The 136,004-nt window shown below is 40.1% G+C and overlaps 1 protein-coding gene across 1 annotated transcript; it reads left to right on the top strand.

Annotated features, from left to right (window-relative positions):
* Positions 1-14,565: 14,565 nt before the first annotated feature.
* Positions 14,566-118,020, top strand: LOC138745293 (golgin subfamily B member 1-like). The gene is made up of 30 exons (XM_069902320.1): positions 14,566-14,805; positions 31,658-31,723; positions 40,797-40,943; positions 43,671-43,817; positions 51,125-51,247; positions 53,538-53,705; positions 57,211-57,405; positions 58,896-59,018; positions 65,703-65,816; positions 66,704-67,031; positions 70,495-70,610; positions 73,184-73,301; positions 73,380-73,471; positions 76,846-76,990; positions 83,309-83,415; positions 84,152-84,242; positions 89,628-89,758; positions 90,291-90,338; positions 92,272-92,381; positions 94,128-94,296; positions 95,130-95,234; positions 95,962-106,326; positions 106,608-106,780; positions 108,260-108,419; positions 111,094-111,246; positions 111,370-111,534; positions 112,517-112,614; positions 114,177-114,311; positions 115,352-115,466; positions 116,979-118,020. The coding sequence occupies exons 2-30, from the start codon at positions 31,676-31,678 to the stop codon at positions 117,135-117,137; spliced, it is 14,148 nt and encodes a 4,715-aa protein (XP_069758421.1). The 5' UTR covers positions 14,566-14,805; positions 31,658-31,675; the 3' UTR covers positions 117,138-118,020.
* The last annotated feature ends 17,984 nt before the right edge of the window (positions 118,021-136,004 follow it).

Here is a 136,004-nt window from a genome sequence, read left to right as displayed (position 1 = left end):
CAAAAGAATATTTTTTGAAAGGGATGGAGCGTTTAACTCGGCCAGAAAAACTTGATATCGACCCACCGTCAGCTACAGCCTTCAAAGCCTTTAACTTCTGGCTGCTGAACTTTGAAAACTTCCTGAGATTCATTCAGGTAGAGGAGGATAACCAGCGTCTATCAGCATTGCTGTCTATGGTGTCCTTGAGAGTCTACGAGAACATCCAGGATGAGACCACTTACACCGCACCCATAAAGGTACTGAAAGGACTGTATGATCAACCGGTGAACAGAGTTCATGCCCGGCTCGTGCTTGCGTCGAGGAAGCAACAGCCCGGTGAGTCCAGCAGGGCATATTTACAAGTATTAAAGGCATTGGGCAAGGACTGTAACTGTGTGGACAAAACTGCTGCCGAGATCACAAATGATCTCGTCCGGGATGCCTATGTGGCCGGGCTCAGATCGAATGAAGTGAGGCTGCGCTTGCTCGAACAAGGGGTAGAAAAACTAGAGGACGTGGCCCGGATTGCAATCACAATGGAGGATGCAGCCTTAAAGTCCACCGAGCTCTCTAGGGACTGGACCCCTCGTTCTGATGTGAGTAGAGTGCCCTTCTACCCTACCACCCCCAGAGAGGTTGCTGCTACACTGCCCCGTGCGAACCCAAAATGTTATTTCTGCAGGAGGGACAAGCACAGCAGGTCCCAGTGCCCAGCAAGAAAAGCCAGGTGCCAGAAGTGCCTTAAAAACAGCCACTTTGCTGCAGTCTGTAGGTCTAAAATGGCCGCCAGCAAACACAGTGCCTCGTGTGAAGCCCAATCGCCGCTATCCCATTCAAACTCTTCTTCCCCAGAGCTCTCGTCCAATGAGAGTGAGGGCTCCCCTGCACGGCAACGCCTGACGTCACGGAGACGCTGAACCCGGAAGGGGCAATCCACCCTCGCAACCATGGTGTTGGCCCGCCTCTCGCCCCCGTGCGGAACACTCGACGCTACCGCTGCTGCTGCCGCCGCCACAGACACCCCTGGGGCCAACGCTGCTGCCACAGCCACAGACACCCCTGGGGCCAACGCTGCTGCCGCCGCCACAGACACCCCTGGGGCCGACGCTGCTGCCGCCGCCACAGACACCCCTGGGGCCGACACTACCGCTGCTGCTGCTGCCGCCACAGCCACCCCTGGGGCCGACACTACCGCCGCTGCTGCCGCCGCCACAGACACCCCCGCGGCCAACCAGGTGCTCACCCTAGCGTCCATCGCTGACGACCGCCAGGGCCCGACCGGCGCGACCAACGACCTACCCACCGCCAATCGCGAGCAACTACAAACCCCACTACTTACCATTCACCCGCCAACGCCGCCACAACAGCACTTCCGGGAGGTCCTCCAACCTGCTCCTCGAGCGTTGACTACGTCATCCCGTTGTGTGACATCATCCCGTTGCGTGACGTCATTGCGCAAAACTCCCCTGTCAACTGCTTCAATAACGTTAAACCAGCAATGCTCTCATCCCCTCACCAGAGCAATGGAACTGATTAAAGTGCATGGACACTACACCAATTGCTTATTTGACTCTGGGTCAACTGACAGTTTTATCCAGCCAGATCTGGCCCTCCGTTGGGGACTTGACATTATCCCCACTACCCAGAGGATCTCATTAGCGACGAGGTTGCACTCGACTGGGATAAAGGGGTATTGCATCGCCACGCTGGAAGTACAGGGCGTGACGGTCACCCACTTCAAATTATTCGTCCTTCCCCAATTGTGCGCCCCAGTGTTGCTGGGATTAGACTTCCAGTCTCAGTTCCAAACGGTGTCCCTACACTTTGGGGGACCCCACGCCCCCCTCTCGGTCTGCCATCGCCCCACTCCCGAAGCACCCGAGCAACCCACCCCCGTGCCCCGGGGCCAATCCTGCGGCCTTTCCACACTCCGGATTGCCCCGCCAGCACTCTTCGCAAACCTCACCCCTGGCTGGAAGCCTGTGGCCACCAAAAGTCGGCAATATAGTTACGAAAACAGGCAATTCATTAGGAGTGAGGTGCGTAGATTGCTGGATGAGGGCATCTTCGAACCCAGTTCAAGCCCCTGGAGAGCCCAGATGGTGGTTGTCAAGAATGGGGAAAAACTACGGATGGTGGTCGACTATAGCCAGACCATTAACCGCTTCACGCTCCTGGATGCGTACCCCCGCCACGCATCACGGATGTGGTGAACCAGATTGCCCAATACCGCATTTTCTCCACTATTGACCTACGTTCGGCCTACCACCAGCTCCCGATCCGCTGCGAGGACCGACCATTCACAGCCTTTGAAGCGAATGGGCGGCTATATCAATTTCTCAGGGTACCATTCGGGGTCACGAATGGTGTCGCGGTCTTCCAGCGGGAAATGGACAGGATGGTGGACCAGAACGGGCTAACCGCTACCTTCCCGTATCTGGACAATATCACCATCTGCGGCCACGACGTGCAGGACCACGACGCCATCCTAGACAAATTTCTTCAAACTGCCCGTCGGCTAAACCTTACTTACAATTTGGACAAGTGTGTCTTCCGGACCACACGACTCGCTATTCTAGGTTGTGTGGTGGAGAACGGGATAGTCATGCCAGATCCTGACCGCATGCGTCCCCTAATGGACTTACCCCCCCCCCCCCCACATACCCAGAAAGGTCTCAAACGTTGCCTGGGCCTTTTCTCGTATTACGCCCAATGGGTTCCACACTACGCCGACAAGGCGCGTCCTCTTATCAAGACCACCTCTTTTCCCCTCTCGACCGAAGCCACAGCGGCTTTCGATCGAATCAAATCCGACATCGCTGCTGCGACGCTGCACGCGATCGATGAGTCTGTCCCGTTTCAAGTCGAGAGCGATGCATCCGACTTTGCCCTGGCAGCCACCTTGAACCAGGCCGGTCGGCCTGTAGCCTTCTTCTCCAGAACCCTCCAGGGTCCGGAGAGTAGACACTCCTCGATCGAGAAGGAGGCCCAGGCCATAGTTGAAGCGGTGCGTCGTTGTGTTCACCTTGAAGTTGTCTATTAACATCCCCAAGTTTTTTTCAGGAAGCAAACCTTTTGAAATTATTTGTTGTCCAGTGTTATGAAGCATTCCATTAATTACTACATATCAAGGACAAGAATATAAATAATTTCTTTGTAGGAGTTAGTTTCAAGAGGCTGAATTCAGATTGGGCAGTGGCTGGATGCATCAACAGCTCTAAAGTATAAACAGAAAGTTTTTTTTAACCAGAAATAAGACTTTATTCACAATAAATGATTTACAGAAGAAAAACAGTTCAAAGTCTCTTCTCACCCTTAGTTTTGAATCCACACATTTCTATCACTCTTCATTGTTACATTCATTCCTATTTACACCATTCCCACCACTGTAGCACCTTATTATTTGAAAGTATTAACAAAGTGCAGTAGAAGTCCAGCAGGTCAGGCAGCACCTCTGGAGAAACAAACAGCCTTAACATTTCAGATTGGTGCTGCTGGTTGAGTAGTTCCAACATTCTGTTTTTATTTCACATTTCTAGCATTGCAATGTTTTTTTCCATCACTCTTTATACAATTCTTCTGACAAACCTCAGATAAGGAGACGTCAGGTTGAAATTAGTACAATTCATGTTACAATGGTTAAATGCATCTTTAGCGTCTACTAGCAAGGTGTACAGAAGAAGTGAAACCAGTCTCCCATTGCAAAGTATGCATCCCACGGCTAGACCTGTCCAATTACCCAATGATTCGACCTCTGGAATATCATGGAATATGTTTACTTGTAGCCTTCTCCACCATGGCATTTCAAGGGCTGCTCTAAATATTTCTTGCGTGTAGAAATTGTACCTCTCTCCAGCAGCCCTTCAGGCAATGAATTCCAGGTTTCAACCATATTCTCAGTGAAAAGAAATCCTTAAATGTCTCAAAATCTTCACCTCCTGCCCTTAAGTTATAGATGTCTCTGCCAAGTGTGAAAGATTCTCATTTCTATTTATACTCTTCATTATTTTACATACCTCTATCAGCTCATCCTTCTGTCTTCTTGATAACCAGATACAAGTAAAACAAACCCAGCCTATCCAGTCTCTCTTCATAGTTGATGCTCCAGTCTAGGCAACATCCCAGTGAATCCATTTTGCATTCTCTCCAGTGAAATCACAATTTTGCTTTACCATATAGACTCTAGATCAGCCATTTTCAACTTTTTTTTGGGCTCTGCTCAAAGTTTACGGGCTCCCTTTCCTATGAAGAAGTCAAGTTTAGTTGGTTTCTTCCATATTTCTCTTCTACCGATTACATTGAAAACATAAAGATTTTGTGATTTCAGTCATTGCCCCCACCCCCACCATGTGCTGTAGCCTCCAGGCGAACCGTATGGCCCCTGTTGAGAATGGCATGGGAATTAATGGAGTTGGTGTATAAAAATAACTTGTTCTGGTGTTCATTTTACTGGCTACAATATAAAACAATTCAACAATTTTTCTTTCATAATCCAAAAAAGCTTTGCTTGGAAGTTTAGCAATTCATTTCTGTCTGTATCTCTCATGAAAATCAGTCTCCATTTCAGAGAATATGTTCTTACATTATTCGATTCTTGTTGAAATGTTATTTTATTGATATCTTAGATTGGTTGATATGTTAATCTGAGAAAATACAAACGTATTCATAATTGAGAACAACATTGAGAAAACATTTAATGAAGAAATAGAAGAGGGGTCATGAGAAGCAGATCACACAGAAAAAGGACAGAATAAAAAAAATGTAAGTACATTGTAACAAGTGAGGATTGAATAGAAAGTCCAAGCTCTAAATTTTAGGATAAGAGGAAATTGCAAAATTAGTTTGTGATTGTTGTAATAAATAAAAAGTTGTTTTGTGAAATTGTGATCTGGATGCCTTGCAACATTTAACTGGAGAGAATTATATCAACTCAATGTGTAGATTCCTGAACAGGTCTGGCACTTGATGGATTGGACTTTTAGCCCATTCTGAAATGCACAGCAATTTGCAAAACAATCAAAATTTAACCACAATCAAAATCAAATCCTTCCCTCCACTTTTAAAGATTTGTACTGTTCTTCAATTCAGTGTGTGCAACTTTCTAATTCATGTGGAACATGAAACTTTTAGATTTGAAACATGATAAAGCTGGTAAGTGACACGGGGGTTAGCGCAACACCGTTACAGTGCCAGCAATCGGGACAGGGGTTTGAATCGCGTGGTCTCTGTAAGGAGTTTGTATGTTGCCCCATGTCTGCATGGGTTTTCCCCAGTCGCTCCGATTTCCTTCCACTGTTCAAAACGTACCTGGGATCAAGTGTAATTGGGTGGCACAGAGTCGTGGTCCAAAATGGCCTGTTTCTGTGCTGTATGTCTAAATACATTTTATAAAATAAAAAAAAAACAATGCTGGAGAAACTCACTTGGTCAAACAGAATTTAACCACAATTTCACAATAAAACTGCCCCAAATCTTTTTTCATTAGAAAATGTAAAGTTTACAGCAGAAAATATGTTAAATGTCAAAGTTAGAGAGCAAAAACAAACTGTTGGAAGAATTCAGCGGGTCAAACAACATCTGATTGTCAAGGCTGCAAGAGATTTGGACATCAACATGACTTAATAGCCCTTTTCACATTGGCTAACCAGTAAATTGGCTGTTTTTACCGTTCACACTGGACAATTGTCAACTGGTTCTCTGAACTCTTTCACATTCACCACCCAGCGTCCCAGAGCAGAGGGGCACCAATCTTCCACTGGTGACGTCCTGAGTGATGGCAGACCTGCCCTCCCAGAATTCTGTGGGGGAGAGAAACCCCCTCCATGAGTGTTCGGTGCATACAGCCCTTTCATTATGCCAAGGCACACTGGGACATGGAGGCTTTAAAGGAAAAGGCAGTTAGTTCCTTGTCTACTCACACTCTATCTCTCCTTTGTCTGTTTTTCTCTCTTGTGCCTCTCTCTCTGTCTCTCTTAAAGTCTAGTTGTGGTAAGTCAAATCACCTTTATTTTACATTCATACCATGCTGTAATGGAAGATTCTAACCTGTTTTTTTAAACTTGCAGCTCTGAGTTCTGCAAGGCTGAGAACCTGCTTGTATTTTAGAATCAGCAGACATAAGCTAAATTCCACCAAGGGGCAAGAGATGCTGTTATCTGATGAAAGGACATCTGTGTACCAAGAACATTTAATCTTCCTGCTTGTTTTGGTCACAGACTGTCAGAGGCCTTGCCTTGATGCAAAATAAACCATTGTATTCAAAGTGATAAGCTGAAAATTACGTTATTCGTTAATAGCCTAGCATGCTAGCTTGCTTGCTTATCTTTCTTGCTGTGCTGGGAATAGGTGCTTGGGTAAGCAGTTTTTGGGTAATATAAGCCATGATCCCGCTGCTGAAGTTAGAGACTCTCCGAGAGGTGGCAACATCTCTCAGCAAGAAGAAGAACTTCTGGAGTCCAGCCAATGTCCCGGTCAGGGGAGGTGGAGAAGCTGCTACCGGCACTCTGACAACAAGTGTGCAGTCGTTGCCTCGCTTCGGCAGTTGGGACCAGTCCAAGCGTTGATAAGTATAGTTGGGAAGGGCTTGCATATTGTAGTGTGAAATCAGCTTTTGAATTTGTAATAAACATTTGTATAATCTGAACTGCTCTCGGTGTGTGTGTCTATTTTCTTTTGGTAGCTCAAACACTGTGACCAATCTAAAACGAACAAAATGAGAGGTATAAGTTTACCCAAGACACATGCTCAAAGGTATGTCTATTGCCTCTCTCTCTCTTTCTCTCCCTTCACTCTGTTTCTCATAGATCTATCTATCGCTGATTGTTGTATGTACCCATTTCATTGTGTGTGTATGATTATTTCATCCCAGCTCCATGCTCACTATAAGTTGTGCTCATATGTGTTTTATTGCCACTACCACTTTCCCACGGTTGGTTATAAATTGTGTGTGCAAGTGTTATTAAATTGTGTGTGTATTTTCCAATGCTTTTATTCATGTGTATTTTATTCCTATGATTTTATGATACTGGAGCATGTTTATATAGGTTGGTACAACAACAGAGGCTGAAGGGCTCTTTCTGTGCTGTACATAATGCTTAATTATGTTATAATTAGGAAATGTTATATATAGAGAATTTAGGTTAAAATGGCTTAAGTTAAAATGTGATGATTAATCATAAAAAGGGAAGCCAGAACGGACAGGGAGCTTACTAGCAGCCAAGGACAAAAGGTTCAGCTGGATATGTTTTTTTTAAACATATCTTTCCATGGTCATAGTGAGAGACATGCAGGAGACAAAAGATTGATAAGAAGGGTGAGAAACAGAATTTAGTGTATGTAGAGTTCGCAGCGTACGTAACGAACGTGATAATTAAAAATGCAGTTGTACTTAGAATGCTTTTGCAATACTAACCAATTAAAACAGTATTAATAAGTAGGGGTAGGGCAAACAACAAGGGTATAAAAATCAATGCACTGTATGTATCGGGGCTTAACTGGTGAGAAGCCAGTTGAGTCCAACTCTGCAGACTTGTAAATAAAGCTTGTCGTGTCATCAGTTTTAAAGAGACTCATGTGTGAGAAGTTTTATTTCTGACAAATGGGGGCTCGTCCGGGATCTACACTCCGGCCGTGAGGGGAGGCGAGAAGAGGGACATCGGAGGTGGTGCACCCCGCTGAGTTCAGCGGCTCCTAGTCCCTTGCTCGTCGCTTCGGGCGGCTTGAGCGAGTGGTATCCGGACAAGGTGACACGACAAGACGGAGAGGAGAAGGGTGACGGTTCAATCCCCGAGAAGACACCGGTAAGTGACGACTTACGATTGTGGTGTGGGGATTGGGTAACAGGTGTAACGGGATACACCTGTTAGGATAAAAAAACCTAACGTAATAGATCAGGTATAGAGCTTTTGTCGTGGCGTGAGGACCCTGTCGTGGGACTCTAGGATAGACCCCAGGGAAACCTTGGCGGTAACCGAAGGAGGGACAGCACCTCCGACGAAGTGCCGAGAAGAGAGGGGTCGACCCCAGGGAAACCTCAGCGGTAACCGAAGGAGGGACAGTACCTCCGACGAGGCGTCTGAGAAGAAGGGAGTAGGGTCCAGAATGAGAGGGTCCTCAGCAACGATAAACGGATCTAGGTGGGAAAATGGGAGGATCAAAATCTAAGGGCTCGTCTGAAAATTCAGGACAATTCCTGGGAGTTCCCCTTGACAGCCCTTTGGGGAGAATGTTTGAAAATTGGGATAGTAAAAGATATCGAGACAAAAACAAGAAAAAGATGGTTCAATATTGTCTCCTTTGGTCGAAACAACCTATTAAAGGTTCCTCGGTCTGGTGGCCGAAATTTGGATCTGATGAGGATTGGGTTAGACAAGCATTAAACATATATGTAAATTCGAGACCAAAGGTGAATCAAGAAGAGTCAGCATATGCATTTTGTTGGGTTCCCTGGCCAGGATCCTTAACAAAATGTTTTAAATTGAGGGTAGCGGGAGAAAAGAAGTGGGAACCTCTGGACAACCTTCCCCCTCCTTATATTCCCCCGGTGCCTACTGCGCCCGAGGAAAGCTCATTACCGGAGGGGAAAGGTGATGAATCTGATTGCCCCGAAAGGGGCCGGGAAAAAAAGAATGAATTAAGGGAGTCGGACCCTAAACTTCCACCGGTAAACCGACCCTGGACAAGATCCCAGACTGGTCCAGGACCATCAAAGTTTTCAATAAGCCTAAATCCCCTGAGGGAAGTTCCTATGGGAGGACCAGGAGGGGGAACGGGATATGTGAATGTTCCCCTAACTAGTACAGAGGTGCGGGGATTTAAGAAAGAAATGAAAAAGTTATTGGAAGATCCTATAGGACTGGCCGAACAGCTCGACCAATTCCTGGGACCAAACACATATACGTGGGAAGAGATGCAGGCAATAATGGGAACATTATTCTCACCCCAGGAGAGGCAGATGATTCGACGGGCTGCCCTCCTCATGTGGGAATATGAACAACCTGGGGACCCCAGACCCCATGAACAAAAATATCCCTTAAATGAACCCAGGTGGGACAAACGAACACCCGAGGGATTGGCAAGTATGAGACAATATAGAGAGTGGACAATTAAAGGGATACGGGAGGCTGTGCCAAAGGGTCACAATTTCACCAAGGCATTTGGGAACCACCAGGGGAAAGACGAGTCCCCTACTGATTTTTTGGAGAGGGTGAGAAAGAATGTCCAACAGTATGCGGGCGTGGACCCTAGTACACCAATGGGTGAACAGCTTATTCGAATTGAATTTGTTTCCAAATCATGGCAGGACATTAGAAAGAAACTAGAAAAGGAGGAGGACTGGAGCGAAAAACCCCTAAGCGACCTGTTAAAAAAGGCGCAAAAAGTATATGTGCAGAGAGAAGAAGAAGATCAAAAGAGGGCGACAAAGGTTATGGTACAGACTATCCGACAGATGAATGCCGAATCCAGAGGGGAAAGAAAACAAAACCTTCCTCTAAACAATCCAAGATATCCAAGAGAGGGACGACCCCGGAGGTTTGTTAAGTGCTATTACTGCAATGAGGAAGGACACTTTAAGAGGGAATGCCCCCGATACAAGAGGGAATTGCGTGCCCTCGAACTTATGGAAGAAGATTAGGGGGGTCAGGGGTTCCAAATGTTAGGGACCAAGTATAAGAGGGAACCCCTGGTAAAACTAAAAATTGGTCCCAAGGGAGAAGCGGTGGTGTTTATGGTGGACACAGGAGCGGAACGAAGTAGTGTAATAACTGTGCCAATCGGGACTGAACCTGTAAAAAGTAATTTGAAAATTTCTGGGATAGAAGGGGCTCCCAGAATGGTATCAATAATTCCCCAAGTAACAGTGAAACTGGAAGAAAGAGAAGGGGTACAAGACCTCTTGTTGTTACCGTCGGCTGGATTTAACCTCCTAGGAAGGGACTTACAGGCTCTCCTAGGTTTGGGTGCTCTCCCTGTGGACGGAGAAGTGCGAGTCCACCTCTGTGCTCTAAAGGAAGAGGATGAACGGCAGATTGACGAGAGAGTCTGGTATAAGGAGGGAAATCAAGGAGGTCTGGACATCCCACCTTTACATGTCACATTAATACCAGGTCATCAGCCGGTAAGGAAACTTCAGTATCCTATTTCTTTGGAAGGGAGAAAAGGGCTACAGCCGGTAATTGAGACTCTAATACGAGACGGACTATTAGAAGAATGCATGTCACCTTATAACACCCCTATACTCCCAGTGAAAAAGTCAGATGGATCCTATCGCCTAGTTCAGGATCTAAGAAGTTTGAATGCTATTGTTCAGACCCGCCACCCAGTGGTGCCTAATCCCTATACTATTATGAGTCGGATTCCCCCAGACCATGAGTGGTTTAGTGTTATCGACTTGAAGGATGCCTTCTGGACGTGTCCATTAGAAGAGGAAAGTAGAGATATGTTCGCATTTGAATGGGAAAATCCATGGACAGGTAGACGGAGACAGCTTCGGTGGACTGTATTGCCCCAAGGGTTCACTGAATCTCCGAACCTGTTTGGACAAATGCTAGAACAAATCCTGGCGGACTATCCACAATCTGATGATTCCCAACTAATGCAGTATGTGGACGATTTACTATTATCAGGACCCAAGGAACAAGAAATGAGGGGAGATACAATTAGACTCTTGAATTATCTGGGGAAAAAGGGTCTACGGGTGTCCAGGAACAAGTTACAGTTCGTTGAGAGAACTGTGGTATATCTGGGACACCAGATAAGTAAAGGACAGAAACGGATTACCTCTGAATGGATTGCGGGAATCACTAGAATGCCGTTACCCCGTAATAAGAAGGAAATAAGACAATTCCTGGGACTCTTAGGTTACTGTAGGTTATGGATAGAGGACTACTCAGCGTTGGTGAAGTTTATGTATGAAAAGCTGACAAATGAAATTGAATATCCATTGAAATGGACCCAGGAGGAGGAGGGATGGTTTGAGGACTTGAAGCATCGCCTGACACGAGCCCCGGTACTCACTCTGCCCTCTTTAAAACAGCCCTTCCAGCTATTTGTCACTCATAACCAAGGAACAGCAGTGGGGGTTTTAACACAGGAAAAAGGCGGTCAGCGACACCCAGTGGCTTTCCTTTCCAAAATGATGGACCCAGTGTCTCGCGGATGGCCGACGTGTATCCAGGGAGTAGCGGCTGCTGCTCTGTTGGTAGAGGAAGCACGTAAACTTACTTTTGGAGGAAAGATGACTGTGTACACCTCCCATTCTGTGAGTGTTTTATTAACACAAACTGCCCATCGATGGCTGACTGATTCTCGCATATTAAAGTATGAAACCATTTTAATGGTTGGAGAAGATCTACAGTTTGCAAAGATTAATAGCTGCAACCCAGCTCAGTTTTTATACGGCAGTGAAACAGAGAGAGAGGTGGAGCACGACTGTGTCGAGTTGACGGATCTTCAGACCAAGACCCGAGAAGACCTTTGCGATACTCCGCTGGGAGAAGGATATGAATTCTACATTGACGGCTCCGCCAGATGTGTTGACGGAATGAGAAGAAGTGGGTATGCTATAATAGAAGAAAATACTTGGAAAGTAGTAGAATCCACGAGACTACCCGGAAGCTGGTCAGCACAGTCCTGTGAACTATATGCCTTGCAGAGAGCCCTCAGAATACTGGCAAAGAAAATTGGAACGATTTACACTGATTCCAAATACGCATACGGGGTAGTGCATACCTTTGGTAAGATCTGGAAGGAGCGTGGTCTAATTACATCAAGAGGAAAGGAATTGGCACACGAACAGATGATTACTCTGACTTTAGAAGCCTTGACATTACCCCAGGAAATAGCAGTGGTCTACATACCAGGCCATCAGAGGGGAGATACCCCGACAGCAATTGGAAACAGACTGGCTGATGAAGAAGCCAAAAGGGCAACCATGCAACAAGAAGTCCGTTTGCTGACCTTAATCCCAATAAGACAAGGCATAAAGAAGGCTCCCATTTTCACTGCTAAGGAAGAAAAGGACATGGCTCAGCTGGGCGCAAGCCAGCTGCCTGATGGAACATGGAAGAGACCAGATGGAAGAATGGTTCTAAATAAAGAAATAACTCGCAATATTTTAAAACACCTGCATCATCAGAGCCACTGGGGCACCCAAGCCTTATGTGACACAGTGCTTCGAGAATATGTGTGTAAGGGAATCTACACCTTGGCCCAACAGGAGGTGCAGAATTGTCACCTATGCACAAAAATTAATAAAAAGGTGATGAGGACAGGGACCATGGGAGGTCAACCATTAGCCATACGCCCTTTTCAAAGTATCCAGATCGACTTCACAGAGTTACCTCAAGTCCAAAGATGGAAGTATCTGTTGGTGGTAATAGATCACTTTACCCGATGGGTGGAAGCCTTCCCAACAGTAAATGCTACAGCCTCTACAGTAGCTCGCCTCCTCCTCGAGCAGATAATCCCCAGATATGATATAATGGATTCTATAGACTCAGACAGGGGTCCACATTTTTGTTCAAAAATCCAGCAATTGATTTGTAATGCATTACAGGTCTCTTGGAAATTGCATACCCCTTGGCATCCACAAAGCTCAGGGAGGGTTGAACGTATGAATGGAACCCTAAAAATGCAATTGACAAAATTAATGGTGGAAACTAAAATGCCTTGGATAAAGTGTCTGCCCCTGGCTTTATTAAGAATTCGTACTGCCCCACGAAAAGATGTAGGGTTGTCCCCTTATGAAATGATGTTTGGGCTTCCCTTCTGGAGTACAGTTGAGGGGTGTCCTACCTTGGGGGAAGGGGATATATTTGCTAGGAACTATTTACAGGCACTGTCACGCTCTCTTACAGATTTACGAAAGAGAGGACTATTGGCACAAACACCGCCTCTAGACTTTTCTTTACACAAAGTGGAACCACGAGACTGGATTCTCATCAAGACCTGGAAAACCGAAAAACTCCAGCCCCAGTGGGAAGGTCCATACCAAGTTCTCTTAACTACAGAGGCTGCAGCACGAACAAGAGAGAAGGGGTGGACGCACGCATCCAGATTTAAGGGACCTGTAGAGGCGCCTCAGGACCCTGATACGAACTCAGATTGGACTTGTGTTCCTGGAGAAAAACCTCTTACCTTGCGATTTCGCAGAAAGACTTGATTCACAATGTTATTGTTATGTTCTTTGATTTTTCTTAGTTTGCCTATGTTTTTATCAGGTGTGAAATGTAAGAAATGCAGAGACACAGTGGTCCTGTTTCAGGACCACATTTGGGGAAGAAAGGAGGGTAATTTTATTTCCCATACCTCAGTTCCTGAGAAATGCTGGGCAGAAAATACCACCCAACATCCATATACCCCTTGTGTGGAAAAAGAAGGAAATAATATGGGTCATTATATACAGATTCCTAATACCACTCCTTTCCCTCTTAACGGTTGGAAGGGTGACTCAGGCCCACCATGCCCTGATGGACTCTGGTTTTGCATACACACATTTTAAAGAGAGAAAGGGGTGGATTGTTATATATAGAGAATTTAGGTTAAAATGGCTTAAGTTAAAATGTGATGATTAATCATAAAAAGGGAAGCCAGAACGGACAGGGAGCTTACTAGCAGCCAAGGACAAAAGGTTCAGCTGGATATGTTTTTTTTAAACATATCTTTCCATGGTCATAGTGAGAGACATGCAGGAGACAAAAGATTGATAAGAAGGGTGAGAAACAGAATTTAGTGTATGTAGAGTTCGCAGCGTACGTAACGAACGTGATAATTAAAAATGCAGTTGTACTTAGAATGCTTTTGCAATACTAACCAATTAAAACAGTATTAATAAGTAGGGGAAGGGCAAACAACAAGGGTATAAAAATCAATGCACTGTATGTATCGGGGCTTAACTGGTGAGAAGCCAGTTGAGTCCAACTCTGCAGACTTGTAAATAAAGCTTGTCGTGTCATCAGTTTTAAAGAGACTCATGTGTGAGAAGTTTTATTTCTGACAGGAAAGATTAATTTTGTTTAAATACAAGATCATAATACATTGATCATGATTTAGTAGATGGAATACAACGTTTATACCTTCTTTTTAATCTTTCAATTTCTTCACTTTCCTGCATGCATGCAAGTATGTCATCAACGAGCCGCTAATTTGTCTCAGGATAGTTCATGTTCCTTTCACACTGGGCTAACCGGCACACAGGCGTCAGATCGCCCTGGCAATGAAACATGCTTGCTGGGCAGTCTATCTCCAAGGCGATCTGATGCCTGCGTGCCGGTTCGCCAGCGTTCCCACTGGCACATTAACTGGTAGATTGCCTGTTAATTACTGGGATAAAGTGCCAGTGACAGAATATTTTCATTTATATAGCATCTTACACTATTTTCAGGAATACCTTCATGAATAACAAGGCGCTTTAGAAGCGCAAGTTAAATGTAAGGTCTCAACAATGCAATTATTTTGCTCTAGATCGGGATGCAGCTGCAGCTCCCCCATGTGTTCATTGCCCACGTTACACTTGGCGTTCAATCCGTCACCGTGCGTGGGCGCGCAGAGCGTGCTATGTCACGTGATGCCAGTGCACTGCAACTCGGCGGCTGCTAGGTCGGAGTGGGCAGTCCGCCTGCAGCTTCCCCTCCTGAACAATACGATAGGATCTGCGTAAGCAATCATGACGCCTTAAGTCTCAACGTTCTCTGAGCCGTCCTCACAGCCTCAGTCAGATCAGTTCGGCACTGTTGGCAGCCGTCGGGTAGAGCACAGGCAGTGAAGCTGCGAAGGGCTGCGCGGCCTTGTGAGGCAGCGCAGGCGCAGGACGGCCGCCTGCAGGTAAGGGCCATCTGCGCACGCGCACAGCGAACACCTGTGGATCACTGCATTTGCTTCGTTTATTCCAACACGATGTCGTGCAAATTATTGCTTTAATTAATGTGTCATTATCCCTATTAGGGGATAAAAGCAACTAAAATGGAAATTATCAATTCTGGTTCTGGAAACAAATTTAAATTGTTCTCTGAATGGGGATAGTTTCAGAAAGGGAAGGTGGAGTGAGATCTTTTATACAGATTGCTGAAGGGTGGACTGGGTGCAGGCTAGTGGGACGTGGCAAAAAAAATGGTTCGGAACGGATTACAAGGGCTGAAGGGGCCTGTTTGTGCTGTATTGTTCTATGGGCACAACAGCAATAGGAAGGCAAATGGTATGAATATCTGAATACAGAAACAAGTGAATTTTACTGCAATGTACCTGGCCTCAGTGAGATCCCATCGGGTGTTTTATGTGCAGTTTTGGTCTCTGAGAAAAGATGTTTCTGGTGTAAAGCAATGCAGAACAGATTTACTGATTTGCTTCCTGGGATGACAGGACTTGTGTATGAGGAGACATTGGGTTGATTAGATCCATATTCAGCAGAGTAATGAAGACTGAAAGGGGAGCTTATAGAAATTTTTTAAAAACCTTTCGCGGTAAGACAGACTTGAATCATAATTTATGGTCATGAACATGTATCAAGGAATTTGTTGTTTTGCCGTTGAATTGCAGATGCAAAGTTGCTATAAATTGCATTTCTTTAAAAAAAATTAGTGCAAAAGTAGGGAAATGTGAAGTAGTGTCTTTGGTTCACTGTTCATTCAGAACTCTAATTGCAGAGGGGAAGAAGCCATTATTGTACCATTGAGTGTTCATCTTTAGGCTCCTGTATTTCCTTCCTGATGTTAGCAGTGTGAAGAGGGCATGGCCTGTGTGGTGAGGGTCCTTGAGGATAGAAACTGCTTTCTTGAGACACTGCCTCTTGTAGATGTCCATGGTGATGCAGGCCAAGTTCATAACTCTCTGTAGTCTTTTCATGTCCTGTGCATTGGCACTCCATTCCAGACTATGGTGCAACCAGTCAGAATGCTCACCACAGTACTCCTGGAGAAATTTGCAAGAGTCTTTGGTAACTTAACAAATCTCCTCAAACACCTCACTGTCACAGAAGTGATGCTCCTAATATCTGGTCATTCCAGAACTGGAGTCACAATCTAATGATATTGGACAGTGAGCCTATGCCCAGTTTAGGGTATAAGAGAAACAAAAAGGCACTTGGTGGTGACCTGAAAGAAAGAGGTTATCATCTGGAGAACCCTGAAGGGGCAAGTTTTGTCAGCAAGACACTGGAGTGGCTGATTATAAAGGAATCAGTTATGGATGTCATCGTACAACAAATCTCTCTGAAAACTGACAAGAACCTTACTGAGCAGTAACCATTTACCTTTCAAGCCTGGTGAACTTTATAAATGTTAAATTCTGTGCACAGTATAAGAATGGCCTGCAACCAGTTAACTTGGAGGAGTGAGGTAGGATTGGACTGTGAACCATAGAACCTTTCTGAACTTACACACACATCACATACACGTGTGCTTAGAATTTGAAGGGGGTTAAGTTAGGTTAAAAGTGATAAGTTAAAGTTTGATTCTATTTTCATGCTTAAAAATAATTAAAAGCAACTTTTGCTTAAGTAACAATTTGTCTTGGTGAATTTCTATTGCTGCTGGGTTTTGGGGTCCTCTGGGCTCGTAACACACCAAAGACTTGAAAGATTTCTACAGGTGTACCATGGAGAGGATTCTGGCTGGTTGCATCACTGTCTTGTCACTGCCAATGAATAGGACAAGAAAAATCTAGATAGTTGTGAACTTGGCCAGCACCTTCACAGGCATCAGTGTACACTCCATCAAGGACATCTACAAGCGGCTGTGTTTAAAGCAGACTCTATCCTCAAGGACCCCCAACCACCCAGGCCATGCCTTCTTCACTCTGCTAACTTCAGGAAGGAGGTGCAGGAGCCTGAGGATGAACCACCAGTGACTCAAGGACAGACAGCTTCTTCCCCCTCTACCATCAAATTTCTGAACAGTCAATGAACTGCAGACATTATATTTCTGTCTCTTATTTTTGCACTAAGTTAATTAGTTTTCTTTCTTTTTTAATATTTTTATTAACATTCAAATTTCACATCCAAAAATACAGAGAACCAATGGATATATGTTAAAATTCAAAAAGGAACATTACAATTAAATCCTATCAGTTCAACCAAGGTACTCCACATTTTAATCGAACAGATTGTATTGATATTTTATTATTTAAAAAAATATTTTAATTTATTGAGTTTTAAATGTAATTTTATAGCATTGTGTGATGCTGCAGCCAAACAACAGAGTTCATGACATGTTCATGGCAGATTCTGGTTTCTCTACCACAGATGCCAATGAAGCTCAAGTCATTAAATATATTCAAGAAGGAGTTGGATACATTTTTAATCCCACAGGCCCCGTGGTTATGAGAAGGCTAGAAGAGGGTCGTATAGTGAATGATCAACCAGGATCTTGTTGAATGGATAAAAGTCTGAATAGCCTACTCCTGTTCCTATTTCCTGATATCCCCAGCGATGTATCTATTTTATGTAGACATTTATCTCATCATCTAAATGATTGCGAGCAAGTCTGGATTCCTGCACAGCAGTTCCCTCTGGCAGTATGCCACCCATTTAATAAACAAGCAGAACAGGCTGACTTTGTGTGATTTTTGGGCTCATTGTTGGATAAATGATGGAAAAAAATTAGACTCTGTTTAACTGTGTGGGGTTAAATTGTTTTTTAAAACCTATGTGTTCCAATGTGAAAGATTTCTTTCAGTTTTACTTTGAATGTACAAATACATGAATTAGGAACAGGAGTCGGCCACTTGCATCCTTGAGCCTGCTTCACTATTTAATAAGATCAAACCTACTTTGCTGTAACTGCAATTCCATTTTCCCACCTAAATTCAGTAACCTTTCAACACTTTTCATATCTACCTCTGTCTGAAAAATACTGAAAGACCATGTCCACTGCTCTTTGAGAAAGTGTTCCAAATTCTTATGGCATTCTGAAATAGTTTCTCTCTCTGAAATGGGAAATCAATTATTTTGAAACTGCGACCTCTAATTGTAGATTCTTTCAAAAGAAAAAAAATCATCATTTTCAAGACCCCTCGGGATTCTTCTATAATTCAGTGAATTTTCTTCTCGTGTGTATAAATTCTATCTTGCACCAAATTATTGAAATGTTTGGAATATATGCAGAACATGGAAAGTACTCATTTAAAAAAAAAACAAGTTGTACTTGGATCTGGAAATTAAAATGGAAGGAAGTATAAATGACCTATATAAGCAGAGAAAATCTATAAACTGTACATTAACTATTTGATTAAACAACAGCTGATAGTAGGTGCTGTAAGGCTCAAGTTGTAGTTTGATATTTCAATATGCATACTGCAGGACAGTGGACTTTATTCATGCCATTGCAGCCAGTTTTAGCAGCAGTTATTTTAGATAAGATGTTCAGCTGTTGCATTTTCTGACTGGGCAACAGAGTAATGGGATATGATTAACTGACAATGTTGAGATGCTACTTTAATCTAAGCCTTGACTTTCAATCTACATCTTGTGCTCCCTTGTAGAATGTGATATAATCTGAAATGCAGCTAACTTGAGGTTCTTGTGCACGATATTAGTTGCAGACCTAAATTTCTTCAAATTTTCAGGGTTCGTTTAATGGAACCTTTAATGAAGGTTTTGTATGTACGTACCCAGTTTTACTTTGCAGGTTTATTTTAATGAACTCCTGATGAATCTGGTATTTTCTCAACTCTAACCATTATTGGAAAGTATTTATGATACAGAAACAGGCCGATATTACTGCTCCACAGTAGCATCCTCACACTCCTCTTTATGTAGTTCTGACAGGAGCCTTCTTTCCTTTCTCAAGCACTACAGTACACCCAGGTGATATGCAAGGGTCGCATTCCCAGAAAAATGCTGATATTATGATTTTGTATAATTGCCAAAAACTGACAAAATTTGTTTCTTTTGCATTTTGTTTATTTAGTTTTTTGTAATCACATGAATTCTGTAAGAGTGAATTCTTATTCCATCTCAAAATTTTAGTAATTTGTGAAATCTGACAGGGCAAATATCTATTAGCTGCACTGCCTTTGTGTGGCAGTACCTTGTACTTAGAATCAGAATTTATTGTCATGAACACATCATGAAATTCGGTGTTTTGTAGCAGCATCACAGTGCAAACATTCATGTTATAACCAACTTATGATATTACGATTAAAAAATAAAAATAATAGTGCTTGAAAAGTAAAGCAGTGCCTTTGGTTAATTAATTATTCAAGAATCTGATGGCAGCTGGGTAGCAGCTGTCCTTGTGCTGTTGAGTGCTCATCTTTAGGGTCCTGTACCCTTTTCCTGATGATACCAGAGTGAAGATGGTGTGGCCTGGGTTGTCTTTGAAGAGAGATGTTGCTTTTATAAGACACAGTTTCATGTAGATGTCCTTGATGGAGTGAAGTCTGGTGCCTGTGATGTTGCAGGTGAGTTAACAACCCTCTGGAGTTTATTCTTGTCCTGAGAGTTGGCACCTCCATACCAGACAGTGATGCAGTCAGCCAGAATGCTCTCCATGGTACATCTTTAGAAGTTTACAGGAGTATTTGGTGACATTCAAAATCTCCTCAGACACCTCACAAAGTATAGCTGTTGCTGAGCCGCCTTTGTGATTACACCAAAATAGAGGGTCCAGGACAGATCCTCGGCGATGTTGACGCTCAGGAATTTGAAGTTCTTGGCTTTATCCACCACTGAGCCCTCGATGAGAACTGGGTCGTGTTCTCCTGAAGTCCACAATAATCTTGATTTTGCTGACATTGAGGACAAGGTTGTTGTTGTTACATCATTCAATGAGCTGATCCATCTCCCTCCTGTTCGCTTCCTCATTGCCGATTTTGCTGACAACTGTGGTATCATTGGCAAACTTGTAGATGGCATTGGAATTGTGCCTGACCACACATTCATGGATGTATAACGAGTAGAGCAGTGGGCAAAGCACTCATCCTTGGGGTGCGCCTATGTTGATGATCAGTGAGGAGGAGATGTTGTTTCCAATTCACACTGACTGAGATCTTCCCATGAGAAAGTCAAGATCCAGTTGCAGAGTAGGGTACAGAGGTCGAGAGTTTGTAGCTTCTTGACCAGCAATGATGGAATAATGGTATTAAAGGCCGAGCTGTAGTTGAATATGTCGTTCTTGTCTACATTTGTGATGATATAAACATAAGGAGGTAGGATCTGACCAGCCATTCAATAATTATGAGAAGCATAGATAACATAGACGTAGGTAAGTTGTTCCTATTGGTAGGGTGACCAGAACTAGGGGATTTAGCTTCAGGATCCAGAGTAAATTGAGGATGGTGATGGGAGGAACTGCTCTTCCCAGAGGGTGGTGAATCTATGGAATTCTCTGCCCACTGAAGTAGTGGAAGCGAATATAGTAACTATATTTGACAAGGTTGGATAGATTTTTTTTTATAAAAAGGGGAATTAAGGGATATGGGGAAAAGGCAGGTTCATCTCCACCTACCTGTTATCAGATCTGCCATGATCTCGTTGAATGACAGAGAAGGCTCAATGGCTGGATGGCCTACTCCTGCTCCTATTTCTTTTAATCATGCCTCAATTAAACTTGTATGCCATATTTTCACAGGCCTCTATCCCTGATGTTTTAAAAATGTACCTACCTTCTCTTTGCAATGATCAACTGTCCAGTATTCCATGATAGAGACGTTCAGAGTAATATAGGGGAGAAGTACTGTCCTCGAGTGTTAAAATGACATTTTCCTAAAATGCTGGGTTCATTATAGTGAAATTACACTACATATTCAGTGACTAAAGTCAGCTGTACACTTCAACCTGCTTCCAACTTGTTTTGTGGTCTCCTAACCACAAATTCACTTTAGCAGAAATATTTTGGGTATCGCGTTGTATGATTTTTTTTTCATTATTACAAGTTCTAATTACCTTCTACTGTTGGGGTATCTCTGAGCCCTTAATCTTGATCTGTTCATCAGTTGTTGACAACAAAGATATGGAATCACATGGCACCTTGGAACCACTTGAATCAGAGTCGACATGGTTAGTGTAGCAGTCATTGCAATGCTATTTCACATGGTTAGTGTAGCAGTCAGTGCAACGCTATTTCACATGGTTAGTGTAGCAGTCAGTGCAACATTATTTCACATGGTTAGTGTAGCAGTCAGTGCAACGTTATTTCACATGGTTAGTGTAGCAGTCAGTGCAACGCTATTTCACATGGTTAGTGTAGCAGTCAGTGCAACGTTATTTCACATGGTTAGTGTAGCAGTCAGTGCAACGTTATTTCACATGGTTAGTGTAGCAGTCAGTGCAACGTTATTTCACATGGTTAGTGTAGCAGTCAGTGCAACGTTATTTCACATGGTTAGTGTAGAAGTCAGTGCAACGTTATTTCACATGGTTAGTGTAGCAGTCAGTGCAACGTTATTTCACATGGTTAGTGTAGCAGTCAGTGCAACGCTATTTCACATGGTTAGTGTAGCAGTCAGTGCAATCCTATTTCACATGGTTAGTGTAATGGTTAGTGTAGCAGTCAGTGCAATGCTATTTCACATGGTTAGTGTAGGAGTCAGTGCAACGTTATTTCACATGGTTAGTGTAGCAGTCAGTGCAGCGCTATTTCACATGGTTAGTGTAGCAGTCAGTGCAACGCTATTTCACATGGTTAGTGTAGCAGTCAGTGCAATCCTATTTCACATGGTTAGTGTAATGGTTAGTGTAGCAGTCAGTGCAATGCTATTTCACATGGTTAGTGTAGGAGTCAGTGCAACGTTATTTCACATGGTTAGTGTAGCAGTCAGTGCAACACTATTTCACATGGTTAGTGTAGCAGTCAGTGCAACACTATTTCACATGGTTAGTGTAGCAGTCAGTGCAACACTATTTCACATTGTTAGTGTAATGGTTAGTGTAATGTTATTTCACATGGTTAGTGTAGCAGTCAGTGCAACACTATTTCACATGGTTAGTGTAGCAGTCAGTGCAACACTATTTCACATGGTTAGTGTAGCAGTCAGTGCAACACTATTTCACATGGTTAGTGTAATGGTTAGTGTAATGTTATTTCACATGGTTAGTGTAGCAGTCAGTGCAACACTATTTCACATGGTTAGTGTAATGGTTAGTGTAATGTTATTTCACATGGTTAGTGTAGCAGTCAGTGCAATGCTATTTCATATGGTTAGTGTAGCAGTCAGTGCAATCCTATTTCACACGCTATTTCACATGGTTAGTGCAGCAGTCAGTGCAACACTATTTCACATGGTTAGTGTAGCAGTCAGTGCAATCCTATTTCACATGGTTAGTGTAGCAGTCAGTGCAACGCTATTTCACATGATTAGTGTAGCAGTCAGTGCAATCCTATTTCACATGGTTAGTGTAATGGTTAGTGTAGCAGTCAGTGCAATGCTATTTCACATGGTTAGTGTAGGAGTCAGTGCAACGTTATTTCACATGGTTAGTGTAGCAGTCAGTGCAGCGCTATTTCACATGGTTAGTGTAGCAGTCAGTGCAACACTATTTCACATGGTTAGTGTAGCAGTCAGTGCAACACTATTTCACATGGTTAGTGTAGCAGTCAGTGCAACACTATTTCACATGGTTAGTGTAATGGTTAGTGTAATGTTATTTCACATGGTTAGTGTAGCAGTCAGTGCAACACTATTTCACATGGTTAGTGTAGCAGTCAGTGCAACACTATTTCACATGGTTAGTGTAATGGTTAGTGTAATGTTATTTCACATGGTTAGTGTAGCAGTCAGTGCAATGCTATTTCATATGGTTAGTGTAGCAGTCAGTGCAATCCTATTTCACACGCTATTTCACATGGTTAGTGTAGCAGTCAGTGCAACACTATTTCACATGGTTAGTGTAGCAATCAGTGGAACGCTATTTCACTTGGTTAGTGTAGCAGTCAGTGCAATCCTATTTCACATGGTTCGTGTAGCAGTCAGTGCAATCCTATTTCACATGGTTAGTGTAGCAGTCAGTGCAACACTATTTCACATGGTTAGTGTAATGGTTAGTGTAATGTTATTTCACATGGTTAGTGTAGCAGTCAGTGCAACACTATTTCACATGGTTAGTGTAATGGTTAGTGTAATGTTATTTCACATGGTTAGTGTAGCAGTCAGTGCAATGCTATTTCACATGGTTAATGTAGCAGTCAGTGCAACACTATTTCACATGGTTAGTGTAATGGTTAGTGTAATGTTATTTCACATGGTTAGTGTAGTAGTCAGTGCAATGCTATTTCACATGGTTAGTGTAGCAATCAGTGCAACGCTATTTCACTTGGTTAGTGTAGCAGTCAGTGCAATGCTATTTCACATGGTTAGTGTAGCAGTCAGTGCAATCCTATTTCACATGGTTAGTGTAGCAGTCAGTGCAACACTATTTCACATGGTTAGTGTAATGGTCAGTGCAACATTATTTCACATGGTTAGTGTAGCAGTCAGTGCAACACTATTTCACATGGTTAGTGTAATGGTTAGTGTAATGTTATTTCACATGGTTAGTGTAGCAGTCAGTGCAACACTATTTCACATGGTTAGTGTAGCAGTCAGTGCAACACTATTTCACATGGTTAGTGTAATGGTTAGTGTAATGTTATTTCACATGGTTAGTGTAGCAGTCAGTGCAATGCTATTTCATATGGTTAGTGTAGCAGTCAGTGCAATCCTATTTCACACGCTATTTCACATGGTTAGTGTAGTAGTCAGTGCAACACTATTTCACTTGGTTAGTGTAGCAGTCAGTGCAATGCTATTTCACATGGTTAGTGTAGCAATCAGTGCAACGCTATTTCACTTGGTTAGTGTAGCAGTCAGTGCAATGCTATTTCACATGGTTAGTGTAGCAGTCAGTGCAATCCTATTTCACATGGTTGGTGTTGCAGTCAGTGCAATGCTATTTCATATGGTTAGTGTAATGGTTAGTGTAGCAGTCAGTGCAATGCTATTTCACATGGTTAGTGTAGGAGTCAGTGCAACGTTATTTCACATGGTTAGTGTAGCAGTCAGTGCAGCGCTATTTCACATGGTTAGTGTAGCAGTCAGTGCAACACAATTTCACATGGTTAGTGTAGCAGTCAGTGCAACACTATTTCACATGGTTAGTGTAGCAGTCAGTGCAACACTATTTCACATGGTTAGTGTAATGGTTAGTGTAATGTTATTTCACATGGTTAGTGTAGCAGTCAGTGCAACACTATTTCACATGGTTAGTGTAATGGTTAGTGTAATGTTATTTCACATGGTTAGTGTAGCAGTCAGTGCAATGCTATTTCATATGGTTAGTGTAGCAGTCAGTGCATTCCTATTTCACACGCTATTTCACATGGTTAGTGTAGCAGTCAGTGCAACACTATTTCACATGGTTAGTGTAGCAATCAGTGCAACGCTATTTCACTTGGTTAGTGTAGCAGTCAGTGCAACACTATTTCACATGGTTAGTGTAATGGTTAGTGTAATGTTATTTCACATGGTTAGTGTAGCAGTCAGTGCAACACTATTTCACATGGTTAGTGTAATGGTTAGTGTAATGTTATTTCACATGGTTAGTGTAGCAGTCAGTGCAACACTATTTCACATGGTTAGTGTAGCAGTCAGTGCAACACTATTTCACATGGTTAGTGTAATGGTTAGTGTAATGTTATTTCACATGGTTAGTGTAGCAGTCAGTGCAATGCTATTTCACATGGTTCGTGTAGCAGTCAGTGCAACACTATTTCACATGGTTAGTGTAATGGTTAGTGTAATGTTATTTCACATGGTTAGTGTAGCAGTCAGTGCAATGCTATTTCACATGGTTAGTGTAGCAGTCAGTGCAATCCTATTTCACATGGTTAGTGTAGCAGTCAGTGCAATCCTATTTCACACGCTATTTCACATGGTTAGTGTAGCAGTCAGTGCAACACTATTTCACATGGTTAGTGTAATGGTCAGTGCAACATTATTTCACATGGTTAGTGTAATGGTTAGTGTAATGTTATTTCACATGGTTAGTGTAGCAGTCAGTGCAACACTATTTCACATGGTTAGTGTAATGGTTAGTGTAATGTTATTTCACATGGTTAGTGTAGCAGTCAGTGCAACACTATTTCACATGGTTAGTGTAATGGTTAGTGTAATGTTATTTCACATGGTTAGTGTAGCAGTCAGTGCAACACTATTTCACATGGTTAGTGTAATGGTTAGTGTAATGTTATTTCACATGGTTAGTGTAATGGTCAGTGCAACACTATTTCACATGGTTAGTGTAGCAGTCAGTGCAACACTATTTCACATGGTTAGTGTAATGGTTAGTGTAATGTTATTTCACATGGTTAGTGTAGCAGTCAGTGCAACACTATTTCACATGGTTAGTGTAGCAGTCAGTGCAACACTATTTCACATGGTTAGTGTAATGGTTAGTGTAATGTTATTTCACATGGTTAGTGTAGCAGTCAGTGTAATGCTATTTCATATGGTTAGTGTAGCAGTCAGTGCAATCCTATTTCACACGCTATTTCACATGGTTAGTGTAGTAGTCAGTGCAACGCTATTTCACTTGGTTAGTGTAGCAGTCAGTGCAATGCTATTTCACATGGTTAGTGTAGCAGTCAGTGCACTCCTATTTCACATGGTTGGTGTTGCAGTCAGTGCAATGCTATTTCATATGGTTAGTGTAGCAGTCAGTGCAATCCTATTTCACACGCTATTTCACATGGTTAGTGTAGTAGTCAGTGCAATGCTATTTCACATGGTTAGTGTAGCAATCAGTGCAACGCTATTTCACTTGGTTAGTGTAGCAGTCAGTGCAATGCTATTTCACATGGTTAGTGTAGCAGTCAGTGCAATCCTATTTCACATGGTTGGTGTTGCAGTCAGTGCAATCCTATTTCACATGGTTGGTGTTGCAGTCAGTGCAATCCTATTTCACATGGTTAGTGTAGCAGTCAGTGCAATCCTATTTCACATGGTTAGTGTAGCAGTCAGTGCAATCCTATTTCACATGGTTGGTGTTGCAGTCAGTGCAATCCTATTTCACATGGTTAGTGTAGCAGTCAATGCAATGCTATTTCACATGGTTAGTGTAGCAGTCAGTGCAATCCTATTTCACATGGTTGGTGTTGTAGTCAGTGCAATCCTATTTCACATGGTTGGTGTTGCAGTCAGTGCAATCCTATTTCACATGGTTAGTGTAGCAGTCAGTGCAATCCTATTTCACATGGTTGGTGTTGCAGTCAGTGCAATCCTATTTCACATGGTTGGTGTTGCAGTCAGTGCAATCCTATTTCACATGGTTAGTGTAGCAGTCAGTGCAATCCTATTTCACATGGTTAGTGTAATGGTTAGTGTAATGTTATTTCACATGGTTAGTGTAGCAGTCAGTGCAATCCTATTTCACACGCTATTTCACATGGTTAGTGTAGCAGTCAGTGCAACATTATTTCACATGGTTAGTGTAGCAGTCAGTGCAACGCTATTTCACATGGTTAGTGTAGCAGTCAGTGCAATGCTATTTCACATGGTTAGTGTAATGGTTAGTGTAGCAGTCAGTGCAATGCTATTTCACATGGTTGGTGTAGCAGTCAGTGCAACGCTATTTCACATGGTTAGTGTAGCAGTCAGTGCAATGCTATTTCACATGGTTAGTGTAGGAGTCAGTGCAACGTTATTTCACATGGTTAGTGTAATGGTTAGTGTAGCAGTCAGTGCAACGCTATTTCACATGGTTAGTGTAGCAGTCAGTGCAATGCTATTTCACATGGTTAGTGTAGCAGTCAGTGCAACACTATTTCACATGGTTAGTGTAGCAGTCAGTGCAATCCTATTTCACATGGTTAGTGTAATGGTTAGTGTAGCAGTGAGTGCAATGCTATTTCACATGGTTAGTGTAGGAGTCAGTGCAACGTTATTTCACATGGTTAGTGTAGCAGTCAGTGCAACACTATTTCACATGGTTAGTGTAATGGTTAGTGTAATGTTATTTCACATGGTTAGTGTAGCAGTCAGTGCAACACTATTTCACATGGTTAGTGTAATGGTTAGTGTAATGTTATTTCACATGGTTAGTGTAGCAGTCAGTGCAATGCTATTTCATATGGTTAGTGTAGCAGTCAGTGCAATCCTATTTCACACGCTATTTCACATGGTTAGTGTAGTAGTCAGTGCAATGCTATTTCACATGGTTAGTGTAATGGTTAGTGTAATGTTATTTCACATGGTTAGTGTAGCAGTCAGTGCAACACTATTTCACATGGTTAGTGTAGCAGTCAGTGCAACACTATTTCACATGGTTAGTGTAGCAGTCAGTGCAACACTATTTCACATGGTTAGTGTAATGGTTAGTGTAATGTTATTTCACATGGTTAGTGTAGCAGTCAGTGCAATCCTATTTCACACGCTATTTCACATGGTTAGTGTAGTAGTCAGTGCAATGCTATTTCACATGGTTAGTGTAATGGTTAGTGTAATGTTATTTCACATGGTTAGTGTAGCAGTCAGTGCAACACTATTTCACATGGTTAGTGTAGCAGTCAGTGCAACACTATTTCACATGGTTAGTGTAATGGTTAGTGTAATGTTATTTCACATGGTTAGTGTAGCAGTCAGTGCAACACTATTTCACACGCTATTTCACATGGTTAGTGTAGTAGTCAGTGCAATGCTATTTCACATGGTTAGTGTAGCAATCAGTGCAACGCTATTTCACTTGGTTAGTGTAGCAGTCAGTGCAATGCTATTTCACATGGTTAGTGTAGCAGTCAGTGCAATCCTATTTCACATGGTTAGTGTAGCAGTCAGTGCAATGCTATTTCACATGGTTAGTGTAGCAGTCAGTGCAATCCTATTTCACATGGTTAGTGTAGCAATCAGTGCAACGCTATTTCACTTGGTTAGTGTAGCAGTCAGTGCAATGCTATTTCACATGGTTAGTGTAGCAATCAGTGCAACGCTATTTCACTTGGTTAGTGTAGCAGTCAGTGCAATGCTATTTCACATGGTTAGTGTAGCAGTCAGTGCAATCCTATTTCACATGGTTAGTGTAATGGTTAGTGTAATGTTATTTCACATGGTTAGTGTAGCAGTCAGTGCAATGCTATTTCATATGGTTAGTGTAGCAGTCAGTGCAATCCTATTTCACACGCTATTTCACATGGTTAGTGTAGTAGTCAGTGCAACACTATTTCACATGGTTAGTGTAATGGTTAGTGTAATGTTATTTCACATGGTTAGTGTAGCAGTCAGTGCAACACTATTTCACATGGTTAGTGTAATGGTTAGTGTAATGTTATTTCACATGGTTAGTGTAGCAGTCAGTGCAACACTATTTCACATGGTTAGTGTAGCAGTCAGTGCAACACTATTTCACATGGTTAGTGTAGCAGTCAGTGCAACATTATTTCACATGGTTAGTGTAATGGTTAGTGTAATGTTATTTCACATGGTTAGTGTAGCAGTCAGTGCAATGCTATTTCATATGGTTAGTGTAGCAGTCAGTGCAATCCTATTTCACACGCTATTTCACATGGTTAGTGTAGTAGTCAGTGCAATGCTATTTCACATGGTTAGTGTAGCAATCAGTGCAACGCTATTTCACTTGGTTAGTGTAGCAGTCAGTGCAATGCTATTTCACATGGTTAGTGTAGCTGTCAGTGCAATCCTATTTCACATGGTTGGTGTTGCAGTCAGTGCAATGCTATTTCATATGGTTAGTGTAGCAGTCAGTGCAATCCTATTTCACACGCTATTTCACATGGTTAGTGTAGTAGTCAGTGCAATGCTATTTCACATGGTTAGTGTAGCAATCAGTGCAACGCTATTTCACTTGGTTGGTGTAGCAGTCAGTGCAATCCTATTTCACATGGTTAGTGTAGCAGTCAGTGCAATCCTATTTCACATGGTTGGTGTTGCAGTCAGTGCAATCCTATTTCACATGGTTGGTGTTGCAGTCAGTGCAATCCTATTTCACATGGTTGGTGTAGCAGTCAGTGCAATCCTATTTCACATGGTTGGTGTTGCAGTCAGTGCAATCCTATTTCACATGATTGGTGTTGCAGTCAGTGCAATCCTATTTCACATGGTTGGTGTTGCAGTCAGTGCAATCCTATTTCACATGGTTGGTGTTGCAGTCAGTGCAATCCTATTTCACATGGTTAGTGTAGCAGTCAGTTCAATCCTATTTCACATGGTTAGTGTAGCAGTCATTGCAATCCTATTTCACATGTTGGTGTTGCAGTCAGTGCAATCCTATTTCACATGGTTAGTGTAGCAGTCAGTGCAATCCTATTTCACATGGTTGGTGTTGCAGTCAGTGCAATCCTATTTCACATGGTTGGTGTTGCAGTCAGTGCAATCCTATTTCACATGGTTAGTGTAGCAGTCAGTGCAATCCTATTTCACATGGTTAGTGTAGCAGTCAGTGCAATCCTATTTCACATGGTTAGTGTAGCAGTCAGTGCAATGCTATTTCATATGGTTAGTGTAGCAGTCAGTGCAATCCTATTTCATATGGTTAGTGTAGCAGTCAGTGCAATCCTATTTCACATGGTTAGTGTAGCAGTCAGTGCAATCCTATTTCACATGGTTGGTGTTGCAGTCAGTGCAATGCTATTTCAGCGCCAGCAACTTGGGTTTAAATCTGGTGCTGACTGCAAGGCGTTTGTTTGTTCTCCTTGTGTCTGCATGGTTTCTTCAGGGTGCTGCAGTTTCCTCCCACCCATCAAAAACATATGGGGGTTGGAGGTCAAATTGGGTATTTGGGCAGTAGGGGCCTGATAAATGCATTGACCGCCCCTAAATAGAATAGATAGTAATTAAGATCTTTGACAGATAATTTCAGAATGAAAGGATCCATTTGACCCATCATATTTTAGATGGCCAAAAAAAATATTCTACTGGTTCCCATCTCATTTGTCTGTAGGTGGTTGGTTAGCACAAGTTTTATGGACTGAAGGGCTTGTTCTGCACCCAATAACTTGATTAATGTAGCCTTCTTCAAACTTCTTTTCAATAATTGGTGAGTTCCAGATCTCACCACAAAAAGGGTTGAAATAAATTCTTTTAAGCTCCCTTCTAAACTTTCAACCATTTATTTGGAATTGATCTGCCCTATTATTATTTATTAACTCTTTCATCTGCTAAATCTGTACCACTGGAAAACAATCTACCTTAATAAATAGCTAAAATTCTCCAAACTGAGCAATATTAATCACCTTTGCATCCTCTCCATTGTGAACATATTTTTCCTATAATTGGTTGTCTTAGAAGAAGCACACTGATCAATCCTTTCATATCCTTCTGCAGTTACAGGTGCTCCGATGGTTATACTGTCCCACCCTTGGACACCCCATACACATGCGTGAGTGTTTGGTAGACCAGCAAGATAGATGGGGATGGATTTGCCAGTGGCTGGAGGCATGTGTTGCTGAATGGAAATGGGGCAATCCTGCGTACCTTCTCTCCTGCACAGCACCCCCTGCCTAATCACAACAGATGGGAGTTAGGTCCAGCAGAGCAGAGCTGGGTGTGTTGAGCAGACTCACTGAGTCAGTAAGGCTGGATGGTCACTGCTGTTGCTGCACTTGCTCCCTCTCACAGCTGTTTTATCTATTCCCACACTCCTTTTGTCCATTTATGACTTATTAACAGTTCGAGTTACAACTATTGTCAGGAGCGGAATCCTGTTGTTACCTGGCGATGTCTTGTGACGAGCCCGAAGGACTCAAAAACCAACAGCAGCAGAAATTAACCAAGACAATCGCTACTTAAAATTGGTTTTATTTTCTTAATTCAGAATAATAAAATGAATATTTAACTTTACTAAGTTACTGATCTTAATTCCCTCCTAATTCTAAGCGTGTGTGTGAGTGTGTGTTCAAGATGGTTCTTCTTCGCTGTCCAGTTATTTACTGTTCACTTCTCCAAGTTCACTGTTATCAGGCAGTTTTCAGTACAGTGCACAGAATTAAACAGCCATTACATTCAACAGCCTTAAGTTGCTACCAGTCAGGAAGGACTTTGGTGGGTGCAGAGAGATGTGTGTTGGACACACAAACTGATTTCCTTCACTCAGCAACTCAAGTGTCTTTTTTGAAGAAACGTGCTTTTTTCCAGGTTACTGCAAAGAGTTCTCCTTTCCCCCTATTTCAGAAGAAACAACAACCAGGCACTACGGAGATTTCGAATGGGCTGAACTCGGAACTCAAAACCCGTCTTCAAATGGGGTCTTTACCAGGCTTTGCGCATAAGCAATCTTTCACTGACGGCTGCAGCTTTTTTCTCTCTCTTTCCCACTCTCCGTGTCTGTGTCTCTGTTTCCTTCTTTCTGTTTCCCTGTCTCTGTAATGAGAAGTTTGCTTGTGAAAAGTGACCTAAACTACCTAATCTTATTCCCCATTTTTAAACATATATTTTATTAACTTATTCCATTACAGTCTGTACAGCTTTCTCCTTATTTTCAACTTTTTGTGTCATCTGCAAAAGTTCTTATTCATGATCTCTACACTCCAAAATCTAAATCATTTATAAAAACATCAAAAAGGAACCTATTAGCTCTGAACCTCACTGTAAACATCTCTCCATTAACTTAAATGCATATTAACTATTTCTCTTTACTTTGCCACTGATTCAGTTTTATATGGTGCCTTTAAATTGGATCCAACTGGCTACTTAAATAATTTTGTCCTAATTTTACCTTATTCTGTTCTATTTAATTATTATTTTGGTTAATTTGCAGCCACATTAAAATAGAAGCATGTGGAAGTGGTATTCTACAGATGAACCGCCCCCTGCATCGGCAGGGGTAAGTATTTTTGTCATTTCCTCTAGCTAAATCTGTATTGACAAAAAAATAATTAATAATAAATTTTGGAATTCTTTTTTTTTGCAAAATGATTTGTGGTGTATAATTGCATGCTTATAACTTAAACTTTGAAAAATTAACTTACAGAAATATCTGTTACATTTTTCCTCTGGTAATGTTTAACAATTTCAAATTCAATTTCATGTATTTTGTTATTTGTAATTGATTATTAATGAATAGCTCAGCAAAATGGGTTTTGCATGCAAGAGCCTAGAAATGTTTATTTGTGTAATGTGATTATACATTTATTTTAAAAATTCTCAAAAAAAATCTGGAGCTTTAAGATATTGATTGCAAAGTCTATGATTCTCTTAGTCCTGTGCAGTGGTGGTCAGTGGTGAAACACTAATGCAAAAGCAGCCCCGGAAAAGAGGCTTGTTTGTTACATGATAAAGGGGATGGGACTGAACAGGACCCAACTGAAGAAGCTGCTACGAGGAGTCACGTGATGGAGTAGTGGCCAGTCAGAATTCCAACCCTCTCCGGAAAAGTTGAAAAAAAACGCACAAAACACAAAGGTACAAGAGTAAAAATTAAAACAAAGTAAAAATAAAGGTGAGAAGAAAATGGCAGCAAAGAGAGAAAAGTCGAAAACAACGGGAAGAAGAGAAGATGAAAGAACGTCGGAAGAAGAAGGTGAAGGCCTTACCTGTCCGAGGAGGCCCGCCGCGGAGAGAGAAGCCCGCTCCCTCAGGTCAGTGGAAGTCCCGGGCTCGGGAATACAAAAATGGCTCGCAGAGCCAAGTAGAAGTGCACAACCGCGCATGCGCGAGGAGGTGCGCATGCGCGATGCGCATGAAAAAAAACACTGACGGGAGGGGGGAATAGCTGCGGAGTCGATCTCCACAGCTGAAAGAGACACCTGCAACACAGCAACAGGTGCAGAACATGGAAAATAACGACAACAAGAAAGAAGAGGGTAGGAGGAGTCACGTGATGGAGTAGTGGCCGGACGGTGAACTCCAGCCCTCTCCAGAAAAGTCGGGAAAAACAAGAGAAAACACAAAGGCACAGAAATAAAAGTTACAGAAAAGTGAGTATAAAGGTGGAAAGAAGATGGCGACAAAAAAAGAAAAGTCGAAAGCAACGGTAAGAAGAGAGGAAGAGAAGACAAAGGAGGAAAAAGGTGAAGGCCTTACCTGTCCGAAGAGGCCCGCTGCGGAGAGAGAAACCCGCTCCCTCAGGTCGGTAAATAATGGACTACAAAAATGGCTCGCAGAGCCGAGCAAAAGTGCGCAACCGCGCATGCGCGAGGAGGTGCGCATGCGCGATGCGCATGAAAAAAAACACACCGACGGGAGGGGGGACCAGCTGGGGAGTCGATCTCCACAGCCGGCAATGACAGCTGCAGAACACCTGCAGCAAGAAGAGACCACAGAAGACAATAGAAACAAGAAAGAAGAGGAGGAAAGGGCAACAAAGAAACAACAGATGGTCAACCCAGAGGAAGAAGAAGAGGAAGAGTATGGTGAAATAGAAGAAGAAAAGATAGGCAAGGTAAAGGATATACTTGCTCTTATTAAAGGATACATGGAGTCATTTAAAGAATGGCAAACACAGGAATTTAAGGATTTAAGAAAAAGAATAAACAACACAGAAGAGAAAATAATTAAAATGGAGATGACCTTAACAGAAATGGGAAAAAAAATGGACAAGATGGAAGAGCGGGCAGTAGCAGCAGAAATGGAGGTAGAAGACTTAAAAAAGAAATTGGAGAAATCTAATAAAAAAACTAAAGAGACACAAGAACTACTAGCTCAAAAAATAGATACAATGGAAAACCATAACAGAAGAAATAACATAAAGATAGTGGGCCTTAAGGAAGATGAAGAAGGCAAGAATATGAGGGAGTTTATAAAAGAGTGGATCCCTAAGACCCTAGGATGTCCAGAACTACAGCATGAAATGGAAATAGAAAGGGCACATAGAGTATTGGCCTCTAAACCACAACCACAACAAAAACCAAGATCTATTGTAGTAAAATTCCTAAGATATACTACAAGAGAAAAGGTACTGGAGAAGACAATGGAAAAAGTAAGAGAGGGCAACAAACCACTGGAGTATAAAGGGCAAAAAATCTTCATTTATCCAGATATAAGTTTTGAACTCCTAAAGAAGAGAAAAGAGTTCAATACAGCAAAGGCGATTTTATGGAAGAAAGGGTATAAATTTATACTAAAGCATCCAGCGGTATTGAAAATATTTATTCCAGGACAACAAAACAGACTATTCTCGGATCCAGAAGAAGCACGAAAATTTGCAGAACAATTACAAAAATAGACTGAGGGAGGAAGACGGGTAATGAGAGTTAAAATGATCACGACTGATATGTATGTGGGTAAAGACAAAAATAGACTGAGGGATGAAGACGGGTAATGAGAGTAAAAATGATCACGATTGATATGTATGCAGGTAAAGAGGTATAAGAGTGAATAGAGACAATGTGCATACGTGAATGTATCTGTACTTAGAGGAAAATATAGATAGTATAGACAAGAATTAATAAGGGAAGGTAATGGAATAGAGAGAATAAGGAGGGAATTAAAAGAGGGACCTTTGTGACATATGAAAAGTGAAATCTTTTCTGGGGGAGGCGGGGTGGGGGGAAATAGCGGTCACTGCAAAATCAGTTGACGCTTGCGAGTGGATTCGCAAATCCAAATGGAGAGGGGAGATGTGGTTGTCCGACAAGGGATAAAGGACAACTCAGGAGGTGAAGGGGAGATTGGGGATAAATAAGATAGAAATAGGAGAATAAGGAAAATGTTAGATGTTGTAGGAATGTTGTCTTATAAAGAGTTGAAAATAAGAAAACAGAAATGGAAAAGGAGGAAAGGTAATGATGGAAAAACGGAAAGAGAAGATAAACAAAATATAAAAGGGCTACGCTGAACTATATGTCTTTAAATATTAATGGAATACATAACCAAATTAAAAGGAAGAAACTAACAAATTTAAATGAATAAATGTATTCCATTAGAAAAAATAACATATTGGTTAAGAAATAATATTGAAATATTCGAACAAGTATAGGAGCCTTACATTAAATACAATAGCGAAAACCTACCGGGGACAAACATTACCTAAGTTGATGGAAGGAGAAGGAAAGAAAAGAATGGACTCAGTAGAATTTCTGGTGTAATTTCGTTGAATGACAACATTGTCTGACTGGCTTAATGCAACCTAGATTGTATACCTAAAATGGATGAGAGGGGGGGGTGGGGGGGTGGTTTGGGAGGAAAGGGGGGGGGGAGAAAAAGTCACTGTATATGTGTGAAAAAGAAATAGTGTATATCATGGCTAATGTGATTTATGGTGTGAAAAATAAAAAAATTAAAAAAAAAAGAAAGAAGAGGGTAAAAAGAAAACAAGGAAACAACAGATGGTCAACCCAGAGGAAGAAGAAGCAGAAGAACAGAAAGAAATGGAGGAAGAAGAAGAGAAAGGCAAGACAATGGATATATCTTTTTTTAAAGAATATATGGAATCAGTGAAAGAATGGCAATTACAAGAATTTAATGAGATAAAAAGAAGAATTAAGAATGCAGAAGAAAAAATGAATAAAATAGAAATGGTCATATCAGAGATAGGAAAAAGAGTGGATAATGTGGAAGAACGAGAAATAATCCTAGAAATGGAAGTAGAGGACTTAAAAGAGAAATTAGAAGAATCTAATAAAAAAGTTAAAGAGGCACATGAGCAGTTAGCTCAGAAGATAGATATAATAGAAAACTATAATAGAAGAAATAATATAAAGATAGTGGGCCTTAAGGAAGATGAAGAAGGCAAGAATATGAGAGAATTTATAAAAGATTGGATCCCCAGGGTCCTAGGAAGACCAGAATTACAGGAAGAAATGGAAATAGAGAGGGCACATAGAACATTAGCCCCAAAACCACAACCGCAGCAAAAACCAAGATCCATTTTAGTAAAATTTTTAAGATATACAACAAGAGAAAATATAATGGAGAAAGCAATGAAGAAAATAAGAGAAGACAAAAAGCCACTGGAATACAAAGGTCAAAAATTTTTTTTTCTATCCAGACATAAGTTTTGAACTCTTGAAGAAGAGGAAGGAGTTCAATACAGCAAAAACGATCTTATGGAAAAAAGGATATAAATTTATGTTAAGGTACCCAGCGGTACTTAAAATAGTTATTCCAGGGCAACAAAACAGACTATTCTCAGATCCAGAGGAAGCATGAAAATTTGTAGAACAACTACAAAACAAGCAGAGAGATGAAGACATGTAATGAGAGTAAAAATGACCACGAACTATATGTATGTGTGTATATGGGTATATATATATATATATATATATATATATATATATACACACACACACATAGGTGTGTTTGTATATATGTGTATACATGAGTGTATCTGTATTTAGAGGAAAATATATAGAGAAGAGATAAGAATTAATAAGTTAATGAAAGGGAATATTTCCGGGGGGGCTGGGTGGGGAGGAGTTACGGTCACTGCAAAATCAGTTGACGCTTGCGAGTGAATTCGCAAATCCAAATGGAGAGGGGAGATGTGGTTGCCCGGCAAGGGATAAAGGGCAACTCAGGAGGGGGAGGGGAGAATGGGGTTAAAGAAGTTTTAAGTAGGAAAATAAGGAAAATGTTTGATGTGTTAGAAATGTTGTCTTATAAAGTGTTCAAAACAAGAAAGCAGAAATAGATAAGAAGGAAAGGTGATGATGGAGAAACGGAAAGGGAAGATAAACAAAGTATGAAGTGGCTACGTTGATCTATATGACTTTAAATATTAACGGAATACATAACCAAATCAAAAGGAAGAAACTGCTAAATTTACTGAAAAAATTGACATAGCATTTGTGCAAGAAACACATTTAATTGAATTGGAGCACAATAAATTAAAGAGAGATTGGGTAGGACATGTAACAGCAGCGTCGTATAATTCAAAAGCAAGAGGAGTAGCTATATTAATCTGTAAAAATATACCAATTAAAATAGAAGAGGAAATAATAGATCCAGCAGGGAGATATGTAATGATAAAATGTAAGATAGATTCGGAGTTTTGGAATCTACTCAATGTATATTCATCTAATGAAGAAGATCAAAAGTTTATGCAAGATATTTTTTTCAAGATAGCAGATACGCAAGGGAACATATTAATAGGAGGGGATTTCAACCTTAATTTGGATTCAAATATGGACAAAACTGGGAAAAAAATTAACAGAAAGAACAAAGTAACCAAATTTATAATTAAATCGATGTAAGAAATGCAACTTTTGGATATATGGAGGAAACAACACCCAAAGGAAAAGGAATATTCATATTATTCGGGTAGACATAAAACATACTCAAGAATAGACCTATTTCTGTTATCAGCTCGTATGCAAGATAGATTAAGAAAAACAGAATATAAAGCTAGAATATTATCGGACCATTCACCCTTGATATTGACAATAGAGTTAGAGGACATCCCTCCAAGAATGTATAGATGGAGATTAAACTCCATGCTACTTAAAAGGCAGGATTTTAGAGAATTAATTGAAAGACAAATTAAAATGTACTTTGAAATAAATACAGAATCAGTGAAAGATAAGTTTATACTATGGGACACAATGAAAGCGTTCATCAGAGGGCAAATAATAAGTTATGTAACAAAAATGAAGAAGGACTATAATCAGGAAACAGAGCAGTTGGAAATGGTAATAGCAAATATAGAAAAAGAATTAGCAATGAAGGAAGACACAACTAAAAGAAGAGAATTGGCATATAAGCTGGAGAAGCATATAATGAAGACAAAACAGAAATATTATGAACTAGGAGAAAAAACGCACAAATTCTAGCATGGCAGCTTAAGACAGAACAAACTAAGAGAATGGTATTGGCATCAAGGAAAAAAGACAAACAAATCACATATAATCCAACGGAGATTAATCAAAACTTTAGAGAATTCTATGAACAATTATACCAAACTGAAAACGAAGGGAAAGAAGGCAAAATAGACGAATTTTTAACTAAAATAGAACTTCCAAAATTACAAATAGAGGAACAAAATAAATTAACAGAACCATTTGAAATAGTAGAAATACAAGAGATAATAAAAAAATTACCAAATAATAAAACACCAGGAGAGGATGGATTCCCAATAGAATTCTATAAAACATTTAAAGATTTATTAATTCCTCCCCTCCTGGAAGTAATCAACCAGATTGACAAAACACAAAGCTTACCAGATTCATGTAAAACAGCAATAATTACAGTAATACCAAAGCAAGGGAAAGATCCACTCGCACCAGCGTCATATCGACCAATATCATTACTTAACACAGATTATAAGATAATAGCTAAACTATTAGCAAACAGATTAGCAGATTATGTACCTAAAATGGTAAATCTAGACCAAACTGGATTTATTAAAAAAAGACGGACAACAGACAATATATGCAAATTTATTAACTTATTTCATGCAGTAGAAGGGAGTAAAGCGCCAACAGTAGCAGTTGCTTTAGATGCAGAGAAGGCCTTTGACAGAGTAGAATGGAATTATTTATTCAAAGTATTGCAAAAATTCAGTTTACCAGAGAAGTATATTAATTGGATTAAAGCATAATATAAGGGGCCATTGGCGAAAGTGACAGTAAATGGATATATATCAAAGCAATTTAATTTAAGCAGATCAACAAGGCAGGGATGCCCACTATCACCCTTATTGTTCGCGTTAGCTATAGAACCACTAGAAGAATTGATAAGAACAGAAAATAATATAAAAGGGATAAAAATAAAAGATAAGGAATATAAAATCAGTCTATTTGCGGACGATGTTATAGTATACTTAACAGAACCAGAACTATCAATAAAAGAATTATATAAGAAATTGAAGGAATATGGAGAAGAGTCGGGTTACAAGATTAACGTAAATAAAAGTGAAGCAATGCCAATGAATAATGCGGATTTCTCAAAATTTAAGAAGGAATCACCATTCAGATGGCAAATGCAAGCAATAAGATACCTAGGTATACAAATAAATAAAAATCTTGGCCATCTATATAAACTCAATTATTATCCACTAATGAAAAAATTATAGGGCGATTTAGAGCATTGGAAAGATTTACCACTATCACTAATAGGAAGGATAAACTGTATTAAAATGAACATTTTCCCAAGGATACTATACCTATTTCAGGCATTGCCAATATACTTGACAGAGAAATTCTTCAAGGAGTTAAAGAAAATAATAAGGAAATTTTTATGGAAAGGGGGGAAACTGAGGATAGCACTAGATAAATTAACAGAATGGTATAAACAAGGAGGCTTACAATTGCCAAACTTTAAAAATTATTATAGAGCCGCACAATTAAGATACCTATCAGATTTTTATCAAACAAGGGAAAAGCCAGATTGGACTAGATTAGAACTAGATAAAATAGGGGAAAAGATACCTGAACACATATTATATAAATGGGATGAAAAATTGGTAAAACGTAGGAGTTCTCTAGTATTACATCATCTGCTCAATATTTGGAAGAAGATTCATGTAGAAAGGAATAAAACAAATTACCAAATCTAATAATGACACAAAATCAGTTACTCCCTTTTACAATAGATAACCTTTCCTTTAGAGAATGGGAGAAAAAAGGGATCAAAAGAATAGAAAATTGTTTTTCAGGAAATAGATTATTATCCTTTGAACAAATGAAGGATAAATATAATATAACTCAAGATACAGTGTTGGCATATTACCAATTGAGATCCTACTTGAAGGACAAATTAGGAAGTAGTCTGAGGTTACCAGAGGGAAGTAACTTTGAATATGTGATTACAGATACAATGACAATCAAAAGATTTATAACAAATATCTATATTAAACTGCAAGAAAAGGAGAATGAGGAAACAAATGGTAAAACTAAACAAAAATGGGAACAAGATTTAAATATAAAGATAAAGAAGTAAACATGGGAGAAGTTATGCTCTGGAACGATGAGAAATACAATAAATACGAGGTTACGTATGATACAATATAACTGGATACACAGGCTATACATTACACCTCAAAAGTTAAATAAATGGGACCCAACAGTATCTGACAGATGTTTTCGTTGTAAAAAAGAAATGGGAACAACAATTCATACAATCTGGACATGTGAGAAAGTAGAAACATTTTGGGAAGATCTAAACCAGATATTAAATAAAATTACAGAAAACAATATACCAAAAAACCCAGAGATCTTCCTCCTAAGTAACATAAAAAATAAAGAATTTGGACTTGATTTGGATGGTGCACAAAAAAGATTTGTTAAGATAGCTCTAGCCGTAGCAAAAAAATGTATTATGTCAACCTGGAAATTGGAAGATAATTTGAGAATACAACAATGGTATGTAGAAATGAATAAATGTATTTCATTAGAAAAAATAACATATAATTTAAGAAATAATATTGAAATATTTGAACAAATATGGGAGCCATACATGAAACACAATAGAGAAAACCTACCGGGGACATCTACCACCTAAATTAACGAAAGGAGAAGGAAATGAAAAGAATTGACTTAGTGGAATTTCTTGTTTATTTTTATTGAATGACAACATTGTTTGACTGGTTTAATGTGTCTTAGATTTTGTACTTTAAATGAATGGGGGGAGGTAGGGAGGGTGGGATGGGAGGAGGGAGGGGGGAGAAAATGACACTGTATATATTTGAAAAGGAAAATGTATGCATCTTGGTCAGTGTGGTTTATGGTGTGAAAAATAAAAAATTTTTTAAAAAAGCAGCTGCTACAAGGTGCTCTTCAGCATAGAACCTTAGTCATGCCCGGAAATATGCTAAAATACATGGAGCCATTTATGTTGGGTCTCTTGAATTACTGATTCTTGTTCAAGTGGGTTCTCAGTCCAGAAAACTGATTGGCTTTCATGCATTCTATTTTAATAGACTTTTCCAGTCACTGAATATTTCCGAGGCCAATATCTCCAATGCAGCATTCAAATGATGGACACTATAATGCAGTTATTAATAATGGCCAATTATTCTGCAGGCACTAAGTTCCCCAAAGAATGCAGGAGATCATTCAATGACAGATATAATCGAGCAGCTGGCCCAGAATGAACAGCTGGTATTGCAGCTTAAAGACCTAATTCGGGAGAAGGATAACCAGCTTCATGTCAAGGATCAACAGCTTAAGGTAAAGTTCTGAAAGTTCAAGTTGAATATGTTTTAGCTTGATTGAGTGGGCTATTACAGTGCTCTGTATACTTGATGTATATCCTTTTAGTGTTTGAGTTTCAGATTTATTGTCAGTACAAACATGACATCAAATACAACCCTGAGATTTTTTTTAGAATATTTTAACCACATATCAATTACAGAATGGAAACGGGCCATTTTGGCCCTTCTAGTCCGCACCAAACTAAGTACCCTCCTCTAGTCCCACCTACCTGCACCCTGCCCGTTACCCTCCATTCCCCTCTCATCCAATTTTTCCTTAAATGACAAAATTGATCTGCTGCCTCTACTTCCCTGGAAGCTCATTCCACACAGCCACCACTCTCTGAGTAAAGAAGTTCCCCCTCATGTAACTTCTAAACTTTTTCCCCATAACTCTTAACTCATGACCTCTTGTTTCAATTACTCCTACTCTCAATGGAAAAAGCCTACTCACATCAACTCTATCCCTCTCATAATCTTAAATACCTCTATCAAATCCCCTCTCAACCTTCTATGCTCCAAGGAATAAAGACCTAATTTTCTCAGTCTTTCTTTGTAATCTTGATGCTGAAACCCAGGTAACATTTTTGTAAATCTTCTCTGCACTCTCTCTACCTTGTTGATATCCTTCCTATAATTCAGTGACCACAACTACACACAGTACTCTAAATTTGGCCTCACTAATGCCTTGTACAGTCTCAACATCACTTTCCAACTCCAGTATTCTATGCATTGATTGATAAAAGCCAGCATACTAAAAGCCTTCTTCACCACCCTATCCACATGAGATTCTACCTTCAGGGAACGATGCACCGTTATTCCTAGATCTTTCTGCTCCACTGCATTCCTCAATCCCCTTCCATTTACTACACACATCCTGTTTTGATTATTCCTCCCAAAATAAAGCGCTTCACATTTATCAGCATTAAACTCCATCTGCCATCTTCAGCCCACTCTCTGTAATCTTTGAAAACCTTCTTTATTATCCACAATTTCACCTGTTTTAGTATCAACTGCATATTTACTAATCCAGTTTGCCTCCCCATCATCTAGATCATTAACGTGAATGACAAACAGCAAGGGACCCAATACAGATCTCTGAGGCACACCACTTGTCACTGACCTCCAACCTGACAAACAGTTATCCACATCGACTCCCTGGCATCTCCTTTCCAGCTACTATCTCAAAATGAATACCTAACGACTGAACCTTCTTATCTTTTGTAGTTAGGGAATGTAGGGTGGGGAGGCGCAATGGTCAATACTATAATCGTGCTCCTGTGGAATTTAAGAATGGTTGTCAAATTTTCAAAAAAGGGGTTATACTTTTTTTCTTGTTGTAAGTAATTTTCTCCAGGGGAACACAACTTTGCATTCCAACAAGTAATGCTGAGGCAGAAGTTGGATTTCTGGTAACCGCTATGTACTTCCTGGCCACTGCCAATGCAATCAATGTGAATTGGATTTGAAATTTGGACATGTTCCTGAGATTCTTTTTCCTGTGGGCAATGCAGAATTATCACTTATTAATAGAGCAAAAAAATCCATACACAAGATACACGTGTAAACAAAGAACTGTAAACAGATAACAAATGTAAATAAACTGCAGTACAGAGAGAAAAAGATCAGTAAAGATTCCTTGAATGAGTCTCGGATTGAGTTTGTTGTTGAGGAGTCTGATGGTGGAGGGGTAGCAGCTGTTCCTGAACCTAGTGTTTCCTGAATCTTGTGGCACCTAGACCTCTTTCCTGATGGTAGCAGTGAGAGCAGATCAATTGCTGGATGGTGTGGATCCTTGATGACTGCAGCTGCTCTCTGACTGCAGCGTTCCCTGTAGATGTTCTTGATGGTGGGAAGGGTTTTGCCTGTGATCTCCTGGGCTGTGTCCACTACCTTTTGAAGGGCCTTATACACAGGCTTATTGGTGTTCCCATACCAGACCGTGATGCAGCCAGTCAGCACACTTTCCACCACACCTCTAGAAATTTGCCAGGATTTCTAGTGTCATACAAAATCTCTGCAAACTCCTGAGGAAGTAGAGGTGCTGATGTGCTTTCTTCATGATGCCATTTGTGTGTTGGTCCAGGAAAGATCCTTTGAGATAGTAACTCCCAAGAACTTAAATTTGCTCATCCTGTCCACCATTGATCATTGGATCGTACATCTCTGGCTTTCCCTTCAGGAAGTCAACAATCAGCTCCTTAGTTTTATTGACATTGAGTGTGAGGTGGTTATTGGTGCACCATTCAGCCAAGTTTTCAATCTCCCTCCTTTACTTTTACTTTAAAGACTGGAAACTCAGTCCAAAAATATTTGAACTGCTTAATTATGAGTGATAATTAACAATGCTTTTATTTATTTTCTGAAGCTAAGTCCATTGTTAATCTGTTTAATATTGTTTGTCAGGTGTTTCTAAATAAATTAACCAGAGGGCAAAGGTTTAAAGTAATTGATGGATAGAAGATCAGGGTAAACATTTTCACAGGGTAGGCCAATCAATCAACCATTTCTGCCAGTTCATTTATTTTTGTTTAATTGGCACCGTTACACCATTCACATTTCCTTTTTCAGTTCTGTAATTTTTAAGAATCTTTTTTCTCAGACACCAGGCACTGACCTGAGAAACCATTCATCCAAGTTTTTTTCTCAGCAGCGTACTATTTCATACTACTTTACACATTGCAACACAATTATTTTACTGCAGGAGGATAAAGAAGCCTTTGAAGCAAAGATTTCCAAAATGAAGCTGCAGTCCAAGGCAAAAATCACATCACTTTCGGCTCAGCTTGAAGACGTGAAGAAACAGCTTGGAGCTTCTGGTTCGAAGGAGCAGGCATCTGGGAAACACAAGGTGTGGGATTTTCCTAACACTACTTATAACACTTTCCCAATGGTGATTGTTTCTAAGTGGTTTACTGAGGAAAAGCATCATAGGGAGCAGGAGAAGCAAGATTCTGACTTGAATATTATTGCTTGGGAGTTCGAGGCATGTCCTCTCAGGATTTCTCTGAGTTACATTCCTGGAAAGGTAGTAGCATCACATTGAATTGTAACTTGCAATTGGAAAATAAACGTTTGAGGAAAGAATAGAAGTGGAGATCTTTGAAAGAGTTACCACAAAGTGCTGAATGGTCACATGGTGTGCTGTAAGAATTTGATTCCATGAAATTTCCATGGTGTACTTTTATTATAATCTGTACATTTTGGAGGTGTGATCCTATAACTGAATTTATCCATCAGCAAGGTTTTGATGATGTAACTTCTTTGGTGGAGGTACTGGTAATGAGAGAACACAATTTTTTTAAATTATTTAATTTAGAGGTACAGCACTGTACCTCACGGCCCATGAGCCTGTGCTGCCAAAATACAGCCATGTGACCTATTAACTTACTGACCCTGTATAGAGCACCTGGAGGAAGCACATATGGTCATGTGGAGAACATACAAACTCTTTACAGACAGTGGTGGATTCATTTAAGACTACTGGTGAATAAATTGAAGACCATGTGAGGAATCTCTTTTATATACACTGCACTGAATGAAAAGGCACTGGAAGCAGACACAATAGAATTTTTCAAAAATAAATTGGATAAGTAGACAAAGAAAACTCATTATAAGCCTTTTTTTTTTAACTTTATTTATTAATTTTAACATATGAAGAAAGTAAGTAATTCACGTACAGAAAAAATACAAAATAAAGTAATACAAGTACAAAGTAACATAATTAATACAGTACCAATCTCGGCATCTCCCCCTAACAACTAAAAACTAAGACTAAAAAAAAACTATTTTTAACCCCTAAACCCCCCCTCCCCACCCCCACAATAAAGAGTGAAGAATTAATACTTAGTATAAAAAAATATATATATCTTTTTAAAAAATGATCGATATATATGAAAAATCCAAAAAATATATTAATTAAGTATTAATTATTAATCAAAAAAATTTTATTATATAAGAATATATGAAAAAACAAAAACAAAAAGAACTTAAACAAAAAAAAACAACTAATAAAAAAAACTAAAAAAAAGAAAAAAGAAAGGAAAAAAAAGAAAACATATAGAAAAAATATATAATAAAAAAGGTTTTTTTAAAGAAAAAATTGATTAATTCAAACTTATTTAAATTGTATATAATCAATAAATGGGGTCCACTTTAACTCATAAAAAGACATCTTATCTTGTATAGAAAAAAATATTCTTTCCATAACCAAACAAAACTTCATCTCTGAATATCACCTATCTAAAGACAAAACATTTCTATTCTTCCAAGTAATCACTATACATTTCTTGGCCACTGCCAGCGCTAAGTAAATAAAAGAGATCTGGTAATTATCTAATTCTAAATCAATCAACGGTTGCATATTCCCTAATAAAAATATATCAGGGTCTAATACAATATGAAGATTATATAGATTATTAAATATAGATTGAATACCTTTCAATTTACCAAACAGCATGTAAAAAAGTACCAGAAACCTGATCACAACGAAAACAAAGATCTGACTTACTAAAACCAAATTTTTTAAATTTTTCGGGTGTTAAATATAACTGATGTATAAAACTATAATTAATCATCGCCAATCTAGCATTAATCAATTTTCGAACACTATTACGGCAGATTTCAGACCAATCTTCTTCAGTTATTGTTAAACTTAAATCTTTTTCCCATTTCGTTTTATCTTTATCCCGATCTATTTTACTTTCACTTTCCAACAAAATACGATACAAACCTGATATATAACCCTTTTTTGGAAATGAGAGCACATATTTCTCAAAATCAGTTTCAGACAGTAAATTCATTTGACGACCGCATACCTGTTTTACAAAAGATCTTAACTGACAATACACAAATATAAAATAACCACTTATATCAAATCTCTTTTGCAATTCTACAAAAGAACAAAAATGACCTTCTAAAAAACAGTCAGATAAATTATGTATTCCTTTCTCCTCCCATTGTTTCAAAATAGTATTAGATACCATGAAAGGAACAAGTTGATTATTATATAATGGTAATCTTCCCGACCACTTATTTTTCAATCCCATTTTATGTAATTTACTTGTCCATAAATTCATTAAATGTTTCAATATTGGTACATCATGAGTTCGTAACAAATTTTTATTCCATCGAAATAAAAATTCATTCGAAAATTTTTCAGAAATAACTGCCAATTCTATCTGTGCCCAACTAGGTGTATCTTGTGTGGCCATTAATGCGCTAAGAAATCTAAATTGAACTGCTTCATAATAAAATTGAAAGTTAGGAAGCCGTAACCCTCCAAATTGAAAATCCCACATCAATTTTTTCAACCCCACCCTAGGAAATTTTCTTTTCCACAAAAAATCTCTAATTACTTTATATTAATCCTTAAAAAATCTTTTTTTGTAAACAACAAGGAATTGATTGAAATAAATATTGTATACAAGGAAAAATATTCATTTTTATAGTATTAATTCTTCCTAATAAACCCAGAGGTAAATCTTTCAATTTAACTAAATCTGCCTTAATCTTCTTCATTAAAGGAAGATAATTAAGTGAATATAAATTTTGGTAGTCAGTATTAACATTAATTCCCAAATATTTAATTTGTTTCGTCCACTTCAAATTCGTAATATTTCTAAACATTGAATAATCATCTTTACTAATTGATAAAATTTCACTTTTAGTCCAATTAACCTTATAACCAGATAATTGACCATAAATCTCTAAGGAATCTTGAAGTGCTGGCAGGGAAACATCAGGAAAATACACCAAATACAGCAAAACGTCATCCGCAAATAAATTTATTTTATAATCTTCATTCAAGACTCTCATACCTTTGATACTATCATTCTGACGTATTAATTGTGCTAGAGGTTCAATAACTAAAGCAAACAAGGCGGGTGATAATGGACATCCTTGTCTAGTAGATCTTGTTAAATTAAAGGATTCTGAAAGCAAACCATTAGTAACAACTCTAGCTTTTGGATCATTATACAGAGCCCTAATCATACCAATAAATGAGAGACCAAACAAAAACTTTTCAAGTACTTTAAATAAAAACTTCCATTCTACTCTATCGAATGCCTTTTCTGCATCCAATGAAACCACCATTGGATAATTCTTCTGAGATTTAGATCTATTTATCAAAGTAATTAATCGTAGAATATTATCCGAAGCATACCTATTTTTTATAAAACCTGTTTGATCACGATGTATTATCTTTGGTAAATACTGAGCCAACCTATTAGCCATAACTTTAGTCACTATTTTATAGTCTACATTTAACAAAGATATAGGATGGTAAGAAGCTACCTGTAAGGGATCTTTATCTTTTTTTGGTATAACTGTAATTATAGCATTAGAACAGGACTCAGGTAATTGAAAAGTATCATAAAGTTGTTGTATTACATTCTTAAATAAGGAAGATATATCAACATAAAAAGTCTTGTAAAACTCAATAGAAAAACCATCTTCCACCAGGCGCTTTTCCATTTGGCATATCTTTTATAGCCATTTCAATTTCACTATCCGTAAAAGGTTTATCTAACTCTTGTCTGTCTTCTTGAGATAACTGTGGTAAATTAATATTTTTCAAAAAAGAGTCTATTGCATCTTCTTTTATCTCTTTACATTCAGTCAAATAAAGTTTTTTGTAAAAATTACAAAATTCATCGTTAATTTCTTTTTGACTAAAAGTAATACCCGATTTATTTCTAATAGCTGGTATAATCCTAGATAACTGTTCTTTTTTTAATTGCCAAGCTAATACTTTATGAGCTTTCTCACCCCATTCATAAAATTTATTTTTTGAACGATTCAACAAACATTCAAATCGATATGACTGTAACTTATTATACTTCAACTTTAAATTAGTTAATTGGATCTTTTGGAATTCAGTAGCTTTCTTTTGAAATTCTTTTTCACAGATTGTTATTTTCTTCTCCAAATCCTCAGTTCCTCTAACTCTCTCTTTCTTTCTTGGATGCATAACTGATAATTTGACCTCGTAAAAAAGCTTTCATTGCATCCCACAAAACAAACTGATCAGAAACAGAGTGAACATTATTAGCAATTAAATCCTCAATTTGTTTTCTCAAATAAACAATAAATTCTGGCTTTTGTAGTAATATAGTATTAAATCTCCATCTTAAAGTATGTTGTGTAACTTGAGAACTTTGATATTCCAGTAATAACAATGAATGGTCCGAGACTAACCTTGCCTTATAATCCACAGATATAACCTTATCCTGTAAATGTGCCGAAATTAAAAAATAATCAAGTCTTGAAAAAGAATTATGTCGAGAAGAATAAAAAGAAAAGTCTTTCTGTGTAGGATTAAATCTATGCCAAATATCAACTAAATTCAAATCTTTCATCATATTAGCCATATGTATCGCCATCTTAGATTTCTTAATTACCTTTGGATACTTATCCAATAACGGTTCTAATACCATATTTAAATCCCCAATCATCACATTGGAATTAGCTTGTCCCAATAATGAAGATATTTCTGTAATAAAAGCAGTGTCTTCAACATTTGGAGCATAAACATCAATCAAAGTCCAGGCTTCATTAGAGATCATACAATTCAACTTAAGTAGTCTTCCTCCATTTTTCTCCTCGTCTTGCAATTGAAACGGTAAATTCTTATGTACCAAAACCGCATCTCCTTTTGCCTTTGAATTAAATGAAGAATAGAAGACTTGTCCAACCCAGTCCCGCTTAAGTTTCAAATGTTCTTTATCTGTCAAATGAGTTTCCTGTAAAAAGACCACATCTACTTTAAATTTTTTTAAATAAGCAAGTACTTTCTTACGCTTTATAGGATTATTCAAACCCTGAACATTAAGAGAAGCAAATTTAAATTTCGACATGTCTTACAACAGTTAGAAAAAAAAACCCTAACTCTTACCCCCTTACCCTCTCTTAATATGATCAAAAAAAAGAAAGAAGAGAAAAAAAGGAAAAAGAATAATTTTTTAAAAATTATTTAAACAAAAAAAAACCCTTCACTCTTTAATCTAATAATACAAAAAAAAGAAAAAGAAATGGGTAGGAGGTTAAAAATAACCCCTCCCGTCTAAACCGCGCAATGCGGTAACTCCCCAAAAAAAAAGGGTGTGAGATAACTCACATGTAGCAGATGACTTTCAGAAAATAGTGCCTATCCAGTTCTCTCCCCCAACTCTCACTTCATCTTAAACTAACATCATCATTATTTAATATCCCTTTTTTTTTGAAAAAAAGCATTAGAAAAAAAAAGGACAACTCTTCTTTTAATCAGCTCCAACTGCCGAGTCACCATTACGACCATTCCTTCTTGGAGCACGGCTCTTTTCTTCCATCTCTTGTCTCCTTGGAGATCACGGCGGACTATATCTCTGTTGAAACTGAGTGATTGGCAACTCTTGAGCAAATGCTATAGCTTCCTTTGGAGAATCAAAGAACTTTGGTTGGTAATCATCGTGAAAAACCTTCAAAACAGCTGGATATCTAAAGGTTGCCTTATAACCTTTCTTCCACAACTCTTTAGCAGGGTTGAATTCCCGTCATTGGAACATAACCTCTTGACTCAAATCCGCGTAGAAGAAAACTCGATTATTTTGAATCATCAAAGGTGATTTTCTCTGTTGTGCATTTCTAATAGCCACTCGTAAAATTATTTCTCTGTCATAATAATTCAAGCAACGAACCAAAACAGGTCTTGGACTTTGACCTGAAATAGGTCTTCTACACAAAACTCTGTGAGCACGTCCCAGTATTATACCTTCCAAGAAATGTTCTTGACCCAGCACCTGCGGAATCCATTCAGTAAAAAATTTTCTTGGATCTGATCCCTCCATACCTTACGGCAAACCAATAATCTTTATATTGTTCCATCTGGATTGGTTTTCCAAATAATCAATCTTTTTCACCAAATTTTTATTTTGAGTTTGTAAGTCTTCAACCATTTTGGTCACATCAAGAACTTGATCCCGTATTTCGTCTATATCTTCTTCACACGAATTAAATTTATCTCTCACTTCAAGCTTAAAAGCTCCAAACTCAGCCATCTGTTGAGAATGTATTTTCACCAGGATATTAAACCTAGTACTAAGTTCAGTCATAATCTTGGATAAACCCTGCATTGTATAAGATAATTTAGATTCAAGATTCACAAGAATCCTTTCAATTGGAAGAGATTCTGGCTCAACAGATTCCTGCTTCTTCTGCATAACCAAAGGATCTTCTGTTCCTTCCTTCATTCTGGTTGCCTTCCTTGTAGTATGACTGCGTGTGGAAACCCCAGCCACAGCCTCTCCAGCAGTGACTGGAAGACGCTGGCTGGGGTTTTCCCCAGTCCATAATGTATTAAGTTCTCCCAGTACATCAAGTTGTATAGGTTCTTCTATCTCAAGAGGTGCAGTTTGCAGCGCCACCACTACAGTTCACAAGTGCCTTTCCCCAGCCGGTGTTTCAGCTGGTAATACTTCAGCTGATGATACTACAAGCGGTTCATTCATAACATTGCCGTCAGATGCTACTGCGCATGTGCGAACCTGAGTAACTCTTTGTTCTAAAGGCTGTTTGGCGCCCTCTTTCGGGGGCTCTATCGACGTAACATAGAGCTCTGTATCCGAACACTGTACCTCTCTCCTGGAATCCATTTCACGCTGAGTCCCGGTTCTTTTTCTACAGGTAGGCTCTAAAACTTGAACTTTTGGAAAATGTAGTTTTTTGATGATCTGTTGTCGTTTTTTTTTGCTTTTTTTCACCAATTGTACCATCAGAAGTTAAATTAACAGCACTGAAGTTATCTAAACTTTTAAAGAATTTTAACGGGCATTTCTAGACAAAACAATAAGATAGAGTCAGGAGAGGACTGGAAGGCACGTCTGATCCTTACGCCATCTTGCCACGCCCCCTCCACTCATTATAAGCCTGTAGGAGAAAATAAATAGTGTGGGGCCTGTCTAATTGCTCTTTATAAAATAATGTTGGAGAAAAACTGATAGCTTAATGCAATGGGTTGTATGAGAACTTTAAGTTTAATTGTGATGTGTGGGAAATAATCTGAAATGGGTATTACGCTTTACACTGTATTTCATAGACTGTCACAGTAAATTGTCAAGAATAAATATGGCTCTTTTGATGAGAACAAATAGCTTGACTATATTTATGATTTAAATGTAGCAATCCACTGATGGTGAACAAGAATACGCAGCTGCTAATCGAGGTAAAATTTTGATGTTGAGGAAAAGGATTGAGGAGTTGGAGTCGCAGGCTGCCAAAAAAGATTCAGAGCTGAAGAACAAGGTGAGATTTTCATTTAGCTTGCCTTAGTTTGCATGCGTTGATATTGTCTATTCAAGTTGCTTGTCTGCTGTTTCAGAAAGCCATTAATCAAGTTCCACATAAGAGATTATTGTACACAATTCAAACACATGATTTGGGATTGAAAATTGATTAACAGACAGCAAACAGTAGAAATGGATGGATCTTTCTTGCTGTAGTAGGCACTGAGGGAATGTTCTGGGATATTACAGAGATCAGTACTTTGGCCCAGCTATTCAAAATGTAAATCAATGATTTGGTTGAGGGAACCAAGTATAATATTTCTAAGTTTGTGAACAACATAAGAATGAGTTGGGTTATGAACAGGATTCAAAGATGCTTGAACACAATTTAAAAAACTTTAGAAAATGGGCAAAAACATGGAAAATGCAGTATTACATCAATTGGCCTACTCCAGCACCTATTGTCTATAATAAATATGAAGTTATCTATTTTGGTCAGCAAAACAAAAAGGAAGAGTATGATTCAAAAAGTGTTAGTTTGGGCATTGTTGATGTACAAAGAGATCTGGTTGTCCTTAAACATTAGTCACTGAAACCAAACATTCAGGTGCATGGAATAATTAAGAAGGCATGTGGCATGTTATCCTTCATTGCAAGAGGTTTTGAATGCAGGAGTAAGGATGATTTATAGCTGAGCTTTCAATGAGATCTCACCTGGCGTTCTGTGTGCAGGAATAAAACACCAAAGTCCACAGAAACCTTAGTTGAAGTAAAAACACAGTGCTGGAGAAACTCAGCAGATCAAACAGTGCTATTTATGTAGCCAAGATAAAGATACATCACCAACATTTTGGGCTTGAGCCCTTCATCAAGGTATGAACAAAAAGTAGACAGCCCTTGTTGAAGGGCTCAAGCCCAAAACGTTGGTGATGTATCTTTATCTTGGTTGTATAAAGGACATTGTTTGATCTGCTGAGTTTCTCCAGCACTGTTTTTACTGTATGCAGATTTAGTCTCCTTGTTTTTTTTTTTAAAAAAAAGGATGTACTTGTTATTTGAGTGAGTGCGCAAAGGTTCACCAGGCTGATTTCTGAGATGACAGTGCTGTTAAATGAAGAGAGATTGGGTTGGCTCGGCCTTTATTCCCTATCGTTTAGAAGAACAGAAATAAATGAAGCATATAAATTCTGACAGGTCTTGCCAAGTTTGATTCAGGAAGGATGTTTCTCCTGACTAGGAGGACTAAAATCAGGAGTCATAGGACAAGACATTATGCACGAAGATGACAAAAAATAATTCATTTGGAACGTGGGGATCTTGAGAAAATGTCCATCATAGAAGGTAGTGCAAGTGAATTTACCAAGATAAGTAGATTTCTGTGTGCACAGAAGACATCACGGGTTATTGGAAGAGTGGGACTAATGCATTCAGATTGGGGTCAGCCATAATCCTATTGAATGGCAGAGTAGGTTCAAAGAAATGAATGACCTATTTCTGCTATTACTCCATGTTTCAATAGGCCCTTTTACAAAGAAAAAAATCTGAACATGAAGGCGGAAGTTCTTCGCCCTCATGTTGGAAAACTTGCCTTCATAATTGGTCCATGAGTGGCTGCAAGGTGGCGACTCCAGTGCTTCTCCAAAGTAGTGCTAGAGGTGGAGTGGTGAGCTCCACCTCACTGCATAAAGGTGTATCCGCTGCAAATGCCTGGCTAGGGGTGGGCTAATGATGTTCCAATGTCACCATCAGCCCACGATCCAATTCACCTCTCTCTCCCACTCATCTCTCTCCATGACCCCCTCAGGGGAGGGGCGGCTGACAGGGCCGTCGGGGCAGGGGCAGCCAGGCTGGTGGAGCTGCCAGGGGGTGGCTGGGGCGGGATGTAACAGCCCCGCTGGCTTCTCTGGCCTCCAGGACCTCACCGGGCCACTTCAGCCTTCATGGCTGCTCCTCGGCGTCAGCGGCTCACTACGCAGTAAAGCAATGGCCATCCATCTTACCCGTAATCCACCATGCAGCTGGAACACAGAGCAGTTCCAGCTGCCTGGGGGATTATGGGTAGGGAAGACAGCCATTGCTCTGCTGCGTATTTATGACTGGCAGAGCCACGGCAACAGTTACCCCACCTACAGTGGCTCCGAACAACACACCGAGGCACCGCTCCACATAAAAGCAGCACTGGAGTAGTCTTTTAGGGCTGCTCCATAAACAGGTAAGTTTAACCTATTTATCCATGTTTGAAGTCAACCTCGAAGCGGAAGCCCAGCATAAAAACACCTTATGTCTCTATCATCTTTGATGACGTGCAGTTTACAGAGTTGGAAGCCCAGCTGCAGCGTGGTGCTGAAATGGACGTGATGCTTGCTGAGAAGGATATGAAACTGGCTGAGAAAGAAGCTTATATTATTGAGCTGCAGTTAGCTGCTGTTTCAGGTCATCCTACTCAACAAATAATTCAGCCCGATAAAGATAATAAGGTAAGCCTTGACAAAAATTTGTTATGGCCGTTGTATTTAAATGTAACTTCATTCGGTTTCATTCAAGTAAATTTGCTTTCTGTGTTTTTTGTGAGCTGAATATCTGCCTTGAACGCAGTATTAACTGTTGGCCTTCATATCAAGAGGGGTTGAGTATAGGAACAAGGATACCTTACTGCAGCTGTACAGGGCCTTGGTGAGACCACACCTGGAGTATTGTGTGCAGTTTTGGTCACCTTATCTAAGGAAGGATGTTCTTGCAATGGAGGGAGTGCAGAGGCGATTCACCAGGCTGATACCTGGAATGGCAGGAATGACTTATGAAGAAAGATTGCGCAAATTGGGATTGTACTCGCTGGAGTTTAGAAGACTGAGAGGGGATCTCATAGAGACATATAAAATTCTGGCAGGACTGGACAGAGTGGATGCAGATGGGATGTTTCCAATGATGGGAAAATCCAGAACCCGGGGCCATGGTTCGAGGATAATAGGCAAACCATTTAGGTCCGAGATGAGGAGGAATTTCTTGACCCAGAGGGTGGTGAATCTGTGGAATTCATTGCCACAGAGGGCAGTAGAGGCAGGTTCATTAAATCTATTTAAGAGGGAATTAGATATATTTCTTCAGTATAAGGGTATTAAAGGTTACGGAGAGAAGGCAGGGACGGGGTACTGAATTTTAAGATCAGCCATGATCTCGTTGAATGGCGGAGCAGGCTCGAAGGGTCGAATGGCCTACTCCTGCTCCTATCTTCTATGTTTCTATGTAACATGCATTGTGAGGTTTTTAAATTTTGAGGTTTTTTTGAATACATTTGAGTGAATGCAGATGCATGTAATGTACAAAGTAACTTTGGTTTGTTTAAGATTCATTTAAAGATTCCTTTATTGTCATGTAATAGGTCAAAACCTGTTGTATTGTACGAAATTGTTTTCTTCCTGTAAGGTTGGCTCCGATTTCCTCCTACCCTTCAAAAAAAATGTACCGGGGTGTAGGTTAATGGGATGTAAATTGGGTGGCTTGAACCTTTTGGGCCGAATTGACCTGTTAAAGTGCTGTATGTCTAAATTTAAAACAAAAAAACAATAAATTAAGGCAGACAAAGAGTCGCCATTAGTGTTGCCCGGTACACCTTACAGTAAGATAAAAAGAGAAGCAGAAGAGAATCCATTCAGAGTCACTGAGGATTGGCCTCCAGCACTCATGCTGCTGCACAGCCTCTTTTTCGATCCATCAGCCACCCGAGCTCCAGTTCCAAACCTCTGACACAAAATCAGGAAGCCTTCAACGTCCGAGACCCTTCGGAAGCCCTTCTTTCCTTCACTACACTCTTGATTCCTGGCTCCAAATCCTGATTCCCTTGAGCCAGTCTCAAGCAGCACGCAGCCCATGCAAATTCTCCGACTGCAAGATGTCCACAGTTTGTGTGGGTTGCTTAGCTGCTCACTTGTCTGCCACCATTGTCACCTTTCTTATAGAGTCATCTCCTCTGCTTCTCAATGGGAAGTGTTCTCTCCGTTTTTGGTGTCTTACACTGCTGCTGAACACAGGTGCCATCATCTTGGGCACAGATCCGTGGTTGCAGGATTTTAGTTTTAAAACACTGTTGACTCCTGTAACATGCCTTTTAATGCCTGTACAAAGCTGCCGCCATTGAATCCTTTGGAGCCTCCACTCTCCCAGGACCACACCACCGGTAGCGCTGCTGTTACTGCAGCTCTGGCAGCGCTGCCATTTTTTTGGTTTAAAAATTAAAGAAAAGTGTTTTGGCGAATGTATAATGTCTTAGAATATTTTAATTTCTATATATTACTCGTGTAATAGTCAATCCCATGGTCGCAATCCAACCTGTCAATGGTGGTTGGGGCCTCCGAACGCCATAATCACGCTCCTAAACTGACTCTGAAAGTCAAGGCCTAGGAGGATCGGCGCGCAGAGGCCGTGCATAATTAATAACACTATATATATCATTATTTGTCTAGTGATTTGTCTAGTAGCTATGCTGCCTCATTGAGCGGCGGCCCCGGCCGCGGTCCGGGCAGAGGGTAGGCGGCGGCGGCCCCGGCCCCAGTCCGAGCAGAAGGTAGGCGGCGGCGGCCCCGATCCGGGCAAAAGCGAGGGGGAGGCGGCGGCCCCGGCCTCGATAGAGTGAGAATCATGGGTCCTCTACTGGCATCACCTACGGCTCCTAGAACGCTTCCACCAGCGTTGTCTCCGCCCCATCCTCAACATTCATTGGAGCGATTTCATCACCAACATTGAAGTACTCGAGATGGCAGAGGCCGACAGCATCGAATCCACGCTGCTGAAGATCCAACTGCGCTGGGTAGGTCACGTCTCCAGAATGGAGGACCATCGCCTTCCCAAGATCGTGTTATATGGCGAGCTCTCCACTGGCCGCCGAGGCAGAGATGCACCAAAGAAGAGGTACAAAGACTGCCTAAAGAAATCTCTTGGTGCCTGCCACATTGACCACCGCCAGTGAGTTGATATCACCTCAAACCGTGCATCTTGGCGCCTCATAGTTCGGCGGGCTGCAACCTCCTTTGAAGAAGACCGCAGAGCCCACCTCACTGACAAAAAGACGAAGGAGGAAAAACCCAACACCCAACCCCAACCAACCAATTTTCCCTTGCAACCGCTGCAACCGTGTCTGCCTGTCCCGCATCGGACTTGTCAGCCACAAACGAGCCTGCAGCTGACTTGGACATTACCCCTCCATAAATCTTCGTCCGCGAAGCCAAGCCAAAGAGAGAAAGAGTCAATCCCATGTAAAAGTCGACCTCCCATATTTTTGACCTTGATCACCCACCCATCTGAGCTCCCAACGCCCTGACTTTCCGGACCTACTGACGCCCCAACCGTGGACCCTCGCTTAGGCCACCTGCCCACCAGAACCCCCGACACCCTAACCACAGACTCTCTCTAAGGCCCCAGCCGACCACCCATCTGAGCTCCTGATACTCTCAATGCAGACTTAATACCCAGTCCCAGCCATCTGAGCTTCTGATGCCTTGAATGGCTCGGGTACTTACTGCATTCAAAAGTATGAGCCATTTAAAAATTTCCCCCCTCTCAAATTTGACCCAAAAAAATTGGTCCAAAAAACTTGACTTTATTTACGTATATATGGCCACAACTAATGTGGGACTAAGGGGAAATAAATGAATGCTTTGATATAATACAATGAGAAGTGAAGAAAACAAAGAGAAAGAGGATGTAGAAAATAGATGAGAAGGAATGGTCCTATTTAATTTATCTTCTAGTGATGACACATCTTCCTTCTGTATTTCTATGTTCTATCAACCCAGGGGAAACTGCTAAGGCATGTTAAAGTGTACAATCAACCTGTATTATTATGTTGGCTTGTGAAATATGTAGTTATCTGTTAAAATTAATATTGAGAAGATTCCTATAGTACTCTGCATGTCTTCTGCGTTTTCCATTAGTATCTGAGATTGTACATGTGCAAACCTTTACTTTTGAACATTTATTTATTTTTAGATGGAACAGGATCAAATTGGACTGCAGGGAACTTCTATCAGTGACTTGCAGTCAATGGTTCATCATCTAACCAGAAAGGTTGAGGAGAGTGAAGAAAGATTCAGCCTACTGCAGGAACAAGCAACTCGTCTGAAAGACCAACTCAGCAAAGAGAGAACTCGATATGAAGAGAAGGAAGCAATGTACATGAAAAATGTGAGTGTAAATAACACTCAAATTATCAGTATTTATTATTATTTTCTGTTATTTTCTATCCTATTTAACCCTTTTTTCAGGGACTGCCAACAAGTGCATATATTCCTCGTCCCCATTTTCTGAGACTAGTTTTATACCCAACCACCAGCTGGTTCATACTGATTTTTAACCTTTTGCACTGTACTTTGCCCATGAACCCAGCCCAGAATATATATTATAAAAGGTTAAAAATAGCCAGGGACAAAGGGTTAAAGCATATGGTTTACTTGTTTTTGCAGCTTGAAGGAGACAAATGAAATTTACCTCTGTTTTTGCTGTTTTGTAACCACTTTTGCTAGAATTTGCAGAAATCAATTGAATTAATAAAAAATTTAAGTATCAGCAAACTAACTCTTGCTGTAAAGATGTACAAATCCATTTTTTATTTCATTTTGTTTGCAGAAATAATAAAATATTTGAAAATATGTATTGTTTTTAAAATAATACAAATATTTTGGTGCTTTGGTTTTTACCTGCATTTACTAGTCTATAAAATTTTTGAAAATATTTTCTTTTCCTGAGTTGTTTGAGAATTCTCCAATATGATTGGCTCCTCAACAAACTGCATATCATGGCTGCTGGAGTCCTGTCTAACTGATGCCATGACAGCAATTGATATGAGAAAAGGGTGCGTGTCAGCAGGGGGTGCATGTCAACAGCAGCTGCTGGATCTTTGTTGACAGCTTTGGGATTTTTTTCCTTCAAGAGCTTTTGCTTCACTTTTGACTGAAAAACTCCTATATTTTTACATCAATTGGAATGTTTCAGGGTTCAGGGCAGACGATGAAGCTTATTTTAATCAGAATTAAAGAACGCAACAGGAATTTTTTTTCAGTTGAATGGTTTTTTTTTAAAACGGCAAGAACTTTGTTTAAATGTTTGCCCTTGGTCTTTAATACTTGAAATGTGTATGCAACTTCAGCGAAGGCATTTGGGACTGATGGAACAGGACCTTCACTGCTTAGTGTAATTAAGGACGTTCAAGGATCAGAGAAGATTCAGTGGAAAAATTCAGAGGACAATTGAGTTAGAGGGGGTGATTTTGATGTCAGACCATGCACAATGAGAAATTGGGCAGAGAGAAAGAAATGTAAGAAAAAATTATTAAACTCCATTTAAAATTTGCAACATGAGTGAATTTGTCTCCATGTTTGAAGTGGATTTTTTTTTGTCATGGGGTTGATTGGCAGTGACTCACATTTAGCACATATTTAACAAGATTTGCTTACACTTGTAATTAATAGCTTTAAATATGTGTATAAGTAAAAGATTGAGTGGACAGTGTTGAGGAAAGAGAAAAGTTTTGCTTTGACACAATCAAGCAGAGTTGCTCCACAACAGTCATTTTTGAAGTTGCTGTACTATTTTCACATAGATAGAGCTCCATTACCTTTCCCATTTTAACAACTGAATCTATCCTATTTAACCTTATAATGGAACTTTTGTTTCAGATTTGTGTATTTCAAGAAATGATTCAAGAAAAAGAGAATAAGCTTTCTGAGCAGATGCAGAAACATGAACAAGAGCTCTTCCTAGTAGCTGCTAAATCAGATGCAAGTGCTGATTTTGACCAGGTACATTTCTGCTTTCAGAATTAAAATATAAATGTAAATGCATTAAATTACTTGATTTAAAAAAAAAACACTTCTGATTGGATGAGAAGATGTTTCTTCCTGTGGGAAAAACTTTGGTGAACGGCTGCGCTGCTGCTGGTGTGGACCCACTGAGAGCAGCGAGCAGAGACAGCACTCCCATGGGGTCCTGCCCAGTCTGACTGCCATTGGCTACGTACAGGCTTTAAACTGTCTGTTAATGAAGCTGACGGTTTTATTTTAAAATTCTGTGACTATGGGGTCTGTGCCCTAGATGGTGGTGCCTATGATCGGCAGCAGCTCCAAGGGGTTGCAGAGGACTGACAAGGGGCTCCAGAAAATGGGGAGAACATCCCTCGTTCGATAAGGAGACTGGATGAAGGGGTGCCTGGTGTTGGAGCCAGGACATGAGAGGGTGCCGAGGGCGCAAAAGGTTTTCTGGTTTTGTCAGATGTTTGGATCTGGCACTCCGGCTGCTGATGGTTTTGGCTGGACTCTGTGTGGCTACGGAGGACGCGGCAGTGCTGGGGGAGAATCCACGGACACTTGGTAACTCTGAGGGACCTCCCTTTTGCTTCTTTTTCTTTACCTGTAAGAGGTACTTTGGGCAATTTCTACTGATGGCAAATCTGTCTGCCTCGCGACAGACTAAAGCAAATTCCACGTGATTTTGCAGTTTTTATTACATGACAATAAAGGAATCTTGAAGGTGTAGAACCAGGAGTCACAGTTTTAAAAAAAGGGCCAGATAAGGTTTTTTTCCTCTTGAGGTTGTGAGCCTTTAGAACTTCTGTTTTTCAGAGGGTTGAATATTTTCAAGGCAGAAAGTGGTTTTTAATAAAGGGTGAAAAATTACATCAGATTAGTGATAATGAATGGCAGAGCAGACTTGACAGGTGGAATACCCTGTAGCTATTTCTGCACCTTATTTGCATGCATGTATATATTGAAAGAAATGGGTGAATACTGACATAACATTTACAGATATGAACCAAATTCAGTGAGGAAGATTGCTTTTCAGCTTCCTCTGGAATAAATTTTTTTCCATGATACTGAATCATGATGAGGGCACCAGACAAACGATTTGCAAAAATTGTACATGCAGAAATGACGTGAGTGGAAAGATCTGCATGCATGTTGCTGAAGTGATTGGAAAGGTCAGTGCACACAAGGAACAAGTTTACCAGTGTGGAGTTAGAGATCTATTGAAGTCACTCAAACATGCCTTACTTTGCTATGTCTGTTATTCAATTGAATAATCTATTGGTCCTTTAAAATTGAACCTAGCTTTTTGTGTAAAATAATTTCTGCCTTACAGGAAATAAAGATAGATAAATCTCCCAGGTCTGATATGATATTCCCTCGGACCTTGAGGGAGACTAGTATAGAAATTATAGGGGTCCTGGCAGAAATATTTAAGATGTCCTTAGCGATGGGGGGGGTGGCGGAGAATTGGAGGGCAGCACATGTTGTTCTGTTGTTTAAAAAAGGCTTCAAATGTAAACCAGGAAATTACAGGCTGGTGACTCTGACTTCAATAGTGGGTAAATTATTGGAGGATGTTCTGAGAGATAGGATATACAAGTATTTGGACACCCAAGGGCTGATAAAGGATAGTCAGCATTGCTTTGTGCATGCTAGGTAGTGTTTAATGATTCTTATAGTGTTTTTTGTGGAGGTTACCAAGAAAATAGATGAAGGAAAGGCTGTGGATGTTGGCACATGGACCGTAATAAAGCCTTTGACAATATTCCACATGGGAGGTTAGTTCAGAAGATTCAGACACTAAGTATCCATGGAGAGGTTGTAAAATGGATTTGAAATTGACTGAATGAGAGAAGACAGAGAGTGGTAGTGGATGGAGGCCTGTGATTAATGGTGTGCCTCAGGGATTGGTGATGGGACCATTGTTGTTTATATCAGTGATCTGGATGATAATGTGGGAAATTGGATCAGCAAGTTTGCTGGAGAATGGAGGTGTTGTGGACAGTGAAGAAAACTTTCAAAGCTTGCAGAGGGATCTGACCGGAAAATGGCTGATGGAATTTAATGCAGAAAAGTGTGAGGCGTTGCATTTTGGAGGAATGTAATGGATCTGTGTTAATATTAATCCTTAGTTTAATGTTAAAACTATATTTAATCTAGATATGGTTTAATAAGTTAGTTTTGGGTGGTCGTGGGAGCATAAAGAACACACATTAGCACTTAAAAAAACACATGGTTCTTTGCAGCTAGTAGTTGGCTTCAGCATCAATAAATGTATTTGCATTTTAAGCACTATTGACCACAGAAGCCAGTTTGAAAGCCGAAGAGTCTGAAGTTGCATTGCAAGAAGAGATGAAAGATTTTTATGATAGGACAATGAATTGTTTGCTTGAGTATACAAGAAAGCCATTTTGTTAGTAAATTCTAGACAGCCCAGAAACAGAGGGAAGCATCAAATAAAGTTAATTACTTTGATTCTGTAAATAAGTGGACTTGGATGCATTTAGTACATCAGTGTGAAAAGACATTATGAACTTCAAAGACAGAAGTTCATATACCATGTGACATGAAAGATTTGCCAGAAATATTGAAATAGGAGACCAAGAGTTCAGTTAAAGAAAACCTGCCATTCTGTTAAGATGCAGAACTGACCAGTAGCATTATTTCCTGCAGAGGGGAAAAAGCTGCCTGTATTTCTTCTGGAAAAGGAGAACACAGAATAAGTGGCTTTGAAATAAATAAGTCTGCTTCTGACTGTCTCTTTAAGATAAAGAGGGCAGTTTCAATGTTTGGAACACAGATTCTAAAAGTCTTCATTCAAGAGAAGTAAACAGACTCCAGAACTCTTGGGCAAGTTAAGAGGGTGTTAGTGAAATCACTCATATGAAGGAAAATCTCTCGAAGGACAATTCATCAAAAGATTTGTGAGTTAGAGAGGCCTGAAAATATGATGTTTAAAGGTGCTTTATAATTAGTTCTGAACTGAAAATTTGAGACCTTCAAGCAAGATCGAAATGATGCTGAAGTTTTAAAATGGACTTTTCAGAATTTGGGACTTTAACACACACACATATATTTACATTTGCACATAGTGGGGGTTTAAATTTAGAGTTTAAGTTAGAGGTAAGTAAGAAATGTCATGTTATAATTTAATAAAAACTATTATTTTGAATTTACCATTGTCTGGTGAATTTTTGCCATAGCTGTTCCTTTGTTAGTGCTAACAAAGTCTCTTTTGTCGCTAACAAAGTTGAAAGGGTTGTTAGTTCATAACAAGGACATACATAGTAAATGGTAGGGCACTGAGGAGTGCAGATGAACAAAGGGATCTGAGAATACAGATACATAATTCCCTGAAAGTGGTGTCATATATAGACAGGGTTGGCCTTAATAAATCAAAGTATTGAATACAGGAGTTGGGATGTTATGACATTATATAAGACATTGGCGAAGCCACATTTGGGGTGTTGTGTGCAGTTCTGGTTGCCAAACTATAGGAAGGATATCAGTAAGATCGAAAGAGGGCAGAGAAGATTTAATAACATGTTGCCTGGTCTTCAGGAGTTGAGTTACAGAGAAAGATTAAACAGGTTGGGACTTGATTCCTTAGAATGTAGAAGAATGAGTGGAGATTTGATAGAGGTTACAAAATTATGAGGGGAATAGGCAGAGTAAATGCAAGGAGGTTTTTTCCACTTAGATTGGGAGAGAAAAGTATGAAAGGACATGGCTTTAGGGTGAAAGGTTGAGGGGGAACATTAGGACGAACTTCACTCAGAGAATGGTGGGAGTGTGAAATGAGCTCCCATCTGACGTCATAAATATGACCTCACTTTTAAATTTTAAGAATAAATTGGTTAGATACATGGAGGGTTATGGAATGGGTGAAGGTCAGTTGGTCTAGAGCTGTGGTTCCCATCTTTTTTTCTACTCACAAACCACTTTAAGTAATCCCTATACCATCGGTGCTCTGTAATTTTAGTAAGGGATTGCTTAAGGTGGGTTATGAGTAGGAAGGGAAGGTTGAGAATCACTGCTCTAGACCCAATTGTTACTGAAATATTTTGCTTGAGAAAAATTGTCATTGGCCCATTTCCTTTGGAGTTGTGAAACCTTGCACATAATGGGTCGATTTGGTATGATTAAATCAGTGGTTTTCAAACTTTTTCCTTTCCACCCACATACCACCTTAAGCAATCCCTAACTAATTACAGAGCACTTATGGTATAGAGAATACTTAAAATGGTATATGAGTGGAAAGAAGAAAGTTGTGAACCACTGGACTAGAGGAATAATGTTTTCAAAACATACTAGAAGGGCGAAATGGCCTGTTTTCTGTATTGTAGTTTTCTATGGTTCTAATTGAACCTGTATAAAATTGATGTCCCATTTTATTTTTTTGTACTTTTTTTAAATTGAAAACATCAGTAGTACCCACTTGTCTCACTGAAACTCTTTCTTGTCGACATTCCTTCTCTTGATGATGGATTTCCTCCATGCCTCAGTCACTTGTGCTTACCAAAGCAAAGTTCTTTGAAGTGGGGAAGTTGACTGACTTGCCAGTATGGTTCATGTAACAAATTTGGTTAGCTAATTTTTTTTAATGCATTTATCTGTGGGAACAACTACTCTCCACTTTCTTGTGAAACTTGAACTACATCAGTTCGACTAGAGTAATATAAATGCCATATATTTAACCAGTGCATTCATGTCTAGTCAATTCCTTATTTTGACCCTAATGCTCTTATAAATTTCCATGGACTTATCACATAGGAGAGATTAATTTAAGTTTTACAGATACAAATCTAAAAAACAATGTTTGAGAAGTAGTGACCTAAGCCATGTATCTGTGCTTTGAAAAGTTACTTAGGCTATGTAGTGTGTGTGTCTAACTGTATTTTGTCATTATCTATTGTGGAGATTTGCATCACATTTTCCTTCATGGAAGCAATGTGTTGTGCTTAATTTTTTTAATTTTTCACACTGTGAACCATATCAACCAAAATATGTACAAACATATCTCATTAGATTTACACAGTGGTCTTTTCTCCCCTTTTTTTTTCCCTTTCCCTCCCTCCCCTCTACCCACCCCCCTCCAAAACCCATAAAAATTCAACATATACAATACAATAAAACCATAAAACAATATCTTCACACAAAGGAAAATAAACAAGAAAAATGTGTCATCTATTTATTACACACTGAACCTAGTCGTTTTGTCTTCTTATCATTTTCATTCTCATTTTAGGGGATGCAGGTCGTAGGCAAGCTCTCTTTGATATGTTCCATGTATGGTTCCCAAATTTGTTCAAACATTGTGACTTTATTTTTTAAATTATATGCTATTTTTTCCAGTGGAATACATTTATTCATTTCCATGTACCATTGCTGTATTCTCATGCTTGCTTCCATTTTCCAAGTTGACATTATACATTTTTTGCTATCACTAAGGCTATCATAATGTATTTATTTTTGCACTTTATCTAATTTGAGGCCTAATTCTCTACTTCTTATGTTACTTAAAAGAAATATCTTTTTTTTTTTGGTGTTATTTTTTGTAATTTTGTTTAGTATCTGATTTAATTCTTCCCAAAACATATTTACTTTCTTACATGCCCAAGTTGCATGTAATGTTGTTCTCATTTCCTTCTTGCAGCGAAAACATCTATCTGATAATGTTGAATCCCATTTTTTTAATTTTTGAGGAGTGATATGTGTTGTGCTTATGGCTATTACTGTATTAATTACTGTACACTCTTACAATTTTTCTAAGTCATGTGCAGATGCAGGGGTTAATTTCAGTCAGGTTTCTGCTTGAGTTAACATGTCTCTTAATGAAAAGAATATACTGGCAAAGAGAGAAGCCAACTTGCATGTACAATAATCTTTCTAATTCAGTTTGTAATTTCTGTCATGGCTGCTCAGCTAGTGTGTGACCATAGGTATATTAATATACTTGGCAAAAGTATCAAATTAGCTTCCCTTGTCACTGAGATTGCAACATATTGGTAAAAGGAGTGGTCAGACATTTAAATCACATTTCTACATGCATCTGCGGTGGACACTTGACTTAAGATTTATTGCTGTATTAATTCCCATATATGCAATGGCTTTTGCCTTCTCACACAATCTTCCTAATCAATTTATCTTGCCTCCATTACTCTCATTCAAATGTGACAGATTGTTACTCCACTTTCAGTTACCTCTTCTAATTCTTCATCACTTTGTTTCTTCTGTACTTCTTGATCCCAAGAGGATGTGCACATCTGAAATCTACAATAATCTTATGGAATACCTACAATAACATTAGTCTCAGTGTAGGTTTATATGTGGATTTATCACAGTTGTATTTTGTACATTATTGATTTAAAAACATCTATCTTGCCAGAGACTTCTAGTGATGGTGCAAATGGATATCTCCATGTTTTTTTTGATATCTCAAGTGTATGTAGTTTTTTTGAAGACAATCAGCAACTTCAAGTAAAGGGATGATTGGAGACTAAGCAAGGGAACCAAAGATTTTGCCCCCTAATTTGATTAATGATAAATTTTAATGCCTTAATACCAATGTGGGAGGAAAGACTGAATTATTGTTGTATTTGAATTCCAAATGTTGCTAATATGAGATTTTCTCTTTTTGTTATTGTTTGGAGTTATTGATCACTTGATTGACTTCTTCAGTTGTTGAAAGCCCTCAAGCAAAAACTCCATGAAAAGGAAGAGGTACTGATGGGGAGGACACAAGTTGTAGGTGTGCTGCAGAAAGAGCTTGACGGGAGGGATCAGCAGATAAAGGTAAGGAAAGCATGGTTTGTTGCTGTATGAAATTAATATGAAAGGGAAAAACCTCTAGTTGATCAACTAAGGGATTAAAATGCAACCTGCAGTGAACTAGTTTAAAGAAGCAGGGAGCCTCTTTAAGCAAGTCGATTAAAAAGAAAATTAAAATATTTTGTATGTGTGCATCATTCAATCAATCCCTTTATGATAGCAGTTGATGATGAAAGTGACTGTTTAATCAGGTATAATGCAGAATTTCAATGTAAGTACAGCCTTGTAGCACTATAACTTCTGGTTATAGCAGCTAGTTGCCATTGGAGATCTGTACCACCAAATGCTTTCAGTTTTGACCCAGGAGAGATCTTGTGAAATATTCTATGCTGAGCTACTACAGACATCGGTGTTACCGCTGTCGAATTGATAAATACACGGGGAAGTCGATGTACACACTGTGGAGTCTAGTGGAAGACTGACTGACACCTCCAGGCTTGCATGCTGGGCTTATATACATCACTGCTGTCACATGGACAGGAAGGAACATCATCTGTGATGCCATCAGCTCAGATAAAAAGCTGTGTTGGATGCAGGTCAATTTCCCGTGTTTTCCACAACATGCCTGCTATTTTGGGAGCCAGTTTGCTTGCTGGTAAGTGGGTCGCCACAATCTGTTATTAGATTGTCAAGAACATATGATCTCTTGATTATGATGCAACAGCATCAATATTAATCATGTTATGTCCTCATTTTCTCACTAGCTGTTTTAGTCTTGATCAGGTTTTCTTCTTTATTTTTATTCAGGTTATTCATTCATGTAATATTACTTTCAGGGAAAACTGCATTATTTTAAACACAAGGCTAATAAAAATTCTTTTAGTTGAATTTTGTTGTTTTAAAATTTTCAGGAGATGATTGAAAAGATGAAGCTGCTTCAGTTAGAAAAGGATAACCTTGAGGCTAAGCTTGATGCTGAAAAGCATGTAATGAGAGCCCAGGTCAGAGATCTGATGGAAAGACACGAGTCAGAGTTGAAAAATATCAAAGGAAAGCACAGCACTGAGTTACATGGTATCAGGGAAAAACACGAAGAAGAACTATCTCAGAAGGAACAAAGTCATTTGCAAGTTCAGAAACAGTTGGAAGATATACAACTTCATGGTCAGGTCCCTGGAGTACTTGATGCAACTGCTACTATGGACGTTGCTATTAAAGAGAAGATTGAAGAATTAGAAGGTAATGACTGGAAGTTGTCCTGTTGATACTTTTGGTAAGGTCAGAGATACAAAGTTTTTTCACGAAGCATTAAAATATTTTAGCATCAGAACAATGTGGTGGATTTTATTACAGAACTTATCACTCATTTTTTTTTGCCAGTAATCATCTGGTCATTACCATTTTCCTTGCGGGATGATGTGCAAATTTGGGGTGGCGGGGTGGGGGGGGGGGACTTTATTAGCTGCAAAGCAATTTGATACATTCATTGATAGGAAAAGTAACATCTAAGTTCAAAGATTTCTTTTGCTCGATTGTCCTCGTTAGATTCCTTGATCAGATAATATCAATGTTTATTCAAGAAAAAAAAATGAAAAAAAGTTGAGTCTCAATTAAAATTATTGCTTCCATCTGCAGGAGCCGATCCAAAGGCTTGTCATTTGGGGGGATGGAAAGATCAATTTTCTTGTTGTTTTAATCTGTCAATTTACTTTTTGGAGGGTGCTTTAAACTGTGACATCAAGAAGGAGTTTAAGGAATTTCTCCCATTAATGATGCTCTTGTATGGAGAGGTACATCCATGCTTTTTATTTTTGAATTGCCTGTACAGAAATCCAAGGGCTCTGGTTCAATATCTCCTCTATGCAAGACTTAGGCTTTGCATGGGGAAGAGATATTGATACTAATAACATGAAAAAGTATTGCATTAAGTAACAGAATAAGATATTTAATTGGAATAATTTAAAATAAAGATTTTAATGGAGCAGGTAGAGAATGATAGTTTCCCATGTTTTGGGATTAAATAACTTGATGTCTTTAGTTCAGAAATGGTGCTGAGAAGACGCTTTCTGTGGTAGTTTATCGAAACTTGTATTGCTTTCCAAAAAAAGGATAGTTATGGAACACTGTATTTGCACTTTTTAGGTAAATGTGCAAGAATGAGAGTATTATTATGTTAACTTTGCATGAGAAAATTATGTGCCTTTGCTCTGTACTAATTGATTTCTCTCTGTACATCTGTATTATACTTCTAGCTGAACTTTTTATTTAGTGGAGCAGGCCCTTCTGGCCCACAAACTGTACCTCCCCCCTCCCCCCAATATACCAAAAAACCTATAATCCCCATACTTTTTTTGAAGGATGGGAAGAAACTGGAGCATCCGGAGGAAACCCACTCAGACATGGAGAGAATGTACAAACTCCTTACAGACCGCGCTGGGTTTGAACCCGTGTTGCTGGTGCTGTAATAGCATTTGAATTGACCACTACACTAATTGTGTGGCTGCTTACTGAACAAACTTTGATCACTATACCTTGGTACATGTCAGAATAAACTTGAACTTGACCTGTGGTGGTGAAATCCTATGGTCATAAAATAGAGATAAATGGTCCAAAAGAATGGGAGAAATATTGAAGTGTTTGATTTCAGGATGTAATTGTTCTTTGAAACAAACAGACATTAAAATGCAAAACTGTTTGGGGCTTTCAGATGGACACAAATATCAAAGTTCCGATTTATTGTCAGAGTACATGCATGACATCATACACAACCCTGAGATTCTTTTTCCTGCTGGCCAGGCAGAATCTCGACTTATTGGTAGTGCAAAACAACTGTACTCAAGAAAAGATGCAGATACAAAAGAGAAATGTAAATAAAGAAAGAATTGTAACCAAACTCAATGTGCAATACAGAAGAAATAAATAAATAAATAATAAATAAAGAGATAAATAAATTATTTCATAAATTAGTCCTTCAGTTTGTTGTTTAGGAGTCTAATGGTGGAGGGGTAGCAACAGGGAATGGAGGAATGGATCATGTGCAGGCAAAAGAAATTTGGTTTAATTTGACTTAGTGTTCTGCACAGACATGTGAATCGAAGAACCTCTTATTGTGCTGGACTTCTCTATGTTCTATTAACTGACTGACAACTCGGGTTAAACATTTAATTGGGTTATTTACTCTTGTCGCATGCATTTGTTCGAATGGCATCAGGAATTGTTTTGTAGTCTTGAATTTGTGGCCACAGCACTTGCAATGGTGAGAACTCCCCCTTTCTGATGCTTGTTGAAGGTTTCAGTTCAAGAAGATGGCAACTGGTTACTGGTATTCTTCAGCTGGCTAAGAAAGGCAATGGCGTTAAAAGTTCTCAGCAAAAAGTAAAAATAATTAACTCGTAAACCTTTGTGAGAATAACTAAAAAAAAATTGGAGTGTGCACATGATTAAAAATGAAACTGAACCATCAAATGACTCTTTACTGAAAGTAAACAGTACAGCACAGGAGCAGGCCCTTCTGCCCACCATGACTGTGTTGATCATGATGCCAAGATGAACTATTCTCATCTACCTCCACATGATCCATATTCCTCACTGCCATCATATCTTTTTCTAGCACCTTACTGGCAGTATTCCATGAACTTCCACACTCTGCAAAGAAAAAAAATATGGTTCAGAAATAGGTACATTTTCTCTTATTTTTCCTTAAACTCATGCCCGTATAGAAAAAGGCTCTGAAAATCTACCATCTATGTATATCTCTAATAATTTTTCATAGAACAATACAGCAGAAAAAAGGCCTTTTAGCCAATTTAGTCTGTGCCAAGCTATTTTACTGTCCAGTCCCATCAACCTCCACCCAGATAAAAGCCCTCCATTCCCCTCTTAAATGTTAAAAATCAAACCTGCATCCACCATTTAAGATGGCACTTCATTCTACACACTCAACACCCTGAGTGAAGAAATTTCCACTAATATTCCCCTTAAATATTTCACCTTTCACCCTTACTCCATGTACTCTCATTCTTGTCTCTCTCATCCTCAGTGGAAAAAGCCTGCCTGCATTTACCCTCTCTATACCATTTATTTTCCAATGTTCCAGGGATTAAAGTCTCTTATCACCTCAAGTCCCAGCAAGTCTTTGGAAATTTTCTCTTCATTCTTTCAATTTTGTATCTTTCCTGTAGGTAGGTGACCAAATCCACACACAAAACTTCATATTTGGCCTCACCAATGTCTTGTACAACTTCAACATAAGATTCCAAATCCTATACTCAGTATTTTGATTTACAAAGGCCAATATGCCAAAAGTTCTCTTCATGACCCAATCGACCTGTGATGCCTATATTATAATATAAACCTGTATACTTTATTAAAAGAACCTTGAAAATGCATTTTGAATTGTTTTCATAAATGCGTGTTGTGTATATTGTTGTGACAAAATTACAACACATTTCTATTTAAAATCGAACAGTTTGTTAAATGGTAATTCTTTAGCTCACCAATTAAAAATTGATTTTATTTAATTTAACAGATTGTAGTATTTCCAAGACATTTTGTCATTTGATTTGCAGCTAATTAGTCGGATTAAAGTGATTTCTACTGAGTATATTTAAATACATTGGCGAAAGTTCCCAATGTGGAGATGTGGATGTTGGTTTTTGGCGACAAAAATCAGGTCATTATGTTTCCTTTCATTCTCTTAAAGAACAAGTGAAACTTAAAACAGAAGAAGCTGCAAAATCAGAGGCCAAATTCCTGAAAATGAAAGCATGGTCTAAGTCAAAAATCAGGCAGGCTGAGGAGGATCTGAAAAATGCACAGGTAACTCAAAAATCTCTTTTTTTTTTGATTATTTTATTTAAGATCAACACATATATCAAATAATTTTAAAAAAAAAGCATATATCACATTGTTACAAAGCTATTGATTAAATACATATTGATTATTGTAAAGAAAAATAAATAAAAATGAAAATAACTACAAAAGAACCCCATCTAAACCCTCCCTGCCAACCCACCACCCCTTCTACCCTCCACTAAAAATACTGACTATAAAAAGAATCTAAATTACTAAAATACATAATGAATATGATTATATATTGAATTCGATTGCTTTAGGAAACATTTCACAAGAAATCATTATTTATTTTTAAGGGAATACTTCTCTAGTCTGGAGGATTCAAAGGAATTATTTATAATTTCAAACCTAATGTTTGAGCATACAGGCTCAAAATCTGTAAAAATATAAAATATTTACCTCTCAAATTGTATGTAATTTTTTTCTAATGGAATACAACTTTGAATCTCTGTTTGCCATCTTCCAAGTGTTAAAGAAACATCTGATTTCCAAGAGACAGCAATACATTTCCTTGCTATCACCAAAGCTAATTTAACAAATTTCAACTGAAAAGCATTATAAATGTAATTTAGGAGTTATGTTTTCAAAATTTCCCATCAAAAATAACTCTGGGTTCAATGGAAAAAAAACACCTGTAACCTGTTGCAAAAACTTACCAATAAAAATCCAAAAACGTTTAACTTTTGAACAAGACCATGTAGAATGAATAAAAGTTCCAATATCTTGACCACAAACAAAACACTGATCTGATCTATTTGATTTCTATCTATTCAATTTCTGAGGTGTAATATGTAACTGATGTAAAAAAATTATAATGAATAAAAATCTCTCTTATCTGGTGACTGTAAACTGAAGATCAATTTTTGTCCAAACTGAAATGAAGTTACTTAATTGTATAATGAAAGAAATGTGGTTTGATAGGATTTTATTTTGAGCCATTGAAGCATTGTGAAAACCACCATATTTTTCTACTCTTATGTTTTGTCTGATGGGAATTTTTTATCTGCTCAGATTCAGATTTATTGTCAGATGCACCCTGAGATTCTTTTTCCTGTGGGCAAGCCAGAATTACCTCTTGTTGGAAGTGCAAAAAAAACTGTACACAACGTAACCATGTAAACAGATAAAGAATTGTAAACAGTTAACAAATGTAAACAAAGTGAAATTCAGTGACAATAAAAAAAATCAATAAATTGCAAAAGTAGGAGTGCTTAAATGAGACCCTAATTGAGTTTGTTATTGAGGAGTCCTGTAGTTAGGTGACCAGAACTGCACACAATATTCCAAATTTGGCCTCACCAATGTCTTAAACAACTTCAACATAACATCCCAACACTTATATTCAGTACTTTGATTTATAAAGGCTAAGATGCTAAAATCTTTCTTTAAAACGCTGTCCACCTATGATGCCATCTTCAAGGAACAATGTATCTGTATTCCCAGATCTCTTTGCTCCTTCACACTCCTCAGTGCCCTTGGTTTGCCCTTTCTAACATGTATCACCTCACACTTGCCTGCATTAAATTCCATCTGCCCTTTTTGGGCCATTCTCCCAGTTGGTCCCCATCCCTCTGAAAGCTTTGAAAATCTTCATCACTGTCCTCAACGCCTCCTATCTTTGTGTCATCAGCAAACTTGCTGATCCAATTTGCCACATTATCATCCTGGTAATTGATATAGTCGACAAACAGCAATGGTCCCAATACAGATGGTGGAGGGGTAGCAGCTGGTGATGAGAGTCTTCTTACTGATGGTAGCAGTGAGAACAGAGCGTGTGCTGGGTTGTGTGGATCCTTGATGATTGGTGCTGCTTTCCGACGGCAGCCTTCCCTGTAGATGTTCTCGATGGTTGGGAGCGCATATTAGGGTTAGGGTTAGGGTTAGGGATCTCCTGAGCTGTGTCCACTACTTTTTGGAGGGCTTTATGCTCAGGGAAATTGGTGTTCCTGTACCAGATCATGATACAGCTGGTCAGCATACTTTCCACCAAACATTTGTAGAAATTTGTTAGGGTTTCTGATGTCATAGCAAACCTCTGCAAACTCCTGAGGAAGTAGAGGTGCTGACGTGCCCTCTTCACGATCTCATACTCAACAATATGAAGAAGTGCTATCCTGAGATTAAAATTTATTGCCCTGTTGCTAACCCTCCATAAAGAATAATAACAGCCCATTTAGTAAAACCGAAGCATTCAGGTGTTGGGCTTCCACTTGAAGTTCCTTTCACTCCCTTCCATCTGATGCTATTGGCATAATCTATTCTTCCATTCCCCTTCATATTTAAATAGCTTCTTAAATGTATTAGATTTTAAAATTTCTTTGTTTTAATTCTTTTCTGATGAGTAATGACGGGGTTGATATGAGCTTTCAGGAAAAGTTGATTACAGAATTGTTGTGGTAAGGTAGATTTGTTGGCAATGGCACAGATAAACTATAAAGCATGTTTAAAATCATCTGCAGGATATTAGAATTGTGGCTATCTTGTTGACCAAAATAAATCACTTTACTTGAATTGATGCTGTATTTATTTTTACCCAGACTGGAGCTTCTCATCAGGAGCAAATGGCTCTCAAAAAGCAAGTGGCTGAATTAGAAAAGGAGAAAGAAGGGCTACAACAAAAAGTTAATTGTTTGCAACATTTCAGGGCACAAAATGGTACGTTGGCTGTATGACTAATTGTATTGTGCTCCTTTGTTGTCTATTTTTAAACGGTGATGGCTTGTATTCTTACAGAAGAGCTTCTAGCAAAATTGGAACTGTATGAAGAGCAACAACAGAAAATGCAAGCAGATCTAGAGCAAGTTACCAAGCGAGCAACTTCCCAGGTTGGCAGACTTCTGTATGTTGCATTTAATTTAACCACATGGACCCCTTTATTCTGAGTATGGACTTCTGCATAGATTCAGGAGCCTCAAAGTGTGTCAGTAATTTGTTTTAAATTTTTGCTTAATTTAGGCTTTTTTTCCCACTTTTTCTGTTAGTTCCCAGCTTGATGCCTGCATCTGAGGAGTGTAGGTTGTTTCCACACAAGCCGTTACCTATTATCATTATGATAGTGGGAGGTGCAGAACATTTTCAAATGTTTTCATCTTGTTTGGGAATGTGAAAGGTTTTATGACAATTGTTTGAAAAATAACATAGAACACCACACCACCCTTGATGATGTGCCGACCCATACATTCCTTTTAAAAAAAAAAAGTACTAAACCCTCTCTACCTGTTACCCTCTATTTCCCTTCCATCCATGAGCCTGTCTAGGATTCTCTTAAATGCACCTAATGTTTCAGCCTCCACCACCATCCCTGGCAAGGCATTCTAGGCACCGACAACTCTCTGTGTTTAAAAAAAAAACTTACCCCTGATGTCTCCCCTAAACTTCCTTCCCTTCACTTTGAACTCTCATCCTCTGGTGTTTGCATTTCTGCTAGGTGCTGGCTATCCATCCTATCAATACCTCTCATAATCTTGTAGACCTCTATTAAGTCTCCTTTCATCCTTCTGTGCTCCAAAGAAAAAAGTCCCAATTTGGATAACCTTGCCTCATAAAACTTATTTTGCAATCTTGGCAACATCCTGGTAAATCTCCTCTGCATCCTCTCCATTAGCTTCCACATCCTACCTATATCGATGTGACCAGAACTGAACACAATACTCTGTTTGGTCTCACCAGAGATTTGTAGAGTGGCACATGGCCTCTCTACTCTTAAACTCAATTCCCCTATTAATGAAGCCCAGCATCCCATTGGCCTTCTTAACTATCCTATCAACCTGTGCGGCGACCTTAAGGTATATATGGGTTTGGTCCCTCTGTTCATCCGCACTCTTAGTTACCAAACATTAACCTTGTACTCAGCCTTCTGGTTTGTCCTTCCAAAATGCATCACCTCCCTTTGCTGCCCAACTCTGCATCCTGTCTATATTCTTTTGTAACCTTTGACAACCTTCAGCTCCATGCACAACTCCTCTAACTCCTTCGTATCAGTTGCAAACTTACTGACTCATTCTTCCTCCTCTTCATCCAGGTTATTTATAAAAATCACAAAGAGCAGGGGTCCCAGAACAAATCCCTGCGATACTCCACTAGTCGCATACCTCCAGGCAGAATACTTTCCTTCCACTACTACTCTCTGCTTTCTATCTGCAAGCCAATTTTTTAAAAATCCAGGCGGCCAAGGTTCCACTGATCCCATGCCTCAAGACTTTCTGAACATGTCTATCATTGGGCACCTTGTCAAATGCCTTACTAAAATCCATGTAGACCACATCTACCTCCTTACCCTCATCAATTTCTTTTGTTACCCTCTCAAAAAACTCAATTAGACTCATGAAGCATGACCTTCCCTTCATAAAGCCATGCTGACTCCTTGAGTAGACTGTACTTTTCCAAATGCTCATGGATCCTATCCTTAAGAATCTTTTGTAATAGTTTTCACTCCACTGACATAAGACTCACTGATCTATAATTCACAGGATTCTCCCTATTACTTTTTTTTAAATAAGGGGTTTACATTTGCTATTCATCATTCCTCTGGCACTTTCCCTGCAGCCAAAGAGGATTCAAAGATCATAGCTACTGCCTGAGCTAGCTCTTCTCTCACTTCCAGAGCAACCTGTGGTATATCGCATCTGGCCCTGGAGACATCAATCTTAATGTTTTTAAGAAGATCCAACATTTCCTCTTCCTTAATCTCAACACTGTCCAGCACACAGGCCTGTTCTATTCCAACGTCACTGTGATTGAGGTCCTTTTTTCTTGTGAAAACTGAAACAAAGTATTAATTTAGGTCCTTCCCAACCTCCTCCACCTCCAGGAATTTTGAACTTTATGAATTCTTTACCCTACAGAGGTGGTTTCTTCAAGGATAAGTAGAATTTTACACTGCAAGAAAATTGAGTGTTATGGGAATTGTCTCAATGTTGAGACGTGATCGAGTGGAATAATCGATTAAGGCTCAAGGCCTTAAATGACCTATTCCTGTGTTATATAAGCAAATATTATGGCTGACATTAACCAGCCTAATTTGTAACTCAGAAATTGAATCCTGATGACGGATTTCTGGTCCTCTTTTTGGATTACAAGCCTATTTATAATGAGGACTGGACATGATAAAAAAAATTATTCACGCTGTTCTTCCAGATAATTGATTCTTCAGTTTATAATATTACAATACTATGTCCTGAAACCATTGTATTTCAAAAAATACAGATCATGCTGCAATAAAGTGCATTTCCAAAGCGCTTGGGACTGGTCATGTACCGGTTAAGTGTATTTTTCGAATAACTGAAAAATGGCTTTAAGCAGCCCAGTAGCGTCAGGATATTTGTGTTGGCCGTTGCTGATCCCTGGAACCTCCCCACTGCCGTCGCAGAACCGAGGACCCCGTTCCGATCTCAGACACCTCCCCACCGCTGTTGCTCATCCTGCCAGAGAAACTGAGGTCTCCACTCCTGCCGACATCGCCAATCCCCAACACCTCTCCACCGCTGTCGCCAAACCTACCCAGGAGCCCGAGGACCCCGTTTCAATCCCAGCCCAGTAGCAGCAGTGTAAAACAACAACAAAGAACAAGGGAAGGGTTTTAAAGCATGAAATAAAATTTAATTCTTACCTTGAGTAACCAAGAACTCAGTTGGATTCAAAATGGCTCTAACAGCGTGTCAGAGTCCCACTTGAGCATGGTGGATAAAAAAATTTCAACTTGTGACATTGTCACTGCCAAAAGAGTTTTTGGATAACTGAGAATTTTGGTAAAGTAATTTTCAGATAATCGGAAACTTATTGTACCTATAAGTCTATTTGTTTGAAATACAATTAGAATATCTTTACTTGTATCTGAAAAATCACCAAAGTCTTCAAATAATTTCCTGCAGCGAATAATTGAAGTCAAGCTTTGCTTAACTGTATTTTTCACCATGGAATTCATTGTTTTATGTGACAAAACAAAAGGAAGCTGTTTGCTCATAACACCTCAGGCAGTCTTGCTGCACAAGTCTAAACCTCGAATCAGCTTGTTATATTATTAATTAAACATGACCATGAGGCAAACATCCAGAATTCTCCCTCTTTTATCTAATGGCCACATGCTCATGCTTCTTATGGCATCAACAAAAATCTAATTAGAACATAGAGCATAAAACAGCACAGTAATTACCCAATTAAATGAGTGGATGATGGTGCATTGTGTCTAATGTCTCTGTAGACAAGTGAATCAGGAAGTGCGGAAGAACTTCAGAGCCGCCTGATCGAGTGGCAAGAAATGGTTTCAGAGTCAGCACGGGGTCACGCCAAGGATGAGAGGGGTGTCATGGAATTAAGGATGACCCAAATTGAGGAAGAAAGAGAAGGTAAAATATGGGGCTCTGATTCTCATTTTGAACAAATCATGTGACTTACGTTTTTCAAATGTCAAATATTGTAATGGATAAATGACCTGGTTAAATAACTTGTTTAGGGAGCTTCTATTTTGTCCAGATGAAGCATGGGCTGCTAGGTAGATTTTCAATCTAGAATTTAAACTGATCTATGCAGTGTCAGCATCAAAATCCTTGGTGACCTCAAATCCAGCTGTGAGACAAAATTGACTACAGATGTTGGAACCTGGAACAAAAATCAAACTTTTGGGCTCAGGCAGTCCAAGAAGGTGGAAGGACTTCTGGGCTCAAGCAGTCTGTGAAGGCGGAGGGACTTCTGGGCTCAGGCAGTCCGTGAAGGCGGAGGGACTTCTGGGCTCAGGCAGTCCGTGAAGGCGGAGGGATTTCTGGGCTCAGGCACTCTGTGACGGCGGAGGGACTTCTGGGCTCAGGCACACTGTGACGGCGAAGGGACTTCTGGGCTCAGGCACACTGTGACGGCGAAGGGACTTCTGGGCTCAGGCACTCTGTGAAGGCGGAGGGACTTCTGGGCTCAGGCAGTCCGTAAAGGCGGAGGGACTTCTGGGTACAGGCAGTCTGAAGGCAGAGGGACTTTTGGGCTCAGGCAGTCTGTGAAGGCGGAGGGACTGTCTTGATGCAGGCTCTTGACATGAAGTGTCAGCTATTACTTTGGCTCCACAGATACTGCCTAACCCATTGAGTTTCTCGAGTAGCTTGTTTTATGAACTGCTCTCATTTAACATGTTGAAAATCCTTCAATCTCATTTTGGTTGCTATCTCCGACCAGATATCTTCCGACCAGCAGTCTCCCTATTTCTCCCTTTTGCCTTTTCAATTTTCTTGGAGTGATGACTTGACCACTATTTGGAAGGAAAGCAAGGACTTTTTCCCCAATTGGATGATTCTTGATAAATCCAGAATATTTTTTTCTCTTTTAAATAAACCACACAATTTCTATTCTGACGTTCTTAAATTCAGCTTTATTATCTGGAATTGCCAGGGCAATTTTGGACTGTTGACCACTCTATACTAGTGTAACAAGAAAATATTTTCATTCATCAGTTAGATAACCTTTAAAGGTACTGATTAAACTTGAAAGGCATTCTGATCATGTATCATTCCTTTGGATGTGCAGAATTGAACTCCCTCTTTGATATTGTTTGTCCTGTGCTAAGGTCTGCGTACCCCTCCAAATTAAGCTCAACCTTTAGGAAAATAGATGAACTAAATAAAAAAAATATACAGTCTAACTTTAAACCTCTTGAAAAAGTATATTTTTGGGAGATACAGAAATTATTAATAACAATGAAACAGTGAAGAAATCACATTTTTTTGACAAATTAGAATTACTTTGTATCATATTACAACTGAACATGTTGATTCTGTGAATCATATTTAGACATATGAATTCAATGATGTGTTCATTGAAATACATTTCCTTATCCATCATTTTCACTTAAATCAACTTGCCAGTTCATCTCCTTGAAAACTACAGCTATCATGATTTCAGATGTGAGATGACGTGCTCTAGTGAACTGACAAACCAGTGCTGATTTGTCTTTGCTGCAAGATGATTATGCTGAGGACACTTTTAACCGGGATTTGAATGAGATATTTTTAATTAGAAAATCAAAATCTGTTTATAAAATTCGTATCTCAATGTTGTGTGCAGTGCCCCCAGTTGTAAATTTTGAAAAACATCTATATGTAAAATTTTAGTGAAATAATTACAGTTCAATGTCAGTACACCTGTAAAGAAGATACTTTTGCTATAATTTTGGATATGCCCAGCTATCAGCTCCTCCTGTAATGGAAAGGTTCCATTGTATTAAATAAGAAAATTGCAATCAATAAATGCTGCGTGTTGAGGGTATTCAGATAAAATTATATATTTGTTTTAGAGTTGCCTATTTGTGGTTGAGATTTTTCAATCTTGTATGTGCACTATCGGCAAGTATGATACCCTTTACCCTTGGCTATTGACAATAATGGATACCATTTTTTAATACATAGAAAATATTCAGAGCTATCCATTTATCTATTATGTTACTAATTAGAAAGTCTTTTGGTGCAGTATTAAACCTGTGATATAAATGTTGATGTACAATCTTTCAATATGATCAAGAACATGAATTGAAAACAAAGTTATGATTTACAGTTTCTTTCAGGCTTTCAACTAAAACATTGCGAAAAGACAATTCACAAGACTGTTGTTTGCTTAGCTATTTACCTGATTTTCTTACTTGCTTGTGTTTGTATTGGATATGTTATGAAAAGATTGAGTTTATAGCACCATTTCTGAAAAAGAAATGAAAGAATTTTTGTTCTATACTGCAGAGATCTCATGTGTAGTTCCCTTTGAGTTGAGCATGACTTTATTAATATTTCTTTTCCTCTACCATATCCATGATGAGCACACAACGATTCCATCCACTTCCCCCTCCACTGCTTTTGCAACTGTGATTTGGCCAGCCATTAGGAGCACAGTTTCCCATCAGTTTTGTGCATGCAGGTTTCTGTCACCATGTTCTATGCAGTGCACTGCAGGTTATTTCTAGGCTTTGGAATTAGTAGCTGGAAATAATCAACAGTGCACTTCATTAGCTAAATTGTGCTGTGACTTCACTGTGTTTACTTAAAATGTAGTGCTCAGAAGTTTCAATAAGCATTTCCCATGAAAGATGGTTTGCCACTGATCCTTCCTTTTCAGCTTTTACCTTTGCTCTGTGATGAATGTTTGACCTAATTTGCATGAGGTCATCTTAAATTATTGCCTTTAAGCGTTCTTTGTTGCTTTGCATGTTGAGATAATTTTGTTTAATCGAAATAGAACACCTTTTGCAATGCTCACTCCAAATCACAAAACAGATGGGAAAATTATTTTTGCCAGAATCAATTCACTTTTAATATTTGCTAATGAGTTAATTGGCAAATGCATTAGCATGTAGTTTATATCCCGCCCTCTCTATAACTTGTATTCGGTTTATTCTTCCTCTAAGCATTCCTGTCTTTCAGTCTTAACTTTAAAGTCAAAAGTTATTTTGTTATTGACAAGCTAATGATCACTTGTGTGTCTAGCCTGCTTGTGTCTATTTGCCAGTGACATTTATTCTAAGTGGTTTCCCCAAGGTAGAACTATTATCATGTTGAAGTGGAAAACTTATGAAGGTAGTTAATATCCGATTTGAGGTTTTCTGGTGTTTTAAATATTTGTTGTCAATTAATGTTTACTATATAAAACATAAAATTGTTCTTGTGTAGTGAACACTTAGATGCAAACTGTGCTGCTTTGTAGCCTTCTCCACAATAATCCAGGGACATTAACTCAATTATTGACATTTGTCATATTTGCAAATTATATGTACTTGCCTTTCAGAAAAATTTGATTGTTCCCTCCAAAAAAATTTCAGAAGATAATCCACTAAAATTATTTTAATTTTAAAAAGTTTATATTTCATATGACACCTTGTTCCAATCCTTAATTAATTTTAACTAAAAATTTAAAATGGCAGCTAAAGGTTTTGCACATTGCTAGGCTAATTGCAAGGATGGGAGGGTTGTCCTGTCACGAGCAACAAAGAAGTTGAGTCTGTGTTCTTCAATGCTGAGTAGAAAAGGGTGATCTTGTTCAAATTTGTGAAGATTGAAAGGGAGCATGAGTGTGTCCATTTCTGGAAGAGTCTTGATCAAGAGAATATAGTTACAAGATAAAGGGGCACTGATGTATGTCAAAATTTCTTATTAGAGAAGGTGGTGAATTTTGGAATTCTCTACCCTAAAAGATTGTGGAGCTGGATCGAGGCATTTAATGTAAAAGTGGATATGCTTTGAAAGGTTGAGGTAATCAGCACAAAGGAGGAGTTTAGGCTTGGGGTAGATTAGCATAGTTATGTTAGCAATGGTAATGGTTAGCATGAGGTTTGAGGTGCCACAAGGTCCTCCAGTCCTGCTTCTATTTACTTTTGTCCACTTTTGTTTCCATTTCTAGTCTCATTTGTGCTCTGTGTGAAATATTTAATACAATTGGCTGGTCATGTTTGATGGACACCAGACTAATAAACTGTTACCTGATGGTAGTCCATTTCTGAAAAGGGAAAATCTTCACCAAAGCAATTGGCAGATCATAGGAGGTAGTTTTCTTTGAGGTCAGTGACATAGTGCTCTTCCAGTTAATGAAGAAAGTAGAGAACTTAAACTGCTTTTGTACATTTTTGAATGAAATGGGAAAAATGGTCAGTGAAAGAGAGCATTTTTCAATTCCACTCAATTAGACGGACTGAGAAAATGATTTAAATATTGACTCAACATTTTCGATTATCCAAAGCAAATTTATATTAATTTGATCTGAATATTCTTCTTTGCCATATTATGTTAGCTGCTGCAAAATTTGTGCCTTGCCTATTTGGGAGTCTGCCAAATTGTTTCTTGCATATAGTGATGACATTCGATCATCTCCTCTGGCAGCATGTTCCAGCTATCCATCAAAGTTGCGTGTATTTTTTAAAAAATCCTTTAAGGCATCTTTCTCTCTGCTTTAATCTATGCTGCCTTGCTTTTGATACCTTGACCATGGGGGAAAAAAATGGCTGTATCCCTATCCATGATTCTCATTTGATGAGAAGCATAGATAGGTTCATGCTTCTGCCTGGGAATGTAAGCCCAGCCTATTTATTTTCTCCACAAAACAAATATTGTCCAATCCAAGCAATATCCCTGCTGAATTTTCTCTCCACTCTCTCCAGTGCGACACTATTATGGCGCCAGCGACCCAAGTTTGAATCTAACTGTAACTGTAAGGAATTGGTACATTCTTTCCGTGTGTGTATGGCTTTCCTCTGGGTGCCCTGGTTTTTCTCCCACCCTTCAAAGCATATAGTGGTTATAGGTTAATTGGTGTATTTGAGGGACATGGGCTGTACATTTGATTGTCTCTTTATTCATTAATGTTCCCTAATGCTCTACTATTGAGTGTGTATTTCCTATCCCTATTTGTCTTCCCATAATACTACTTATCAGAATTAAATTCTGGCTTTCAGTGTCTAACTTTCCATTTGATCAATATACTGCTGCAGCCTTCGACAAACTCAACTGATTTTTGTGTCATCTGCACGCTTACTGATCATATCTCCTCCATTCACATCCAAGATTTAGTATATATAATCATATAATCATTAACGGAGCGGAAACAGGCCATGTTGGCCTTTCGAGTCCGCACCGGTTCACTGATTTTGTGCGCCCTCTTCAGGCATTGGTCCCGGTTGATCTCCATTCAAATAGCAAAGATCCCAGAACTGGTACACTGCTGGTCATGGACCTGCAGCCAGGAAGACATTCTTCCACTACGACTTTCTGCTTCTGATCATCAAGCCAGTTTTGGATCCAGTTAGCCTCTATGCCTTGGATCCCACCTCTATTAATCATCTGGACTAGCATACTACACAAGATCTTGTCAAGTGCCTTACTAAGTTTTTTTTAAAAAGTAGAATCCAGTTGATAAATTAGCTGCTACTAATTTTAAACAACCACTCCAAAAGTAATGCAGACTACATACCAGTAACTAAAATATGCTGTCATTAGATTTTTTTTTTGTTTATTTCAAGACTTGAATCAGTTTTTAAACATTTGGCACTGCTTTAGACATCCAGTTAAGCTTCCAATGATATATTTTTGAGGAAATACTATTTTTGTAAAGTATTAGTTAATGCAGACAACTGGGGTCAGTATAAATAGGCATAATGGCCAAATTGGCATGATGGGCTGAAGGGCCTGCTTCAATGTTGAATGACTCTGACCAATGAAATGTAAAGATGTTTTAATCCATTTATTGTCTGATTAAAGGGTAAATCAGCTATTTATCACCAAAATTTGTTAAATAGGAGGGAGAATTAATTATTTTTTCCTTTATTTGTAATGGTAATTGCAGAAAATTTAATGTAGGTTTGCAGGTTAACTGACAAATTACCTTTGCTGCTACAATATCGAAAATAGTATCAATACATAAATCAGTTTTAGTGTTCATTATCTCCAGAATACCATTGATGTAAATTTGGCTCTGTTACCATTTAAGATATTAAAAATGAATATATTAGCCAGCTATGTAGCACTGTAGCAGCGCTTGTTCAGAAGGAAGCGCCTTACTTGGGGAAGTCATGAGGTAGGAAAAGCCACTGGGTCCAATCAACATATTCCGTGTTTGTGTCTGTGTTCATACTGTCTTTCTGAATGATGTGTCTTCCTGTGGCACAAAACTGATTGAGGATGACTGGTTCTTTCCTGGCTGCTCTGATCCAGCATTGGTCTCAGGACAGCAGGAGCTGGAGGAGGAACTGGGGGATCTTCAAAGACTAGGAGAGCATCAAGGAAGGATGAAACTGACTACGGATGGCCAGAAGCTTGAGGTATGTGGTGATTGTGATGGAGGATTCAACTTTTAAATTTAAACTGACTTTATACATGATGTGTTGAATTAGCTGGAAATTGAATGTTATTATTAATTTTAAACTTTGCAGTGATTGAATTAAGAGTTTTTTGTTATGAAGTAACTTGGGTAATTTTGAGATGGCAACTTGGGTAATTTTGATAGAATGAAAATCCTTCAACTTAATTTTCAGTGTCGTAAGTTAAAATGGGATGTCTGGCCAAATATAATGGCAAAGCACTGTATCAAGCCTGTTTTAAATTTGTAACATGGAAAAGATTCAGAAGTATATTTTTGGAAATCACTGTCAAATCTGGAAAGTGGATGAATGGTAATTTGCCAAACTTACTCCTGTATATTATGTATTTTTATAATTCTCCAAAAGAACAAGTATAGACATGATGCACCAAAAGACAGTTCACTGTGACAATCTCATCACTTTTCACTCATAATTGTTCTGTACTATGTGAACTGTCATTGGGGATCTATCCAGTGTGTGCCATTTATGTTTCTCTATTCACACTGATGATGAGCAGATCATTTTTCAAATGTGGTATTTACCATGCATTTAAAATAAACATTGATGGAACAATTTGTGAATTCAGTTTTGCCTGATGACAAGTGGCCACATTGGAAAAGTTTAAAGTGCTGACATTGCAGCAGATTTGTTCAGTTTTGTACAAAAGTAAATGATTTTTTTTTTAACTATTTTGTAGGGTGATTATGAATATGAAGATAAACAACACTTTGAAGAGCCCAGCATTAATGTGGATCACAGTGATGCAATGGATGGGGAGAATTTGGGAGGTTTGTGGCCAGAGTACAGTTCCCATCATACAGGTGTGATACCCACTAGACAGTTATTGAAAGCATGCACAACATGTGAACCTTGTGGTGCTTTTTTTTTCCAATCTTTGCATTTATTTAATTAACTCATTTTGTTTATTGGCACATTCTAACCAAAGTCAGCATTGTTTGGATTTTCTTTCCTTCCCCCCTCATTAAATTGTCCCTTTGAATAATTATGAGCATGTGCGTGTTGGAAGTATGAGCTAGTTATCTATGTCATTGTGTATTTTTCACATTAGTGACCAAACTGGCTTTGAAACTACAATGCAGAGGAGTTGAGAATTAATCCAAAAATGACTATTCATTTTATGCTCAGCTAGTGCAAAATTAAAATAGAATGGTGAATAAATGGTTTGTGTTGCTGTTGTTAGAGATACTGTGTAGAGAAAGGATGTCAAGCCAGATAGTTTAGGTGCAGCCCAAATAATATAAGAATCCACCTGCTCTTAAGGTGTTACCATCTCATCATAAAGCAGTTGTATGAATATCTGTCTTAACATCAGCAAAATATAAATATAACGATGATGTCCCAGGCATTGTGTAAATTGGCACATATCCAGTGAAATTTGTAATTTAAGGTTAGTTGGGCTTTTCATTTCTTGCCTGATTTGGCTATCTATTAAGGTTACAGAGACAGGAAATTAACATGAATGCATAACATATTTTCAGATGTAAGGTAGCTTTTAAGGAGTGGATTTCTCATTCTCTCTCATGTTGGATATCTACGTGCCTCTGACCTTTTAGCTAATTGCTTCTGCTTTTCCATATCTTAATCTGTATTTCTGCTCCCATCATTATTTGCCCTGTTTGTCTTTTGTTTCTGACCTGCACAGATGGATTCACCTGTTTCCTTGATTGGAGCACACTTGTTTTTCACCTCTACAATACCCATTTTTGACCTGCCATGTCATGCCAAACTTTATGTTCACCTTCACTCATTCATTTTCATGAATTGGAACCATATCCTTCAATGCCCAGTCTACTTGTCCAAATGCTTCTTAAACATAGTTATTATATTTGATTCCACCATCACCATCCCTGTGGGGGTGGAAAAAAAAATCCTCAAGTTCCCGTTAAAACTTCTGCTCCTCACTGTTTGCCCCCTTGTTTTCATAAGCCTACCATGGGATGCTATCAACACTATAATATGGTAATATTACTCATTCTTATCTATCCAGATTCTCCCACGCTAATGTAGACGCAAAGCACAATCTGCATTCCGATTGCAATCCTCCCTATTTTCACTCAAGATAAATCTCAGAAGTTGTTCAGAGAAGGGTTGTTAGATTAATACATGAAATGGGTATTTGTCTTGGACAGAAGGGTTACATGAGGTAGCTTGTATCTACTGGAGTTGGAAAGATTGAAGCCTGTTAGATCCTGAGGATTCTTAACAGGTGGATGTGGAGAGAATATTTCTTCCTGAGGGATAATTTCGAACTTGGGGTCAGTGCTTAAAAATAAAGGATTTCCCATTTAAGATGGAGGTAAGGTGAATTTTTTTATGAAGGTTGTGAAGCATTGGAACAAGGATCTCCAAGAATAGTTTTAAGATGGATAAGTAAATTCTTGTTAAGCAAGAGAGTGAAAGGTGTAGGCAGGAAGTAGAGTTGAAGTCAAAATTAATTCAGCCATTATCCAAGTGAATAGTGAGGAGGCACGTTGACACCTGTTCCCCACTGTTGAACTGGGTGGTGTACACTTGCTCCTCTTTCTAAGTTTGATCACAAAAGATCTATACTACCTGCTTGGCTGCTTTGGGCACCCATCTTACCTGTCCTCTGAACATCCCAAATAATGCTTGTCTCATATACTTGCCATTCTATATTTGTTTCTCTGTCTCTTCTCCACTCCTTAAGCTCTTAATGAAAAACTATACCTAGTTTGCCCTTTATTTTCAAAGATTCCTTATCTTTAATTCTCTCCCCTCCCTTTGCCATTAAACAATACCATATTAGTCCATTTAAAAAAAAACTTATTAGGGCTCTTCATGTACTGTCTTCACACTCTTCCTTCCACTTTCTCCTTTGTCCTTGAATGGATTATTGCTTTTCCAAACACAGGTTCTCCAGAACAACTATTCTCAACAGGGGCCAGAGCACATTTAAGGCAGGTCACATGAGTGAAATCATAAAAGATTTTGTTTGTAGTCTGCTTGGGAGAAGTATGGAAGAAATGAATTAAACTTGACTGCTTCACAGGGAAGAGGGCCTATAAACTTTGAGCAAAGTCCATAGGGGGACATAGGCAAAAAAGTTGAGAATGGCTGATCAAGACAAAGAAACCATGAGATTGAGGATTGATAATCTTTTAACAGAACTGATAAAAGGATCTTAACTCTTGATTTACTCTTTCTTTGTACATGCTACCCACTGAGTTTTTTTTTAACTTTTTTTTAGTTTTGGCATCTGAAGTAATTTATTTCTTTTGTGCTCTTTTCCCCATCACTCTAGCCTCCATCACCAATTCACCTCTCATTGGCTGTGTATTTTTTTTACCCTGATTTTTTTTCAAATTACCAGCTACTTACCTGCATTATATTCTCTTTTTTGTGTTCTTAGTGTTACTATCCGCCTTTCTCACTCTCTATCAACTCTTGCCTCTTACTAAACTATAAAGAGGAAGAATAGACTCTGTCTGAAATGTAGAATTAAAGAATACACACTGGTGCTCAGCAAGAACCATCACTTAACACTGTCAGGATGTCATCAAGTTTCTAAAAAGATTGCATTATAATCTGCAGTGATTATTAAGATTGCTCGTCTGTACAAGCCTTGTGTGAAGTTAAGTTGAGGGTTTTATCAATCTAACTTCAGATCCTTTAGCTGATAGATTTGCAATACAGATTAGACTTTGCCTTCAGCATTGAACAAATGGTGCTAGTCATTCATTGCACTTAAAATTACCCTTGAACTTTCTGTGCTTTGTCATTGGATATGATGAAATCTAGAAACAACATTCTGTAGCTTCCCCTGCAGATACCTTTAGGATCTCCATGTCCTGGCCAAGTAGCCCTAGAGTAAAATGAATCAGAGTGAGGACATCATGTGAACTAATAGGAGGTGGAGGGAGTCAGTCAGTAAGGCAGAATCCATGGAGAGAAATGTTTATTCAACATTTTGGATTGGGGCTCTTTATCTAGAGAGTAAGCCTTGATTAAAGGTTCCACACCAAAAACATTGCCTGATCATTACTCTACATCAGGGGTGTCAAACTCAAATTCACGGAGGGCCAAAATTAAAAACTTGGACTAAGTCGAGAGCCGAACTAAATATTTATTGAAAATTTTCAACGACATCTGCATGTTTTCTCTTCTTTCAACATATGTAATGTTAAACTTTAGGATATAACTTTAGGAGGATAATGTTACAGGTCAGGAGTAGGTAGCTCAAGTTCACCCTTTGCTTGACCTGAGGGAAACATATTTGGTCCCTGTGGAAATGTAGTCAGCATTCACAGGCTGTGTCCATTTTGGCCTGCATCAGGACTCAGCATTTCCTGCTCACTCCTCAGGCTCTAGGCCTCTATTCACCTTCGACCCACCATCCCTCTACCTGACCAGTCCTTTACCCAACCTCTACTCACCCCTCACTCCACTCGTTCTGCCTCTACCCACCCCATCCTATACACGCCCCTCTACTGCCTCTCCACTCAACCTGTTCCTCCCTCTACCCGTCTCTCACCCTCTAATCACCCCTCCCCTACTCGCCCTGCCCCTCCCCTTTTACCTCTTCCCTATCCACCCCTCCTTCTACTCATCCCTCCCTCTCACTGCCCCTCGCACCACCATAACTTCCCCTGCCCATTACTCCTCACCTACACCCTCTGCCCACCCCTGCTTACCCACCCACTCAGGCCCAGCGCGCTGCCGATCAGCCTTTGCGGACAGCCACCATCTCTCTCTTCACGTGCAGGGCCGAACCAGCCGTCCCTGGGGTCCGCGCGGGTGCAAGCGCTGAAGGCCGTGGCGACCGGGAGAAGTGCGCTCGCGCTGTGGAAGGGCTGTCCGGTACCAGTCGCGCAGGGCTCGCGCTGCCCGGGGGCCGTGCGCAGTCTGCCATGCCCGTCGCGCCGACAGGAAATCACAGGCGCTCGCCCATCCGCCGCATCGCTCGACAGGTGGGAGAAGTGACTGGTTGTGCGGGGAGCCTTCCAACTGGCTTGCCGGCTGATGACATCGACAGACTTCTCGTGTTACAATTTCTCGTGTTACAATGGGGAAGGATGTGCAATGAAGGGGGAGGATGGTGGGGGTGACATTACCAAAAAACAGCATCGGCTCTTGCTGCAGGGCGGGCCACCTCTAATACATTTTTGAAATGATCTTGCGGGCCAAATATAATTATATCGCGGGCCAAATTTGGCCCGCGGGCCAGAGTTTGACATGTGTGCTCTACATGGATGGTGCCTGACCGACTAAGTCCCTCCAGTTTCCCTTTGTGCACTCGAGATTCCAGCATCTGCAGTTCTCGTGTTTCTGAAATAATATTGTATCTGTAAGTTGTCAAATTTGGTACAGAAATCAATATACTCTAAAATGCCTGGTATCAGGCACCTTTGAGGATTGGTAGATGCTGGATAAGAGAATTTCCTGGTTGGTTGAGATTGCATGTTGTGTGATTGGCGAACCAATGGCAAGGCATGCCAATTTTAAATTTCCCTATTTTTTAGCTGTTTATTTTCCGTGATTTTTTTTGCCGTTTGCTTGAATTCCAGATAATGGGTTTTACTGAAGAGGGAAAGAAAAAGGGAATCCAGAAAGAAGTAAAAGACAACAAGAGTTTTTTTTTAAAAAAGCTATAAATTTCCACCTAAAATCTAAAAGATGAATTAAACAGCCATTTATGATTTTTTTTCCCACTGAAATAAGGATAGTAGATCAACCGTGATGGAAGGTGGGGCGGACTTGGTGGGCCAAATGGGCTGACCCCACTGCTGTAGTGTATGTCTTATGATATAATGGTCTTATACAATGACCTCACCTGGTGAATGGAAGTGTTTTAGCTTTCGTACATATGCTGTAATTTTTCATATATTTATGTGTAGGGTATCTAGGGAGATGGTGATATAGTTAATCTTTTGAAGTACAAGAGCTGCTTGCTTACTGATTTTCATGTTTAAGCCAATCGAAGTTGTGGTTCAATTTATATTTATATTTATATTTGGTGTGTACCATTAATTCTGCAGCAAAATCCAGAGCAGGGGGTTTGAGTGAATACAATAAAGTTAGCATACTTTATTTATTAGCCTTCAAGTGTTTTCCTAACTTAAAGTTCATTAGATCATATTCAATTTGCTTTTCATTTTCAAAAGCATTGCAATAATATCTTTATAATTGACCAGGACTGAGGGCGGTTGTCGAAGAGTTAGAAGTGGAGCGAAACAGGCTGCAAGAACAAATCCTAATGTTGGAAGAGCGCTGTCAAGACTTAGAGGACAGAGCACAGCTCCGTGCCAGAGTAGAGTTCCACCAGGTAAGGGTGACTGCTTAGAGCAGCCTCATGTAAGAATTGTTATAACATAGTGGGCAATTTTTAAATAAAGTTTTAGATATAGTTTAAAAGCATCTCATCTGTTAAATGTTTATAATAATTCTTAATTCTGTTTGATAGGCAAATGACTAGCAAATTCGGATTATTCATGTACATTTTATAAATGTAAAAGTTCTGCCACTTATTTAAATTGTTTTTTAACATTTCTTAAACAGATATTTGCTCAGTTTTAGTTCAATTATATTTCTGTGATCTGTTATTGAGAAATTTGGCTTCCCTGATTTGCAGTTGACCAGTTTCTGTCATCTGCCCTTGATAAAGGCAAGGTCGTGAGCAGAGGGTGTTTTAAACCAGCTCGATCACTCGTTGGTATTTTAAAAGTTTCTCATTGCAATATAAATTTCAGATTAAAACTTTTAGGTTATTCCTCTACGTTTGAACTTTTGCATTGTGTTACAACTTCTAAATGAGAAAAAAAAATTCAAGGATCTTGTAACAAAGCCTTTTAATACAGGTAACCTTTGGTGTCCATGAAGAAATGCAGCTACTGAGGGTTCCCCAGGTGTGTGTTTGCTCATGATTCACTTTTGAGGTGAAAGCAACTGCTGCAATGTGTTGTTAGTCATGTGTTGTTGGGTTTGATTTCTACTTGTATGTAGATATTTTTATCTTGACATTTGTTTTTGTGTAGTTAAGTCTGAGTTACGATTTTCCCCAAACAATAGAATACAGTATGCTTGAAGGATGGTAGATTTGCACTTGTTCCTACTTAAGATTGGAAAAGTAAAGGCAAGCATCATTATGTTTTTTTAAACACTTGGAGTACACATTTGGTAATATTTCATTGCTCTTACAAAGTCACCTGTGAGGAAGCTAGTGGATTTTCCATCTAAAAGTGCTTAATTTATATGAAAATATTTTTGATTTATGCTGATTAGATCAGCGGGAGGCATGTGAGACCTTTGGAGGAGGATTGAGGGTTTTTTTTCTGACTGAAACAAATGGGGCTTGAGGGGATGCTAAATGGTCTCAGCGCTTCTGTGCAATACCTTGAGTTCAGGTATTCAATATATAGACTGATATAGATGGAGAGGAGGGAGGGACAGCAGGTTTGACAATACTCCAAGGTTTCTTGTGGTCTTGGGTGAAGCAGTTCCAATACCACTTCGTGATGCACTCTGACATAATAGTTTCAGTGATTTAATGGTTGTTGATGTGGCCACCAGAGAGAAAACCTCTTTACTGACAAATTCTGGTCCTGGAAGCGAAATCTTTTCATTATTGGGAAATTTTAATCACATTGTGTGCCCAGCACTCTCCAAGGATGAAATGTTCTATCTTCAATTAATCTTTGCAAAACATTTTGAGTAAATGCCTTTAGGTGAGAAACCAGAGTGTGGAGTGCTTAAAGGGAATACAATTGCAATGTACATCTTTTATTCATTTCTTTGCTATTTAAGAGGGCATTTAGCTCATTTATACTGCACTGCATTTCCCTGCACATGCCCATCAACCTCACCCTGATTTTCCACCCATGTGGAGGGTAATTTATTGCAATAACCTATCATTCAACGCACCTTTGGTATATGGGAGGAATCCAGAGAAGCTGAGGGAAACCCATGTGGTCGCGGGGAGAATGTACAAACTCCACATGGTGTCAGAGTTCATGATTGAACTTAGATTGCTGAAGCTGTGACACCCCAACACTGCCTCTCCCTCACCACTTTGTTTGGGCAGCTGCCAACATTTTGTTCATACCTTGATGAAAGGCTCAAGCCCGAAACATTGGTTATGTATCGTTATCTTTGCTATATAATGTACATGTTTGACCTGCTGAGTTTCTCCAGCACTGTGCTTTTACACTAACACTGCCTGCTGTGCCACTGTGCTGCCCTCAATAGATGTCAATGAATGAAAATTCAAATAAATTTTGTGTGAGATTTCCAAAGTTATGCTGCATTTGAATGTTGGCATCTCAGGCTATTCTCAAAGTGCAGATAATTAAGAAAAGTAGCAGTCTTTTGAGTCAGGTACTAAAAGATTTGTCCTTCATCCTCCATTAATCTATATATTTTGAACACCTAACTGGTGTGCAGAAATGCATTAGGAGACTAAATAGATGTGATGATAGGCAGTAATGTATCTAAACTAGTCATGTGAGGCAAAACTGGATTTTATGAAAACTGAAGTTTGTTTGGTTTGTCATTGTCCTTATGTTTCTGCTTTTGAGATGATGTTTGACGATTATTTTTGCATTATTCAAATAGAATACAGTTAATCCTGAGTAATTTCATTTGGGCTAATCTGTACAAATTAATTAAACGATGGTTCAAGCCAATTTGACAGATTCTATACTGTAGTTTTGATATTCTTTCTCATTTTCAAAATAAGATGGGTTATAGATCAAATTTTGAACTTGTCGTGGTGCCTCAAAAAGATTGTGAAAAACCTGAATGTTTTCTGCAAACTGACTAAGTGTTACCTTCCTGACGCAGAATGAAAGTGAACGGTTGCAGAATCAACTGTCCCTTTTGCGGAGCCAGCAAAGTCGTGAATTTGAACAACACCAGCATCTTGTTTCCAGCCTTAATGAACAGTTAAAAGGGTAGGAACATAAATCCCTGTCTCATATTGATGTGAGTGGAGCAAGAGTAAAATCCGATTTCCATAATTGGAATGCCACTTTTTTTTCTTGGCTTTGGGACTCAACTACCAATAACACTGACATTTTGTGAGGGTTATGATCCATCTTGTAAATTCCAGGAAATTTGTATGTGATGCATTTGTCAAATGTGGTTCCCATCTTCTTGTCAGTATTAGTAACAGCATCTTTTTGTTATGATGTAGGAAGCCAATTAACCACTGTTTTTGCTGGCTTGGAGGAATCCATTCAATCTTATTCCCTCACTACTTTTCTCATTTCTCCACCAATGCTAGGGGTATTTTAAAGTAGCCAATTGATCTACTAGCCCATGTTAGACATCTCAAAAATTAGAAAAATGCCACCTGCACTGACTCTACAAAATAAATTCCAAATTCATTCACAGGATGGGTGTTGGGTGTCCTTTTCCAGCCCAGTCCCCATTATTAAGTCTTGGGTGATGCTCAATTTGTACACTTTGTGGGGGTGGTGTGCAGTGACCCTGAATATATGATATCAGGCTTGCTAAACAAGAGCTCTACCCCCAGCTGAACACAAATCTGCTGGAGAAACTCAGTGGGTCAAGTAACATCAGTGGGGGAAGGAGGGGGGGGGGTCAATGTTTGTCTCCATCACATTAGATGTGTGTCTATGCATTAGTCACATCGTACTATAATATTTTGGGTGGTGTTTTGATTTTTTTTTCTCTCAACACCTATTGGGGATATATATTTTTGTTTAGTTTTGTGTTTATAGATACTATGGTATCTTCTTTCCTTTTTTTTGTCTCTATTACTTTTCTATCTTATTCTTTTTTTACTGGAGCTGTCGGCAGATCTGGGTCCATAACATAATATAATATTGGAATCTCAGGGAGAAGAATATTGGAAGGATATAAATGAGGCATCAAAATTGGATATAGGGGAGCACAAAGAAATTCACATCATTTATGTACTCTTCACTTCAATTGGGTACTCAAAACAAAGCTGATAAGACCTGGTCGAATTTATGTCATGATTGTATGACCAGTACAATTAATGTAAGATATAGGCTGGTGCAATAAGGGGGAACTTCTTCACATAGAAAGTGGTGGGAGTGTGGAACAAGCTACCAGCTGATGGTGAATGTGGGCTCAATTTTAACATTTAAGAATTTGAATAGGTACATGGATGGGAGGGCTATGGGCTGGGTGCAGATCAGTGTGACCAGGCAGAAAAATAGTTTGGCACAGACTAGAAGGGCTGAAAGTCCTGTTTATGTGCTATAATGTTCTATAGAATATATGGAGGCCAAGTGGAAATAGCAGAAGGAGCACATATCCCAAAATATTCACCTGGTCAAGCACCAGCTGCCTCACCTGAGAAAGATTCTACTGACCTCCACTAATTCTCTGTGGCTATCACAGATCTGCAGTACTGGAATGGAAGCAATCTTTCACCTTAAGGGACTTTAGAAGAAGAGAAAACTGCCTGGATGTAGATGTCCTGATCCATTTAAGATCATAGGACAGGTCATTTTATTTTACCCAGCTTCTAATTTCTTCTATTTCTTCTGCTGTGAAAACAACATGTAATTTTGTATATTCTCACTAAATCTCCCACTGAACCACGTTTCTTCTTTAGCTCCTTATTTTCCACTGTCCTCTGAATGTTATGTGTAATGTTATAAAAGTTGAACTCTAAACTGAGTGGCATTGATGTTAATCTGTAGAGTCAGCGACAGGAAAGACTACCTGGAAACGTCACTGGCAGAAAAGGAACACGTATTGGCAGAAACCTTAGCAAAGTTAACACAGCTGAATCAGTGCAAGGAATCCTTGACTGCCCAAGAAATAACCAGTCAAAACCTTGCTGAAAAACTATTGCACGCTGAAGAAGATGTAAGCATTCTGACATGTTCATACTGCAACCCATCACACTGAAATCAAGTTTCATTAATTTTACCATTTTGTTTGTGTCTAAATTTATGCTTTCTTTTCACTTGGGCAATCTATTCACAGTGCAAAAAGATCCTTTGCAATCGGCACTGCCTGTAAGGAGTTTGTATGTTCTCCTCATGTCCACTTGTTGCATCCAGGTTCTCCGGTCTCCCATCCTCCAAAAACATATGGGGTTTGTATTTGGGCAGCATGGGCTCATGGGCTGGAAGGGCCTGTTACTATGCAGTATGTCTAAAATAAAAAAATCTTTCAACTTATCTGTCCCTTCTACTCGTACTGCTCTTGATACACATCGATCTCTCAAATTATACAACATCTTCATACTGTATGTATAAGATGTTGTATTGTAAAATGACTTGTGTGTTGCACTTCTCTGCATTGCCCATAAAACCAGCCCTACTGTAATTTTGTAATTTTGTTATTGATATAATTTAAGACTCAACTCCAAAATTAATACAAGTTCAGTTGATTTGTAAGCTTCAGTGTCCGCTTCTTTAAGTAATCCAGTTCTATCTTTAAAACTGCTGAATCTGAGACGGCAATCAATTCAAATTTATAGCTTAAAAAAAAAATCTTGATTTTCTTTCAGCTCCTCCTCACAAACATTAGGGTTTTCACTGACCTTGTCATAGCAATCCCAAAATATTTTGTTTGCGTATTACCTCTAGCACAGACATTTTTCATTTTGCTTTTGAAAATAGTAGTTGTTACCATGTCTCTATAACACATAAAAATGAATGATATTTAGTAGTTTCTTGTCTTCTTTTTATCAGCTTGGATGCGTAATGAAGAAATGCAGTGCTTTTGAAGTAGAGTGTGGTGAGCTGAAAAATACAGTCCTGGACCTTTCAGAGAAGTTATCTTCAAACAATGAAAAAGTATGACTTTTCACAGGCAGAAATATAGCCAATAAAAGTTATTGTTGATGGAATATTAGGGCTATGGGTAAAAATAGGGGAAAGTGGATAGTTCTTCCATAGAGTCAACACAAAACTAAGGCCCAATAAAATTTTGTGTTGTAAAAGAGTGGCAGAGTTAGCATGGAGGGAGGATGGCACGGTTAAGCATCGTGGTTAAGCACAACGCTGCTACAGCCCTAGTGATTGGGACTGGGGTTCGAATCCCTTGCTGTTTGTAAGGAGTTTGTACGTTCTCCCTGTGTCTGCGTGGGTTTCCTGTGGGTGCTCCGGTTTCCACCCACTCTTCAAAACGTACCGGGGATTGTAGACCAGTTGGGCATAATTGGGTGAAAGGGCTTATTGCTGAGCTGTATATCTAAAGTGTTATCAAGCTATTTTATTTTATATTCGTCCTGGTGGATGATTGCATAGTTTCTATTTTTCTGTGGATATCTAATTAAAAATTTTTGTGTTTGAACAAGACAAATTACCTTGAAATTATATAATTTAATCTTAAGTTATTGGGCATTTTGTTGCTGATTTTTTTGGTCTAAATGTTTCTAGAATGTAGGATCACATCATTCAGTCTTTCTTTTTCAAAATCTAATGTATTTCAATTTCAGATTGTTATAAAAAGTAAACCTGAAGATATTTGCTGTATTGTGTGTCACAGCTGAACATAAATATCTTCCTTTGTGATATTCAGGTTCAGAAACAGGAGGCTGCAATGGAGGGCCAGCGCCAAGACCTGGAGCAGGCAAATGATGAGCTGGAGCGACTCAATTTGAGCCACTTGGAGGAGCGTGCCCGCCTCATTGCTGACTTGCAAAGCTGCGAAAGAGAAATTGACGCTCTTAAAGAGATCATTGTGGAGAAGGAGCATGAAAACTCTGCACTTTCTGATAGGATGATGGAATATTCAGATGAAAATGAGGAATTGAAGGAGCAAAACAGAAGTAAAGAGCAGGAGACTGGAGAACTGCAAGTGGCCTTGATTAAAGTTGAAAGGGAAATTTTGTTGTTGAAGGAGACTCAATCTGCTGACAGTCAGACAATGAACAACAACCTTTCTTTGTTAGTAGATCAGCTTTCCAACATGGAGTCTGACTTGCATAATGCCAAAAGTGAACTTGATGCTAAGGAGAAAAAGATTGTGATTTTAATGGATCAGATTAGAGTAAATAATGACACCATTCAAAACCTTCATTCAGAGTTACATCAACAGAATGTGTTAAATCAAGCTCATCTTGCTGAATGTGGACCTCGGATATTGTCACTTGAAAATAAAGTTGCCGTAACCACTGGAAATCTTCAAGAAATTAAGGTCACAAACCAGAAAGAAATTGAAAAACTGAAGGCTCAGTTGGCTGAAAGCAGTTCAGCAAAAGAAAAACTTCTCATTTCAATCCAAGAGAAAGAAGAAAAAGAGCTTTGTTTGGAGAATGAATTGAAAGCTTTGAAAAACCATTGTAATAACCTTGTAGCTGAGAACATTGGAAAAGAAGAAGAGCTCGGGAAACTATTCAAACAACTGGAAGCTCGCAAAGAAGCTGAAGGGAAACTGCAGGAGATGCAAGGTATTGTTGCCTCTTTGGAGCAGAAGCTTCAAGTGATTGAAGAAAAGAATTCTCAATTGATGCTTGAAGTACAGACTAAAGAAACTGAAAGGAAAGACTTGAAGAAACAGATGGATGAGATGAGCAAGCTGGTTATTGACTTGCAAAACCAAACAAAAGCTCTTGATGCCACAAATGTACAGTTGCGGGTAACAGTGGAAGATCAAGTTCGAAGCCTTTCAGAGCAAGTTAACCTTGTAACAGAATTAAAGGATAATGCCGCAAGTAACTTCAAGCTGAACTCCATTTTGGAGTGCAGTATGAAAGACATGTCTATTGAAAATGAAAGCCTCAAGGCACTTTTAAGTGATAAGGAAAATGAGCTATGGAAACAAAATGATGTTGTGCAGCAATTAGAGAGTAAAATAGCCTCTGAAGTAGAGCAGATTTTACAGCACAAAAGCATGATCTTCCAGTTGCAACAAGAAAAAGAAGCATTAACTGCAAAATTAGAACTTTCAAAAGCTTTGGAAGAAAAGAGATTAACAGTGGAACAGCAGTTGCATGAAAAGATAAATGAATGTAACACTCTGAAAGACGAAATTTTAGAGCATCGACAAACTACTGAGCAAATCCAATGGCAAATGCAGAGCGTCACAGTGCAGCTGGAAGAACTTCAGCTTTCAAACCATGAGAAGGAAGTTGCCTTGAACAGTAAAAGTGCTGAAAGCACTTCCATACAAATCCTGTTACACAAAGAGCAAGAGGCAACAATGGAGTTACAAGATCAAGTTCAAACACTTGGTGCTGAGCTCGGGGTCAAGACCGTGGCTTTGGAAGAAAAGTTATCTGAATTGGATGGCCTGCAAGAGACATTAAGCCAGCAGCACCTTACAATTAGAAAGTTGGAAAGTCAAGTTCAGGAACTGAGAGAAGGAAGTAAAAAACTCAGGCAGTGGTTAAATGATAAAGAATCACTCCTCAATGTTAAGTCTGTTGAAGGCTATGACTTGCAAGGACAACTTGACCAGAAAACCGACATGGTTTTACTGTTACAGAAACAAATGGATGTGCTAAATGTTGACAAGGAGCATCTTCAGAATGAGAATAAAGAGCTTCAAGCATCTTTAAGTAAGTGGACTGCTGAGCACAGTCAGCTGCAGAGAAGGGTGAATGAGTATGAGCTCACAGCATCTGTTGTACAGGATCAGACACAGGCACTCGGCACTGAGAATTGTAGGCTTGCAGTGGAACTGGAAGCAATGAAGTCTGATGTTCAAAACAAAGACAAGGAGACTGCAAGTCTTCAGGATCTTTTGTCACTAAAAGAGGGCACGATAATCTCATTGAACAAACAAGTCAATGATTTAAATGCTACCACTCGAAAGCTTAACTTGGATCTTGAAGAAAAACAGAGGTCATTGGACCAGCAAGCAATATTACTGCAGCAGCTCCAGGCTAGGATTTCACAAAATGAAGAGCAGCTTGGCCAATGTGCACAGAAAATTTCAGACCTGCAGCATCAGGAGCAAGTTCTGCAGTGTGAAGCAAGACAGCTCAAGCTGACTCTGCAAGAGAAAGAGAAAGCCCTGCACCAACAGATAGATGAGTGTGGACATCTCCAGAAGAAAGCAGCAGAGCACGGTGCACTGAAAGTGCAATCCATGGAAACTATTTCAAAACTTGAAAACCAAATCCAAGACTTGACCTTCAAAGCTCATGAACTGAAGCGTACCCTTGAGGAAAGGGACTCGTTGCTGGCCTGCAAAGTTGAAGATTGTGTCAAACTTAAGACCGCCCATTCTGAAATGGATGAAATTGTTTTGCAACTTAAAGCACAGCTGGCAACTGCCAGCTCTGAAGCTAAAATACTGAAAAGTACTATTAAGGAAAAGGAATTATCCCTCTCGCAGATCAAGGAGGGTGCTGCAGCTTGCAAGAAAGATTTGATGTTACAGATGGAGGTAAAAGAAACTCGAGCTGAAACACTCCGTCAAAAGTTTATTGATCTTGAGCATTCATTTTCACAATTAAGTGATCAAGTGAAACAACAGAATTCTGAAATGAATCAATTAAGGGAAACTATTGCATGTAAAGAGGCTTCAATTTTGGAGCAGAGTAAACTTGTCAAGAAATTGGAAAACAAAGCAAGTGAGAGTGATTTGTTAAAATCGCAATTCAATGAGAGCACAGAGATGGTTTCAGAACTCCAAAGTAAAGTACAATGTGCATACGCCGATTCAAAGCAACGTGAGCAGTTACTGGAGGAGAAAGAAACTGCTTTTAGCCACCTACAGGAAAGATATGCTGCACAATCTGAGCAGTTCAAGGAACTTCATAGAGAGCTGAGTAGGAAGAATGAGGAAATAGCAGGATTTCAGACAGTACTTCGTGAAAAGGATGTCATTATTCAAACCACAGAGTGTAATGCCAATACTTTAATGGCTGAAATTGGGTCACTAAAAGAGCAACTGCAAAAGAGTCATTTATCATTAAATCACTGTGAAAATATCTTGAAACAGAAAGAGGAAATGCTTACTATCAATCAAAAGAATATGGATAGTCGGATTGCAGCTCTAAGTGCACAAAACCTTCAGTATAAAGAAGCAATAGAACAGCTTGAGTTAGTTAATCACGATTTGAAGCAAAATGACACGATTCTTCAGAGTAAATACTCGGACCAGGTGCAGCACGTGAAGAACCTTGAGGTGCAACTGAAAAATCTGAACGAAAAGTCAGTGCAAGACCATCAAGAAAGGCTGATGCAGATTGATAATCTTCATCAGCAGTGTGATCAACTCAGGAAAGAAAATTCTGCACTGGATTGCCAGTTGAACACAGTGAGAGCTGAGAAGGAGGAAATGAATGCTTCCAATCAGAAGCGATTACAACAAAAATCAGAAGAGTTGGAGGTGCTTGAAGAGAAACTTGTAAAACTTTGTGAGGTACAGCAACTTGAGGTTTCGCAACAGCTGAGGGATGAAAATGAATATCTTCAGAAACAGGTCAGTCTTAAATCAGAGGAAATATTGATAGTGAAATTAGAAGTTCAAAAATTAGAGCAAAGTCTGAAAGAATCAGAAAGGAATCAGTTGGCAGAATTGGATAAAGAAACTGAGCAAAATAGTCTGCAGACTGAAAAATTGAACTTTCTAGGAAATCAAATAGAGTCAAAGGATGTTAAAATTGATAGCTTACAAAAAGATCTAGATAATTTGCAAGAAAAGTTTTCAAAACAAACTTCACAATTACAAATCACTGCAAATCACCTGAAAGAACAAGAATCACTGGTGTCTAACCTCAGTCAGAAACTCATTGAGAAACAATCTGGATTGGATGAATTGTCAGCTTTGGTTTCAAATCATGAAATTGCTCTGAGTGAGTTGAAACTTGCTCTGTCAGAAAAAGAAAAAGAGAAATTGCAGAGTAGTATTGCTGTCAGTGAGCATGATATTTTGGAAAGTACAAAAAGTTTTGCAGATAAATTGATGTGTTTTGAAGAAGAGAAGCTTTTGCTCCACAATGAGCTCACCCAAACTAAATTAAATCACCAGTTGGAGCTCAAAAATTTACATAGACAGATAGCTGATCTTCAGGGTAAACTGGAGAAATCACAAGGTCAGCTGAGTGAAAGAGAAACAGCTTCAGATGAAAGTTTGCAGCAAAGTAGTTCATTGCAGGAGCAACTCAAAGGTTTGGAGCTGGAACTTGAAAAGAAATCCCAGCATTTGGAGGATGCGGTGAATGAGGGGGCCAAACATTTTGATAACCTGCAAAAGAAAGAACATGAAAGACAAATTCTGGCCATGCAAATAACCCAGCAACAAGAACTGGTGGCTTCTTTCAGTCAACAACTGAGGGAGGAGGATGTTTCCACAATGCAGCTTTCAAAATCTATTTCAAGGGAAATGGTTAAAACAGCAGATGTAGAAAAACATTTGACTGATGAAATGCAAGAGCTTAAGTTGAGAAACTGTGTTTCTAATGAAAAGATTGCCCGCTTTACATGTGAACTAGAGCAGCTTAAGAAACAGCTGGAGAAGCAAGATGCTCTTCTAAATGCAAAGGAGGAACAGTATCAAGGTATTGCTACTGAAAATGAGCAGCTGCGTTCACAGACCCAAGTACTGACCAAGGAGTGGGACTTGCTCAAGAAGAAATTTCAAGCTGCCCTATTAACCAGGCGGGACCTAATGAAGAAAGTTGAAGAGTTGCAGCAAGCTCATGCTGCTGATTTAGACAAAAGCAAACAAGTCGAAGAATTGCAGAGTAGTTGCAGAATGCTGGAAAGTCAAGTGAGAAGTGGACAGAAGGAGTTTAAAGAGCTCGAAGTGCACCTTGAAATTCTCAAACAACAGCTGCTCGAAAAGGATGGTGATATAAATATCCTTAGCGAGACCCTTTCCACAAAAGAAGCCTTCATAGAAAAATTACAGAAAAATGTCAGTCAGTGTGAAGCAGAGAAAGGAACTCTGTCTGCCGAGTTATTTAAAATTGTTAAGGAAAAAGATTCCTCCATTTCACAACTCCAATCCATTTTAGCAGAAAAAGAGAAGGCATTTGAAGATGAGCGATATCAGTATAATTCAAACCTCAAAACACTCAAAACTGCATTGTCTAAAATACCTGAATATTCAAACACACAATTACCTGATAAAACTCAAGCTTTCAGTGATGGTGGTGTTACTGAGATTGTGGATAAGCTAAATGAACTCCAACAAGAAAAAGAACACTTACAGAAGAAGCTGAAGGCTGCACTTTTGGCACGAAAGGAAACTATCAAAAAGGCTCAAGAGAAAGATAGACATCACAAAGAGCAGCTGTCACAACAGGAGGAGGAGTACAATCACATGTTAGAAAACCTTTCAGCACAAAGCAAAGAGTTAGAGGATGTTAAAGAGGAGCTGGTGGCACTCCAAGCTGTACATCAGAGAAAGCAAACAGAGCTCGAACATAAAGAAGACTTCATATGGAGTTTGGAAAAGCAGCTACATTCAGCCAATATTTTGCTTAAAGATAAAGAAAAAATGGTGGAACAGCTTAAAGTTCAGCTTGAAGAAGAAGAGAGCAAAATGCTTACATTTGAAGGTCAGCGCAATGAAATTCAAGCCCTTGAAAATAAATTAGCTGGCATGATTTCCACATTATCTGACAAAGAGGCTGCCATGAAAAACCATGAAGATAGCAGCAAACATCTGCAGCAAGAAAAAATGGAGTTGGGATACTCACAAGCCAGACTTGCTGAAAAATCAGAAGAGGTAGAAATGCTGAAGCAATCCATAATTAGTCTGGAGCAACAGCTACAAGAAGAAAAGGAAAGGCAGACAGCAGAGATTCTCTGGCTTCAAAATCATTGGAATTCAACCCAAGGCGAAGCCCAAACCCTCAAAATTGCTCTCGAGGAAGCGATGAAAGATAAAGAGAATTACTCTCATTCTTTAGCAACCAAAGCAGCAGATATGGATTGTCTCAAAACACAACTGCTGGATTTAAACAGTGAGAAAGATAATCTCCAGACACAGCTAGCTGCCTTTCAAGTGCAGAACGCAGAGCTTAAAGCTGTATTGAAAGAGTCTTGGCCACCTCAGGAGGAGGAGAGGGTAGATGCAACTCCGTTATTGGCTGTGCAGTCAGAGCTGGTGAAGGCCTGTAAGAATTTAGAAGACCGAGAGAGTGCCATTAAGTTACTGGAAGGCACATTGTCTGAGAAGGAAAAACATATCGAGGAGCTGGAATTGCAAATACAAAAACAAGCAATCTTTCACAACGCACAGAATGAAAGAACAAAGGCTTGCACCAGTCAGGTTCAGCAGAGGTCAGCAGATAGTTCTGAGGAAAACAAGTCTAAAGAGCTGATGCAGAGAAAACTACAAGCAGCGCTTGTATCTCGGAGAGAGGTCCTGAAAGTAAACAAATCTCTGAAGCATGACATTAATGTTTTAACATCTGAAAAGGAAGAACTTTTTTCCAAGATTTCTACACTTGAAAGAAACTTGTCTCAAACAAAGGAACAACTGGAGCTCTTGCAACAAGCAGCATTAGTACACCAGGAAGAGAAGAGGAGGCTTCTTTTTGAAGTTGATAGCGTATTTGCAGAGAAACAGAACTTAAGTGCTGTCTGTGAAAGTCTGAAGCAAACACTGGAAATCCTAACTCAAGAGAAGCAACAATATTCTCATCAGTTGGACTCGCTGAAAAATTCCCAGACAGCAGAGTTGTCAGAGTGGAAGCTGAAACACAATGAACTAAAGCATGAGTATGAGTCCCTTTTACAATCCTATGAAAATATTGGAAATGAAATGGATAAGATGAGGCAGATAGTTGAGACAGCAAGGAAAGAGAAACAGGATGTTTTCTTCAAACTCCGCGATGTCGAGGCTGAACGACGAAACACTGAGAGACAGCTTGAGGAGGCTGCCGATGAAAATGAAAAAGTAAAGGAAAAAATGAGAAAGTTTGCAAAATCTAAGCAGCAACGAGTTCAGGAGCTTGAGGAAGAGATTGAAAAAATGAGAAACGAGTTGCAGGCTATTTCTACTGCAAAGCAAAGTCACACCAGTGAATTGTCTGCACAATATAATCAGCTCCGGGAAGAAAACTTGTTACTGAAGCAAACTTTTGAGGATCTTAAAACAGAATTTGACAAAACCCAAAAAGAGAGAGAGTATCTGCTGAATGAATTTAATTCATCCTTGTCTATCATGGAGGAGCTACAGGATGAAGATGCATTTGATCATTCCAATATCAAGTCCCCAATAAATGAACCACTGTCTTCAGAAATGCAGTCCCTGGAGGACACACTTACAGACCAGGAGGAAGAGGTCTCCATTTTGGAACAAACAAGACCATTGTTGTCTGAGAAGATTCACCAGTTAGGGTCTTGCCTCACAGTGAAGATGCATGAAAGAAACAGTATAATTTCACAGCTTCAACAAGGAATAAAAGCTTGTCAGCTTGAGACTGTAAACTTAAATGAAAAAGTCAAAATTTTAGAGGATGACAAATCTCTTCTCCAGGAAGAACTTGAAAATGTGCAGGAAATGTCAGACAAGGTCAAAAATGAGAAGGAGTATCTAGAGGCAGAATTACTTCAAAATGTTGACAAGATTGATCAGTTAACTGAAGCATTAAAGACACTTCATCTACAGAACGAATCACTTGTCAACGAATTAGACTGCTTCAAAGAAGAGAAACGTCATTTAATCAGAGAAAAAGAGGCCCAAGAAGTAAAACTGGTGAGAGAATTTGAGGAGCGTCTCCGGTCTGCTCAGAGGGGTAAGACCACATCCAAGAGTGAAACCAAGGAGCTGCAAGAACTGTTAAAAGAGAAACACCAGGAAATAATTCAGTTACAGAAGGACTGCATCAAGTACCAAGAACTCATTTTGGACTTGGAGCGAAGTGTCAAAACATCAGAGTCTACCTGTGAAGGAATGGGCAGGAAACTGGAGTCGATGACTGCAAAAGCTTCTGATTCTGAAAGACAAGTCAAATTTGTTCAAGAAGAACTTGCAACTTATAAAGTCTTGCTCCGTGACACCAGAACTGAAGCCGAAAGCGCTAGCATGAAGTGCTCGAGGTTAATAGAAGACCTGCGGAAGAATGAAGAGAAGACAAAAGCTCAAATTACTGAAAAAGAGAAAGAGCTCCTTGAGATTTTGGATCAACAGAAAACAATTCATCAAAAAGAGATGCTAAGTTATCAGGACAAACTGGATTTGATGGAGCGGGACAAAGATAGAGTGGTTGGAGAAATCTTAGAATTACAAGCTGAAATAAATGGCCGGGATCTTTTCATAAAAAAGCTGCGGGATGAGCTGAATAACAATTTGGCTAAACTGGCAGCATTCACCAAATCGATGTCCTCTCTTCAAGATGACAGAGACAGGATCATTGAAGAGGCCAAAAAATGGGAGACTCGATTCCAAGACACCATCCAAAGTAAGGAAAATCAAGTGCAAGTAAAGGAAGAAATGTTACAAAAACTTAACGAGGAGGTGAAAATAAAATCATTCAACCTTCAAGAACTCCAATTCAGAGCATCAAAGCTAGAGCAGACAATAAATGAACTAAGTGCGGGGAGTGTGGATGCTGAAATCAAGCATCGAAGTGAAATGATCAAGATGAAAGAAGTTATTTGCAAGCAGTCAGAAAAAATTGAAGAGATGGAAGGGTCATTAAAAGACAAGGAGGCAGCCATGTCCAAATTGTTGCAGGAAAATGATTCTTTAGGCACACAGCTGTCTGACGCGAGCCAGTCTGTGACAGAATTGAAAGTATCAGAGCAAGCCCTGATAAAAGATCTGGCAGATAAAGAGTGCGAGAGTCATCAGCTTCAGACTGAGAATGAGAAATTGCAGGCTGATCTTCGGAAACAGGGTGCCATTTCCCAGCAACTGAAGCTCATGTTGACCAACAAAGATGCAGAGATCTCAAAACTTGTCTCATCAAAAGACAGTGAAATTTCAGAATATGTCCTGGAAGCCCAGCAGCAACAGGAAAAGCAAGTAGATGACTATGAAAAGAAGTTGAAGATTCTCCATCAGGACAACCAGAGAGGAGCCAGTGATATGAAAGAGTTCAAGGTTCAGCTTAATAAGGTGAGGGAAGAAAGGGACAAAGCTGTTGGTAAAGTGGATGCCTTCACAAAGTCCATGGCCTCTCTGCAAGATGACCGGGACCGCATCTTATCAGAATACATGCAACTTGAACAGCGACATCTCGACATGCTCAGCCAGAAGGATTGCATTATTCAGGAGAGTGCAACTGAAAACAATGAAATGAAGCAAGAGCTCAGAAATATGCTCAACCAGGTGGATGACCTTAATTCTGAAAATGCAATGCTGAAAGCACAGTTGGCTAAATATAGGGAGGAGCTCAACCAGGTTTTATCATTGAAAGATAATCAGTTGAAGGAGCTGTTGCAGAAACACTTGCAGCAAATTAAGAATCTGGAGAATGAAAGGTCCAGCTTTGAAGAGCAATGGAGAGTTGCACAAAGTTCCCTTGAAAAAAGTAATGAAAGCCTGACGTCCTTGCAAGAGGAGAATACGCGAATTTTGGAACAATTTACAGAGCACAAGGCTGTTGGATCACAAAAGGAAGATGATAAATCTGAAGCAAGCAAGAGGCTGCTAATTCTAGAGCTCCAAAAAAAGCTTGAAGAAAAAACTATGGAATGTGAAGAACTCAAAAGAGAGAGCAATTTTAGAGGAGCTGACTTCAAAGAACTTGAAAGCAAATTTACTGAAGTTGAAAATCTGGCTCAATTAAAGGAAGGAATTAAAACATCTCAAAGTGCTGATGGGATATTGCACGAACAAACTGAGGAAAAATTGGTGGGATCATCATTTTCAATGATGGAGCAACGTCTTTTGGATGTTATAAATGAGAACAAAGAGTTCGCTTCTCGTACAGAATCGTTCGAAAAAATGTTGATGGCTCTGCAGAGCGAGAGGGACAGACTTCTGCTGGATATCTCCCAACTCCAGATCAGGCAAACAGATGACCTCAAGGTAGAAATTGCTGTTTTTGTTTCCACTTCAAGCATCAGCTTAAAAACTAACTTTAAAAGAGCATTTTCATTAAGTAATGTTCAAGTAAATTGAACAGTGAACCATCTCAAGGTAATACAATTGAAACCATGAGAATGCTTATTGATGGGACTTGTCCCTTAGTCTGCATAGGATGGGTAAAGAGCCATGTTTAGATTTTGTTTCAAAGATTAAGGATAATGTTCATACCTTGTGTTGCATTCATGCCTGTGGAAAAATTGATGGTTATTTTCACCTTTCAGGGAAAGGGAGCTGGTCTTGAAGAGCAGAAATTAAGGAAGAGCGCCGAATCATCTGAGATAACATGGTTCAAAAACAAAGTAGAAGAACTAGAAAAACTTGTTCAGCAAGCAAAGCTACAAGAACACACAGAGCAAGATCTGTCTTCTTGCCAGAACGAATTGGCTGAGCTGAGGTTTGGTAGCACTTGTGTTTTGGATCTCAGTTCAAATGAATTTTTTGTATTGTGCCATTTGAGCTAATCAAGATGTCCCAGGGTTCTTTACACCCTGGCAGGTGAATTGGATTTGAAGTGTGAGCGATGTGAGTAAATACGGCTGTCAATTTCATTGTGGTGATGTCAAATGGCAACAGATGATTGAACATCTGGTCGAATGAATATCAACCAAAAGTTGTAGGAGGAGACTGCTCCTCGTTCCAATGGTTCAATGAGACCTTTTTTCATCTACTTCAGTGGATGGAGTTCATATGTTATTGGGCCATATTTGCCATTTTAAATTCTGGTTCAACTGCTCCCATTGACCAGGTTTTAACCACCTGTTTGAGTGGAGGCTTAGTACTAATGGTGCTTTAGGGATGCCTGCAGTGTAACCAATGAAGTATTCAGGAAGTCCAATGAAGTGGCATAGACAACCTTTGATTATACCTCTCTTGGGTTTTAGATTGAATAAGTACATAGAACATTACAGCGCAGTACAGCCCCTCCATATCCAAATAAGGGGCACCTCAGGTTTAAAAAAAAAGTTCTCCCTCGATGTTGCACTGAAATGTCAGTCTAAAATCCAGAAAAATGTACTCTAGAAGAGAACACTTTTTAAACATGCTTACGGTCAGCGTTGTAAGTTAGTTGTGAGCAAGAAGAAAGTCAGTGTATGTTGTGGTCAGTTGGAAATAGCCATGAATCATTGTAATGAATCTTTTTTTATATGGGATTACTTTAATACTTGGTTTAGTTTTGGGACCTAAAACTTTGGCCTCAAGTCCTTAATTTGGAGAGGAACAACCCTTCAGCACTTAACTGTTAATGGCAGTGTTTTAAATTGAATTGTGCTAGTGACCAGTTACAGCAGACTGGCACAGCAGTTAGTACTTCTGCCTCACAGGTCCAGCACCCTGGGTTTGACCCAGACGTCGGGTGCTGTCTATGTGGAATTTGCACAGTCTCCCTGTAACTGTATGTGTTTGCCCCAGATGCTCCAGTTTCCTCTCTGTTCCCAAGGGCCTGCTATTAACTGGCTCCATTTTTCTGACGGTAGGTGAGTGACAGCAGAATTGGAGGTTGATGAGCATGTGAGAGATGTTAAGGGGTTGGAGGAGAAGACTGATGGCAGATGGGCTGAATGATCTCTGATGTCAACAGAAAATGTAAAATATTTCTCTGTTTTTGTTTTCTTTCGAGGATGTGAGCATCCCTGCAACATTAGTATTTTGTGCTGTTGAGAATGTGGTGATGACTACTGAGTGATTGCTACACAATTTCAGAGAGTATTAAGAATTCATAAAACTTCATAAAAATTTCGTTAAAGGAGAACACATGTTTTTACAATGGACATTGTGAAGTTTTTATTTTCCTTTAAGTCTATCAATGTATGTTTTCCTTAATTAAAATGTTTTTTTTCCCAAACGATTTGAAAGATTGATCCTGTTGTTCCAGATCAGAGAAGAATTTGCTGCTTTCAGAGTCTGAAGCCATGAAAGAGCAGTATGTTGCCGCAGTGGCAGGCAGAGACAGGCAGATTGCAGAACTGAGGAAACTGAACCAAGAAGCATGGCATGCTGAATTGGGGAATGTTAGTGATAAGCACCAGATAAAGGTAAATACTTTTTTTTTTTTAATTTGCATATGAGAACTCTCTGTAGTGAGTTCACATTCGTAGCCTTAGTTATTGAACTCAGTCCCTGAGTCAAAGTTAGTCAAAAAATAAGTACCCAGCATTTTTTCCCCATGGCAGCCATTTATTAAATTTATTTAGACATACAGCACGGTTACAGGATATTTCAGCCCACAAGTCAGTGCCGCCAAATTTACACCCAATTAACCTATATCCCTGGTATGTTTCAAACGGTGGGAAGAAACCAGAGCCTCTGGGGAAAACTCAAGCAGACATGGGGAGAATGTACCATCTCCTTCCGGACAGCGCATGATTTGAACCCCGGCTCCGATCGCTGGCACTGTAAAGGTGTTATGCTAACCACTATGCCAACCATTTTGCTTTTAAAATTATATTTCAAGTCAATATATGTTTGAGGACTGTTCACTGCTGATTATAGGAGGTTCGGCACTCTGAGGAGGCCCAGCAATATCTGCTGGACCTCTGATCTAATCCCCAATTCAAAATCTGTGGGGACTGGAGTGCTCCACTTCAGAACCACACACCTGTGGGGGATGGAATGCCCCACTTCAGAATACTTGCCCTGCATGTGTTTGTCTGGATGTTATGCATCGAGGACAGGAGATCGCTGTTTCGTCGGATTGTATTTGTGGAATCAGATCACAATAAACTTGACTGACGCTTCAGAGCCACACATCTGTGGGGGTTGGTGTGCTCCACCTCATAGCAGAATACTTGTCCTGTTCCCTTCTCTAACCTGGCTTCTGTACCCTGTTTTACCTCTCCTCTGCACGGTTTTCACACTTCTTTCCCTCCTCTCTCTCACCCCACCCTCACTTTTCCTATCTTCCTCTCTGTCTTCCCCTATCCTTCCCTTCCTGGTTGGTTGATTTTCCATTTCACTAGTTCCATACAAGTTCAAGTTTATTGTCATTTGTACACATAAATATGCAACATGATGAAGTGGTGTGTCTCTGGACCTGAGTACGCACACACACAGACACACCATACACCCCACACGCAAATGACAGATCAACTTAAATAGATATAAATATAATTTACGGGTTTCTAGGATCTCCTACCCTTTCAATCTCACTTTTGGTATAATCATGGGGCAAATTGGATGTCTTTACATTTGAAATTGGCATTTATTTGAATGAAATTTTTTAAAAATCAACCTGAGAAATGACAGGTCACACTTAAATTTACGCAGCTCTGTTGAAGGCATTTTGTTCCAATTAATGCCCAAAATGTAAAATTAGTGATAAACAATTAAAAATAGGAATGTGTATTGTTATGAGCTCAGAGGACCCCAAAACGCAGCAGCAATAGAAATTCACCAAGACAAATGGTTACTGAAACAAAAGGTATTTTTAATTTTCTTTTAAACATAAAAAATGGATCAAACATTAACTTATTACTATTAACTTAACCTAACTTAACCCCCTTCTTATTCTAAGAGCACATGGATGTAATGTGTGTATAAGCTCAGAATTTTTTTTAAATTCACAATCCATTCTCCCTTCTCACTCCTCGAAGTTCACTGGTTGCAGGCAATTCTTATACTGTGCACAGAATTTAACATTTATGAAGTTCACCAGGCTTTGGTGCTTGAAAGATAAATGGTTACCACTCAGGAAGGTTCTTGTCAATTTTCATAGATAGATTTGTTGCTTGTTGGACACAAACTGATTCCTTCTGATCAGCCACCTCAGTATCTTGCCGAAGAAACTTGCCCCATCAGGTTTTTCAAGATGATAACCTCTTTCTTTCAAGTTACCACAGAGTTCCTTTTTGTTTCCCTTATTTCAAGTGAAACATTATGCAGCCTTGTATGGACTTCTCTTGTATGGACCACAAGGGCTTTGACCAGGCTGAACTAAGAACTCACAACTCGTCTTCAAAATGGGGTTTTTCCACAAGCTTGCCAGCTTGTCCTGTTCCAGTCCCAGCTGCTGCTGAACTGTAGAACTGAATTCTCTCTCTCTCTGAGAAAAGCCTGTTTGATGCTTGCAAAACCACATGATCTTCCTAGAACAGCAAACTGCATTCAGATAAACTGCGGCACTGAACCTAATCTTCCAAGTTTGTTCATCTGTTACTTTCCAAACATTAATCCATTACTCCACAGCATGTCCAATTAACACCTACTTGTGAAGTCCTTGAAGACATTCTTCAAAGTTTTTGCGAAGGTAGTTGGAGCCTGGACTGTCTGACATTTTAAAATGAGATCTGTGTTGAAGTGTTTGTATCTGTGTGTGACCTAACTAAAAACCCCACAATTTATCTTCCAAAAGCATATCTATATACAATATAAAATATAACACTATTCCCTTGTGTAAAGTATGTATTCCCTGTGCCACCTTTTCCTTTATTGAATAATGAACTATTATGTGAGTTGCATTAAACCATTTCAGTAAGATCAGGGTACTACTTACCTTTTGATTTTGGTTAAGGAGTTTGCTCTTTCATGATTTGAGTCAAAGATTATTGTTATCTACTGATTTTAAAAAGGCTGGGAAATTATTTCTAATCCACAGTTCATGGAAGTATTTGTCCAAGATGGAAAATATGTAGCAAGCTAAATATTGTGAATTTGAGTTCTGTTATTGTGTGTTCTGCAATAAAAGATTTTTAAGTTTTGATTTTATTTCAGCCATTAGAAACCGTGTCTTTACTGGGCACTGGGAATGTTGCTGATCAAATCAAGACTCTGTTGGTAGAAAAGAAACAACTACAGAGTGAAGCTCAAGGTTACCTTCAAGAAATTCATCAAAAAGAACTGCAATTTCAACAGCTAAACAGCAAGGTAACGTGAATGACAAGGTCACAGAGCTATTAGCATGATTACAAATTCCTTGTATCTCTACTGATTGTGCAGAGATCACAAATAAATCCGCTCTTACAATTCTTTACTCATTGGCTGGCACAGCTTATACAGGTCTTGGAAGATAGATCAGCGTTAACCTCTCAGCTGAAAACAGCATCTCAGAATCTGCGTGATACGCAGTCGCGTTATGGGGATTTGCAAGATCGCCACTACATTCTAGAAAGACAATATCAAGCATTGCGCTCATCTTTCCAGCATGAAGTGCAAGTAAGTGTGGGTCAAGTTACTTTTTATTCTTTTATTCTTTTCTTTCTTTGGCTTGGCTTCGCGGACGAAGATTTATGGAGGGGGTAAAAAGTCCACGTCAGCTGCAGGCTCGTTTGTGGCTGACAAGTCCGATGCGGGACAGGCAGACACGGTTGCAGCGGTTGCAGGGGAAAATTGGTTGGTTGGGGTTGGGTGTTGGGTTTTTCCTCCTTTGCCTTTTGTCAGTGAGGTGGGCTCTGCGGTCTTCTTCAAAGGAGGTTGCTGCCCGCCAAACTGTGAGGCGCCAAGATGCACGGTTTGAGGCATTAATAGCGAAGGAAAGAAACGTAAATAAACAAGACAAAAAAAAAGGATGATGTTCGGGGAAGAACTGGTCAGATGTGCTCATACCAATTTTGATGAAGGACTCAAGCCTGAAACATTGGTTATATATTTTTATCTTTGCTGTTTGAATTACTGAGTTTCTCCAGCATTGTGTTTTTACCTGGTCAGATGTGGAAAATATTTTGCTGAATGTAAACCTATGCCACTATTCTTTGTGTATACTCAGCTGGAGATGCACCATTTATTGGGACTGGTGTTGAGACCTTGTTGTTTTACCTTCCATATTGACCTTTAATTCCTGCTCAGGTCTACGTTCATGTTTGGTATTGAAGTATGCCATATACACTTCCCACCTAATTGGTAACTTTTGCTCCTCTGTAACTGTAAAATTAACTCTCAACTCCTTGCCACTGTCCTATCTATTTTACATTCCTTTGGAGATGGAATTTAAATATATGCTAAGATTGCTTGTAACAGAGGCATCACAGAATGATCAGCCATGTAGTCAGAAATGCAGGTTTCTGCTGCCCAGCTTTTTAGGTGCTTTGACATAAACGTCAACTGTTCATATTCAGCCCAGGTTTAAATGGTGACTGCGACTTTACAGATGAAGCAAAGGCAAATTCAAGTTTTAACTCTCATTTTGTCTGTATTGCAGCATGAGACAAGTGAAGATGTTCCACCAGGTGCTCCACAAGAGCGTGCCAGTATCATAGTTGAGATTGACAACTTGGAGCTGAATGAGCTACGGAGAAGGTGAGTGCTGTTCTTGTTTTTTTTGACTGGAGGAATGTTAAAATGCAGTAAAGGTTCAGTCAATTCAGAAATGTAACTGACTTTATTGGATGAACAAAAAAAAAGGAGAGTTTTGAAGCTTCCAAAACAAAGATCTCAGTTTAAAGTTGCATAATATTTTTACAGGTAAATGAGGAGTCCTTTTCCAGAGAATAGTGGACAGTTCTCTTTGTTGGCCATCTTCAACACTCACCTGCATGAAGGACAATCTTGTTCCTTGCAACTTGCAATTTATGAAATATTTTGTGCTGAGCCTGACATTGTTAAAATGTTTTGGTTTTGGAACTTTTCATGGAATATGAAAAGTGAATTAAAATTCACCAACTTGGCAATTCAATACAAATAAAGTCTTAAAATCCTGACTGCTGGGGGATTGGGTTGGATTGTATTTTCTGGTTTCCTGGGCAGTACTTTTAAAATTCAAATTTAAGGAGAATAAACAGGTAAATTTTGATAGTTTATTACAAACATTTTTTATATAAAATAATAAGTACAAAAAACAAACAAATATTTTCTTACATTTCCGTGACTTCTGTGTATTCGCTTGTGCTGCTCTGCATCTGTGGTGCTTATGCACACACAGAAAAGGCGAGAGTTTTCAAGAATTCGGATTCTTGGGTGGTCTGGATTTCTGGCATCTGGATTTTTGGACTTTTACTGTATAAATTCCAAGGCAATCAGTGATCCTCAGATGAGCACGGTTATGGTGCAATTCTCAGTTATTTAAAAATGTTGCTATATCTTCAGTACTTCAACAGCAAATTGCTTTGTGCAAACATTTCCTTATGCTTCAACTAAGTTAGGTCATGAGTATCAACCATACACAGTTTCATTAAATTTTCATGACTTATGTTTCCATCAAATATTCTTGGATTCTAATGCATTTTTGTGGAGTTGATGTTAATATACTGAGGAGGTGTTTCATTGTTGGAGGTGCTGACTTTGAACAGAAGGGTTAATGTGTTGTTCCAATTGTAATCCTGCTCAGTACGAGAGGAACCACAGGTTCGGATGTTTGGCGAATGTGCTTGGCTGGGGTGCCAGTGGTGCGAACCTGCCATCTGTGGGATTTTAACTGAACGCTTCTTAAATCAGAATCCTGCCTAAAGGACCACCGCCAATCCCTGACACCTCCACATCGCCACTGTCATTACGACACCACCTCCGTACGTTATTGTAATCAAACTGGCACCAACAGAGCATCAGAGCTCCACGTGGATAAGTCAGATGTTTATTTTTTTTTCTTCTTGTGACATGTCAGCACTAAAAAATGTTTGGTTTTTGGATCTTTTTGGTTTTCGGAACTTCGGATATGGGGTACTCAACCTGTACTCAAGATTAATTTTAACAAATTAATTGGTCTCTGGTTTGTTTGGGAAATGCTTGCATTTCATAAAGCACTGATTTGATGCCAAAGGATGATAGGACATATGGGAATGTGGGATATCTTAAAGGCACCAAGCAGACATAACTTCTTTCTTTAGTTCCCACTAAATCACTTTTCTCTATTGTTGACCATGTAGGCTGGCAGAATCCGAGCAACATAATGCATCTGCCCATCAGGAGCTGGCCCAGTTAGCAGAAATGCTTACAGATGAAGAACTAAGGAGAAGGGCTGCAGAGGAAGCATTGCTGGCAGCTGAAGAAAGGCTGAAGGGGTTTGTGTTTAAACTGCATTGTATTGGACTATCAAGCAAGGATATTGTTGCCCTGCCTGTTCTTGTATCACCTGCATTTGTTTATTTCAAATAGTTCTTTGTTGCCATTGGACAAAACTGTGTAGCCAGTGAATTGGAGAAGGAACATGTGTTTAAATTGTATAAAGTCCATTTACTGTTCAAAGGATAAAGCAATAGCAATTTTCCCAGGGCAATGTCCCATGAGAAATTGCAGTGTGGATGATAGTTGTGTACAAACTTTTGTCCATATGATTAATATCTGTTCCTAAATTGGACCTAATTATAATCACCCAATTATCTCTACAAAGAATATCACTTTTTAGCAATTCTGTGGATATTAATCACAAAGTGATCTCTCAATGGACAGGTTAGTTACCTCAGAATCAGAAGAGCTATATATATTTAATTAGGGTAGAATTAGTATGGAAGACTTAACTGACTCTTCATTCACTGTTCTTTTGACCTTTTGAATTTTAAGTTTTTGTGTGTAAATACAATACAACTCTGATTATCCGAAATGGTCGGGACCGGGCCTATTTTGGATAAGTAGTTTTTTTTTGGAGAACTGATCATGTTTTAAATACAACCCAATAGCAACAGCAAATCACTTGTAACAGTATTTAAACAACAACAAACAACAAGGGAAGGCTTTTTAAGCATTAAAATAATGTTCAATTCTCACCAAAAAAAATGCTGGCCACTCCTGATCACTGACACTTCCCCTGCAAGGTTCCCAGTTGTGTTGGGAGCCCGAGGGTCCCACTCCTGCCCAGGAGCCCGAGGTCTGCTGCTGCTGGGAGCCCGAGGACCCCTGGTCTGTTTGGCTCCGATAAAGTTTCTAATTTGTTTCGGATATCCTCATTTATCTGAATTTTTTTTTTAAATTGTACAGAAAACACCACTGTCTGATTCCAAATGCCAGGAGAGAATTCCTTGAAAGCCTTGGGTTCATCCTAGTCTTTGGATTCTGTGGAAGTTTTGAAGAATTTTCATTGAGCAGGGGTTACTTTTTTTTCCAGGCTCGATTCACTTCCTGTCAAATTGGCGCCTAGAGAATACACCATTCAACTGGAATCGGATGAGGAAAGAGAAGCTTTGATCATAGATCCCAGTGAGCAGGTGGTGGTGCGGAAGGTGCGGAATGCCATATATTTCTTTGTGTTCTCATATGGATCTACTTTTCTGAACTTTTATACAGTACCTTCAATAGCACTCAAAAATAACTCTCCATATAGGATACAGCAGCCCGCTGGATAGGCACCCCATTCACTCACTCCATTGTAGAGGCACAGTAGTGGCAGTTTGCACCATTTATAGGATGCACGACAGCAACTTGCCAAGACTCTTTAGACAGCACCTTCCAAACTCGCAAGGGCAAGGGCAGCATCGCATAGAAGCTGCTGTCCAGCCACACACCATCCTAAGATTGGAAATGTTCCTTCACTGTTGCTGGGTCAAAATCCTGGAACTCCATCCCTAACACCATTGCCTACGTCATCTGCTGTACACCCACAGCAGATGAAGAATGAAACTCACCACAAAGGGCAAATAGAGATGAGCTTAGCCTACAAAGTCCATATCCCTTAAACGATAGTAACATTTTATAGGAAACAGTTCCACGGACACTTTTACAGTTCTCTTGCATTTCATTCTTGAGTTGTGATGCTGGACAAAAGACACAATAATCTTTTGCTTGGTTCCTTCCTCAGCTTTGAGGTGTGCACATGCATCTGGCCTGCAAACCTCTTCTCTCCTGGGAGGCTTGAAGTTGTTTGAGTTAACCTCATAGACCACGTCCCGTTTATGTAACTCAGATTCTGATACAGGTCTCCAATGTTTCTGTTCTCAAGAAAGGGAGCTTGATGGATTCAAGGGGCACCCTGTATCAAGACAAAATAGTGAGTCTCATTTTCAAATAAAATTAATGATCTCTCACGGCAAAAGGAGATCTAGAGTTAACCAGAAACCTTTTGGGAATACAAGGTGAAAGGCACAGTTGCTGATAAAGGTTCATCTCTCTTCAGCACCCTCATCATGCTACAGTGTCAGAATTGACCGATCTCTGACCGTCACAATGAAATCCAGTGCTAACCACTTGGTCATTTTCATTGTTTGGAATCTACACCTTTCTGCTCAATAGCTCTTCAAATTGGTATCATAGTTACTTAATAGAAACATAGGTGAAGCTTCTTTGCGAGTCGAGTGATTGAATGGTTCATCCATTTGATCCATCATGTCTGTGGCAGTTCTTTGAAGGAGCCAGCTTACTATTCCCTTGCCCTGAAACTTGCAGGCATCTTGAAAATCATTATTGAAACTGAGTGCAGTCCAGATGTTTACAACTTAAAATTTTCACATCTCTCCACTGGGGTATTTTGCCAATTAAAGCTGGCACCGATGGGGATTGGTAGATGCTGGATAAGTGAATTTTCCAGTTGCTTGAGGTTACATGTTGCCTGGATTGGTAAACTAGTGGGAAGTCATGCCAATTTTAAGCTTCTATATTTTTTATGTATTTATTTTCCTTTTTTTTCCTGGTTGCATGAATTCTGGATACAGGGGTGTTATTGTTTTTTAATTGTAAATTAACTTGAGTTCATCAAAGTGGATGTTGGTTGTTGATGACACTGTTTCTCTCTCTGGCAGGTAAAGAGAGGAGCACTTTCCTTCAAGCGCTGGCTGCGGGGCCGCAGTTTGTACTGCTCAAAGCTCATGAGTTCACGGAGCAGATCACGTTACCTGGTCTTTGCATACTTTGTGACGCTACATGTTCTTGTTTTCATGTGTCTAGCCGGACATTTATAGATGCACTCCAATGATCGTGAGGGGGTGGGGGAAGAGAATGCATGGGAGGAAGGGGTGATTTCCATTTGAATGTACCAGGTGGGAAACCCACATGAAAGATACTCCACTGGTTCTCCGCAGAGTTGATTTTACTTGTCGCTGGTCAGGGAATCGATGTTTCATCTGATCATATCACTTTCCCATCAAAGGTAGGGTGCAAATGGAGTCATGCCAAAATGTTTGTCAAAGCTGCTAAGAGTCGAGCACTGATCACAGGTGTATAAATTCATCTTGTATAAAAGTCATGTCTGAAGTGTGTTGTCAGATTGTTTATGGGATTTATTGTCTGCTGTTAAAATCCAAAGATACTCTTTAAGCGGTTATATAAGTTCTCTATTATGTAAGGTTATATATATTTTCTGATGTGTAAAGCAATATTATTTAATTCTATTACTTAATTGGTAGGATTTCAAACAAGGGTTGAAAGGTTCTATTTCTGCTTGGAAATGTCTGTAAATTTAAAATGGGGCTGGTGATTGAAATAAAGCACTGAGAAGGTTAGAATGTTATTTATATATTATACTTTCATCTTGGTTAAGACAAAATGTAACCAAGATGCAATTTAGAAGTGCACTTTTTGAAAATGATGATTTCTTGTTTGAGAATGTTTTTATTAAAAGTTAAAATGGATCACATTTTTTTTGACTGTTTCATTATGCTTGAGGCAAGATTGGGAACAAAGGATGGCCTGAAACTCTTCCCAATTTGCCACCAGCATGAGTCAACCATAATTGCCCCAAGAGTATTTATCAGAATCAGAATTTATTGTCATGAACAAGTCATGAAATTTGGTGTTTGGCAGCAGCAGCGACTTAGTGCAAACGTTCATATTATAAACCATCTGACAACAATAATATTAAAAAAAGTAAAAATAATAGTGAACGAAAAGTAAGGCCGTGTCTTTGCTTCATTGGTTATTCAGTAATCTGATGGCAGTGGGGAAGAAGCTGTCCTTGTGGTATTAAGTACTCATCTTTAGTCTCCTGTACTTCCCCCCCCCCCCCCCCCCAATGGTAGCAGAATAAAGAGGGCATGGTCTGGGGGGTGGGGATCTTTGAGGATAGAGGCTGCTTTTTTAAGATACCGCCTCATGTAGATGTCCTCGATGGAGTAAAGTCTGATGCCTGTGGTGTTGCAGGCCGAGTTAACAACCCTCTGGAGTTTATTCTTGCAGTGAGAGTTGGTGCCTCTGTACCAGGCAGTGATACAACCAGGATTGCATTGACATGGAGACTCCAGGACAGACCTTCGGAGATGTTAACATCAATAAATTTGAAGTCCTTGACCCTCCCCACTACTGAACCGTCGATGAGGACTGGGTCGTGTTCCCCTAACTTCCTCTTGAAGTCCGCAATCATCTCCTTGGTTTTGCTGACGTTGAGTGCAAGATTGTTGGTGTGACACCATTCAAAAAACTGATCTATCTCCCTCCTGAATGCTTCCTCATTTCTGTTTGTGATTCTGCCGACAACTTTGGTGTCTTCAGCATACTTGTAGATACAATTGGGATTGTGCCTGTCCACACAGTCATGTGTGTATAATGAGTAGAGCAGTGGGCTAAGCATGCATCCTTGAGGTGCACTGTGTTGATAATCAGTGAGGAGGAAGCATCGTTTCCAATTTATACTGTCTATGGTCTTCGATGAGAAGGTCAAGATCCCAATTGCATATTAGGATACAGAGGCCTAGAATTTATGGTATCGAAGGCTTAGCTGTAGTCTATGAAGAGCAGCTGTATGTATAAATTGCTGTTTTCGAGGTGATCCAGAGCTGAGTGGAGAGCCAGCAATATTGAATCTGCTGTGGAGAGATTTGTGATGATGGGGGAATTGCAGTGGGTCCAGATCTTTGCTTAGCTACGTGTTAAATCTGGCCATGACCAGCCTCTCAAAGCATTTCATCACAGTAGAAAGCAGAGACTCAGACAAAGGTATGTGTTGCACAATGCAGGCTTTAGTACAGTCTGTGCTAAAGGAGTAATGTTGGCTCATACAGTCTATCAACACTCTGGAGAACATCTGGAAACTCCACCTCCCCTTTTTCTTGACAGAAATTAAGTCCAAGTGTTTGGTCATCTCTTCTAATAACCCCACTTTTTCACAAAAAAATTGAATGTCATAGAAATGAAAGGGACCTGAATGAAATGTGATAATAAACTTCAGAAAAGTTTATATGAATTTTTGCTTAAACATTGGAAACTGCTGAATTGATTGATCAAAGTTTAAAAATAAGATATAGTTTGCAACATTAGTCTTTTCCCTTTTAAATTTGTTTACTTGACAGTGAAATGATTTTGGAAATCCTGGTTCATTTCTATTAATTTTCTCAAACTTCTTGTTCAGTTGATTACCATTTTCATGAGTAGAATCAATTTTCTTTATCTCATACCCACCCCCCCAAAATAATAACCCCAGAAAAATAAAACAAGGAAAGAAATATAGAAAAAAGAAAGAAAAAAAATACAAAATAGAAAAGTAAGAAAAAAAGAAAAATTAATCTGGTTTTAAAAATACAATCAATTTAATCAAATATTGGGGTTATAATATTAAAGGAATTGATAAGGTTTTGAGGCTAAGGGGATAATTTCATAATGTGATACCTACAGTAGGTAGGTATAGACACAAAATTTTTAAGAAATTATCATTTATTCCTTAAATTATGTGGGGTTTTTTCAAGATGTATATAACTATGTATTTCAGCATGCCTTCTATCCATTCCCAAATTTGAATCTCATGACACTGCTAAGCATTTTCTTGCAACTGCCCGTGCAATTTTCACAAATTCCTTTTGAAACATTAAATTATAGTTTTGGCCTAATCCCAGATATATTATCTAATAGGAAAAGCATTGGATCTTGAGGAAATTTAACTTTAGTAACAAGTTCTATAAATACTGCTAAATCCGTCCAAAAAGGTCTCCGATTTGAACATGACCAAGTAGAATGTGAAAAAGTACCTCTCCCTTGATTACACCTAAAACATTTATTTGATAAATCTGATTTCAACCTATTTAATTTCTGTGGAGTAAGGTATAATTGATGCAAAAAATTATATTTAACCAATCTATACCTAACATTTATTGCATTTGTCACACTATCATGACATAATTCCAACGAATTTTTCTCCCCAATACTAGTATTCAGATCAATTTCTCATCTTTGTCTAGATCTATGAATTCCTTGTTTTCGTGTTCCCTTTTGTAATAATGAATACATAGCTGAAATAAATTTATTAATAGATTTATTACAGATCAAACTTTTTATTTCACTCCTTTCAGGCAGTAGGACCTAATTTGTCCATCAAGAATGCCTTTAATTGGTAATAACAAAATATTGTATTATTATGTATCCTGTATTTATCTTTCAATTGATCAAATGTCATTAAATTCCTCCCATCAAAACAATCAATTATTCTCCTAATTCCTTTGCTAGAACAATTATTAATAAGTCTGTTATTCATTGTAAAAGGAATAAATCTATTTGAATCGATGGAATTGTAGGTGTCCTGTAATTCCTCTTTCTCAATTGAACATGTACCCTTTTCCATATAGTAATCATATGTTTCAACAAAATATGTTTCTCTATCTCCAATTATTAATCTATTCTCCCATTTATATATTAAAACTTCAGGTCTTGTCTGCCCTATTTTATCCATCTCTATCATAATCCACACTGGTTTTCCTCCCTCCTCAAAAAGGAAAAGAATGAAATTTCAACTGTTCTGCATCATAAATAACTTAGTTTGGAAGTTCCAAACCTCTAATTCAAATTTCCAAGTTAATTTTTCTAATGAAACTTTTGACATTTTGCCCTTCCATAGAAACTTCCTTACATATTTATTCAGCTCCTGAAAAAAAATTCTGTGGAAAAATAGTCAGTTTTATACAATTAACTCTTCCCAATAAAGTTGAAGGTAATTCCAACCAACTTCTTAAATCTTCCTCAATTTTTTTAAGGGGTTATAATTTAAATATGTTCTTTAAATTGTTATCTATTCAAATCCATAAATATTTTTACTGGCCATTTAAATTGAGTATCTCTTTTACATTGTGTATAATCACCTGTAGTAAGATGCATAATCTCACTTTTGTCCCATTTAACTTTGTAATCAGATACAATTTCATATTCTTTTAATCTTGAATATAATTTGTATAATGAAGTTTCTCGTTCTGTCAAATAAATTATTACATCATCTCCAAATAAAAAATAATCTGATGTTCCTCTCAAACAACTCTAAAACCTTTAATATCAAGATAAGACCTAATCAATTCTGCCAATGGTTTTATTGCCAAAATAAATAAAGCTGGTGACAATGGACATCCTTGTCTCCTGGATCTAGTTAATTGAAAAAAGTCAATGTCTTCCCATTCATTACTACCTTGGCTCTTGGTAAATTATATAAGGGCTTAATCCAGTTAATAAATGCTTGTCCCAGTCTAAACTTGTCAAGTACTTTAAATGAAAAGTCTCATTCTAATCTATCAAATGATTTTTTTGGCATCTAACACCACTACTACACTCAGATTTCCTCTTTTCTGCGCCAAATGTATTATACTCATCAATCTAGTCACATTATCTGCTGACTTTCTTTTTTAAGAAGTACAGTTTGATCCATATTAATTAACTTTGGTAAATATTTTGCCAGTCTATTTGCTAATATTTTTGCAACTATTTTATAACCTGCATTTAACAAAGTTATCAGTCTATATAAAGATGGTTTAAAAGGATCTCATTTTTTTAAATCACTGTCATTATTGCTACATTAAAAGATTCTGGCAATGTATGTGTTTCATCTGCCTGAGCTAATACTTCCATAAATAGGGACATTAATAAATCTTTAAACTCTGTAAATTTCAGACAGGAAACCATCCTCTCCTGGAGACTTATTACTCTGTAAAGAACCCAATGCTTACCTATCTTCAGTCAAAATGAAAGATACAGCCAACTCTCTTTGGTCATCCAAACTTAATTTGGGATTAAAAAAATATCTATTTTGCTATTGTCTTTCAAAGATTCAGATTTATACAACTTTAAATAGAATTGTTTAAAATTATCATTAATTTCTTGAGGTTTGTAAGAAATTAAATTTGAATCATCTTTAGTTACAATAATCTTTTTTGATGCTTGTTCTGTCATTAATTGCCATGCCAAAACTTTATGTGCTCTTTCGCCTAATTCATAATACTGTTTAGTTCACATAATCACTTTCTGTATGTTTGCAAAGTATTGAAGCTTTTCATTTATAAGGGATCTTTGTTTATCCTCAGTTACTTGCCTCTGGAAAATTTTTTCTAAATTTGTTTTCTGTCTCCAATTGCTCTAATTCTTTCAAGTAGTCCTTGTTAATTTTAGAAGTATACTTTTCATCTAATCTCATTTATTAGAATTAATTTTTAAAAAATGTCTATCTGAAAAATTCACAAATTTTTTTCTTTTTATTAACATAGAATTAAACCTCCATCTTTTAATTAATTCTTGCCTATCTACCATTGTTATTGCCAACAACAAGGGAGAATGATCAGATAAACTTCTTGCCTTATATTCTACTTGGTATATTCTACTTTGGAATTATGCAGATAATAAAAATAAGTCAATTCCAGAATAAGAATCGTGTTTATTAGAATAAAAGGAATAATCCCTCTCTCTCTTAGATGAAACCCTTTCCAAGCATATACCAAATTTAAATTCTTCATCTGTGACAGTGTAGCTTTGGCTGCTTTTGTCCTTGCTGTAGTTCTTGTTGACCTGTCTAAATTGGATCAAAACAAAAATTGAAGTCTCCTCCTACTGAAATATTTTCAATAACATTTGCTAAATTCAAAAAAGTTTCTTGTATGAGTTTATCATCATCCATATTCAGTGCATATATATTCATTAATGTCAAATCCTCTGGGAAAAAAAAATGACAATTCATCATAATATATCTACCTGCAGTATCTGTAATTTTAGTTGAAAATACTTCTCCTCTTGCTTTTGAATTAAATGCAAAAGCTGCAATGTAGCCTACCCAATCTCTTTTTAACTTCTGATGTTCTTTTTCAATTAATTGAGTTTCCTCTTCACTGGGCTATAGAGCCCAATTATGTTAAAACTAAAAGATTCAATAATTTACTCAACTATTTTTTAATCATCCTTGTACAACATCTTCCCTTCACCTGTCTGGGTGGACTCATAATAAAAGTCACTTGTCCAGCAGGATGTTTGTAATGAAGCATAAAGTTTACTTTTGTCTTTTTTTAAAAATTGACTAATTTCTTAAAAATTGCATGAATTTTGTGATTGCAAAGTTTATAAAAAAAAAAAGCACTTTTAAAGAATAATAAAGATAAAGATACATTACCAATGTTTCGGGTTTGAGCCCTTCCTCAGAGTATGAGCAAAATGTAGGCATTTTGGGGAGGAGGGGAGAATGCAGAGGGAAAAGCACAGGCAGGAGGTAATAGGTGGATAAGAGAGGTCGCAACAGCAAACAAGGGAGGAGAGCTGGAGGAAAGAAATCAAAGGGAAGGGATGGAGAACAGAGTGTAGGCTTGCAGAAAGCAGAGAAGACAATATGAATGCCATATTGGAGAGTGTTCAGACTGAAAATCAAGTGTTGTTTCTTGCCCAGACAGAAGTTTTTCATATCTTAATGAAGGGCTCAAATCAAAAAGATTGGTTATGTATCTTTACTTTACTTATGTATCTTTACTACATAAAGTACATTGTTTGGCCTGCTAAATTTCTCCAGCATTGTTTTTACTTCTGCAGACTTTCGTGTTTTACTTTGAAAGAATAGATTGTACTGTATAATTTGGAGAGAGTGTTGATATTTTAAATTTTATCAAGAATAATCTGAATAATTGTTTAATTGGAACTATGCTTACAGGGTTTAAAGGTTAACTGGTTTTATTTGCAGCTGCAAGCTGTAAACTCCTGATTGCATTCAGTGAGATTTTGCTTTCAGAAAGTAAGTGAGAAATTTGTGACTTTAATTTGTTTTGCAGGATTTCTGTTAAGTTTTAAAATGAGTTAGATCACAAGGAATTCTCCTTGATGACCTTCCAATACTGGAAGAGATTACCTGATTCTCATTGCCATTTTTGAATGCTTTCTGCTGAAGAATTTACTGCTGCTGTATCTGTATTGCAAAATATTGAAATTGTAAAAGTGCTTCGTGTTAAACGTACTGTATGAAAGAGGTGGTTTACATTTACAAATACAAAACTCCTTATTTATGGAATTGAGGCATTGTACTAAACTAAAATCCTGGACCCCACACCAACGATGCTGGCAGAGCCACTGCCTCACAACTCCAATAACATGGGTTCAATCCTGACATCTGGTGCTCTCTCCATGGAGTTTGGATTTACTCTCTGTATGGGTTTTCTCCGGGAGCTCAGGTTTCCTCCCATACACCGAAGGCATGTAATCTGATTGGTTAATTCGTTGTTAAGTGAATTTTTAAACTTTAATTTAGGCCTACAGCATGGAAACAGGCCCTTCTGGCCCACAAGCTCATGCTGCCCCAATATCCCAATTAATCTACAACCCCCATAGGTTTTGAAGGGTGGGTGGAAACCAGAGCACCTGGAGGAAACTCACGCAGACACGAGGAGAATGTACAAACTCCTTACAGACAGTGCCAGATTCAAACCCAGATCACTGGCACTGTAATAGAGTTGTGCTAAATGCTACACTCACCATGCTGCCCGGAATGATAGGATCTGGGAAGTTGGTAGGAATGTTGGGAGAATAAATGAACTGGTGTAAATGAGTGGCTGTTGATCAGTGGTATTATTCCTCACTGCCACATTATCTTACTGGATGTCTCTATGACAAGTTCCCACAGGGAGTAACATTCTGAGGAAAAACTGGCTGCCTTCCTCTAGTCCTGTACTCTAAGTAGATTTCTGAATGAGTCTTCAGTATACGTTGACAATATTTTTATAATTTTTTTTTTGCAGCTTATGAAATACGAGGAATGGTGAGTTACTTGATCGTGTAATTCAACTTTAAAGCAAGGAAAATAATTGAAGAACTTTGGGCAGCAAGGATCAAAGTTATGCTGGAACTGGATAATATGTTGGGTAATTTTATTTGTTACTTTTAACTTACTATCTTTTTTTAGTTAATTTTTAAAAATGTTGGTTACCTTTGTACAATTTAATTGACAGTAGACAGATTCTGCAAGAGATGGAAAGATATTGGTTTAGTTTCATTGATAGAGAAAAACCACATTTGAAGGAGTCACTGCTTGATGATACATTAACTTGATGTAGAAAAACAGTGAAGATATTTATTTCATAAGTCATGATCACATGTTGATAGATTAAATAAGTCAAATAGTGTGGTGTAAAATATGAAGAATTCTGAGAACCTTTGAGCCTATATTTATCTGAATGTTGAGAACTTCGAAATCAGAAAGATAAATGTGCCTGATGACAGAAAACACTGAAACCTAATAAGTAGCTATAGAAAATAATTCAAACAGCAAGTGTGAATTTGAGCAAAAAACCAAACTGCTGGAGGAACTCAGCAGGTCGAACAGTATCTGTGAGATCAAGGAATTACAAAATGTTTCGGATTGAGTTCTTTCAGGACTGATATGGGAGGAGGAAGATAGCCACTAAAAATGAGGGAGGAAAGTGGTGAGTCAGGGTAAGGTGGCAATGGATGAAATTGGGAGGAAGTAATAAGTGGCAGACAAACAAAAGGGGAAAAAGTAGATGGAGGTGCGGAAGGGGAGGAGAGGAGTCTAAGGATGGAGAAAGCTGCTGGGTATGATAAACAGGAACCCAAAGGTGATAGATGCTGCAATCTGTTAAGATTAAGGGAACTATTAGTGGAGAGGTGATGGGAGGGGATCCACTGAGTGAAATGTTTGGGTAGTAAGTGGATGAAACCAGATGCCGGTAAAGAACTTGAGTCTAAGAGAGACTAGACAGTGCAAATGATGATAAAAGATGCTTAACACCAGCAGATCTGCCTGGAGCAGATTAGAATAAACGAAGGTGAGCGAACTGAAGAGAGAAGTAGAACAATTGAGATGAAAATTTATTGTCATACATGTAAGTACAATGTATAGATCCACCAAAATTCTTGCTTGCTGCAGCCATGCAGATATGCCAACTACAATAGTATAAATGAAATTGCATTGTATGCCAAGACCAAAAGAAAATAAATATAAAAGCTGTATCATGGTCTGGTATGGGGAAAGCACTGCTAAATATAGTGGACATAGCTCAGGACATCATAGGCAAAACCCTCCCCACCATGGAGAACATCTACAGGGAACACTGCTATCGGAGAGCAGCAGCAGCAATCATGAAGGATCCACACCACCCAGCACACGCTCTTTTCTTGCTGCTGCCATCAGGAAAGAAGTCCAGGTGCCACAAGACTCACACTACCAGGTTCAGGAACAGCTGCTCCCCCTCCATCATCAGATTCCTTAATGACAAACTCAGTCAGAGACATATTTAAGAATTCTGACTTGTGCACTTGATTGATTTTTTTTCTCTTTCTGTCTTGCACAGTTTCTTTACATTTCATTGGTCATTTACGCGTATCTTCTTGACTACAGTTTATTGCACAACAGTAAGTGGAAACTCTGCCTCGCCTGCTGGAAAAAGAATCTCAAGGTTGTGTGTGATCTCATGTATGTATTCTAATAAATCTGAACTTTGAGATAAATATTCACAGTTGCAGTTAGTGCAAGAAGAGGAAGTGCAGACAGATTTTTGGTTGTCCTGCAGAAGTTTATAGTTGGGCTTATAAGGGAGGTTCAAGAGTTTCATTGCTGTTGAGAGGTGGAAAAAAATTGACCTTGAAACGAAAGGTGCCAGACTTCTGACTTAAGGTAGTAGGGACGATAGGTTGTGACCAGGGTGATGGAGATACTGGATGTTGGTTGTCTTCTTGAGGCCGCACCCCATATAAATGACTTCAGTGCTGGAACGCAGCTGAAAAACACTCAACTACTGAAGGAAAAGAGAATATCAAACACACACAGGAATTCAGAAGGAATCTATAGAGAGAGTAAAATGTTGGTAACCTTGCAAGTTGACTTGTTATAAGAACTTAACGATTCTCAAAGGAAGTAGGAAGACAGATTATCTGAAAGATTAATCCTCGGTTCTGTTATGTACCTGGTCAGAAGATGAAGTGCAAGGCGTCTTCCATCAGTGAATCTGGTTCACAATGGAAACATGATAAAATCAGGTCTGAAGCAGTTATAGATTGTGTGGTTCCAAATCTTCGCTGCACCCAGGAAGATTATAGAATCAGAAATATGAAATGAAGAAGTATCCTACTGCATTGGGGAAATATTGATAATTTTTTTATAACTGTTTGCCCCTCTGGCCAGAACATAATCATCAACTGTGGACTTTTATTAGAAGTTGTTTTGTATTTTATATTTTTAAGAGCACAATGTACTGTGATATCAATCATTTCCATGTATAACGTCAAACGTGAACAACCTGCTGAGTTTGGTTTCTCTCCACGTGTGCCTCCTTCAGGAAATGAGTGGCCACCACACTGAAGGGAGGATGCTGACGCCATGATTGTAGTTAAAACAGAAATGCTGCCACTCAAGGAAAAGTTTTAGCTTTTATGAGGCTGATGGCCCAACGAGCAATTTTACTGAAATGGAAGGATGATTTTTCACCTACCCATACACAATGGTTACGTGATGTAATATCTTATTTAAGTTTGGAGAAAATTAGATATTTGTAAAGAGGTGGAGCCATTTCTTGGAACACTATTATGATTGGAAAAATTAAGAACTCTGAAGAGTCCAGGAGTTCGCTGTCGATTGTCTTGAGGTCCCTATCTGATTCCAAACTTCCTTTTGTATAACTAATGGTAACCTTGACTAGAGGGAAGGGGTAGATTAGTTTTATAAGTTTTCTTTTGTTTTAAAAACACAAATGCTGGAAGAACTCCGTTGGTTTTGCAGCGCAAAGGCATATTACTGACATTTCAGGCCTGAACACTTCCTCAAGACGTGCGTGAAAAAAACAGGTGTCTGAATTAAAGGCTGGGGAGAGAAAGGGGGAATAATGGGAGGAGGAGGAATACAGACCAATGGACAAAAGGTGTTAACTGGATATGATAAGAGGAAAAGTGAGAATTGATTTTTGCTCTGGGAAAGGAGACGGAGGGAAAGTGAAGAGAGTTTGTGCGCTTAGAGGAAAGAAGGGGGGAGAGTAGGAGGATAGGTTTTAATGGAAACCGGACTAAACTTGATTTCCTTTGAAGTAAACATCGTGCACTGACAGCAGATCACATTGTATTGCAGCAATGACAGCAATGAGATTATGGTAATCCAGAAATCTGTGCTAATTATTTGGAAACACAAATTTGAATCACCCAATGGATGTTGAGAGGTTTAAATTCAGTTTATTAAATCATCTCGAATTGGGAAAATTTGGTTAAATAATAGTGACAAGTAAACTACTGGTTTGTTGTGTAAAAACCCATCTGGTCCATTTGTGACTTTGGAACAAACTCTCTGCCTGAGTTTGCTCTGGACTCTATAACTTCAGATCCACAGCAATGTGATGGACAATTTTAATGAGCAGTTTAACATTGAACAAACAGTCCAGCTGTGGAACAATCTGTCTCATGTGCTTGAACTGACTTTGCCAGTGATGTCCACATCTTGGTTAATGGCTGGTTAACAAACTTACTGTGAACACATTTTTCACCCCACATGGAGTTAGATTTGTTACTGGTATTTTCTCAGCATCTTTTTGCTGCTATAAATTATTAAATACTTCTATGATTTTTTTTGAGTGGAGATTCCTTTTCACAAAATGAATATTACATGAAACACAGTTGATGCTCTATTTAAGTCCATCATTACCAGAGGATAAATTTAGATTTAATAGTAGTTTTTAATTGCAAAACAAAACCTTATAGTTTTTGTGCCGGAATATGTCCTTCAGTGCCAATGTTCCTTTATCCTTCGACTTTGTAACTCGTACACAATTGGCAGGAAGGAAGGAAATTCTCTGTATCATGCTCAAGTATTTTCTGAAGGCTTTATCGTAGAGAGCTAGTGTGACTGCATGACATATTTCCTTTTATGGGGTTTTAGTGTTAAATCTCCAGCTATATTTTGGTGTATTTCCAAAGGAACATTAAAACCTACGCAGGATATTATGTTCTCGTATGGTCTTATAAATACAAAATTTCCATAATCCCATAGTGGACAGCTGAATTTATCCACTGAGAGTAAAATATTTAAGATCCAGGTCATAAAGCCCTGATAGGTGATTTAGTCCGCTTAATTCCACCAACAGCATTAAGCTTCCAGCTCGCAGCAAGTAGGGAGAGACAGAGCTGCGCGACGAGGGGAGGGGGGGGGGGGGAGGAAGAGGGCAAGATGGAAGCAGAAAGAGAGCTGGGAGAGAGGGGGCTGGGAGCCGAGGGAGAGAGGGGGCTGGGAGCCGAGGGAGAGAGGGGGCTGGGAGCCGAGGGAGAGAGGGGGCTGGGAGCCGAGGGAGAGAGGGGGCTGGGAGCCGAGGGAGAGAGGGGGCTGGGAGCCGAGGGAGAGAGGGGGCTGGGAGCCGAGGGAGAGAGGGGGCTGGGAGCCGAGGGAGAGAGGGGGCTGGGAGCCGAGGGAGAGAGGGGGCTGGGAGCCGAGGGAGAGAGGGGGCTGGGAGCCGAGGGAGAGAGGGGGCTGCGGGCAGAGAGAGGGGGCTGCGGGCAGAGAGAGAGGGCTGCGGGCAGAGAGAGAGAGAGGGCTGCGGGCAGAGAGAGAGAGGGGGCTGCGGGCAGAGAGAGAGGGCTGCGGGCAGAGAGAGAGAGAGAGACAGGGCTACGAGCAGAGAGAGGGCTGCGAGCAGAGATAGAGAGAGAGAGACAGGGCTGCGAGCAGAGAGAGAGAGAGAGGGCTGCGAGCAGAGAGAGAGAGACAGGGCTGCGAGCAGAGAGAGAGAGAGAGACAGGGCTGCGAGCAGAGAGAGAGAGAGACAGGACTGCGAGCAGAGAGAGAGAGAGACAGGGCTGCGAGCAGAGAGAGAGAGAGAGACAGGGCTGCGAGCAGAGAGAGAGAGAGACAGGGCTGCGAGCAGAGAGAGGGAGACAGGGCTGCGAGCAGAGAGAGAGAGAGAGACAGGGCTGCGAGCAGAGAGAGAGAGACAGGGCTGCGAGCAGAGAGAGAGAGACAGGGCTGCGAGCAGAGAGAGAGAGAGACAGGGCTGCGAGCAGAGAGAGAGAGAGACAGGTCTGCGAGCAGAGAGAGAGAGAGACAGGTCTGCGAGCAGAGAGAGAGAGAGACAGGGCTGCGAGCAGAGAGAGAGAGAGAGAGACAGGGCTGCGCGCAGAGAGAGAGAGACAGGGCTGCGAGCAGAGAGAGAGAGAGAGACAGGGCTGCGAGCAGAGAGAGAGAGAGAGACAGGGCTGCGAGCAGAGAGAGAGAGAGAGACAGGGCTGCGAGCAGAGAGAGAGAGAGACAGGGCTGCGAGCAGAGAGAGAGAGAGACAGGGCTGCGAGCAGAGAGAGAGACAGGGCTGCGAGCAGAGAGAGAGACAGGGCTGCGAGCAGAGAGAGAGACAGGGCTGCGAGCAGAGAGACAGGGCTGCGAGCAGAGAGAGAGAGACAGGGCTGCGAGCAGAGAGAGAGAGACAGGGCTGCGAGCAGAGAGAGAGAGAGAGACAGGGCTGCGAGCAGAGAGAGAGAGAGAGACAGGGCTGCGAGCAGAAAGACAGAGCTGCGAGCAGAGAGACAGGGCTGCGAGCAGAGAGACAGGGCTGCGAGCAGAGAGACAGGGCTGCGAGCAGAGAGACAGGGCTGCGAGCAGAGAGACAGGGCTGCGAGCAGAGAGACAGGGCTGCGAGCAGAGAGAGAGAGACAGGGCTGCGAGCAGAGAGAGAGAGACAGGACTGCGAGCAGAGAGAGAGAGACAGGGCTGCGAGCAGAGAAAGACAGAGACAAGGCTGCGAGCAGAGAAAGACAGGGCTGCGAGCAGAGACAGGGCTGCGAGCAGAGAGACAGGGCTGCGAGCAGAGAGAGAGAGAGACAGGGGTGCGAGCAGAGAGAGAGAGAGAGACAGGGCTGCGAGCAGAGAGAGAGAGACAGGGCTGCGAGCAGAGAGAGAGAGACAGGGCTGCGAGCAGAGAAAGACAGAGACAAGGCTGCGAGCAGAGAGAGAGACAGGGCTGCGAGCGAGCAGAGACAGGGCTACGAGCAGAGAGAGAGAGAGAGACAAGGCTGCGAGCAGAGAGAGAGACGGGGCTGCGAGCAGAGAGAGAGAGACAGGGCTGCGAGCAGAGAGAGAGACGGGGCTGCGAGCATAGAGACAGGGCTGCGAGCAGAGAGACCGGGCTGCGAGCAGAGAGAGCGACCGGGCTGCGAGCAGAGAGAGCGACCGGGCTGCGAGCAGAGAGAGCGACCGGGCTGCGAGCAGAGAGAGCGACCGGGCTGCGAGCAGAGAGAGAAAGAGACAGGGCTGCGAGCAGCGAGAGAGAGAGAGACAGGGCTGCGAGCAGCGAGAGAGAGAGAGACAGGGCTGCGAGCAGCGAGAGAGAGAGAGACAGGGCTGCGAGCAGAGAGAGCGACCGGGCTGCGAGCAGAGAGAGAGAGAGCGACCGGGCTGCGAGCAGAGAGAGAGAGAGAGAGAGACAGGGCTGCGAGCAGAGAGAGAGAGAGTCAGGGCTGCGAGCAGGGAGAGAGAGAGACAGGGCTGCGAGCAGCGAGAGGGAGAGAGACAGGGCTGCGAGCAGCGAGAGAGAGAGAGAGACAGGGCTGCGAGCAGCGAGAGAGAGAGGGACAGGGCTGCGAGCAGCGAGAGAGAGAGAGACAGGGCTGCGAGCAGCGAGAGAGAGAGAGAGACAGGGCTACGAGCAGCGAGAGACAGGGATGCGAGCAGAGAGAGAGAGAGAGGGAGAGACAGGGCTGCGAGCAGAGACAGGGCTACCAGCAGAGAGAGAGAGAGACAAGGCTGCGAGCAGAGAAAGACAGGGCTGCGAGCAGAGACCGGGCTGCGAGCAGAGAGAGCGACCGGGCTGCGAGCAGAGAGAGAGAGAGACCGGGCTGCGAGCAGAGAGAGAAAGAGACAGGGCTGCGAGCAGCGAGAGAGAGAGAGACAGGGCTGCGAGCAGAGAGAGCGACCGGGCTGCGAGCACAGAGAGAGAGAGAGAGAGAGAGAGAGACAGGGCTGCGAGCAGAGAGAGAGAGAGAGAGACAGGGCTGCGAGCAGAGAGAGAGAGAGACAGGGCTGCGAGCAGAGAGAGAGAGAGAGACAGGGCTGCGAGCAGGGAGAGAGAGAGACAGGGCTGCGAGCAGCGAGAGAGAGAGAGACAGGGCTGCGAGCAGCGAGAGAGAGAGAGACAGGGCTGCGAGCAGCGAGAGAGAGAGAGACAGGGCTGCGAGCAGCGAGAGAGAGAGAGAGACAGGGCTACGAGCAGCGAGAGAGAGAGAGACAGGGCTGCGAGCAGCGAGAGACAGGGCTGCGAGCAGCGAGAGACAGGGCTGCGAGCAGCGAGAGACAGGGCTGCGAGCAGCGAGAGACAGGGCTGCGAGCAGCGAGAGACAGGGCTGCGAGCAGCGAGAGACAGGGCTGCGAGCAGAGAGAGAGAGAGAGAGAGAGAGAGAGAGACAGGGCTGCGAGCAGAGACAGGGCTACCAGCAGAGAGAGAGAGAGACAAGGCTGCGAGCAGAGAAAGACAGGGCTGCGAGCAGAGAAAGACAGGGCTGCGAGCAGAGAAAGACAGGGCTGCGAGCAGAGAAAGACAGGGCTGCGAGCAGAGAAAGACAGGGCTACCAGCAGAGAGAGAGAGAGACAAGGCTGCGAGCAGAGAAAGACAGGGCTGCGAGCAGAGAAAGACAGGGCTGCCAGCAGAGAAAGACAGGGCTGCGAGCAGAGAAAGACAGGGCTGCGAGCAGAGAAAGACAGGGCTGCGAGCAGAGACGGAGAGACAGGGCTGCGAGCCGAGAGAGAGAGAGAGAGAGGGCTGCGAGCAGACAGGGCTGCGAGCAGAGAGAGAGGGAAAGACAGGGCTGCGAGAAGAGAGAGAGAGACAGGGCTGGGAGAAGAGAGAGACAGGGCTGCGAGCAGAGAGGGAGACGAGGCTGCGAACAGAGAGAGAGAGAGGGCTGCGAGCAGAGAGAGAGACAGGGCTATGAGCAGAGAGAGAGAGAGACAGGGCTGCGAGCAGAGAAAGAGACAGGGCTGCGAGCAGAGAGAGAGAGAGACAGGGCTGCGAGCAGAGAGTGAGAGAGACAGGGCTGCAAGCAGAGAGAGAGAGAGGGTTGCGAGCAGAGAGAGAGAGAGAGGGAGAGGGTTGCGAGCAGAGAGAGAGAGGGTTGCGAGCAGAGAGAGAGACAGGGTTGCGAGCAGAGAGACAGGGTTGCGAGCAGAGAGAGAGAGGGACAGGGCTGCGAGCAGAGAGAGAGAGAGAGAGACAGGGCTGCGAGCAGAGAGAGTGAGAGAGACAGGGCTGCGAGCAGAGAGAGAGAGACACGGCTGCGAGCAGAGAGAGAGACAGGGCTGCGAGCAGAGAGAGAGAGAGACAGGGCTGCGAGCAGAGAGAGAGAGACAGGGCTGCGAGCAGAGAGAGAGAGACAGGGCTGCGAGCAGAGAGAGAGAGACAGGGCTGCGAGCAGAGAGAGAGAGACAGGGCTGCGAGCAGAGAGAGAGAGACAGGGCTGCGAGCAGAGAGAGAGAGACAGGGCTGCGAGCAGAGAGAGAGACGGCTGCGAGCACAGAGAGAGAGAGTGAGACAGAGCTGTGAGCAGAGAGAGGGGCAGAGGTGCGAGCAGAGAGACGGGGCTGCGAGCAGAGTGAGAGAGAGAGAGAGAGAGAGAAAGAAAGACAGGGCTGCGAGGGGGGAGAGAGAGAGACAGGGCTGCGAGGGGAGAGAGAGAGACAGGGCTGCGAGCAGAGAGAGAGGGACGGCTGCGAGCAGAGAGAGAGAGACAGGGCTGCGAGCAGAGAGAGAGAGAGAGACAGGGCTGCGAGCAGAGAGAGCGAGAGACAGGGCTGCGAGCAGAGAGAGCGAGAGACAGGGCTGCGAGCAGAGAGAGAGAGAGAGGGCTGCGAACAGAGAGAGAGACGGCTGCGAGCACAGAGAGAGAGAGAGAGACAGAGCTGTGAGCAGAGAGAGGGGCAGAGGTGCGAGCAGAGAGAGCGAGAGAGACGGAGCTGCGAGCAGAGTGAGAGAGAGAGAGAAAGAAAGACAGGGCTGCGAGGAGAGAGAGAGAGCGGGCTGCGAGGGGAGAGAGAGAGAGAGACAGGGCTGCGAGCAGAGAGAGAGAGACGGCTGCGAGCAGAGAGAGAGAGACAGGGCTGCGAGCAGAGAGTGAGAGGGACAGGGCTGCGAGCAGAGAGAGAGAGACAGAGCTGCGAGCAGAGAGAGAGAGACAGGGCTGCGAGCAGAGAGAGAGCGAGAGACGGGGCTGCGAGCAGAGAGAGAGAGAGACAGGGCTGCGAGCAGAGAGAGAGAGAGAGGGCGACAGGGCTGCGAGCAGAGAGAGAGACGTCTGCGAGCAGAGAGAGAGACAGGGCTGCGAGCAGAGAGAGAGACGGCTGCGAGCAGAGAGAGAGACGGCTGCGAGCACAGAGAGAGAGAGAGCTGTGAGCAGAGAGAGGGGCAGAGGTGCGAGCAGAGAGAGCGAGAGAGACGGGGCTGCGAGCAGAGAGAGAGAGAGACAGAGAGAAAGAAAGACAGGGCTGCGAGGAGAGAGAGAGACCGGGCTGCGAGGGGAGAGAGAGAGAGACCGGGCTGCGAGGGGAGAGAGAGAGAGACCGGGCTGCGAGCAGAGAGAGAGAGAGACAGGGCTGCGAGCAGAGAGTGAGAGAGACAGGGCTGCGAGCAGAGAGAGAGAGACAGAGCTGCGAGCAGAGAGAGAGAGAGAGACAGGGCTGCGAGCAGAGAGAGAGAGAGACAGGGCTGCGAGCACAGAGAGAGAGAGAGACAGGGCTGCGAGCAGAGAGAGAGCGAGAGACAGGGCTGCGAGCAGAGAGAGAGACGGCTGCGAGCACAGAGAGAGAGAGAGACAGAGCTGCGAGCAGAGAGAGAGAGACAGGGCTGCGAGCAGAGAGTGAGAGAGACAGGGCTGCGAGCAGAGAGAGAGAGACAGGGCTGCGAGCAGAGAGAGAGAGACAGAGCTGCGAGCAGAGAGAGAGAGAGACAGGGCTGCGAGCAGAGAGAGAGAGAGACAGGGCTGCGAGCAGAGAGTGAGAGAGACAGGGCTGCGAGCAGAGAGAGACAGAGCTGCGAGCAGAGAGAGAGAGAGAGACAGGGCTGCGAGCAGAGAGAGAGAGAGAGAGACAGGGCTGCGAGCAGAGAGAGAGAGAGAGAGAGGGTTGCGAGCAGAGAGAGAGAGGGACAGGGCTGCGAGCAGAGAGAGAGAGAGAGAGACAGGGCTGCGAGCAGAGAGAGAGAGAGGGACAGGGCTGCGAACAGAGAGAGCGAGAGACAGGGCTGCGAACAGAGAGAGCGAGAGACAGGGCTGCGAGCAGAGAGAGAGAGAGAGAGAGACAGGGCTGCGAGCAGAGAGAGAGAGAGACAGACAGGGCTGCGAGCAGAGAGAGAGACAAGTCTGCGAGCAGAGAGAGAGACAGGGCTGCGAGCAGAGAGAGAGACGGCTGCGAGCACAGAGAGAGAGAGACAGAGCTATGAGCACAGAGAGGGGCAGAGGTGCGAGCAGAGAGAGCGAGAGAGACGGGGCTGCGAGCAGAGTGAGAGAGAGAGAGAAAGAAAGACAGGGCTGCGAGGGAACATAACCCCACCCCAGTGGTCATTGAAGACAATGGAGCCATAACCCCACGCTGTTAGTTAGCAGTGAAGGGGCAAGTTGTCTTTGCTTTAGACTGTGGGCAGAGGAGATTTACCAGG

This window comes from Narcine bancroftii, chromosome 1 (genome assembly GCF_036971445.1).
Source record: "Narcine bancroftii isolate sNarBan1 chromosome 1, sNarBan1.hap1, whole genome shotgun sequence".
Classification (NCBI taxonomy): domain Eukaryota; kingdom Metazoa; phylum Chordata; class Chondrichthyes; order Torpediniformes; family Narcinidae; genus Narcine; species Narcine bancroftii.
The sequence above is the reverse complement of the archived record's forward strand: the minus strand, read 5'-3'. Positions and strand labels throughout refer to the sequence as shown.

Excerpts from the sequence above, each read along its gene's own strand:
- LOC138745293 (XM_069902320.1), top strand. The coding sequence starts at position 31,676 with ATGTGGAAGTGGTATTCTACAGATGAACCGCCCCCTGCATCGGCAGGG. Across the intron at positions 51,248-53,537 it reads ATTCAGAGCTGAAGAACAAG|TTTACAGAGTTGGAAGCCCA; the intron begins GTGAGATTTTCA and ends GATGACGTGCAG. Across the intron at positions 67,032-70,494 it reads GAAGATTGAAGAATTAGAAG|AACAAGTGAAACTTAAAACA; the intron begins GTAATGACTGGA and ends ATTCTCTTAAAG.